The sequence below is a fragment of the Coptis chinensis genome, chromosome 8 (assembly GCF_015680905.1).
Source record: "Coptis chinensis isolate HL-2020 chromosome 8, ASM1568090v1, whole genome shotgun sequence".
In the NCBI taxonomy this organism is placed as follows: Eukaryota; Viridiplantae; Streptophyta; class Magnoliopsida; order Ranunculales; family Ranunculaceae; genus Coptis; species Coptis chinensis.
Window position 1 is genome coordinate 67039786 of NC_141463.1, and position 124755 is coordinate 67164540.

At 37.8% G+C, this 124755-nt stretch overlaps 11 protein-coding genes, 2 long non-coding RNA genes and 1 pseudogene across 32 annotated transcripts; 10 read left to right on the forward strand and 4 right to left on the reverse strand.

Moving 5' to 3' along the window:
* Window positions 1-81: 81 nt before the first annotated feature.
* Window positions 82-3189, reverse strand: LOC147482544 (glutamine-dependent NAD(+) synthetase-like; annotated as a pseudogene).
* Window positions 3190-13227: 10038 nt separating this feature from the next.
* LOC147482545 (uncharacterized) lies at window positions 13228-18364 on the forward strand. 12 transcript variants are annotated; one of them, XR_015205997.1, is made up of 6 exons: window positions 13233-13674; window positions 13866-13998; window positions 14108-14209; window positions 15496-15575; window positions 16642-16695; window positions 16817-18364. It is a non-coding gene; the product is annotated as an uncharacterized LOC147482545 (long non-coding RNA). The 12 variants fall into 12 exon arrangements; XR_015205995.1 differs by having other exon boundaries at window positions 13234-13674; window positions 16820-18364; XR_015205998.1 differs by having other exon boundaries at window positions 13228-13674; window positions 14103-14209; window positions 16642-18364.
* Window positions 18365-18984: 620 nt separating this feature from the next.
* Window positions 18985-20388, reverse strand: LOC147482546 (uncharacterized). The gene is made up of 3 exons (XM_086577906.1): window positions 20021-20388; window positions 19639-19940; window positions 18985-19374 (listed from the first exon to the last, which is right to left on the reverse strand). Exons 1-3 carry the CDS (start codon window positions 20247-20249, stop codon window positions 19366-19368), a joined length of 540 nt encoding a protein of 179 aa, XP_086434032.1. The 5' UTR covers window positions 20250-20388; the 3' UTR covers window positions 18985-19365.
* Window positions 20389-25045: 4657 nt separating this feature from the next.
* On the reverse strand, window positions 25046-33821 carry LOC147482547 (uncharacterized). Its single transcript, XR_015203560.1, has 3 exons — window positions 33625-33821; window positions 33417-33509; window positions 25046-25125 (listed from the first exon to the last, which is right to left on the reverse strand). It is a non-coding gene; the product is annotated as an uncharacterized LOC147482547 (long non-coding RNA).
* A 12117-nt stretch (window positions 33822-45938) lies between these two features.
* On the reverse strand, window positions 45939-48302 carry LOC147482548 (F-box/LRR-repeat protein At2g42730-like). The gene is made up of 4 exons (XM_086576568.1): window positions 48204-48302; window positions 46737-47801; window positions 46458-46631; window positions 45939-46365 (listed from the first exon to the last, which is right to left on the reverse strand). The coding sequence occupies exons 2-4, from the start codon at window positions 47643-47645 to the stop codon at window positions 46075-46077; spliced, it is 1374 nt and encodes a 457-aa protein (XP_086432694.1). The 5' UTR covers window positions 47646-47801; window positions 48204-48302; the 3' UTR covers window positions 45939-46074.
* A 120-nt stretch (window positions 48303-48422) lies between these two features.
* On the forward strand, window positions 48423-51749 carry LOC147482549 (uncharacterized). Of its 6 annotated transcripts, none has more exons than XR_015204029.1 (5): window positions 48423-48563; window positions 48641-48753; window positions 48849-50271; window positions 51292-51346; window positions 51504-51749. XR_015204029.1 is itself a non-coding variant. In XM_086576574.1 (4 exons), exons 1-3 carry the CDS (start codon window positions 48476-48478, stop codon window positions 48951-48953), a joined length of 306 nt encoding a protein of 101 aa, XP_086432700.1. In that variant the 5' UTR covers window positions 48423-48475; the 3' UTR covers window positions 48954-48976; window positions 51504-51749. The 6 variants fall into 6 exon arrangements, 2 of the variants coding, with proteins under 2 accessions (XP_086432700.1, XP_086432701.1); XR_015204028.1 differs by having other exon boundaries at window positions 51507-51749; XR_015204031.1 differs by having other exon boundaries at window positions 48849-48976.
* Window positions 51750-52241: 492 nt separating this feature from the next.
* Window positions 52242-57553, forward strand: LOC147482550 (syntaxin-52-like). Of its 2 annotated transcripts, none has more exons than XM_086576573.1 (6): window positions 52242-52397; window positions 54112-54322; window positions 54824-55029; window positions 55113-55213; window positions 55321-55365; window positions 57129-57553. In XM_086576573.1, exons 2-6 carry the CDS (start codon window positions 54117-54119, stop codon window positions 57258-57260), a joined length of 690 nt encoding a protein of 229 aa, XP_086432699.1. In that variant the 5' UTR covers window positions 52242-52397; window positions 54112-54116; the 3' UTR covers window positions 57261-57553. The 2 variants fall into 2 exon arrangements, with proteins under 2 accessions (XP_086432699.1, XP_086432698.1); XM_086576572.1 differs by lacking the exon at window positions 52242-52397 and adding an exon at window positions 53071-53820.
* Window positions 57554-58753: 1200 nt separating this feature from the next.
* On the forward strand, window positions 58754-60755 carry LOC147482551 (protein CHUP1, chloroplastic-like). Of its 2 annotated transcripts, XM_086576570.1 has the most exons (3): window positions 58754-59444; window positions 59562-59913; window positions 60001-60755. In XM_086576570.1, exons 1-3 carry the CDS (start codon window positions 59050-59052, stop codon window positions 60433-60435), a joined length of 1182 nt encoding a protein of 393 aa, XP_086432696.1. In that variant the 5' UTR covers window positions 58754-59049; the 3' UTR covers window positions 60436-60755. The 2 variants fall into 2 exon arrangements, with proteins under 2 accessions (XP_086432696.1, XP_086432695.1); XM_086576569.1 differs by having other exon boundaries at window positions 58760-59913.
* Window positions 60756-66779: 6024 nt separating this feature from the next.
* Window positions 66780-72665, forward strand: LOC147482552 (KRR1 small subunit processome component-like). The gene is made up of 14 exons (XM_086576571.1): window positions 66780-66816; window positions 66901-67701; window positions 67792-67868; window positions 68551-68661; window positions 68787-68855; window positions 69733-69789; window positions 70098-70136; window positions 70260-70364; window positions 70446-70528; window positions 70609-70690; window positions 71207-71350; window positions 71488-71562; window positions 72070-72170; window positions 72266-72665. Exons 2-14 carry the CDS (start codon window positions 67482-67484, stop codon window positions 72273-72275), a joined length of 1173 nt encoding a protein of 390 aa, XP_086432697.1. The 5' UTR covers window positions 66780-66816; window positions 66901-67481; the 3' UTR covers window positions 72276-72665.
* A 567-nt stretch (window positions 72666-73232) lies between these two features.
* On the forward strand, window positions 73233-74626 carry LOC147482553 (uncharacterized). The gene has a single exon (XM_086576578.1). It carries the CDS (start codon window positions 73723-73725, stop codon window positions 74488-74490), a length of 768 nt encoding a protein of 255 aa, XP_086432704.1. The 5' UTR covers window positions 73233-73722; the 3' UTR covers window positions 74491-74626.
* A 227-nt stretch (window positions 74627-74853) lies between these two features.
* Window positions 74854-76683, forward strand: LOC147482554 (protein CHUP1, chloroplastic-like). Its single transcript, XM_086576579.1, has 2 exons — window positions 74854-75859; window positions 75947-76683. Exons 1-2 carry the CDS (start codon window positions 75008-75010, stop codon window positions 76040-76042), a joined length of 948 nt encoding a protein of 315 aa, XP_086432705.1. The 5' UTR covers window positions 74854-75007; the 3' UTR covers window positions 76043-76683.
* A 4965-nt stretch (window positions 76684-81648) lies between these two features.
* On the forward strand, window positions 81649-82401 carry LOC147482555 (uncharacterized). The gene has a single exon (XM_086579340.1). It carries the CDS (start codon window positions 81649-81651, stop codon window positions 82399-82401), a length of 753 nt encoding a protein of 250 aa, XP_086435466.1.
* A 1774-nt stretch (window positions 82402-84175) lies between these two features.
* LOC147482556 (uncharacterized) lies at window positions 84176-84604 on the forward strand. The gene has a single exon (XM_086579341.1). It carries the CDS (start codon window positions 84176-84178, stop codon window positions 84602-84604), a length of 429 nt encoding a protein of 142 aa, XP_086435467.1.
* Window positions 84605-86596: 1992 nt separating this feature from the next.
* On the forward strand, window positions 86597-93958 carry LOC147482557 (FKBP-like peptidyl-prolyl cis-trans isomerase family protein). 2 transcript variants are annotated; one of them, XM_086577610.1, is made up of 11 exons: window positions 86597-86756; window positions 86857-86994; window positions 87862-87917; window positions 88018-88073; window positions 88987-89044; window positions 89819-89893; window positions 90713-90802; window positions 91313-91390; window positions 93194-93234; window positions 93366-93472; window positions 93711-93958. In XM_086577610.1, exons 1-10 carry the CDS (start codon window positions 86672-86674, stop codon window positions 93391-93393), a joined length of 705 nt encoding a protein of 234 aa, XP_086433736.1. In that variant the 5' UTR covers window positions 86597-86671; the 3' UTR covers window positions 93394-93472; window positions 93711-93958. The 2 variants fall into 2 exon arrangements, with proteins under 2 accessions (XP_086433736.1, XP_086433735.1); XM_086577609.1 differs by having other exon boundaries at window positions 86614-86756; window positions 93708-93958.
* The last annotated feature ends 30797 nt before the right edge of the window (window positions 93959-124755 follow it).

Consider the following 124755-nt stretch of genomic DNA (forward strand, 5'->3'; position numbering starts at 1 on the left):
CTTGGAATTTAGATCGATTTTTTTTGTTGGCTGGTAACATTGGAGGGAGAGAGATGAAGAGAACATTTATATTCGTAAGTCTCATCTGTTTTCAGTTCCCATGAAAATTGTGTTAAAAATGCATTTGGCAAACTCTTTGTTATCAGTTGGAAACTGACCATCATTATAATTGCCAATTCGTATTGCATCAACTTTGACTTGCTCATCACCATTTGCTATTTCTGGATGATTATTTGGGATCAATATATAGAAATAGAAAGCAGTAAATACTCCGAGGGGTTTTCCATACATATGGACCTATTAAGGCTTAAAGATATAAAATGACCGACTTATATTGTAGCCACTTAATAAAATATTAAGACCTAAACTATGCAAGCTCTAGGGCACCGATAATTGACCTTCTACTACAAGTTGGCACATGCAGCCAACAATAGTAGCTACAGAGGAGCTATCTGCTCCACCAGAAAGCGGAAGCAGAAAACCATAGGCACCACTCCTCCTTAAATAGTCTAGCCATCAACCAGATCCATAAGCTATCTCCTACTCATGGGAATGATATGTGATCTGCAACAATGTGGTGAAAACATGATAGGTAAGACACAATTTTGAACATGCTTCATTACATGGGAGATACAGAGAGAAATTGGAGATATGGAGTTATCCTTTCAAAAAGAACAACAAACCTTCAATGGGCTAGAGAGTGGCATTTGGTGCTTAAATAATTAACATAGATATTGTACTCTGACCGATGGAACTACTGTCGCGGCACTTGCTTGCTCTTGGAAACTACTTATGGATCCCCTTAGACTATCGACCTATAATAAGATTACAAGTAAAAGTAAGAGTTAGTGGTATATATGCAATTACACTCTTGTCTTCAGCAGTACTCTATCTTCATATGAGATCCAAACAATGTCAGGGCATGCTCAATGACCATGGGAATATAAAACTATAAGAATATGGCAAACAGATCAATAAATCAGCTTACATTGCATTTAATGAGTATATAAGTCCCTGCTATTAATAGTAGGCATCCAAGTTATTAATTAAGCAAGCAACATAAACTATCATAACTATTCTAATAAATATACTTATAAGAAGTAACCAGTTACACAATATTTCAAACCTACCGATTTGAATTTTTTTTCATCGATAAAAGATATATTTTATTCCTAGAGAATAATAGCTTATTTTTTTGTCTTGTAATAATCACACCCAACTATAATAACAATAACAGCGACCAATTACAAATAAGACCGAAACCGAAGCAAAACTAAATAAGATGAAATTAAAATTATTAGCTTTTTTCTTCAAAGACAGTTATGTTTTGACTCTATTTAACCTAAAAGTAGATATGAAAAACTAACAAAGAAAGGAGTCCAGATTCAAAACATAAGCGTAACAGAAGATTGATAAAGTAAAATAAAAGCTTATAGTGTCTAGGTCTACTTGAGCAACCACAACCTCCACATCCTTCACAAAAAATTGTGATCCTTTAGCAACCACATCCCAATTTATAACGACGCAGCAACATCCATCTACCAATATTAAACTTCCCGTCATACATATGATCAAGATCACCATCACTTAATTTTTAGATTCAATAACCTTCTCGATGAAAGATTAAGTTTAATACCATAATAAAGGCGGCCACCGTCACATCCTTGTTCATTACTGTACATGTAAAACTACCCCTATCATGAGTACCGGTCGCATATCATTCTAAAGGGACTAAGACGAATATCCAACTTCCTTAGCTGGTGGTGACTTCCACTCGCATTCATAAACGCTTGAACACAATTCAATGAAAACTTAGTATGAGGAGGTACTGGGACAAAGAGCTCTTCACAGACTTCAGCGGCAACACGTCTAACAAATAACAAATATTTCATCATTCAGCTATAAAAACCCAACAGGAGATACAAAAACCATATAATTACTCATACATAATCCACTTGCAGAAACTTTAACAAAATAAATTATAATCTATCTTTAACCTGGTGTTGCTTTTAATATCAGGTGTGCATTACCAAAACCAAAAATCTCTTTCCTATTCAGCATGTCATATTACAGATAAATAAAATGTAACCTAAAAAAGTATCCAGAGTAAAGATTGAAAACAACAAAAATCATTAGCATCCAGCTCTTGGCACTTACACATTGTCATTAAACTTCATGTACCCATATCCAAAATGTACATATTCCCGTGACAAAGCTTGAGAGATATCATCGGGTCAAAGAAAATCCACAATCCCGTCTTTCTGTTTCCATGTCGTAACCACCGTAGTTCCCTATAGCTTCCATCATTCCCAAGCCACATTTTTGGACGAATCATAATATTTTTTCTATTCAAACAAAGAACCTGACAATTATAACGCACCAACCCATTTATCACTGGCATACCAATACTACACAGTATCCCACCTGTCCAATCACCTACTAAAATCTCTTTCAAACACTCCCACCTGCAATCCAAGTCAGCAAAAAATCATAACAATACTTTAAATAATCAAATCCAAATTATTTAACGCGGGTGTGGAAACTTACGAATGATGTACCGTTTCGAGTTCTAAAAAATGATCTTCACAACCATAACCAGTAATTTCAAGTTCAGGACCAAGTCGAAAAGTTGCCCCAGCTTGTTTTTCTTTTATTTGTAATAAATTAAGTACTAAATTGGGGTAAAAAGAAAGAGAGAACACCTGCAAATGAGTCATTGTCAAGATCTAGAAAACCAAACATTAGAAGAAAAGTTGGTTTGGGGAGTCAGAAGAGCGGGGAGATTTGGGGATAAAGTAGGATAGAAATAGAAATAGATAGAAAGATGAAGTACCTCATTTGAACAAAAACAGCGATAAACATGACTATAATCCAAAAGCTTCTCGGTATAATGGTTGTATAAAGAGTTGCGTTCAGACTGTCGATATGGACCATAATCTCCACCAATATCAGGACCTGCATAGCCAGTGTAAATTTGATGATCTACCACACTCAACGATATATTAGAAAAATAACTCCCATTTGATTAAAAAGTCGACCTTCATCCCAATCAAGGCCAAGCCATGAAAGATCTTGTAGGACAACATTCTCAGATTCCTTTGTAGATCTCTCCAAATCTGTATGTTCTATCCGAAGTATAAACTTCCCACCCTTTGACCTTTGCATTCGCAGCAAACATAAATGTGTCATTTCCTTTGCATTATTATTATTATGAAGGAGTAATAATGGAAAGAGGTGAAAGAGTACTTGGCGAATAAGTAATTGAAAAGAGCAGTTCCAGCCCCACCAACGTGGAGATTACTAGTGGGTGAAGGAGCGTAACGAACTTGAACTTCTTTGGGATTCCTCTTGTTAGGGATATCGACTATGTTAGAACTTAGAAGACAACACTTATGAATCTCAAACATTTTTTCTATATATACTCTAAAATCCAAATAAAAAGACACTAACAACATAATGCTACAACTCAATTATTAAAATTTAACAACTCCAAGATAATGATTGGATTAGTATCAAACCTGAATAGAAAAAAGAAAAAGATAATCGATTTAGTATAGTTGAAACTAAATAGAAAAAGGAATCTGAAGTTGTTGGTGTTGGTGTTGTTGTAGTTGGATTTGTGTGTGTTAGAGAAACTGATTAAGGAATCTGAAGTTGAGAAATTTTATGGTATTCAGAGATGTAGAGGTGATGACGATGATTTGTTGAAGGTGATGACGATGATTTTATGGTACCCCAGCGAGAATTTGGAAGAGTAATGAGAGAGAGAGAATGGAGACATAGAAGCACAATTCGAAATGGAGAAGATTGAGAAGAAACGATGCAAAAGTGGTTGGGAAGAGAAAAGGGATTTGCTAATAGCTAATTAAAGTCGGTATTAATGGATAATTAAAATTGGTATTTACGGTGGCGTACAATTCAAATGATGCGTGGAGTTTGTATTTTTATTAAGTAACACATGAGATGACTAATTACTCTTGTTTAAAGTGCCCCAAGCAATATTTTAATATAAAGACACTATGGAACCCGAAATTCACAAAAACAAAAAAAGACCAAATAGTCATTCTAATTATTATTTGGGTGTTTTAAGTTAATTATTCATTTAGAGGTATTATGTGGAACAAACATACCCGGATGAATTTAAGAGTCTAGATTAGTTATAGGATATACTATCAGTATTAGTAGAGATATACTGTTGGGTACAGGCTTTTGTGACCACAACATTTTGAACCACACAAAGTAGGTTGATTGCTTTGGTTTATTCCTGGAATCATGGATATGATGAAAGAAACACGCAAAGAACGTTTTTGACGACAATTTTGTGTGAATACGGCGTTTAGTGTACAACCGAAGTACCGTGGGCCTTTAATGGGCTTATAAGAAAAGCATATATGTTGGATCAACTTGCAACTTAATATAATGGATGAAACTTGTGCTACAAGCTTTTGAAGGAACTGAAACGGTGAAACCAACAATGACTCGGAGAAGCAGCCTATTTTTTCACAACTACAAACGAACAAACTCAGTCCTAACTCCTAAACAAATAAGGCAACCAAGTTTGGGTAGGATTCGGAAACAAGCGTCTATATATATATATATATATAAGGTTTCTGTAACCAAACTATCTTTCTTTTTTTGCAGGCAAAATGTGAATATATTATATATAATAATAAGATTACAAACTAGGGGTTAAGCACCACCCGGGCTGGATTAAGTTCTCACTTTGAAACCAAAATATAAATTCCATGAAGGTGATAAAGCCTTCATTCTAATGTCCAAACCATGTGTATTTCCAGTAAAAGTAAATCATTTATATCTTGCTAGAATTTTCCTTGTCCTGGGTGGAAGAGGAGTCAGATCCACATCTTTCCCCTTTGTCTTGCTTTCTTTCTCCTTTTGAAACTGCCATGGTTCATCACCATCCTGTGAGTTATCCTCGTCATCAACATGCTCTTGTGACATCCATGCAGGCTTATACTTTTTCATTGCTATCTTCTGCCATGGTTCTTTACCATCCTCGGCATTGTCATCATCATCTGCGAGGTCAGCCCAATTAACCGATCTTAGTAGTGAATTTGCCTCATTCAATAATTTGAGCCTGTTTCCATCTCCAGTAGTGGAAGAACATTAATCTGCATATCTTGTAGATGAAGAAGAATAGGAGTCTACTCTACTATTCGGGCTCTCAACTGTAGTGCCTTTATCTATATCAGGAGGGGATGCTAAGTTAGGAGCTCTGTTGAGAGTTGGAAACATCTCAACATCTGACCTTATCTGATTCGTCTCATATCCCCCCTTGTCAACATAATCTGACAAATCTTTATCAGTAGTAACAAGATTTTCAGCCAAGTTAGCGATTGCCTCGTTCTTTGCGCTCCACCGGGTAGGGACTAGAGTTTCAACTGGTGCATTGAGGGCATCTGCATATTCTGGTTCAGAGCCACTACTGACTTCATCCTTAGATCCACTACCCTCATTATCAGTTCCATATTCAACATCTTCCAGTGCACCATCAACAAAGTTTTCAGTTCCGTCTTGACACAGAGATTTTCCTGCTGAAGCTTGAGCAACTTGCTCATTCTCTACAACCAGGTTGCCTACAACATTAATCACTTCAACCACCTCAACTTCAGTGCTTTTTGCAGCCTTCTCAACCATCGGTGAGGATGATTTAGTTGTTGAAATGTTAGACTCATCTGCATAAACATCAGCGAGGTCTGCAAGTACGCCAAATTTGTTTGAATCTTTAACTTGGGGTACTTTAGAGACCCATGTTTCCTTCCCCTTCTCATTCGCATAAGCAGTTTTCTTCCGACGTCTTTTCTTACCCATGGTACCGACATCTGCTTGATGAGATATGGGTGCAATATCCTCATCCACAGCCTTCATTTTGTCTTTCTTTGTTTTGGGACTCCTTTCAACTTTTTTGCAATCGGTGACTAGGTGCCCAACACACTTACAATGATTGCACATATTAGGTAGGTGACCGACTTCTACGGTTTGCCGTAATTCTATAGTTTTAGTATTCACATAGATTTGATCGGGAATATTACAAGATAGATCCACATCTACCTTTTTTGAAGTAGCGAAGTCTCTTATTAAGTGTCTTTTGGTCGATTTGCATAGGATGCCCCACACCTCGAGCAATTGACATGAGAGCTTCGGGGTCCCAATATTCTTGACTTAGACCTGGGAATCTAACCCAAATGAGGGCATGAGATTGGCGTTGTACATCTGGGTTGAAGTCAGGGCTCCAAGCGCTAAGTCTCAAGGGAGAATCCCCAAAGATCCAGGATCCCTTAGCCCAGATTCTATTCAAATCATCGGCGTTAGAAAATCGAATGAAGAGATAACCCTTACCTATAGGTGTGATGAGCCAGTCTCCTGAAGGATTCCATTTCTCCTTTGCCATCTGCCTCACCTTGTCAATTGGTACTTTTATCAGATCAATTCTTCCAATGAGACAGAACTTGCAATACTTCAAACCGCGTTCGTAAGCGGCTTGAGGGTTTTGAATAGCTGGGTACTCCCCCATCTTCTCAGGTTGGGGAAGGTTTTGGAATTCGAATTGCGGTGGTCGAACTTGCCTTGCTGCATCTGCATATGAAAAAGGTTGTCTTTTTTCACTTGCATCAGCAACATTTTCGCATGCGGTAGTTTCTTGATTGTGTGCTCTCACTGTCTTCTCAACAACAGGTGGGAGCTCAAACTCTGATAGATCCATAGTTAAATATGAAAGTGGACTCTTGAAGATAAGAAATCGCCTTCAAATCGCCCTTTTAGACTCAAGTGACGTCACGAGAGCCCATTGTTCTCTAGATCCTCTCAGGAGGTTCTAACCAAACTATCTTTCAAGAGTTAACTTGGGATGAAAAGTTTGGCGTTTCATAGCAACTGTAACAACTTCAGCTTGATATTTTGCAAGTTCAAAAGCTTGTACAAGAGTAGCAGGTTTCCACATCTGAACACTAACTCGCAACTCATTACGTAATCCTAAAACAAAACAGCTAATCAAAAACTCTTTAGGCAATCCTCGTGTACGATTGTCTAAGCATTCAAATTGTAGTTGATAATATGTGATAGTCCCAATTTACCATAATTTAGAAAGAGCTCCCCCTGGATCGGAATCTTCTAAAGTACCAAAACGAATACACAAGGCCTTTGTAAATTGCGGCCATGTTAGCTCGCCTAATGTACGCTCTAGCGATTGATACCATGGAATAGCATAACCAGTTAAATGCGCGGAAGCTAGAGGCACAATTTGAGCATCTGGAATATGAGACACCTTTTTACACTACTCCACTCGAAAAACCCATCCAACAGGGTCCTCGCGTAGTGTACAACTGAAGTATCGTGAGCCTTTAATGGGCTTATAAGAAAAGAATATATGTTGGATCAACTTGCAACTTAATAATATAATGGACTGAGAAAAAAATAATCAAGAAACTGGATGAAACTTGTGTTGGAGTTATCCCTCACATGAGGAGAGAAAACAGAGCTGGAGAGAAACGGGCGAATTCGGCGTTAGAAATGTCAGAGCACGCCGCTTTCAGATAGAAGCGACTTCGACGCTCGAGTTCAAGATAGAATAAGGCGACCAGCTTCGAGTGGCAGAGCCAGCGCTCGGCTTCCAGTCTTTAGCGACCAGCGCTCAAAGTGATAGCGCCAGCGCCAGTCTATTTTCGTGGGCCCTTGCTACAGTACCCGCGAAATTTGGTTTTTGGAGATAAAACCAAAATCAAGGTTTTGGAAAACCTAACCTAACAAGTCAGAAGGATTGGAATCCAGACTAAAACAAAAGAGAGATAACCTTTACAGATATACAACCCTGTAAAGAGATAAGAGTGATCTAGTAAGGTGAGAGACTGAAAATGAGAGATTGTAATCTTCCTTCCCACTTTATTAAGAACTGGCTCTTGTGGAAGTAGGCATCATTGGCCGAACCACGGTAAATCTTTGTGTTGTGGTTTGCTTTTACTGCTTTACATTATTATCTGTTGTTAATAGTTGTCTAGCGAGTTGGGCATGTTAGTATAGGTTGTAGTTAATATTTAGATTTTATCCGGAGTTGAATTGAGTTCATATACAAGTTATCTGTGTAGTGGGGGAACCGATTGGTATTGGTATAATCCCCAACAAGTGGTATCAGAGCCTTGGTTAGAATAGCCTAGGGTGTTATCCAAATCTTGGTCAGAAGGTGTTTGACGAAATTCCTGAGAGAAGATTTGAGGTTAAATAACTTGTAGAGATGGACCATTCTATGAACACTCGTATGATGAGTCTGAATAGGAAGAACTACACCATCTGGAAAGCCAAGATGGAAGACTTGCTATACTGCAAGGACTTGGCACTTCCCATTGAGAATGAGGGAGTAAAACCGAGTTAATCGATGAGGCCGAGTGGAAAAAGCTTGACAGTAAAAGCGATTGGATACATTCGACGGTGGATGGATTGACGGCGTGTCTTTCACCATGTGTCCTAAGAGACTACAGCCTTCAGTCTATGGAAGAAACTCGAAGACCTTTATGAGAGGAAGTCGGGTGGAAACAAAGTGCTAGTCGTTAAGAAGTTTGCAGACACGAAGTACCAAGAAGGTTCTTCAATGTCTGAGCATCTTAATGAAGTCTGAGAATATCATCAATCGGATGCATTTGATGAAGATCAATTTGGGAGGCGAAGTTGAGGCTTTGTTTCTATTAGGCTCTCTACCCGAAAGTTGGGAGACATTAGCGTTTCTACATGGAGCGACCCAAGGATGGAATTGTTACCATGGAGATGGCTACCACGTCTTTGTTGAATGAGGAGACTAGAAGGAGTGCAAGAAGCAGCTCTTCTCACTCAGAGGTCCTTTTCACAGAGAAACGGGGGAGAGGTCGAAACAGAAAACCATCTCGTTCTAGAGGTGATGACAGAAGTAAATCTAGGGGTGAAGCTAGAACTCTAAAAGGCGAGAGGCAATGTTACTATTGTGCCACCAAAGGCCACTTCAGATATGAGAGTGCGTAAGAACGAAGAGGGATGAGAAGAATAACGTGTACATGAAGACATGGTGCGGAGGAACGGCTCTGGCGGAGATACTACCGCACTAGTCGACGACCTAGTGGGAATTGTGTCAGATTGTGGTGTGTGCTGTCTTAGTACCTCATGTCAGGATACAGAGTGGGTGATAGATACAAGAGCATCCTATCACGTCACACCGCACAGGGGATTCTTCACTACCTACAGCTGTGGTGAATATGGTGAAGTGAGGATGGGTAATAGTGGCGTCTCGAAGATTATAGGCATTGGAGATGTTCATATAGAAACCAATGTCGGCTACACCTTGACACTCAAGGATGTAAGACATGTCCCTGACATACGGTTAAGCCTAATTTCAGCTGGGAAATTAGATGACGACGGCTTTGTAAACTCGTTTGGTAACGGGGTATGGAAATTGAGCAGAGGTTCCATTGTAGCAGCCAGAGGAAAGAAAACTTGCTCTCTTTACAAAACACAGGCTAGTTTGTGTAAAGCGAGGTTTAACGCTGGCAGAAAAAAGAAGCTTCATCTGAACCGTGGCACAAGAGGCGCGGTCACATGGGCATAAAAGGGATGGAAGTTCTTGCTAAGCAAAAGGCCATGCCGGACATTAAAGGTACACATTTAAATACATGTACTCACTGTTTGGTTGGGAAAGCAACACGGGGTGTCTTTCCAAAGATTCCGTCTCACGAAAGGACACCGTCCTTGAGCTAGTGCATACGGACTTATGTGGTCCTATGAGAGTGAAGTCCCACCGAGGGAGTTTTCGTGACTTCTTGACATTCATTGATGATCGTCAAGAAAGATATGGGCCTATAGTCCGAAGACCAAGGATGAAGTACTTGGCGTGTTTGAGAAATTCCACAAAGACATGGTGGAAAAGAGACCGGGAAGTTGTTGAAGTGTATTCGCCGGATAATGGGGGGGTGAGTACATTGGGCCATTTGAAGAGTATTGCCGAGTCATGGGATTCGGTCATGAGCGCACCGTTCCCAAGACACCGCCTTGAGAATGGAATAGCGAGAGAATGAACCGTACCATTGTAGAGAGGATGAGATGCATGCTATCTCACTCTAAGCTACCTAGAAGCTACTTTGGGTAGAAGCGCGCGCGTACCCGTGCATGTGATCAACCCGCCGCCGGCAAAGCTATGAATAGTGATTATCCGAGAGAGTATGGTCAGAGATGTTGATTATGGATACTTGAGGGTATTTGGGTGCGGGGCATTTGTGCATATTCCTAAGGATGAGAGATCCAAGCTTGATGACAAAGCCAAGCGGTGCATTTTTACGGGTTATGGAGATGAAAAGTTTGGTTACAAACTCTATGATCCGATTAACAAGAAGGTAATCCGAAGTCGAGATGTTGTGTTCTTAGAAGACCAAGCCATAGCAGAGACTTTGAGGAGGGTGAGAAGCTCTGAGGCTTTCACCAATGATCTTGTTGATTAAGAACCGAAGTTCCTACCGTGGAACGCGTCACGAGGCATTGAGAATGCAGAGAACCATGAGTTTGAAGCTCATGATGAGAATCCTATTGCTCATGATGGGATAGAACCTATTGGTATAGAAGATGCAGATGAGATGCATGAACCACCACCGAGCAAAAGCGAAGTGCAACCACCGAGGCACCGGCCGGATGGGGCAAGGAGGTCCGACGAGAGGAGAATAGCTTCAACCGGTATCCACCACATACGTACGTGCTACTATCGGATGGTGGAGAACCTATGTACTATCAAGAGGCACTTGAAGGTACAAACAAAGAAAAGTGGTTGAAGGCCATGCATGACGAGATGGATTCTTTGCATAAGAATCACACTTATGAGTTAGTTGAGAAACCCACAGGGAGAAAAGTTCTCAAGAATAAGTGGATATACAAAGTCAAGCATGAGGAGAACAATCCTCACCCAAGGCACAAAGCTCGCCTTGTTGTGAAGGATTCGGTCAAAGGAAAGGGATTGACTTTGATGAGATTTTTCTCTCGTAGTGAAGATGACTTCTATCGGGTGGTATTGGGTATGGCCGCAAGTATGAACCTAGAGGTTGAAAGCGACTAGATGTTAAAGGCGACTTTTCTTCATGGAGACCTTGAAGAAGATGTCTACATGGACCGGCCGCAGGGTTTGAGGTCAAAGGCAAGGAGCACCTAGTATGCAAGCCGATAAAGAGCTTGTATGGGTTGAAGCAAGCACCGAGACAAATGGTACATAAAGTTTGACTCCTTTATGGCGAAGCAAGGATACAAGAAGTCCGCCCCATCATTGGCGTTTGTTCGAGAGATTTCCAGATGGGGATTTCATAGTGCTATTGCTGTATGTGGATGATATGTTGATAGTTGGCCCAAACATCAACAAGATATCCAAGCTGAAGAAAGACTTGAGTAAGTCCTTTGAGATGAAGGATTTGGGTCAAGCAAAGCGAGATACTTGGGATCGCGGATCACTCGTGATGAGAAAGAGTGGGAAGTTGTGGCTTTCAAGAAAGCTACATTGAGAAGGTGTTGAAGAGATTCAACATGGATCAAGCGAAGCTAGTCAGTTGTCCGCTTGGTAGCCAGTTCCGCTATGACCAAAGAGATGTGTCCTAAGGGTGAGCATGAGCAGAGTCAGATGGAAAAGATTCCTTATGCATCCGCGATGGGCGGTTGATGTATGCCATGGTGTGTACTAGACCGGATATTGCTTTTCGCCGTTGGGGTTGTAAGCAGATTTCTGTCAAATCCGGGTAAAGAGCATTGGGAAGGTGTTAAGTGGATATTGAGATATCTCAAAGGCACTTCCAAATCATGTTTGTGCTTTGGTGGAAGTAAGCCCTTACTTGAAGGCTACATCGATGCGGAGACATGGCGGTGATGTTGATTTCGATGAAGTCCACCTCCGGTTATCCGGGTTACTTTTGCGGGGAGCGGTTTCTTGGCAATCTAAGTTGCAAAAGTGTGTTGCCCTCTCCACTACGAAGAAAAGTATATTGCAGCCACCGAAAGTGTTGCAAAGAGTTGCTATGGATGAAGAGGTTCTTGCCCCGCGAACTAGGGCTAAAGCGTAAACAGTTTGTAGTTCTATGTGGCCGGTCGAGGCGCCATCCACTTGAGCAAGAATCCGAAGTTTTCATTCTAGATCCAAGCACATACACGTGCGTTATCATTGGATTAGAGAAGTACTTTCGAGGACAAGCATTTGTGTATCGAGAAGATCCATACCGACAAGAACGGGTCGGATATGATGACCAAAGTCTTACCGAAAAGGTAAGTTTGATGTTTGTTGTGCTATCACGGAATGGCAAAGACACTCCCCCGTTGATTTGGCAATTACATGGAGGTATCCCCCTCACCGTGGAGGGGAGATTGTGGAGTTATCCCCTCACATGGGAGAGAAAACAGAGCCGAGAGAAACGGGCGAATTCGGGCGTTGAAATGTCGAGGCCAGCGCTCAGATAAGCGACTTCGCGAGTTCCCGAGTTAGAATAGAATAACCATGGCGCGCCAGCCTCGAGTGAGCGCCAGCAGGCCAACTTCCAGTCTTTAAGCGCGACCAGCTTCAGAGCAGCCAGCGCTTCAGTTTTCGTGGGCCCTTGCTACAAGATTCGTGAAATTTGGTTTTGGAGATAAAACCAAAATCAAGGTTTTGGAAAACCTAACCTAACAAGTCGGAAAAGGATTGGAATCCGGACTAAAACAAAGAGAGATAACTTTTACGGATATACAACCCCTCAGAAAGAGATAAAGAGTGATCTAGTAAGGTGAGAGACCGAAAAGGAGAGATTGTAATCTTCCTTCCCACTTTATTAAGAACTGGCTCTTGTGGAAGTAGGCATCATTGGCCGAACCACGGTAAATCTTTGTGTTGTGGTTTGCTTTTACTGCTTTACATTATTATCTGTTGTTAATAGTTGTCTAGCGAGTTGGGCATGTTAGTATAGGTTGTAGTTGATATTTAGATTTTATCCGGAGTTGAATTGAGTTCATATACAAGTTATCTGTGTAGTGGGGGAACCGATTGGTATTGGTATAATCCCCAACAACTTGTGCTACAAGCTTTTGAAGGAACTGAAACGGTGAAACCAACAATGACTTGTCGAAGCAGCCTATTTTTTCACAAACTACAAACGAACAAACTCAGTCCTAACTCCTAAACCAATAAGGCAACCAAGTTTGGGTAGGATTCGGAAACACGTTCAAGGTTGCTCAGCGTCAATATATATATAAGGTTTCTGTAACCAAACTATCTTTCAAGTGTCAAACCCTAACCCTCTCATATCAGTCTCTTTTCGATCAGTTTCTTCTAAACAATGAAAGAGTCGTCTCATTATAAGAATAAGAGGCGTTTTAATACAAAGTTTAGTTCTTTCCGGTCCCAGAAACAAGATCAGCATATCATTGTTATAATAGAAGAAACTTGCCTAGGGCTCCTAAGAAAGGGAAAGGAGTCGGATTTAATGTCTCGGAGCTTGAAGCTATGTTCCCAGATGGGACAGTGGAAAGAATGGAACCTATAGACAAGAAGTTGCCACATTGGAAAGAGCGACCTAAGTCTGCAAAGCTTAGATATGCAAGGGTTATTCGGTCGTTAGCAAAGAGGTTTCCATTAGAAAACTTGCTGATCGTTTCGCATAAGATGGGGGTCAAGGAAGCTGTTGTTTCATTCATGAAAGACAAGTATGTTTACGAAGTAGGTTATTGTGGATATTCACACTTAAAAAGGCGAATCTTTTATTGTCCTAGAAAGTATCTTATTACAGGAGTCTATGAGGTGACTACCAAAAGTGGGGAGTCTGGTATTAAATTTTGCCCGCTCATTGACAAGGCCCTATATGTATGATATATGATGTGTTCTTGTTTTTGTGCAGATAAATTGTATGATATGCTATGACGTCCCAAATTCTATGGCATCCCATCCGACTGCTCTGGATTACAAAAGAATTGAAACAATTTCCTCGAGCTTGTAAAGTTGTAAATGCTAACAATTTTTCAAAGATTATTGTATGGTTCTTACTTCTTAAGAAATTTTAATACAATTCTAATGTTTAGTTTCACATAATACACTGTTTTTTCCATTCAATGTTTATACTTTATACTGTTAAAAGTGCAGAATATATCAGTGAGCCATACCAACATATAGATGCTCTTTTCTGGCGTTGTTGACTTACTTGCGAGTCATGGAGGCCTCTTGTTCATTGCTGGAAAATTTGAGGTAACAACAAAAGGTGTGAAATGGTGTTTAATACTGCCTGTTGAGTGCCTGCTAAGTAACACGTTTGTGAGGCATAACATGGTGTATTCCAATTCCTCAGTTTGTGCCACAGACTAGAAAATAATGCTCTTAACAATGGTGTTCATATAACTATATTGTAGACGGTATGCATTTGTGAATTGGGATGAAACATAGCTGTTGTTACTCAAAATTCAGCATACGTTTATTTTAGCCTGTCTCGTCATTGTGAATTGTATTAGTTTAGTGAATTAGGTTGGATAATCTAAGCCGTGTGAGTTGTAAAACCCATTCCATTAAATATGTAACCAGTAGACATAAAAAATTGTTCACCTGCAAAAAAAATTGCACAGGAAACTAGTACTTTGCCCTTCTGGCAATGAAATTGGCCTTAATACCAATGGATTATCAACCGGACTGTTGTACTTGTGTGGACACTAGGGCGTGTCTTGTCTAGAAAATCACTTTCGCATATTTTGTGTGTAATTCGCAATTAAGGTCAGAAAATGTGCCCATAGTTTTAGTTTAAATCTCTGTAACCCCCTAAATGTATGCCACAAGTCATTTTGCATCCGCTATTAAGCTTGGGAGCCAGAGTATTCTGATATGTACTATGTATACATCCATGGTCTAGTGATTACCCTCACTTGTACTAGAGGTTACTTATTTGTCCGTGTGACTTAATGCCCTTTCTCTTACTTGTTATTCTCAACCTACAGTGTGGTATTCTAAAATTATCTACGGTATAGATAATTTGCTGATGCAAAAGAGGGAGAGGGAGAAAAGGAGAGAACAAAAGTTACTCCTGTTAGGCTGAGAGTGGAATTAATTAATTAGTAAATAGGGTAGCTTTAGTCAAAAGTGAATTCTGGGCCAAGATCTTACGTTGCAAATTTATTTGTCATCCATATCGGTCAATTGTTTTGATTTTTCTAAATCTAATTGAAATCCCCATAGTATCCAACCTTGCATATTGGTGGATTCTATTGTATCCCACAGGCACCACCATACTATGGTCATGTGCTGGCCTCCGTATTCATGGATGTTGATGTTGGTCAATCTCTCAGCCTGGTGCTGTGGATCGGAGTATATTTGTACTTAGAAAGCCTGGTATATTATGAGTCTCACTTTTGTTCCTCTATGCTCTGCTCCTTTGTTTCCTTCTTCCTCTATGCTCTGCTCCTTTGTTTCCTTCCGGATGAGTTCTATACTACTTTTATGATTAATTTTCTCCTACTTAAACTCTTACTCTTTTGATCTCATTGTAGGAACTGATTTACTTGGATGAGTTTACGCTTTTACACGTGCCAATGCTCTGACACACTAGTTGGAAAGAACTATAAATCGGGTAAAACTATAAAGCAAAGAGATTGTCCTATCAAAGTGAGGTTAGATAGACGTGTAACATAGTTTATGCACTTAGTTGGTGATTCATCACTTTGTCTACATTAAAGACCATCATCCTTCTTTGTTATATTCAGAAGGTACATTTATCGGAAAAATAAATAATACATTGTACATGGATAGGACCTAGGTTCTACTCTAGTCCCTTAGATATATATCCTGCTGATGATGTTGAATTTCGAATTACAAACTGTAAGTCTGTTTGTTGTTAAGATACAAAGTTCAAGTGACATAATTCAGAGAGTTTGCAAGTTATTTACCCACTATATCTTGGGAGCCTTTTTGGTTTCTTTTCAGTATTTCAGTATTGGTGCCATTTTAAGATACTATTCTGTTGCACATTCCACAAGGGTTGACTTGGATGTTTAATGCCATTTGGTTCTTGTTTGGTGCATGCATCAACGCAATAAAATTCTAAAGTTGGCCAGGCACATTCCACAAGGCACTGGTGGAAGCTACTTTTGAAGGCACCAGTAAAGAAGTTACTAGGAACTGATGGAGGAAAAAAATGTTGGAATGCTATGATAGGCATTCATGCCATTTGGTTCTTTTTGCTTTTTGTTTTTAGAACCATGTAACTAGTAATTCTTGGTCGCAATAAAATCATATGGACCAACGGACTTTTTTAATGTATCGATTCTATTAGCAGGTTTTAATATAAATATTTTGAAGTTTTTATCAAAAAAAAAAAAAAAAAAAAAAAAAAAAAAAAAAGAATATTTTCAAGAAATCTGTGTTGGATGTGTATCCGTAGGTAACATATTGAAGTTTAAATTCCTCGAATGGTCTACTTCAACCTATTTTCGAGAACTCCATATTGGTTACATGGATACATATCGTTGTGGATGCGCCATATGGACATGTTGAAGGCAATATACCTCATTTTGGTAGTTCGTTCCTACTCCTGTCGGCTACAAATACACGTCCCCATGTCAATGTCACTTTGGAAACATATTTGCCTCCTTTTCCTCTCAAACTCATTGTTAACACTTTTTAAGTTTGTTTTTCAGCTGTGGAGGTGCGTATTATCCTGATCTTATTCTCTAATTTATACACATCGAAAGGTGTAGTTTGCAGACTTTTTGTTATTTGTATCCTAAAACTGTCACTAAAAGAGGCATATATCTTGTTTATACTTAACAACTGCTGCTGTTTATCTCATTGATGCTTGTTTTATTTTTTTAGCAGTAAGTAGAGCACTGGAGCTATTCTGATGAATGATGAATATGTTCTAGTTGCAGCATGGAAATAGATTCTGGCGTGGGCGGTGAAGATGCTTGATGTGTATGTATGTTGATTGAACTGTGGTGTTAAGGCAGTCCGTATGTCTCTATTGGCAACCCACAGCATGAATCAAGATAGTAAGACTGGCAGTTGATTGATAGTTAAAGCTATGACAGTATGACTTGATGGTCAAGTGGTCAAGTGATTAGATGGGCTGCAAACCTCTGTCTTAGTTTTGTAGTCATTTTGATTCTGTGAACTTTTCTATATATGTAAATTGTGTCAGTATGGCTCACTAGAACCTCTGGTAAAGGTGATAACGGTACATAAGTTACTTCTTAAATTGGGTTTTGTCATTTTGGCTTGATGCATCCGCTGGGTTAATGTAGGGTGTACTCGCTCTTAAAGCTGCTTCATAAATCGTAGTGGACTACTCTATCTTTGATCGGGGCAAATGTTCTGAGAAGGATCAAGCATGATGAGCTTAAGCTATTTTTCGCATCATCTCATCCAGGGTTGTGTGCAAAATTATAGAATCGGATTTATTAGTTGCACTGTTTCACTGGACAAATTGGCCATCAATGGACCCACGACGTTCTAATCCCACTGTTTTCCCTGCTAGTATCTCCCGGCCGCAGCTTGGGGTCAGATTACTTGGAGGAGTAGTAAGCATGGACACATCCTTTATCTCTGGTCTTGTTCGTAAGTGTGTTGAGAAAAGTCTTAAGATGTTGAATACGCTAGTGCAGCTAAAAGTGACACTCTTACGATCTTATGTAAAGTTGTTTGACACTCTTACGAGCTCTACATACTTGTCCACCTGCTCACTTTTGGGAAGCAGCGAGCATGTTTGACAATGGTCTTCGGTCTGCTATCCAAGACATTGTTATTTCTGATGGTCTTGGTTTTGGTGATCTTCAATAGTGTTTGTCGACCCTTCCACTCCATCTTGGTGGTCTTGGTGAAATGATGTCATCAGATTTTCTTTTGTAACCTTACAGATTTAGACCGAGGAGTTCCAAAACCACATTCTTAGGTATCGTAACACTACGCCTATGAGTGATGTTTTTGACAGTGCCACGGAATGTCTTGGCGGAAGCCTGCTATGGTAAGATTATTGTAGGACTTGGGAGGGAATTTGACTTGTCAAAATGTTAGAAAGTTGTTATTAGTTGTCTTCAGTCTGGACATGCTAATGACTTTCTCCTTGCTATTCCTATGGATGGTCTTGGGCAACGTATGTCACCGGTTGAGTATCGGGATATCCTCTGTTACTGCCGCATGATCCCTTTATATACCGATATGGGCATGCATGCCATATAGAGTTATAGACTCTGTCACCCAGAGCTACCGACGATGGGCTGCATACCACACCTTATTCTCACCAGTACTACCAGTGTACTTGGCTTTGGTCTATTTGTATCTTCTCCTTCCCTCTCACGCACTTACTAGTTTATTTATCAAACTCGGTTGAGCCAGGCAAGCCCAAACCAAAGTTTAATATGAAAACCGTTTCTGCTGCCTTATTTCCTTCCATATATCTGAATTCTGAAGTAAACAAGTTAGTTTAATTTTGTTATTTGTGATATAATGGCAACAGCAGTTTGATAATAAGAGATGTGTGTCTACGCTTGTTTTCTCTTGTTCATCACTTTGTCCAGTGGCATAATAAAATCTGGTTTTGCAGAGACGTCTAGTCGGTAACCAAAAGGGTTTTCAGGTTTTTTTTTTTCTTTCTTTCACTAAATTTGTGTTGGCTGGTTTTGTTTGCAGTCTCTCTCTCTCCCAACACTGTGTTGTTGAAAATGTCGTACTGTACTGGGGAAGAGTAAATGAAGGTCTGTTCCTTAGATCAAAAGCAAACTCTAGAGATTTTCAAAATGGGTGGTTAACCCAAAACTGAAACACTTTTGGGGGGTTTAAAAAAAAAGGTCCCTAAATCTATTCTGGCAAATGGGAAAGTGAGTTTTAATGAATATTTGACGAAACCATCATATGAACTCAGGAGTTTGCCTGGTATTGTTCGGACACAATCTATTCAGGTTTTCACTTAGCATGGAAATGACTGTAACAAGCTGATAACGCATAATATTTTATTTGTTTAACACGCAGATTCTACCAAGTTATGGTGGCACTCAAATAAATTGGACTGGGCAGGCAAACACAACAATTTTGCCCCCCAATCTAAACATCTTATGACTGGATGAAAAATACAATAAGATCCCAACCAAAAGACTCCAAATACAAATGTCTCCTTACTTGAGAATAACAAGTTAACAAGTACGTCTATTGCCCTACAAAGGTTGAAGCAAAATATGACCCTCAATATCTAATAAACAGGTATAAAAGTTTTCTGCACATCAGGCAATAAGACCCCAACCAAAAGACTCCAAATACAGATGTCTCTTTACATGAGAATAACAAGTATGTCTACAAAGCTTGAAGCAAAATATGACCCCAATAGCTAATCAACACATAAAAGTTCTCTGCACATCAGGTCCCGTTAAATTTCAGTTCACCTATAAAAAAAAAACATATACGAAATGCACTTATTAAGGGGGACAGAATTGCGTAAATCTTCAGCACAAGCGAAAGTAGACATCAAACTCGAACACAACAAAAGAAAAATCAGCAAAAGAAATGCTAAGTAGTAACTCATTTTAACAAATGTTCTGTTTCTAAAGTTCATCACAGACACACACACAGACAAAAGAAACCAAAAAACAGGACACGAATAAAGTTGGTCATCATATTCATAAAATCAATTAATTTGAATAAATTACCTGTGGACGATAAAATGCAATGAAGAAAGCCCCCTCATCATGATGTAATTCTACTATATCACCAGCTTGTGCAGCCTTCTTCTTGATGTAAGCTTTGAGTCCTTCGCCTTTAAAAAATGATTTTCTTGAATGTTCATTTCTTTGTAACTGCATCTGGAATTTCTCATCTTCCTGACCTTTTTCACAAACATCAATATCCTCCTTGTACTCCACCTCCATAACCTTTTTCAAGTACTTGACTTTGACAACAAAATAGCCTCCTGCTTCATGTTTGATCAACAGCTTTTGGGCTAGAAGAGTGCCTGTATATTTGCAATAAAGATGAAGCAATTAGAATGCGTTAGTCTAAAAATGTATTAAGTTCTAAAAGGCAAAAGCTTACTTTTTTCCTCAGGGTCAAGTTCGGTCGATTGAGTATCATTCTCAGGAAGTTCGGTCTGAGTGAAGTCAGTAAGCAAAAGAGATTGGCTTTGAAGGCCCGGTTCAGGGAGGTCCATCTTCACCTCGGAAATTGGGTTGTTCAATGCGTGTTCATAAGCCTCCATATCAACTTTTTTCTTCAACAACACAATTTTATTCAAGACATTTTTATCGTCAGAACACATCCACATTGAATGATATAAACTCAAAGAAAGTAAAACCAACTAAGTAAAGCTTGCTGCCTTGTGGGACTACCAAAACATATACACATGCACCGAGATTAGTTTTTTTTACCAACTAAGGGTGTGTTTGTTATGATGGAAACACTGTGGAAAGGAAAGAAAAATAAGAGTGGTCCACCTTTTTCATAGTTTTTAAAGCGTTTGTTTACTCATGGAAAGGAAATGAGTTTTTCCATATGGAAACAAAATCATGGAAATGGAAAAGATTTTGTGTCCTTAGTTAACTCCTGAAAATTTTGTGGAAAGAAAAGGAAAGGAAATAGATAGATAAAGACTTACTACTAATACACCCATGACCCAACAATACAATTATTCATTTCCATAGCTTTTGCAAACAAACATGATTATTCCTTTCCCCAGTTTTTACTTTCCTTTCCCCAGTTTACCAAACACATACCATTTAAAATTATTTTCTTTCCATTCCATTCCATAGTAGACCACCCATTTTATTTCCTTTCCTTTCCATGAGTTAAAATTTAACAAACACACCCTAAGTAAAGTTTCTTTGCCTTATGGGACTACCAAAACATATACACATGCACCGAGATTAGTTTTTTTTTTAAATTTCTGCAGAACCTATTATAACACCCCGTGTTTTATTCTTTCTTTTTACTAATAATAATAATAATAATAATAATAATAATGAAAATAGATAAAACAGATATAGGGATATCCAGCAGTTACGGATAAAAGCCCGTAAGTAAGTAGATAAGTTTCAACCCTTGTTTTTCGGGGAGGTTTTAAAAAAACTAGAAAATAGAGTTTTCTCACGTAGAGTTTTTGGAGGAAAAATACGAGAGTTTTGATATATAGAAAAAAAAAAACGGGGGTTTTACTGATGAAAAGGAAGATTTTTCTGGTAGCTGGTTGATAGTCGGAGCGCGCTAAAGGTGAGTAGATTAGTTTTTCTATTCTCGTCTAATTTACTGTTCACAGATTCCACTCTTGGTTTATGCTCTTTCTATCATTATTATTCGTCTTGTCGTTGTGAAAACTTGTTAAACTGTCGTTATTAAAACTGGTTAAACTCTGTTGAAACTCGGAAAGTGGAATTTAACTGTCGAAGCTTATTGGGCCCGATAATGGCGGCCGCGAGCCCAATAATCGTCCTGTTTTTGTTTTGGTTGAACTATTCTGTTGTAGTTGAACTTTGATTGTTGTGGTGTGATTGAATAATGTTTGGTTGTGATTGTAAAAGGGTGGGTATGGGAATTGATGTTTTTGGGTTCTGTCGAAGTTGGAGGGGTCGTCAATGGAGGCGCCAGCCTCTTGGAAATCGTCCATGCATACTGCTTAAGTTTTATTACATTTAATGTGTTGATTGTTGGTTGGTTATGGGTTATTAAAGATTGATTGGGTGTGTGAGTGTTGTAAAGTGAGGGAAAGGCGCTGTTGAAGCTTTAAATAGGGCTGTAATGGCGTCGAGACCTATTGGTAAAGAGTGAGGATGTTTGGGGTTTGATTAAAGTTAGGTTTTTTGGTGGAGATCAAAAGTGGAAACCGATTGGTGGTGGTTGGAGGTTACAGTGGTGCAGGTAAAGCTCGGAGCAGCCATTAATGGCCGTAGATCGCAATTTTTGCAGTATGAGGAAATCGCGAATTGTTGATATTGGTGTTTAGGGGTTTCCTCAAGGAACCCAACCGCTAGGTTCAAATTGGGTGGCAAGTGATGGCCGGTGGTGGCTGTGGTGGTGGAGGCGCTGTGAGGGAGGAAGGATATGAACAGTGCGTTTTTGTTTGTAGTTGGGCTTGGGCCGAACTCAGTTATGGGCTTTAGTTTAGATTTTCAAATTTGGATTTTTGTATTAGAATTTGGGCCTTTGACTTTGGGCTTTTGGGTTAGAGGAGTTTGGGGTTGGTTGACTGCTGTTGACCCTTGGCAGGTCGACTTTCACTTTGACCAAAATTGACTTTGACCAGAATTGACTTTTGACTATAGTTGACTTTGACCAGTTAACCCAATTTTTAACTTGGATTATGATTTGGGTTATTAAGATAGGTCTAGGGCTATTAGCATGCTTGGCTTTAGGCTAAGACCGTTATATATACGTGTGTATGTGTATTAACTACTATGTGATATTTCAGTTTTTATGATATGCAACGTTATGACACTTAGACATTAATCTAATTAATAACGCTTAAACCAAATACATGAATCAAGATACTCCTTTGTTCTCTGAAATAATATATGCAATAAAGTTCAATAATGCGTAAACAAATTTACCACCTCTTTTAAAACTCTCCACGCCTCAAGTTTTGGAATTTGGGTTTTATGACTGTTGATGTCATATGTTAGGTGAGCATTTATTGAATGTGCAATAAATGACCCGTTAGCGTTATATATGGGTATTCATTAAATGTGCCATGAATGACCAGATTCTTTGGACTGCCCTAGAGAGGAACTAAGGTATTCGCCTTGCAGGTTAGTTGTATTCGTTGATTATGCGAGTGTTTGAGTTTACTTTTGAATATAATATCTACATATGTTATATAGAAGTTCTAACTTTCTTTTGCAGGAGGGTAGGACTTAATAACATTTTGTGAAGGGACGCGGTCCTACCCTTATACAGCAGTAGATATCGGTAAGTTTTAATTCAATGAGTTAGATTTTAAAACGAGTTATTAGAATGAGTTAATATAATGGAAGTTTTGTTGGGAAGAAACTATGCCGGTTGAAATGACGGAACTACTTGTCTTCCAAGCTGAGAATGATTAAGTTATGGGAAAATATAACGTGATTGTTTGGATAATTAAAGTATGATAATGTTTATATGTGATTAGTCTACTCATACCAGCAAATTCCATTTTTGCTAACCCATGTTTGCTTTGTTTTGACAACGTGGGTGTGTTCTTGGAAACATAGGTGGAAGGCAGTGGAACCGCGACGTTTGATCTGGAACAGTCCGGGAGTTTTTTTATTAGGTCTGATCTTTTGGAAGTATGTAATAACGTAGTTTTCTTTTCATATGACATGAAAAATACGATGTTGAAGACCTGTTATTCTTAGAGTGGTTTGATGTTTTATTAGGACGGAAGATAAACTTTTTATAAAGTAATAAAGAGAATTTTGGAGATTATTTTTGTTGTTAAGATTCTTTTATGATGTGGGTTTTTGGTTTTGGCATGTGTAGTATCCACCCCGTCATAGCTTGGGTTTTTAGACAATTGAATATAGTGATGTTTGAGATATTTATATTTCAAATATTCATTTTTTTTAATTGCTTAGAAATTCGGGCTGTGACACCTATTTATTACACTGGTCTTGCCTAAGTACCTTGGGATACATGGAACAAAAAACAAATAGATCTACAGAATAAACCAAAACAAACATTACAATTGCAAAGATAAATACTGTGCATGTCATAATTTCCACCACCAAACCCTTATACCAAATTTTTTTACAGCTTCATGTAGTTGGATCGCCAATCAGGTTAGAAAAAAATCAAAAAATCAAACAGTCTAGCTGATTCATTTACCATGATCCTTAGGAATAATTTAAGACAGTAATTACTCACATATTTTGATTCTATCAATCACATTCATGGCCCAAAATATCGTCGAGATATCCGATATCTCGCCGATATATCTCGGTAAATTGGTACACCGATATCGATATTTTCGACATATATCTACCGAATATTGAACCCTTTTTTTTCCGATATATATTAGAATTTCCGATATGAAACTTTATATCGCCGATATAATCGATATTTATGATATAATCGATATATATCGATTAACTTTTTGACCATTTTTAAATATAAATCCGATATTTCCAATATATTTCCGATATTTCTGATATTATATGTCCGATATTTCCGATATTTTAAATAGTTTGGACTGATCACAAAAAAAAAAATATATTCGATATATCTCGGTTTTTGGGTACACCGATATATTAACCGATATCGAAATTTTGGGCCTTGATCACATCAACAATATTTCTTCGCTCAGCATCTTCATTCACTTTCTGTCCATGCAAATCATTCTTCATACACAATCAAATTAAACATGATCACAATTAATCATACAGTCACGCTGATTCATCTACTATATATAGTTTATGAATCATGCAAGTCGGTATTTACTCACAGAATTTTCTTCTATCACCGCGATCCTTATCGCCAGGGCGGACCTAGGGAGAAATTTGGACCGGGCTTGACCCAGTCCTTTTGCTACAAAACAAAAAATACTATACTACCTAAACTACCTAAAGCCCAACTGCCTAAGGCAAAAAAGTCTGCCCACATACTTAGAGCATCTCTAGGTGGTAGTATCACCTCTAAATTTGCTTCCAAAACTCGGAATTTTGTGAAAAACCAACTCTAGGTGGAAACAAATCTGGTAGTATCACCTGTCTAGCCGCATCCCTAGATGCAAATTTTCGATTTCGGATGTGGATGCGGCGCTACAATGGTAATGTCGCGCGTCACTCTAAATGTCGCGTGGTTTTTTTTTTTAATTTTTTCAATTTAGCACAACATTCGCGCGATTGGGAATGTCACGTGGTTTTTTTTTTTTTTTTTTTTGGGACGACATTAGGAGTGTCGCGCGACAGTACCAATGACGCGCGGGATGAAATTTGCGGCCACCTAAAGTTGGTCAGATTTTGAGAAAAATTTTGTCAAATTTCGGAGGCAACTACCACCACCTAGAGATGCTCTTAGAACTTGGGTTTGAAAGATTACACAATGGCATGGCTATCATCTTTTAGGCTTTTAGCTCGGAGAGAGTTGAAGTCCTGGGTCCGCCCCTGCTTATCAGTCACATCAATAATATTTTTCTGCTCAGCATCCTCATTTACTTTCGGTCGATGCAAATCACTCTTCATACAATCAAATTAAAGATGACCACAATTAATTAATTATACTTCTAGCTGATTCATCAACTATATATAGATAATTCCCATGACCCTTATGAATCATGTGTAGGGGAGCAGTATCTTATCATGCACGCGTGCAACGTAAGCGAACTCAGGACACCGACCCTCGAGACCGAACTGTGAGCAACTCCCTCAGGAACACCCCAGTACATCGACCTCCAAGAGCGACCTACGAGAAAGGAGTACGAAGATATTTCAGTACGAACACATGGCAGAACGCCTCGTGTATTGATAACCATAAGTGGTAATCATTACCCATCTCCGGGAAATAAGGTTAACCTCGTCAGCACCCAATCAGTACAAGACTTATAATAAAACCAGCTCAACACTCATTCATGATCCCCACCTTACACGTGCTCCATGGACACACGTGTCTACAAGATGTACATCCCCTTAGCCTATAAATACCATCTGGATGAACTACGTCGGGCCTGATTCCTCTCTCCCCCAGAGATAAGAAAAAGGAAAGACCAACAAGAGGATACGTAGGCAGTTCGCTCAGAAGCGAACTCGGTCCCAACAGAAAACCCAAAACACCCCTTTACATTGGCGCCGTCTGTGGTTTCGATTACTTGAGAGCCACTTTAAATCAGTTCATCCATCTCTAACTCTCAAGCCCACGAAGCATGGTTAGCCTAGAAGCTCAAGTCCAGCACCTTGCCCACCAGTTGGGAATAACGAATGAGAGCATTTCCTTGCTCAGGGAGGAAAATGCTACTTTACGTGCTCATGTGGGTAGTTACCAGCAACAACAAGTCGGCAACGGAGCAGAGAACAACATCAACGACGTTAATCAACAGATTAATGAGTTATCCCAAAGGATTGGCCAGAACACCGCAAAGAAGGATTCGACACAGATTGTGCACAAGATGCTTAAGACGTATCGCGCATCTCCGTTCAGTGCAGAGGTCCTCAATAAACCCTCTCCACAAGACTTTATCCAGCCACGCTTTATGTAATGACGGCAAAGACGCGTGCATTTTCTCGGGTCGACATGTGGCTCGCTATATTCAGAGTTTGGCACTTTACAGCTCACCAGAGTTCGATCATCTCCATTGCAGATTATTTCCAGCCAGCCTCAAGGATGGCGCTCTCGATTGGTTCTTTTCACTGGAATCTGATTCTATAAAACTTTCGAGCAAACTTTATCGATTTGTTAGCCCGGCCCCACAACAAAGCGGAAAAAGGCAGATCTTGATTCTTTGTTTCAGTTATCATTCAGGGAGGACGAAACTATTCGTGAATTCCTAGGACGGTTCAAGGCCGAACTGTTGTGCATGGAAAGTGGCTTGAAAGAATCTTTCGCCACACTGGCCTTTTCCAATGCTTGCCGAGTGCGTAACACCGACCTCTCCATGTCGTTGATGAAAGAACGCCCAGAGACACTGTCCGAGCTATACGCTAGCGTCGATAAGTATATCAAGTTGCAGGAAACTTTGAAACGCCACGGCTTAGCAAAGAACCAGGAGGTCGCAGCAGTCTCAGATCATACACCACGGACAAAGAAGCGCGCTAGGTCGCTTGCACCAAAAGCCAGCACCCGGTCCGACAACAGTAGAGAGTTCGCTATCCTGACGCGCTCTCCCAGCTACATTCTGGGTAAAATTAAGCGAGCCCCATTCTTCCGACCGAGTCGCGGCAGCCGATCGATCCTCGACAAGCCATTCTCGCAGATTTCCACAATGCCAAATGCCATGACACTGATGCTTGCTGGGGGCTTAAACACTATCTCCAGGATCTAGTGGAAGCCGGCCACATCAAACAGTACACTAGCATTCCTGATGGTGATTTGCGACACAAACTGATGGCTCGCCGAGTCCGCAGTCGATCTCCATCTCGCCGTCACTCCCAACACTTTCAAAGGTCGCGCCCCGCGCGAGTAGGGCGCCCACGCGATCGTTCGTTCATCACGCGGCGCCCGGCGGCACACTCATCCGATCGTGACAATGATCGAACTATTCACGTGATTACTTTTCCGGATGATTCCGTAATCTCATCCAGAGAGAAAAAACGTCGTGTCGGCGCTCTTCAGGAAGTCTATCATTTCACCTCCCAGGCAGCTCACACCCCGCGTGGTTCAGGTCGCAGCGCAGGCGACATCACTTTTACGGAGGCCGATTTAAGCAAAGTCTGCCTTCCTCATAATGATGCATTGGTTGTCCATGTCAAAATTAGCGGCCCCGACCGGTGAAGCGCTCGACGATCGACCCGGCGGTTCTGTGACATCTTGTTCTACCACACCATGCAAGAGATGAGCCTTCCCAAGTCCGTCCTCGTCGAGGACCTATATTTCTACCGCCTTTCCAAGTCTTGTTACGTCGAGGACCTATATTTCTAGGATCGACTACACGAGAACGCTCTCATGAGCATCTGACTCTGGAGCGGAGCTTCTGGTGCTCTACCGCCTTTCCAAGTCTTGTTACGTCGAGGATCTATATTTCTAGGATCGACTACACGAGAACGCTCTCCGCGAGCATACAGCTCTCTGGAGCTTACAGGCTCTACAGCCTTTCCAAGTCTTGGTGCGTCGAGGACCTATATTTCTAGGATCGACTACACGAGAACGCTCTCCGCGAGCAAACGCTCTCCGGAGCTCACAGGCACCATAGCCTCTCCAATTCCTGTCACATTACCGACCTATATTTCTAGGGCTGACTACATGACAGGACGCATATTTCTAGAATCAGAATCAGGATACTAGTTACACACAACTACACGACAGCATGCATACACATCCAAAATAACATTATGTGACCATACGTCACACCAAATATATCCACCGATCTGCTGGGATTACCCAGGAAATCCAGATCGATGATCATTACAAAAATTCACCAAGTATTGAACTGCCACTTTCGTGGAAACCAGTCCTCTGAATAAAAATGGCAAACTGCTCAGGCAAGCCTGAAAACACAGCTCTATTGTTTGCTCTCGTATAAGAGAGAGAAATGTAGACAAAACTTACAACTCAAGACTAACAGAGTCAAATGAAGATCACCTTCTCAATTCTCAGTAATGACATGCTTATCTTCCGGGGCTGCGCTAGTCGAAGCAGTATGCCGAGCTGACCTCAGCATCACACGCATCTCAGGCTTTCCTTCCTCGCCTGCAATCGTTTTCTTCAGCGTGTCATACTTTTCGTCAAATAGCAAAGATAGGCGATACAGCTTCAAGATATCGCCTTCTTCGCCCACCCACCCGACACTTCTTGGCGTAAAGCGATCCACCCTGACTAATTCCCTTTCTAACTCTGTCACATCAGTTACTAGCACAGCATTTTCAGCAGTAGCGTTCTGGTACTTGGTAGTCATCACCTCCAGCTTTCTCTTGTCAGCCCCCCACGCAGCCCGCATACACCCGAGCTCAACGTGAGGGTTGTCATCAACCTCGGCATTTTGAACAACCTCTTTCAACTTATCATACCCAGCAAGAAACTGCACGAATGAATCCAAGAATCAGCTCGTCATCATAGATATGCAATAGCTTAATCTATCAAGAACTTACCAAACAAGCAGCCATATCCATCGTCCCCAGTAGCGTCTCCATGTCCTCATCTTTCACCTCTGCCTTTATCACCGGGGGGATCGATCCCTTTCGAACGCATCGCCGCTATGGGCCGAAAGTGGAAGCTACTGATCGACCCGTTTCACCATACGCTTCTTCCCAGTCTTCCCCACGAAGTAGAACTCGCTCCCCACATCACCACAGTGCGGGGACGAAGCTCACGGCCGACCGGGCCTTCGCCCCTGTGTCGCTACACTCCGCAGCGTGACGACCAGTGTCGCCTCCCCGTTGCGGCGACCTAAAGACAATGCCGCCAGTGGGACGCCCAGCCCTCTTAGGACGCTTATGACTCTTCGTCTCTACAACATCAGCCTTCCTCTTCCCGCGATCATCATGCACGTGCGGTCGAAATTCCATCTTTTCCATTATCAGCGGAGAAGTTTCCCTCGTGCTGTCCCTTCCTCTTGCATACGGACGACATCTCGCCATGATAACAGCCTAGAGCACAAACGTACTGTCACATCAGCTATAGTTTTTACCCCAACCTTTTATCAACAAGAAAACCCTCACAGAAGAGAATAAACGTACCTGGATAAGCGGCAATGGAGGAGAGGCACAGGAAATGAGCGGAGCAAGTAGGCAGACTGAAGCTTTGAGAAGAAGGCAAGCAATTACTTGCCTTGGTATGTGATAAGCCGTTTTTATTCAAACGGAAACGTCTTTTCCCAAGCGCCTCTTAATTACCTTGAGACGCCAAACGCCATCTGCTTGCCATCATTACGTTCCTAAAACCGCTCGTATCCCTCCACGTGTCAGGCACGCGAGGGAGCACTGCTGTTAGCGGCACGGAACACGAAGTGTTTCGACTTGCATCACAGAGCTGAAACCAGCGATCTGGTCCCCACATTACGAACACCACCTTAGAGCTGCAGATAATTTAATAACACGACGCTCATGCAAACATCTCAACCAGACGTCGAGAAATTGTCATTACAACATACTTACCATTCTTCGCCCCACGTACCCTGATCACGCACAATGATAGTTGAGCAACCAGTAATAAAGAAAGAAGCAGCAATCATGGCATACACACAAACACCGATCTATATTAGCAAGATCGTACAATAGTACGTTAACCGGGTTGCTGAGATTACTCAGGAAATCCAACCCGGCTAAATAACTTTCGTCATCACCTGCGTACCCCAGCACAAAGCGGAGCACCAGGTCGCTCTTCCTACTTAAGCATACAAGTAACAAGACGAACTGCCCAGGTTACCCCAGGAAACCAGCTCTAATGTATCACAGCATATAAGCTGACAGATTATCATAACAAATTTACAACTCGCCACCTCTGGGCTCAACAATTACACCTCCGGGCACCAATGCTTCGTCAATCTCCGCCTCCCTCCCATCTACCACAACAGATACTCCATTCAAATCTAGACTAAGCAGCAAGTCAGGCGCAGTGGCCTCAATTCGCGGGATCGTAGTCGTGGGAACGACCTCTGCAGTAGGGGGATCACCACTCATTCCTCCAAACACTTGCTCTCGACCAATGTGCGATGTACAGCGTGCATGTTCTGCCTTTAACGCGTTGTAGTCCGCCTCCAGTTCAACGAAATCACCGTCCAGCACATCATAGGCTTTGGTAGCATCCTGAGCAACCTTCTTGCAGTGTAAGGTATAATCGTTCAACCTACCAATCTCCACAGTCACTGCCAGGACGCTCTCTTCAGCTCCCTGAAGTTTTTGCCTCAGCTCTTCCGCTTCCGTGTCTTTCAGCATCTTGGCCAAACTCAGCGCTTCATGAACTTTTTTCAGATCTTCCAGTTCCTCGCGTTCCATCTTCGAGGCCTCCTGGACGTTCTTCAGTTCATCCGCCAGCTTTACCACCGTCTCTCTATCTGCCTCCGCGAACAGCGCAATCTCCTTCAACTTCTGAAACCCGCTGACCAACTGCAAATACACACGCATGGTTAGTAGCCACAAAGCAACAGTGTTTATACGCAGACAAATATATCAGATAACGTTTAGACGCGCGTACCACACATTGTGCAATTTCCATTCGCCTCAGATTATCAGCAAGACCCTTCTCATCCAGCTCCCTGCGGTTGCCATCTAGAGCTATCTGTTCTAACAGGCAACCCGCTATCTTGCTCGATCTGAAGCTACAATCACTCCGCTTTACGGTACGCTGAGCCCCATGCTCATCCAGGAACACAAAATGCCCTTCCAAGTCGTCAGACCCCATCACCGCCTTTCCACTCGCCTTACGCGGAGCTTTCACTTTTGGCAACGGACTAGGTTCACGCCCCCGTCAGGGCGCACTCGACCCTGCCCCGAAGGTGGCCAAGTCCATGACCTGTTCAGGTCGTGCTCCACTCCGGCGAGAAACCGTAGCCCCAGCTGGACCACCATCAGAACCGCCCCCGGCGCTGGAGCTCTCCCCACGCGCATGCCGCGCTACTTTCGTAACTCGGACAGCGTCTTGCTCCGAGGCCTCACGCGGCCTTTTCTCCGACCTGCTCCTCGCTCGAGGATTGAAAACCACCGTTTCCAACTCCACAGGCGCATCGATCGAACCTCCTTCTGGGCGAAAACTTGATCCTCCAGCCCCTGAGGAACCACCTCTCGCAGGTCGCCTCACACCACCATGCACCCGGTGCCTCTCTTCTCGCGTCACTAAGTCACTTGGTCGTGCCTCCATCACTTCTGCCCTTATCTGACCTCGAGCTCGGTCTTTTTGCGCCTTCCTTTTTTCCCGGATCGCAGGCCCACCCTTCTCCACAAAAAAGTGTGCAACTTCAGGCAGCTTTGCTCGCTTCTCTTCACGAGTCAACCGCGCGAACCTTTCTATTTCCCCACGATCAGTTCGCTGCTTCACGGAAAACTCTGCAGTTAAAACATAACAACGACCTGTTAGAATAACTATCAAACGTTCTGAATAATAACAACAGAAAAGTGTTCCTACCCACCGGATATGTTACAAATCCTAGTTCGCAGTATACACCCGCTCACACAGTAATTGCCAACTAGCAACAACGGTCTCTTAGTCCAGGCCTCATTGCTTACTCCATCAATCACAGCAGAACGCGTCGTCATGGTTTGCAAACTAAAGTTCATGTTCCCCGATCGACGTACCACATAGTGCTCCACTATGTCAGCTACCCTTATGTCATATTCCCCACTCGCGTTCAACAGGTCGAACACCTTAAACAATCGCCAGGTGTTACCCACGAACTGACAGGGAGACTTCCAACAAAGCGCCAAGAAGTCGCACACCAGTTTCGAGAACGGTATGTGCATATGCGCTCTCAGCTGGCCCTCACAGATTATAACTCCACCGTTCGGCGGGTTATACTCCTCGCTACGAACATTTTCACTCAATCGTGGTTCATATATCTCCAGGTCAGGGACCTTAATCCCATATGCTGCCCTCAGTTCGGGGAAAGAGTTAGCAGCACGACGATTCACACTTCTAGGGGGCACATCGCTTGATGACGACATCTCCCCCCAACCTGACGTACCGGCCACGTCATCTCCTGACCTGGATCGGGCATTACCCTCGCCTATCCTATCCTCTTCTTCCAACTCAACCCCCACGCCGGCACTTCCTGTTTCTTCATCCTCGTACTCTCCACAACTCAAAGATATCTCTCGGACCTCCTCCGATCGAGTATCATCAGAATCAGACATTATAACAACCCTTTTCTATCAACTAATCTAGCTTAAATCCTATAGTCTTACGCTGGTCTATTTAGCAAAACGCACTGACAGAGATGAAAGCAAATTGAAAAAGGAAAGGTAACAGCAGCAGAAGCACTCACCTGAGGAACCCTAGCTTGCGGAAGATGAAAACATGAAATGCCTTTTCGCGGTCCCAAATTTGATTTTGTATCAACCGCCTGTTCAGTTACCAAGAAGTTATGATTACAGCCTACGCTATAGCCCGCACACGTGTCCCAAGGTCCTGTCTTTTCAGCAGTTCCGAGTAATGCGGCGACACGTTTCTCTCTCAACTGCTACGATTCTGTCACGTGCATGTTACGACATAACTGCCTTTTCCCGCCAAAGCTTCAGCATGAGTGAATTCAAAACTCATGTCGTCCTGGTCGAATCGTCCACCACAGTTCGCTCACGTTCCACATATTCTTTCTCTCAGCATAATGTTTCCTCTGGCATAAACACTCTACTGAGAGGGGGCTGTGTAGGGGAGCAGTATCTTATCATGCACGCGTGCAACGTAAGCGAACTCAGGACACCGACCCTCGAGACCGAACTGTGAGCAACTCCCTCAGGAACACCCCAGTACATCGACCTCCAAGAGCGACCTGAGAAAGGAGTACGAAGATATTTCAGTACGAACACATGGCAGAACGCCTCGTGTATTGATAACCATCAGTGGTAATCATTACCCATCTCAGGGAAATAAGGTTAACCTCGTCAGCACCCAATCAGTACAAGACTTATAATAAAACCAACTCAACACTCATTCATGATCCCCACCTTACACGTGCTCCATGGACACACGTGTCTACAAGATGTACATCCCCTTAGCCTATAAATACCATCTGGATGAACTACGTCGGGCCTGATTCCTCTCTCCCCCAGAGATAAGAAAAAGGAAAGACCAACAAGAGGATACATAGGCAGTTCGCTCAGAAGCGAACTCGGTCCCAACAGAAAACCCAAAACACCCCTTTACATCATGCAAGTTAGTAATTACTCACAGATTTTGCTTCTAGCACCGGATCCTTATCAATCACATCAACAATATTTTTTTGCTCAGCATCTTCATTTACTTTCAGTCCATGCAAATAACTCTTCATACAATCAATTGAATCATGATCATAATTAATTACACATCTAGCTGATTCATTCGATATATAAACAAATTGAAATTGAAGTAAATCAACAAAGAAATCAGTAAACCCTAACCTCTTGCTGTACACAAATCAATTAATTGCACTTTTGTTTCGTGCGCCATTTTTTTCACCAGATCCCTAAACTTGTCCATTTTTTTTTTCTCTTTTTTGAGTTTTCAAATGGTTCAATTATTTTGACGCCTTTAGTCTCTGGCGGGAGAATTTATATGGACTCAACTTGGGAATATGGGCCTAAATAAGGCCCATCCGAATAAAACTAGGATCGTAAGCTCGTTTGGCACCAAACAAGGCAAACATTTGTTTAGTACTACTCAATGCCGAAAATATACGGATATCTTGATATATTTCGGAAAGTCAAAGCTCTGGTATATATATATCTTAACTACTTTAAAAATTCCAGCTCCCACCTACACTACTACAATATTTTTCAGCTCTTTTCATTTCGTGTGCTAAAAAAATATATTTAATACAAGTTTGCCATTGACCTAAAAAACATGTTTTGTATTGGGCACCCCCCAAATACATCAGGTTAACATGTTGTCAAAGCCCTTCACCTTCCACTTCTTCTCCCCTCCACTATGTAACACAAAGAAACCTCATTTTTCATTAGCAAATTTGGTCATGACAATGCAAACTTAACACTTCACCTATATTTTATACAAACTTAACACTTCATACAATTCAATGACAACAAAAAATTTACAAACGTACTGCAATGCATCAAAGCATAAAATATTTAAAAAAAAAAAAAAAAAAAAAAAAAAAAACTCACTTTGAAATTGGTGTTGAAGCGTGCAATTGGAGGATGAGGTTTGTAAGAGAATTTGATTTTTTTTAGTGCAATTGGAGAATCTAAACTACTTTAAAAATCGTGGCTTTGAGCTACAGTCCCACAATAGTACTATATATTTTTTTTTTTGTAACTCTTCAACCATTTTTTTTTACAGTTTTCCCTATTAAAAGTTTTAAATTCCAACAATAAATTATACAAAATGGTGGAAATAAGATTAAGAATATAGATAAAACTGTAAATGATTGGAGTTGGTTGTCATCATTATAGAGTTTCATCCTTTATATCCCTATTATAAGTGATAGGGTTATATACTAAAAGCATTACTTTTGTATTAACTCTAATTCTATATATTTTGAATGAGAATCATGTGGGCAAATGTTATGCATATTATTTATGTTATTAGTTATATGCATGCGTCTAATATTTTATGTTGTAGATGATATGGTGTGTGGTGATACACAGAAGATCATATCATCAGTACATTATAAAGTATAAGTAATGTTCACAACCTAGATGGATTTAGACAAACCATTGATACGGTTGTATTATAATCTGGTATTAGTCTGTCTTGACTACAGGATTACACTAGTACACTTTGTGTGTATTGAACAGGACCAAGTGAGGTTGTATATCTTTATACTGACTATATAAGAGAACAAACACATCTGTTATTATGGATGATTGTCCTCTTAATCCGGATATAATAACAGGCACTTATGTGCATTGTACATTGCTTTAAATCATCAATGAGTGAGATTCATTTGTGAATCAACAAACTCGATAGATTGGGTAATGACATTGTATGTAAGGTGTGCTGTTGATTATAGAAGGAATATGTGACCCGCAAGAAGTCGGGTTGATGATGTCCCATTGAGGAGCTCATAAGGATTGTCATGTAAACCCTGCAAGTAGATTTATTCCGACATGACAATGAGGTTGAGTGGTACTACTCAAGGACATAAGAAGCTGATTAATGTAGTTGTCAGTAACTTGACTTAATCAACGGGCATTCGATATCTTAAACACGGGGAGATCAACAAGCATATAATATGAAGCCCATAAACGTAACATGTAATTTGGGATTAGGGCGGTAGTGCAACAATGGCTTTTAGTGGAATAAGCCATTTGTTGACGGACTTGGGCCGTGTGTTCTGGGCGAACATGGGAAGCCCAAGCCCGTCAAGAGACCCAACCCTAATTTCTCATCATGGTCCCTGTTGTAGCCTATAAATAGAAACCTCTTTCTTTGGTCGTTTTTCTCAAGGTTTTGCTCAAGAAAAGTAGATCTAAAATTGGTTCCAAATTCTATGAGTGAGAGAGGCCAAGAGAGAAAGAAGAGGTTGGAAGATCGTTGCCCACACAACATCCACTCTGTGCATAGGAATACAACAGAATATCAAAATGTTGCTGATTTTGGATTCTCAGAGTTATCACAGCTGATCTATAGGTATGTTTTCCAATCAAAATCGTGAACCCCATTAATTCTGCTGCGCATGATTTTCACAGTTTGTAGAAATTTACATTCTGAAATAACGGTTCCTACAATAAACAACGTGTTAGCACATGCCACCAAACTAGTGTTGGAGAATGCGGTCTGGAATGAGGTGAATTTAGGTGCAATGTGAATGAGATGAAAGTTGGAGACGAATGGTTGGAGACGAAAACTAAAACTGGTACGTAAGGGCTGGTAACTGGCTTTTCTAGTTTCTATGTTTCTCGGTTCTTTGGTGGGGGTTCGGTGTGTTGTGCCCAACATAAGTACATACCCCAAATTGGGTCAAGTTGGGTTGGGGTCTGCACAACACAATTTGGGGGGTGTCAATAGTAGGACCCTATTTTTTTTTTTTATGTGTGTGACTCTTGGCCCATTTTTTTGTGACAATTTTGCCCTTATTTTTTTTAATTTAATTACTATTTTGCCCCGATCTTCTTTTATATAGACGATTTAGCCCCTCATTTTTATGACTATTTTGCCCCTCTATTGATCATTAAGTTTCAGTGATTTCATATGCGTGTGTTTAACCCAGAGGTGCGTAGCACTTGCATCAGACTAGTATAGATTAAGATTTGCGACATTGTGTTCCCTCCTCACTGTCCAAGTTATTTATAACTATATATCTATATAATAAGATAGGGTGGTTTTTTTAGCACTACAGGACAAAATAACACAAAATGACGGTCTAAATCTATTTGAGCATGATCTAACGATCGAGATGTGTGTTCCGATTTAATTTTTGAAATGTGACATCAACAGAAATGGCTCCCACTTGGTTTTTACAGGCTTTTCTTATACAAAGTCGCGGGTTCGAGCCAGAGCAACATCAATTTCATTTTTTTTTGGTTAAATCTTATTAAAATTCACTCGCTACAAATTTAATTTTGCCCTCAAACAAAAAAAACCTCCCCAAACAAAATCCCTGAATCCCAAAACCTTAAATCCCTAATTTCTACAAAGTTTATCAATTCTCACCACAGAGCAAAAAAGTTGAATTTAGATGAACAAATTTGTTGTAAGATGTTGTGAGATGCTAAGAGAGTCATAACAACACCTTAGTATCAAGATCAGAGAAGATGTTAGTGGATGGGATGAAGAAGAAGAAGAATGGAGGAAGGAAATAACTTAGGGTTAGAGTTCAATTCATAACTTACTCTACTCGAGACTTATCTATATATAGTCGAGTCTAATACATAAGAAAAGTGAAAATAAGAAACATGGTTCGTTATGACATTCGGACGTATTGACAGGGGGATACGCACACATGAAGGGCGCATGCCCCATATGATTCAACCCCCTTCAAGATGGAGCATATCACTCATGCCCATCTTACTGCAAAGACGAGTAAATACAGGACGAACAGTGGTTTGGTGAAGATATATGCTAACTGATTATTTGTCGTGACATGATGAGTATGTATCTCCTTTGTTTCAACTTTGTGCCTGACATAATGGCAATAATCCACCTCGATGTGTTTAGTCCTCTCATGAAATACTGGATTTAAGGCAATATGAATGGCTACCTGATTATCACAATATAGTGGTATAGGCAACTGTACGTACTGAGAAACCCAACTCATGTAACAGATTGCGTATCTACATTAATTCACTAGTGCCTTAAGCCATAGCCCTATACTCAACTTCTGTACTTGACTTGACAACAACTGTTTGCTTTTTACTCTTCCAGGTGACCAAATTACCTCCCAGAAAGGTACAATACCCAGTAGTGGATCTTCTGTCAGAAACTGACCCTGTATAATCAGCATCTACATATCCAACAACATCAAGATTACCATTTGAACGATAGACAAGTCCACGTCCTTGAAAACCTTTCAAGTATCGCACAATGCGAATAGCAGCCTGAAAATGAGAAACTCTGGGCATATGCATAAACTAAGATACTGCACTGACAACAAAAGAAATATCTGGACGAGTGATAGTTGCATAGATTAGTTTAATTTTCCCACTAATCGACAATATCCATCAACATCCGATCCGCATACAACTCTTCCATATCTGACTGGAGTTTGTTGTTCAAATCCATATATAGGAGTCTTCACTAGACGTGCTCCTAAATTACAAGTCTCACTGAGCAGGTCCAGTACATACTTTCGCTGTGAATGATGAATTTCACTAAGATACCTTGTGACTTCAATGCCTAAGAAGTACTTCAACTCTCCAAGGTCTTTGGTTTGAAAATTATTTGAGAGATTAACTTTGAGACGAGCAATAATGCATTGTTTCTCAAAACCAGTAAAACAATATCATCGACATACACAACTAAGATAACGATGTCTTGCTCGGTTTTCCTATAAAATACAAAGTGATCGATCATACTCACATCGAGTCATGCCATTAGCCATTACCACCTGACTGAATTTTGCAAACTACGCTCTAGGAGATTGCTTGAGCCTATACAGAGACTTTTGTAGGCGACATACTTGCCCCCCTTGAACAACAAAACCAGGAGGCCGCACCATATAGATTTCTTCATGTAGGTCACCGTGCAAAAATACGTTATTCACATCTAATTGGAACATAGGCCAGTTGTGATTGACTGCAAGAGAGATAACAATACGCATAGAGTCTAACTTTGCCACAAGAGAAAAAAATCTCAGAGTAGTCAATACCATATGTCTGAGTGAAACCTTTAGCAACCAACCAAGTTTTTAAACGAGAGACATCCCCATCTGGATTGTGCTTGACTGTGAAAACCCGGCCACTTACAAGCAACCACTTTCTTCCCAGGGGAAAGAGGAGTAAGCACCCAAGCCTGATTAGAATACAATGCACTCAACTCCTATTCTATAGCTTGCTTCCAACTAGGATGAGATAAGGCGTCTCTGTAATTAGTAGGCACAGAGACAGAGAGCAACGAGGTAGCAAAAGCCTTAGACAGGTGGTGGTAAATGATCATGAGAGATAAACTAAGATATAGAATACTAAACATACCTACGAGGAAGACATGTGCTACTGAAGTATGAGTATAGTGGTAGTCAAAGTTGAGGTTCATCATAGATTTTTAGAGATGGATTGATGGGAGTTTATGAATGATGTGAGAATGTAGTAGTTCTTATAGTTCATAACTTGTTTGTTGAAAGAATGAAAGACTTGGATTAAAAGCAATGTAAAGAACTTGGTTTAATGGGAAAACATTGAGTAGAGATGCAAGAACAAGGAGTTGAATACAAACTTAGATTGAAAACTTGTATAACAACTTTGGATTAAAGACTTATATTGAAGAACACTTGGATTGAAACTTGAATAACAAACTTGAATGGATCAAAAACTTGTATTGAAGAACAAACTTGGATTGAAACTTGAATGGAAAACTTGTACGTATTGAAGAACAAAAGTAATTAAAGCAATAAAAACTTGAAAATGTAAAGGACTTGAAATTAAAATCTACACTACTCCTACATGACCATAGATTAAGTCTAGGTGCTCTCTCTCCTCCTACTTTTTGGCTTTTATATTACACTTTTTTACAATGACTGATTCACCCTTTCCCTCTACAATCAAGACACCTCATTATGTTGCTTTTTACTTTTCTTTTATACTTTTGCTTTTGTTTTTTCTCTATCTTCTTGAGCAAGCTAGGTTCTGAGCAAGTCTTCTTTTGTGATAAGGCCATCCATCTCTAGTCTTCTAAGTTAAGGACATGACTTTTAGTCCTCTGGTTTTGAGTCCTTGACCTTTGACTTTGACTTTCTCAGCATTTTTTCATAGCAGCTTGGGTCTTCATAAGAAACGTTAATAAAGCTCCTTTTGGCGCTAAATTGCATCTTTTATGATAAGTGGTCTGAAATGGCATGTAACCTGCAAAATGCAGTAAAAGCTATGAGTTATCTGTTTATTATGCGTAAGAAGGGTTGTAATGCAGTAATATAAAGGTAATAAAACACACATTTGGGAGCTGATCAGCTACTAAGAGGATGTTCAACTTTCCTGAGAGCAATATGAATGTCAAGTTCAGAAGGAGGAGGAGCAGGCAAAGGCGTGGGGAGGAGGGCGTACCGGAGAGCATGGAGGCGATGACACATGATCTAGTTGGGCGTCATCCAGGGGTGCGTGCCCTCCATGTGTAAGTTCTGGACCTGGAATGTCAACAATGTACTCTTCCAGTACTGGAGTAAGAGAATTCAGGGGCGTGCGCCCTTCATTTTGTGCTTCAGGCAGGGGCGTGCTCCCTCCATACGTAAGTTCTAGACATGTGTGCTCTTCTAGTACTGGAGTAGGAGAATTCAAAGCTTCCTCGAAAGGTTCTTTGGACACCTGTCCCTCGAGAGAATAATACATTACCTCCTCAAAGAAGGTCACATCAGCATAAACAAAAATTTCCGAAGGTGAGGATTGTAACACTTATAACCCTTCTGTGTACGAGAATATATACCCAAGAAAAACACGTACACTTAGTAGCACGAAGGTCTAATTTGTCATGATGACCGGGTTATAGATTATAAACAAAACAAACACACCCCAAACACTCTAAGAGTAAGAGAAAAGGTTGGTTGACTAGGAAAGAGAACAGACATAAGAGTTTTTCCACCTAACACGGAAGAAGGCATTCGATTAATCAAATATGTGGCAGTAAGGACTACCTTCGCCCAATAAAACTTTGGAAGATTGCTTTGAAACATTAAACTATGGGCAACTTCAAGAAGAGGAAGATTCTTTCTTTCAGTAACCCCATTTTGTTGTGGGGTGTCAACACAAGAGGTTTGATGAGTAATACCGTTATCATCAAAGAAACGTTTCAATAAAGTAGGATCATAATCCTTGACATTATCACTCCTAAAAACTTTCAACTTGGCAGAGTATTGATTAGTAATTTCAGCATAAAATTTCTGGAAAACAAGCTTTCAATGCACTTAAAGGATCATTAGGAAGATCAACTGCTATCAAAGACAAGCTTTCAAGATTGGTCAGGTTCATGCAATCAAGAAGTTTGAGTGATGATTGGAAATTCATATTCAACTTTAATATCCTTTAATTTGGAATGGAAGCGTGAGGACGCCGAGGGGCAACACAGGGTTTTGAAGACCAATATTCAGCTCAAGTTCTTGAAACTGTAACTTCATGGCGTTAAGAATCCAAGTCTCAAGATGATTCACTAAAACAACGCGATGATTGGACGTTAATGCAAAGCATTTGAAGGTTTCTCCACAAAGGCTAAACAACCTTTCAACAAAGCCCATAAATGAACCTAATTGTACGCCAACACCTTGCTCATCTGTGTTGAGTTTCAAGTAAAAGGTAGTGTAGCATAAGTATCTCCATGTCTTCAAAGAAGAGCTCATTAGCGCCATTATTTCTTTCAAAGAAAGGAAAAAAATAATGTAATGAAATAAGGATTCAGGAAGATTGACAATGGTGGTGCCATGATGAACAATCTGGCACTCATTCTGTGTCTTAAGGCATCAGTCTTGGTACCTTGTTGTTTCTATCCATGGAGCAAAAATTAAAGAAACGAAATAAGAGATCAAGAATCTGCAAAAGATCAAGAAAAGAGTTCTAACTCTTTTGAAAAGGAATGAAACTGAAAGCAAACACTGAAGGAAAACAATCTTTCTTTAGAAAGAATGTAATGTTGAAAGAATAACTAAAACAATGTGCCACTTGCTTCTTTTATAAGAATGGGAGATTACTCCTCTCCCATTGTCAGTTGAGAATAATGGGAGAGGAATTTATCTTTGTTACTGTCAGTATAAATACTCAAATACTCAACAAAGAAAATGATTCTGAAGTAAAGCGTTCAAAATTTGATGAATAGGATTTTATCATTTCAATTGTTTTTTTGGGATTGAATATTAGGTTAATATGTATAATATGTTATACACTAAACAAACCCATTTCATGCCGAAGGTAATACCTAGGGATAATAGAGGTGGTTCTGCTTATGTTTGGGCTACTGAGTTTATGTTCTTAATTCAAGGCTCTCTCAGTCTCTCCCTTTATTTGTTCCTCATTCTGATATGCGTTGAATTAATCAAGGTGTAAGTGGTATGTTCAATGAGTTGGTTTGCGAGAAATGAAATGCATAGGATTGTCATAATCCCACTTCAGTGTGCATATGAAATGGTTATGAACTATATCCTTATAAGCTATAACATCAATCCACGTACTGCCTACCATGGAGATGGTATTTTTTGGAGAGTTATTTAAACGCAAAGAGTCTTTGAGTGCCAACTGGCACGGGCATTAACTCGTTATACATGTCATTAAAAATGCTCCGCTTTATAATACCCCCTGGCACAAAGTTCAACCTAAGTGTGTCAATGAGTACCCGTTTAATCGGAATCGAAACTAGAACCGTAGAAAAAATCATGGTTATGGTTCATACTTTAAAAAAACCGTAGGAACCATTTAAGAATGGGTACTAAAAAACCGGACCATACAAAACCGAAACCGAATGTTATCGTACTTTTAACATAAAAAATATTGAAATAAAATATATAAAAACTCAAAACATTCATTTATATATTACTAAATTATATTTATTAGTGTAATAGGTAGTTTTCATGGTATTTAGTGTACGTTATAAATAATCAATATATCTATCTATATATTAATATTAAAGCTCCCACAAGGGGTATTTTTCTAGTTCTCTTAAAATTCTACGTCATCAACTCCTATTAAAACGGGAATTCATCATATCTCCTATTGAAAAGAAAAATTCTAGCACTTCTAATTAAAACGGGAATCATTCTCTTATTATAATGGGAATTCCTTTCCGACTGAAAAAGAAAAATCTAGCACTTCTAATTAAAACGGGAATCACACTTCTAAATTAAAATGGGATCCCTCCTCTAATTAGAAAACGGGAATTCTTCTCCTATTGAAAAAGAAAAATCTAGCACTTCTAATTAAAACGGGAATCATAGTTCTAAATTAAAACCGGATCTCTCCTCCAATTAAAAAACTTAATTAAAAACAATTTGTTGAGAAATTAAAACGGCCACAAGGGGTATTTTTCTAGCTCTCTTAAAATTCCACATCATCAATTTCTATTAAAATGGGAATTTCTCTCATATTGAAAAGATAAAATTCTAGCAATTCTAATTAAAATGAGAATCATTCTCCTATTATAATGGAAATTCCTCTCCTATTGAAAAAGAAAAAAATATAGCAATTCTAATTAAAACGGAAATCCGGCCTTATCATATTAAAAATGGGAATCACACTTCTAAATTAAAACAGGTTTTTAAAACTAATTAAAACAATTTGTTGAGAAATTAAAATGGGTTTTAAAGACTTGATTAAAACAATTGCTAGGAAATTAAAACGGGATAACGACAAAAACAGGAATCACGATTTGTTAATTTTTTTCTATATGTATAGTTATGATTGTTGAACAAGTTTTTAAAAGAGTCGGTCCGTATGCACGGGTCTACTTTCTAGTTAATATTAAAGCACTCACAAGAGGCATTTTTCTAGCTCTTTTAAAATTCTATGTCATCAACTCCTATTAAAATGGGAATTCCTCTCCTATTGAAAAAATAAATTCTAGCACTTGTAATTAAAACGAGAATCCTTTTCTTATTATAATGGGAATACTTCCCATGTTAAAAAAGAAAAATTTAGCACTTCTAATTATAACGTGAATCCTTCAATTCTCCTATTAAAAACGGGACACACTTCTAATTTAAAACAGAATCCCTCCCCCAATTAAAAAATGGGTTTTTAAAACTTAATTAAAACAATTTGTTGATAAATTAAAATGGGTTTTTAAGACTTGATTAAAACAATTTGTTAGGAAATTAAAACGGGTTAGCAACGAAAACAGGAATCACGATTTGTTAGAAAATTTCTATATGTATAGTTGTGATTGTTGAACAAGTTTTTAAAAGAGTTAGTGCGTATGCACAAATCTACTTTCTATATAAAAATATAGCTTACAACCTTAAATATATGATTTTATTTAACTTATTATGGTATTTGTTATTTATAGACCCCATATTGTGTTGGGGACTCCAACAAAAAAAACAATTATTACAAGTGTGTCATTGGTCCCAAAAATCCAAAAAAAAAAAAACAAATATTACAAGTGTGTCATTGGTCCCAAAAAATTGAATTCGAAAACCCCAAGCTTAAACGACCCGGCTAAGCCGTTCATTGTGCAAACCCAACGATGTGGCCACACCGTTTGGACTAAGCCACATCGTTTGGACTAAGTCTCAAATGGTGTGTCCACATCGTTGGGGACTCAGTCCAAACGGTGTCACACCATTTGGACTGAGTCCCAAACGACTTTGCCACATCGTTTGAGACTTAGTCCAAACGACTTGGCCACATCGTTTGAGACTTAGTCCACATGGTGTGGCCACACCGTTTGAGATTTAAACTTTGAAAAAATATAAAGTTCTGTTTTTTGGCATTTGAGACTTAGTCCAAACGGTGTGGTTATACACACCAGGTCAAAGGCCAAAAGCAATTTTTATATTTTTCAAAGTTAAAATCTCAAATGGTGTGGCCACACCATTTGAGATTTTAACTTTGAAAAAATATAAAGTTCTGTTTTTTGGCCTCTTGACTGGTGTGGCCCACACCGTTTGGACTGAGTCTAAGTCTCAAACGGTGTGGCCACATCGTTGGGGACTCAGTCTAAACGGTGTGACCACATCGTTGGGTTTGCACAATGAACAACCTAACCGGGTCGTTTAAGCTTAGGGTTTTCGAATTCAATTTTTTGAGACCAATGACACACTTGTAATATTTGTTTTTTTTTTAGGACCAATGACACACTTGTAATAATTTTTTTTTGGAGTCTGTCCAACACAGTATGGGGTCTGTCAGTAATAGGACCCATTATTGAATGACATAATTAGTTATATCATTTTTTTTTTAAATGACTCATTCCTTCGGTATTTTTGTGTTTTTAGTACACATTTTTTTTAATAATACCAAACAAATATGTGTAAATAGTGAATATCTTAAAAGCCGAAATGAAGAACCGGAACCGGAAACTCCCGCTAGAAACAGATGGTAATGGATAAAGTTCTATAATTTTAAGAACCACAAAGAACTGGAACCAGAATCGGAACTGCAAAATTTAATAGTTCTTGGTTCTTACAACACTAAAGAACCGGACTGGAAACGACCGGAACAACAAGTTTTTACTCAATTTTTAGAAAATACTGAGATTGGGAAAGAACTAACGAGTTCACCAACACTTTCTGATTTTTGCATATTGTAACTTCAAGAGCCAAACTGACCGTTAACGTCCCTCTTTCTGGTCTGGCTTCCATATCATGTAATCCACTGTCTGGGTTGTTTTTAGGTATTTGATGCATATCTGCATCTTGTCGTAATTCCATCCACTGATCTGGCAAGAAAAATCACAATGGTAAAGGAAAACATAAAAGATATCCCAACCTTCAAAAACAACAGTACAAGCACGCTCAAAACATGATGAATCCCACCAACAGAAAAAAGTACAAAACTCATCAGGAATATGACTAAGCTCCCTCCCAACTGCGTAGCTGTGATAACCCTCAAAGCTTCATTCGTCTCAATCAAGTCATACACACCAAGAACCTTGAGGCAGCAAGGTCGGTCACCAGTCACCACACAAGGAACCTTGATATTATTATTAGATGAAAGTAGACTCTGAATACAATACCCTACTAAGACTAACACTCAAGAACCTTGAGGCAGCAAGGTTGCATGGTCACCGCACAAGGAAAAACCGAACAAAACCTAAATAACAAGAGAAAAGAACAGCACAAGAGAGAAGCAATAAGAGTGTAATTAACAAACTTAACTTCAACCAAAAGTAATCCATGATTAATTAGCTAGTTTTTCGTAGGTTACCAATGGTAAAATTTTGAAATGTAAATGAAGGGTGACAGCAAGGGCCCTTCATTCACACGTACTGTAGTACATTTTCCCAAACTCTATATGCCCTGCAAATGAAGAACACAAGCAGAACTCGGCTAAGGTATTCAAACTATATCAGACATATTTCTAAGGTGATATGATGTTTTTGTCAAATATTGACTAGAATTTACATCTCCATTCGCAGGGAGAGAATTGGTCAAATACAAAGTAGATCGAGAAAAATGGGATTCACATCAATCTACTATAGAACCAAAAAGATTAAATAAATTGAAATGTAGTCAGATATATATTAAGTTATACAGAAGCACAGTACCCCTTCATTGCAACTCAATGAGCAAAATATCATATTATACGTACCCAGATAATTTACAGGATTTAAGAAAGCGAAATGGTTACAAGGGGAGAAACTCTGGTAAACGTCGACAACATCTCACTAACACTCTTTTTGCACCGCACTACTTTCTTCTCTATCTTTGAGTAGCAAATGTTCATATTCTCCAGAACCTTCGCATTGTCGAGCAGAAACCTGACAAGGTATAGTTCACCATCACTTCCTTTAAAATCTTCAATGTCAACTGTTTTAAGGCTGTTCAGTATGTCTCCAGCCGGTAACTGTTTGGGCTTCCAAAATTCTCCCACTTCAACAACGTCCAAGTCTGTTGTATCCTAATAAAAAAATCAAATCAAATCAAAGTTTAACTATATTTTTCCACAAAATAATGACAAATGTTAGAAAGACAACTTTTTAAGATACATACATCAATATCTACAACAAGTATGCCCAGAGTTTGCAGGTGGGGATAACTCCTTAACAACAATGCTATCACTTGGGCTTGGTTTTCGGTAGGGAACATATCAACGTCTAAATGTTTCAGGGAGCAACATGAGAACGGTACTACACCTGCTAATAAATAATGATTCCTGGAGAGAAACTGAACAGACACCTAAAGTATAAGTATTGTATAGCAAACAAACAAACAAAAAATTGTGTGATATGACATACAATATAACAATAAGAACAGAGGAATAACTTATACCTCAATAAAGCCACTCATTAAACAGAGTTTCTCCACATTGCGCAGCCAAACCAGAATCTTAGACGCACATTTCGAAACAGAATCCATGGACCCACCATAATAACTAAAATCCAGCTCAAATTGAAGTTTGGCACTGACCACGGATACAAGGTTTTCATAAATTAAGTTTGGTGGTTTACCACACATGTATTTAAGCTTCCGAAGAACTGAGTTGGAGATGTTGATGTCAGGGTAGTTGGAATCAAGCAGATGTAAGTGCTTAAGGGTTGGAATGGAGATGGACAGAGTATTGATAGCCATCGAGCACAACCTCATAACCAGTTTTTCAATCACAGGACAAGTAGAGCTTGAGAGGAGACTGTTAACTAGGTTTTCATCATTGATTGTAACCTCAAGAAGTGCTAACGATTTAAGCATTGGAAATTTAATATTTCTCGGCCCTTTTATTACAACAGAATACAAGCTCAATTTTGTTAAGGTACTGCTTGTAAAAAGGCATTGAGGAAGCTTTTCAATGTCGTCTCCGTAGGACGAAATCTCAAAGTCTTGAACATTGTGCTTTACAGCAAAAGAGATCCATGAATTGAGATGACGAGAAGATATAAATGTATCACCGACCTTCACAGTTAGACTGAACCTTTTTATGTCTGATCCATTGTGACTTAAAAGCGTCTCATCAACAAAATCTCTAAAATCTCCTCTTTTGCGCTTTTTTGTTTCTTCGAAATCAACTTGATCAAATTTTAGATTAGAAAGAGAAGAGCATACATATCTCCATTGCCTTGAAAGAATGCTGCTTCTCATTGCTTCTTTCATTGGAAGGAAAGAAACAATGTGGCTCCTAATTGGGTCGGGCATATGGCTAATCCTATTTTTCTTTTGATCAAAAGAAGAAAAAACTTGCTTCATGTTTGCTTGTCTCCCCTACCACTTTTCTATATAAATAAGTAAATAATTTACCACAACACTTTGACAGAAGTTAAATAATTTACCCTTCAAATCTCACTCTTCATACCCTGAAAACCAGAAAGCTTCTGAGCTACCCAGGGATTGAGAGAGAGAAACCTGTAAATAAATTCCAACCAACACAATGTTACAAAAATTCAACTTATTATAGATATACCGAACCAATAAAAGTTGTTACTTATTATATTTGATTTGAAATAACCAAAAAGAGATTCCTTTTTATTTCTATTTAAGTAAAGTGTTATCCCCCCTTTTGAGAGAGAGATTAAATATTAAAGAATAAAAAAACACTTACTAACAATCTCCCTTTTTTCAATTTTTCAAAATTCACATTCCCTCCCAAAAAATAAAGTTCTCTTTTGTCGGCAGGGTTAATAAATTTTATTTTTTTCTTCTTCCAATTCTCTTGTGATTATTTCTAAAAGAGAATATTCAACATTGTATTGAAAAGGAAACAAAAAAACAATCTTTATGTCATGAGAGAGAGGGAGAGGATCTAACCAGGTGTGTATATTTGAAGGAGTAATTGCAATTCAGAGTGGCTTTGGTTGTTTAGAGATGACTGTTGGTTGATTTCCTTGCTCTTTTTCAAGTTTCAAGAGAGAAGATACAAAATATATATATTGGACCCGACCCGCGAACCCTGAATTCATATACGGGTTGGATTTGGATTCACCCACGGGCCCAAAGATGGATAATTGTTTGGCCCATTTGAAACTTCACTTCTTCTCCTTTGAGGATTCCAGAAAATAAAGAATCTCAATTTCTTCTTTATGGACCAAAAGGAAGAACCAGCTTCTTCGGTGCCCCGACCCGAATTATCTTGCATCAAATGCTTCAACGCTCTCTGGTTCTGCTACTGTAAGCCAAAAACAGTTTATATTATATATTATCTACCATAAAAACCTTACAAGTTTTTTTCTTTTGGGTATATTCAGCTCCATTTCACCAGATGCAACAGTATTACAGAGTAGGAGTTCTTGATGACTGTTCAGGGAAATGGAATGCTCTTTTTGACTGTTTAGGCCTCAAAACTAAACCACCTTCTCAAGTACAGCTCAACTCTTTAACTTTATATTTTCTACTTGATAATAATAAGTTCGATATACATTACTAGTAATAATCATTTATTTTCATGCACCACAGGAGATTCTTAAATCTCGCCAGAAAATGAAGAAACATATTTGGTCTCTCCGGACAAAAGAAGAAGCTTCAGCTAATTGGAGAAAGTGGTTTGGGAAACAAACATGACAGGGAATGAGAATGCATGTTTCGTAAGTTTTGTGTTGTAATTGCCTCAATTTCACTGCCCAATAGAAAGTTTTAACTAGACTTTTTGGTATATGTTTCAACATTGTATTAGGCCCAAAGTGATTAATAACATGCCAGATTCTCCAAGTCATACAATTTGTTGTCGTCTCTTCCCTTTACGCTATCTTCTCACTCTTGTGTGTGTGTGTTTTGTTTAATCTTTTATAGTTATGCATTTTTATCATGAATATATGTAAAATTCATGTACACTGTCCTGTTTTCATTTATATGAGCAAGCTATATGTAGGTGTTAAAGCCAGATCAAGGATATTATTTGATACAGGATATGCCACTATGTTTAAACATGTGTCTATGTCATCTAGGTGTAGTAGTGAAGGTTCTGTTTGTGGTTTTTTGTTTTTTAAGTAAATTAGTATTAGGCAATTTCTAATGACTAGAGGTAATATCAATTTATATAATCTTATTCGTGTTAGATGTAGATTTTGAAGTCAAAACTTGGATACTATTTGATGGAGGATGCACTTTACATTTGAATGAGCATCTATACTGTCTATACGTAATGGTGCAGGTTGTCTTCTGTCTAGACATAGACTCTTTACGTTTTTACGAAAGGCGACTGGAATTTTGAGCTTAGTGAGTTCTCTTCATAAGTTCAGATGTAAATTTGATTGTACAAGTTTTAGAATAGTTAATTTCCCGTTAGGTTGACTTGCTAACTTTTCTAGGTTTCTTTGCTTGTTTTGAGTGTCATTAAGAGTTCTTTATTTTGGAGTCAAAGGGACCAAACCTCTATATAAGGGTTTCATGTTTCGTCGGATGTTGAATTGAATTTAGGTTTTCTTTTTGTTCCAATTCTTTTCCTCATTCCTACGGTGTGGTATTCTAAAATTATCTATGGTGTAGATAATTTGCTGATGCAAAAGAGGGAGAGGGAGAAAAGGAGAGTACTCCTGTTAGGCTGAGAGTGGAATTAGTTAATTAGTAAATAGGGTTAATAGGCTGAGAGTGGAATTAGCAATTTTCTGTGGATAAAAGTTGTTATAGTGTCAAAGGTGGACTCTGGGCCAAGATCTTACGTTGCAAATTTATTTGTCATCCATATCGGTCAATTGTTTTGATTTTTCTAAATCTAATTGAAATCCCCACAGTATCCAACCATATCGGTGGATTCTATTGTATCCCACAGGCACCACCATACTATGGTCATGTGCTGGCCTCCGTATTCATGGATGCTGATGTTGGTCAATCTCTCAGCCTGGTGCTGTGGATCGGAGTATATTTGTACTTAGAAAGCCTGGTATAATATGAGTCTCACTTTTGTTCCTCTATGCTCTGCTCCTTTGTTTCCTACCAGATGAGTTCTATACTACTTTTATGATTAATTTTCTCCTGCTTAAACTCTTACTCTTTTGATCTCGTTATAGGAACTGATTTACTTGGATGAGTTTACGCTTTTACACGTACGAATGCTCTGACACACTAGTTGGAAACAACTATAAATAGGGTAAAACTATAAAGCAGAGAGATTGTCCTATCAAAGTGAGGTTAGATTTGTAACATGGTTTATGCACTTAGTTGGCAATTCATCAGTTTGTCTACATTAAAGACCATCATCCTTCTTTGTTATATTCTTCAGAAGGTACCCTTATCGGAAAAATAAATAATGCATGGTACATGGATAGGACCTAGGTTCTAATCTAGTCCCTTAGATATATATCCTGCTGATGATGTTGCATTTGGAATTACAAACTGTAGGTTTGTATGTTGTTAAGATACAAAGTTCAAATGACATAATTCAGAGAGTTTGCAAGTTATTTACCCACTATATCTTGAGAGCCTTTTTGGTTTCTTTTCAGTATTGGTCTTACTACTTATGGTGACAGTTAAGTACCATTTGGTAAGATACTATTCTGTTGCACATTCCACAAGGCACAAGTTGCAATAACTTGGATGTTTAATAGGCTTCATTTGGTTCTTGTTTGGTGCATGCATCAATGCAATAAAACTTCTGTAATATCGACAACATATTTTCAAGAAATCTGTGTTGGATGTGTATCCATAGGTAACATATTGAAGTTTAAATTCCTCAAATGGAGCTACTTCAACCTATTTTCAAGAACTCCATATTGGTTACATGGATACATATGTTGTGGATGCGCCATATGGACATGTTGAAGGCAATATACCTCATTTTGGTAGTTCGTTCCTACTCCTGTCGGCTACAATACACGTCCCCATGTCAATGTTACTTTGGAAACATATTTGCCTCCTTTTCCTCTCAAACTCATTGTTAATACTTTTTAAGTTTGTTTTTCAGCTGTGGAGGTGCGTATTATTCCTGATCTTATTCTCTAATTTATACACATCGAAAGGTGTAGTTCGCAGACTTTGTTTTATTTGTATCCTAGAACTGTCACTAAAAGAGGCATATACCCGTAGGTTACATTGGCTAACCAATTAGCTTCTTCTCTTGTTTATACTTAACAACTGCAGCTGTTTATCTCATTGATGCTTGTTTTATTTTTTTAGCAGTAAGTGGAGCACTGGAGCTATTCTGATGAATGATGAATATGTTGTAGTTGCAGCATGGAAATAGATTCTGACGTGGGCGGTGAAGATGCCTGCTATGTATTAGTTTTGTAGTCATTCTGATTCTGTGAACTTTTCTATATATGTAAATGGTGTCAGTATGGCTCACCAGAAACCTCTGGTTAAGGTGATAACGGTACATTAGTTACTTCTTAAATTGGGTTTTGTCATTTTGGCTTGATGCAACCACTGGGTTAATGTAGGGTGTACTCACTCTTAAAGCTGCTTGTTAATGTAGTGGACTACTCGATCTTCGGGGCAAATGTTCTGAGAAGGATAAAGCGTGATGAGCCTCAGCTATTTTTGGCATCATCTCATCCAGGGTTGTGTGCAAAATTATAGAATCGGACTTATTAGTTGCACTGTTTCACTGGAAAAATTAAATTGCAAAAGTTAAGGCATGAGTTATTGTGCGATCTACTAGTTAAACTCCTACAGGCATCTCCCAAGTGCTCTAGTGAACTGCAGTAGCCGGCAAGAAATAGTCAGAGAAAATAGTCATAACTCATAACCAACGAAGGAGTCAAAACGAAGCTTTACTAGCATAGCGTACACGGCGTGTTGCGTTTCATAAACCAGTAAACACGCCGGGTCTCTATCTATAGGGCCATAGGAGGGGGTAGTATGGGAAGAAAACGCGCGCCAAAATTTGTGAATGAGTTGTAAAACGAATGAGTCCCCTCGACTTCTCCGAATCCAAAACAGGTTAGGACAAAAGTTGACCGATATTTACATTGGCGCCACCTTATGTCTCTCCGACCTTATATATAAACAACAAACTCAAAGCTCTGTCTCTCTCTCTTGGGGTGTCCATTATTGTTTAGTTGAAAAAAGGTTAGTAACGTTGTTCAAGTCTATACTCTATTTGCATTATGATATATATATCTTGTAGTAATTCACATACAATGGGTTGATTGAATTTTGATCACTTATTTTATGTATGTGATTTCTTAGGGGGGTTTATTTAATTTGCATATTGAATGACTTGTAACTTGTACTGTAATATTCTAGTAATCTTTTTGTCATTACCACAATGTGTTAAATTTGTATGGTCTCATTTTGATGGATATTGATCAAGTACTTGTTGATCTGGAAAGGAGAGACGAAAGTCTCAGTTTGTTTGTGGACTGTAACACAGCAAGTTTTAAGTGGGTGCTTTGGCTAATTAGCCATCCTTAGAGATCGAGTTAGAGACTTAGAGTACTTGGAATGAGCTCACTAGGAATAGGATTGGAGCTATGTATAGGTATGTCAGTATTGCAAATAAAAATTAGACATGTAGAGATAAGGAAGCATGTATTTGTAATGAGTAAACCCGAGAACAGTGGGTTGTAAAGACAGTTCAGCTCATTGCGCTTATTGCCGCCTAAGGAGATACATTAATGAAAAAGTACACGATAGGCAAGAAGTAGAGTGTTGGGCAGCACCACCATCTGTACAAGTGCACTGCACATATGATGTTTCACTAAGAATGTAGATTTGGGTAGGGAACATATGGGGATAGGGGAGTAAGAAGTGAGTGAAGGATCATTTTTCAGACAGGTTTCTTTAGGAATAAGGGTAGGGAGGCTTATAGAGGATAATTAATAATGAAATAATGTATAATCTTCTTTGGTTCTTTCGACTGATTTCTAAGTTTTCCAATTCTGAAAGAAATCAAAGAATTGAGATGTCTTTAGGTGAAGAAGCGTTTTTTTTTTTTAAGGTGAAGAAGAGTATTAAAAAGTAATTTTTGCAATTGCTATTTGAGAATATCGTATATCTTTTTTCCACTTAATATTGTTACAAACGTCAAATGTTTTTTCATCCATCAACGTTCGGGTCTTTTGATTCTATCGAAGTGGTGGAAAAGCAGTAAGGAGAACAAGGTGCGTACTGTAGTGATAAGTGATAACAAGGTTAGCGCAGCATAGATCGTGTGTGGTTGCTGATGTGCCTGGAACTTCTTATGTGTTGTAGAGGGAAGGGCTGTGTAACCTGTGTTTATCACATCTTAAACGTTTTACAGCTGCAACTAACTTTGAGATAGACAGTATTAACAGACACTTGCAGCTCTTCCTCTGCAACTGAAGACCTGAAGGAACCATATTATCCACATTGCTTGGTGGCATAATCAACAAACACAACCAACACACGTCCTTTTGTTTTATACTTTTATCAGTGGGAAGGTTGTTGGGTCTCACTTTTACTGATGATGAAACAGAGCAGTAGGTCGTTGTGAAAGATGTTATGAGGTTGTTGTGAAGAAAATAGTAAGGTGAAAATCTTCTGCTTATATTGCTGTACTTATCCAAGAGACCCCTACTGGAATCTACTTATATGTCATATGAAAGTTCACTAGAACTCATTTACTACTTATATCTATGACTTTGCCACCACTTATCGACTATGTTTTTGTAAACCAGGACTTTCTTTGACTTGTTTCTTGAATCAATTGATGAAAATAAAATTTTGAGGTCTCTGTTGTCATGTATAGTTGATGTATGCCTAAACAGAATTTACTAGAAAAGACCTATGCTATCCATGAACTAACTTTCTTACAACACAGCTGCGATGGCATCTTCTGCTGACTCATGGATGTGGGAATTTAGTGAAGCTTCCAAACTTGCTGACGACATCAATACTTTGATTTCTGAAAGAGGGTCTGGACCAGATACGCAACGTCACGTATCGGCTGTTCGGAGGAAGATTACAATATTAGGGACCAGACTCGATGGCTTGCAGTCGCTATTGTCAAAGCTTCCGTGCAAGCAGCCAAAGTAAGAGGCTTGACTCGACTTCTATATGTTGTCTGTAAGAAATTTCCAATTTGAAGTTTAGAATTAAGCATTTGCTATACTGATTTCTGTCAGCCCTCCACCCTCATCGTACAGATACTATATCACATGTAAATCATATTGCTATGGTTTTTAACCAAAATCCAACAAATTTTTGCGCTAATGATCCTTTTTCATTCCCCTGCATTGAAAGTTGAAATATTAGTATAAGTAGAGTTATCCTTATGGGTTTCTCGTTCTCCCTGAATGTATTTACTATTTAGCCTGGACTGAAAGTGAGCTACTATACAGATTTGCATTCAGATTATATCATTATAATGGATATATGGAGACATATTCGGGGGAGGGGGGGATATTCTTCTAAATGACAATTTCTCTTTCCTGTTAAACTCAGTATTACACTATTACCTGTTTAATAATTTACTTGAATCTTCTCTTTGCTTGTTAATATTTTGTGTACTGCCTTTGCATTTTAATGCAAAGACAAGAAAAGGAGATGCGTCGGCGTGAAGACATGCTCACAAATTTGAGATCAAAAGTCCATCAGATGGCCTCCACATTACACATGTCCAACTTTACAAACAGAGACACTTCGCTTGGACAAGATGTAACGGCAGCAGATCTCACGAGCCGAACAAGTGGGCTGGACAACCATGGTCTTGTTGGTTTACAACGGCAAGTTGTGAAAGGTGTGCTTACTTACTATGGTGGTAGGATTTTTTTTAAAAAGCTCTTCTAATTTGGTCCTTGTATGTTGTTGCATCGGATGCAGAACAGGATGACGATCTTGAGAAGTTGGAGGAGACAATTCTAAGTACCAAACATATTGCTTTGGCAATCAATGAGGAAGTCGATCTACACACTAGGCTTATCGTATGGTCCCTATATTATTATTTTTTCTTCGTTCACTTTCATTTCACTTACTCTGATTATGCCAAAGGTCTACTCTCATTTTCTTTAATTCCCCCATCACTGTGCAGGAAACACTGGACCAACACGTGGACTCAACAGACTCTTGGCTACAGGTTACACTCTTTTTCGATTATCCTTTTTTATTAGTGTTAGTATTTGCCTATTTGGATGGTTTTTCAGATTGCATTTGTTAATAATGAGCATCAATTTTTTTCCCTTGCATATTCCTGAGCTTGCCATGTGCAAATCTTGGTTCGAGAGTTTCATTTGCATTTGTTAATAACCAGGACTAATAACGAGCATCAAACTTTTTCTTGCATATTAGTGAGCTTACAATGTGCAAATCTTGGTTTGAGAGCTTCTTGAACAATTTTTAAAAAATTGGAAATATCTATATTTTCAGTGTTACCTATATGAGTGAGAAAAATCATGTCTTTGCTATTTCTTTAGTCAAGTAAGAAAAAAAATCCCGCCTACCATAAAACATTCCTAAGGTTTGAATAGTGGAGGCGGCATACATTCAAGAATATTAGTGGATGAGAAATCCACTACAACATTTCAAAAATGCGGAAAAAGTCAAATACAAATCTCCAGCGCTCTTTCTTTGAGGATAATCTGCCAAATTAAAAAATACATCGAGAAATAATTCAGCCTTAATCATTATCTTTTATAATGCACATCACTAGTTACAAGCACAGATGACCATGGTCCTTTGCAGTTCTTCGTCTTACCCAAATTCAGGAATGACTATCCAACCAATTGTTTTGTTTCTGTATACATATTTATTTAGAAATAAACCTTAGTATCCTCGAAGCTCTATCCAAGTCCTATACGAGAGAGCTATCTAATAAGTTGCATGAAGTTACCAAACCTCGTTTTTGTGATAGCTTAGTTGTAACTGTTTATTTTTGGTGGCAAGAGAAGCCTTCTGTTCAACCTTTTTTTTTGTTTTTTTTGCGGTTGGCAACCCTGTTTTAAATGAGATCAGTAACTTAGATAACACGGATGCCGGCGGGTTCGAATCCCAGACCTCTGGTTCATCAATCTTTTACCTTGCATTAGAATTGATCCTAGAATCTGAATTCTTTCTAAGACCCAAAACATTAGCTGTCCTTTATAGAACATGTGACTCCTTACTGATTTTTCCAGTACCTTCTATCATCTTTCAAAATGCAGTCAAGTTTGCATAATTTTCTCTTTAAATTGGATGCCTTGAACTTTTTCCTTCTTTTACTACTACTCTTATTTGCCATCACCCTAGCTCAATAAATGCATATTATATATGGATTACAAAAGCTTAATCTACTACACTGCATCATCTACTGATGTCTCCACACAGTTCCACAACTCCTCTTCCCCTTTTAAGTGTCATGGATTTGAGTTCTGCTTTCTCCTTAATGAAAGTTCGCTTTGAAATACTTCTTAACAATAACCAGAATCAGTGAGAGATTTCTATGTTATAGGAATTGATCTACAAAGTATTAAATTCACCACCTCTGCCATTGTCGATATCAATGAGAAGCTAAGGCAAAAAGAAACCTTTCATTGATCTTAAAATCCTGATCTCTGATATCCAGGAAGATATAGTTTGGTTTCCTAGCATTTGTATTATTGAAATCATCTCTTTGTTCCCCTGTTTCCTACAAATAATTTGACCTGTAGAAGGAAGTAGAGTATTTGAGATATTGTTCCCTATTGCAAAGTTCTTGGTGTACTTGAAGAGATACCAGACATTGTTTGGATTATTTTGGGTCATGGGATAGCAGGGATTGGGGATTGTAGTTTTGATAACTGTTTCTGCTAGATGGTTCTCCTCTGACAAGTACAATATCAAGGCTGTGGAGTCACCTTTAATTTTGTTTTATTTTTTATTCAGCTGGTGCAAAAGAAACTGGCAATTCTGAATAAGCGTATGAAGGGTGGCTGCTCCTGCATGCTATTGCTTTTAGGAGTTATTGGAATCATGATTCTGGCAGTTGTTGCCTGGTCACTGATCAAATACTTGTGATAGTATCAAGAGAAGGTACAAAACCGTTTCTTGGCTCCCTTAACTTTTTTTTTTTTTGTGTCCAGATGGTGGAAGCTCTAACTGCCTCCTAGGAGGGTCTTGGATGTTTTTTGCATTATCCATAGGGTTCAGGATAAGTAATTAAGTGTATATAGGAATATTAGAAATGATTTTAGAACGTGTTGCATTTTTACATACTCTATAAAGGATGTTAGAAATATACTGCAGCTTTGAGACTCTGAGTAAGTGTGGTTATTTATGAGAAGTTTATAAATATCTGCTGTATTCAACTCCTTTGAGCATTCTGTATCTGGATGAGTTATTTTCCTTTCTGTTCATTACATTTCTTTGGATGATTTGAGCTCCGTTGCCAATTGGTGCATGATTTTTACTTGCATCGACTTCAGCTCAGCTGGGGCTATCTGTTTGATGCCTAGACAGCAAAGAGCTGAAAACAGAGGAAATTTCAATGAATGTCACCACATATTACAGTAATGAAAAAACGCAAGAAAACTCATAAACTATGGACAACAGAATAGTAAGCTAAATTCAAATTCCAGCGGGAACGAGGACAGTGAACGCTTACACTATTGAGAGTTGATATACAATGTAAAGAATTTGCATTTGTTATAGGCTGAATCCGTGCATCTGAGTAAGCACACAGGGCATTTGGGCAAGCTGATTAAGTGTCATAATTTTTTGTCTTAATTTATTTATTTAACAGTGAAAAGGGTTGAGTTCTTCATTGTTTACCATTGAAATTCGAGAAATCTGACCAATCTGACCAATCCAAATTAGACTTAGGCTGAAAATTTTAAGAACCGATTAGGACTGGTCCGGACTCAGGTTGAAACATTTGAAATTCGGGTTAGATTTCAACCCGACCCAACCCGCCCGAGTTCTACCCCTAAATACCATGTTGTTTTTATTGCCAAAATACGCATATAGCCTCACAAAGAAAGGGGGCAATAACACCTACCTTTAGATGAATAAAATTTAGCCACAAATGTCTTGTTTAGTGTTAAAGCACTTTCCTGTTTCCACTACTAGTTCAAAAGGAAAGTCCAGATCTCACATCAAGTCATATAGTTTTTCACTTTTTCAATTGTTCTACAAGCTTCGTTTATTTATAAAGGACCGATGTTTAGATTCGTTATCAGTTAATCATTATTGTCGTACAAGCCTACAACAGTGTGCGTTATATTCTTTTTTAATTTTTCGTTAAGCCCAGTGGCATTATGTCTTATCTAAACAGTTCTATCATTATTAGTATTTAACACGGTTTATTAAACCAGTTATTCTGAGTCTTTATTGAGAAAACAACTCTGTTTATTAAGGGTTCTTTAAGTTTTGATTATTAAATTTTCAAAACCCTCACTAAACTTTATTTCTCATAACTGAAGTTCAGTTATAAGTTATGTAAACAGTCCCTTTCTTCGTTACCCTTCTTAGATTAACTCCAAGTTCATAAAGCATCAATGATCAATGCTACATTCTTAAAATGTCTTAGAAATGGTTGCCTACAAAAAGTCTCAATCAAGTTATATATGGACGGTTCAGATTGATTATGAATTCTAGCACGTGCATTATGAAAATCATGTGTGGTATTTTGAAGAAGCGTTGAATGAAAAGAATAAGGTGGCGTAGGGTGGTCCATAAAGCAATACCACTTCTGCTAAACAAAGGAAAGGCAAAACCAAAGTTAACCAAAGATTTCAATTCATCTTAGCTTTACATTCAAGTTTATCATCACTCAAAACAGTAAAGTTCTTCAACAATTTTTTCATACATGGAGAATTCAGGAAGGCAATCAGAGCTGATGAAGCCCATAATTCTCAAAGCTGGTATACCCTTAGCACTTTCTTTAGCTGGTTTTTTGTATTCTATGATCACATCTAGGAAAAAGTTACATGTAGGAAGAGCAACAGAAGAAGGCCATCAGGTAAGTCAAAATGATGAAACTGAAGCTCAAGATGACAATAGAGATCACAATAGCACTCAAGGCCTTAATTCGACGTCTTTATTAGCTTGTACAGAAGGAGGAGTACATATGGGAAATATTCAGACAAAGGATTCATATATAAGCTTGCAAATTCGATATAGACCTGAAACGGAGGAAGAGATATTAGGCCTAATGAAGCAGGTAAAGGCTCTTCAAGATAAGGAACAGGAACTCGAGAGAAGGTTTGTATCTTTCTGCGGGTTTATAAAAGAGCAGGAATTGGCTCTTACAAAACTTCAAAATCTGTTGGTTTTAAAACAAGCTCATCTTGATTTCCTGGGTATGACAATTGAGTCCAGGGAAGCTGAGAGACGAAAGTTCGAGTTGATGGTAGTTGAGTACCTAAGAGTTTTAAAGCAACTTGAATCTGCAAGATTAGATAATGGAATGCTCCAAAAGAAAGCAAAGAAGCTCTTGAGGGCGACAAGAAAGTATTCCAACGTTGTCCTTCGACAGGCTTCAATGTTGCAAGCTAGAGAAGCTGAGATTTCGACAAGTCATGAGGAGTTGCAGGGTAAGACACAAATGATCGTAGAACTGAACGATAGAATTATGGTACTGGAAATTTTAGTAGACAAGTATCAACAGGAGAAGAAAGAATTGGCTGAGAAACTAGAGTTGGCCGAAACCTCTGCTTCATCTGTCTCAAAGGTTTGAAAATCTTTCTTATCTCTCAAGGAAGGCACCCTTATCCTTTCTTTCCTTGTACTTAATGGTTTCTTATTTCCATTTTTGCAGAAGGAATCAGAAGACACTGGTGTCTATGTTCATGACCAACTCATCACTGAATTAGAACAACTGCAAAAGGATCGCGCAGCTGAGGCTGAAGAATTAGTATATTTACGATGGATCAATGCATGCTTCAGACATGAACTAACGAGAAATCAAGAAGAAGAACATGAACATGAACATGAAGAGAGGGACGACAGTATTGTACTGGAAGATGAAGTAAAACATGGAATTCTAAGATACAATTCAGATCCTTCATCAACGATAGCAGACCAGGATGAATCTCGCGCATTAATAATGACCACTAGCCATAAGAAACCAAAGTTACTTGGCAAGCTCAGAAGATGGGTCAGAGGGAGTGAAGCCTGCAGGAGATCATGGCAACACGAACATTTATATGTCAAAATTCGGTCTGTTTCACACGGGCGGCTAAGCAGCATATAAATGCAAGGAAATCCTGTTCGAGTGCATAAGTCTGCCCAACACACTTTCACCAACCTATTCATAAAGAATTGATCCATGCCTAGTACAAAATATCAGGATATGGGTATTTATCGATATTTAATTTCTGGATATGTATCGTGGATATATCCACCTCTTTGGGGATATTTGACATTGTTTCACATCCAAATATCGTAGATATATCCAAAATATCGACAAATATCGTAGATATTGTGGATATTTATTGATATATCATGATACATTATTTATATTTATTTGAAATATAATGGTAAATATTAAATAAAATTGTTATATATACAAAATATCGCCAAATATCCATAAATATCACAAATATCGCAAATATTATCGAAATATAATTGATATTTGCAATCGTATATATCTCTAAACATATCGTGATATTTAAATATCTTTTTCTGAAATATGGATAGATATCCCTAAATATCGCGATATATCGGGATATTTTGTACTATGGATCCATGTACTCGACCATCCCAACTACTATAAATCATACTTTTTAATGAATTAACGAGAAACGCTAATTTAACACACGTAATTCATTTGCTTAGATCAAGTCCAATGTAGGGCTGCTCTAATGGGTTGCTAAAAGGTGCCGCCTTTTAGCAGGCCCAGCCATATTTAGCAGCCCAAAATCAAAAAACCATTGCAATCACATTTTTTAGCAATTCGGACGGCCATTGAAACTTTGCCGTGCAGGTCGAGCCATATTTAGCAACCTAAAATCAAAAAACCATTCCAATCACATTTTTTAGCAGTTCGGGATACAGACAGCTATTAAAACTCTGTCGTCTTTCTGTTAAATTGCAACAAACGAAAGAAACTATGTCGTCTGTATAGGGCAGTTACTAAAAACGTGAATTTCTTTCTCTTCTCCATTTCTCTCTTCTCTCTCTCGTCTCTTCCCTCTCAATCTCGCGGCATCCTCTCTCTCACCTCAATTTCTGTTAGATTATTTTGATATACATTCACCAAGTATGAATTATTACAATTTTGAAATTCGATTTTATTGAGTTTATTTTGATTGATTGTGACTTATTTTGATTAGTTTAATGTTAAATTAGAACGTTAAATTGTTTGTTGAATTAGAATGTTGGAATTGATGTTTTAGAATGTTAGTTTGAAATTGTGCATTTTGTTTAAATTAAAGTTATAAAAATGATATTGTTGATTGAATTGCAGGTGCCACACAAAATGAGTAACAAGGGTAAATGATTTTTCGGTCGAAAATCAGTTAGTAGATTGACACAAAAGTCAACGTCAGCGCTAAACGTCGATGAGGATGAAAACGTCGATGAAGTCTATAATTTGCAAAACCCTCCAGTAATTGAATTTCCGGACCCAGTCGATCCACTAACACATGTTAAATTGGCTAGAAACCCGAAAACTCACATATCTCATCGTGTAAATATGGTAAGCATTTGATCATTAAATTTGATTTCTTTAACATCATAATTTGTATTTTCTTTAATTTTAATGAATAAATATTTTAAATAAATATTTAGGAGGGGGAGATGAAATTGCGGTGTTGTTGGGCATCCGTGAACAATTGGTGGAAGATAATGGTTGCCAAAGGAGATTGTTTTGAAGGCATAAGAAATGAAATTTTACAATCTTTGTTTGGGTCATTGTTTCGATGTGGTTATCAAAACGCCGACCGCTGTTTGATATACGTTTTGATCGAGCGGTGGTGGGACACAACTCACACTTTCCACTGTCCACAAAGTGAGATAAGCATCACTCCAATGGATATTACTATGCTCACGGGAATGAGCGTAGGAAGGGAAAAGGTCGGTTCGCGACTTTTGATTATGCACAACAAAAATGGTCGAATATAAGGCCGGAGCATTGGGCTAAAGGGGTATCAAACCCTCCTTTTGTGAATGAGTTCATGGAGAAGACGAAAAGAGAGTGACGAAGGTTGGTGCCCCAGTACTGATTGAGAGAGATATTTGAGAACATTCTATTTTTTACTTAATCACGCAGTGTTTCTTCCCCACGGGTGATAGTTCACTGAGATTATGTTAGATAGAGTGTTTGGTTTGGTTAGATTACATGCATCAATATGATTGGGGTGGTGCTATGTTTGGAGTTTTGATTTACGCATTGGATCAAGCGTGCCGAGTCACAGCTAATGTTGCTGATGGTCAATGTGGTGGCTTCACCCCTATTTTACAAGTAAGTTTTAAATTTATAGTATTATAACTTTATGATAGTATTATAATTTTTAAATTACGTACAAGTTTGATTTTGATATTTGTTTTTATGAAAGTATTGGTGGCATGAGTGTGTACCTGCCATGGCTCCTCTTCTTAGACCGAACATAGACCGTGATATCGTCCCACGGATAAGATTGTTGAACTGGTCAAGGACGCCACAACATTTACTTAGATCGTAACCAACTCGAGACTAGGTCGGCATTGGCGACACAGTGGACACCATGGTTTCATACTCGATATATGGAATTAAATATTGTACCCTCAACACTTGTATATGTTGGTAGGGACAGAAGAAGATCAAGAACCTATGGAAGCTGACTGCGAGGAAGAACAGATATTACAGCAAGTAGAAACATATATGGAGATTTCACTCCATGCATTAACAGGGAATGTGGGGCAGAATACCATACGAATCCCAGGTTTAATAAAAAAGAGACCCATTACTGTGTTAATAGACACCGGCAGCACACACAGTTTCCTAGACTCGGAAGTGGCTAGACAAGACAGGCTGGATGCAAGATTGAACCAACAGCTCACATGTTAGTTACAGTTGCTAATGGTGAGAAGACTATTAGTAAAGCTATATGCCATAAATTGAAATGGGAGATGCAAGGACATTCTTTCGAAGATGACATTAGAATACTGCCATTGGGTGGGTGTGACATGGCCTTAGGAGGTGACTGGCTGAAGCAGTGTGGAGATGTGATACTTAACCTTCAGAAGCTCCAACTAACTTTTACAAGGGGAAGCCATAAGATAGTACTATGAGGAGGCCCAGAGGTTGCTTCTCTTAAAATGATTACCGCAAAGACCTTATCAAAATTTCTGAAAAAGAACACTCATGCTCTTGTGGGTCAAATATTTTCCATCACAGTTACTGCCATCAAGCCTGAAATTCCAGCTAAGGTAGTTCCTTTACTCCAAGAATTTGATGATGTATTTCAAGAACCTCAAGGTCTTCCTCCTTCCAGAACATTAGACCACCATATCCCACTCAAAAATGATGCTGAACCCACCAACCAAAGACCGTACAAGCATCCTTACATTCAAAAGGCGGTTCTCGAATCATTAATGAAAGAAATGCTACAATCTGGATTGATTCAACCCAGTCATAGCCCATTTGCTTCGCCTGTGTTATTAGTTAAGAAAAAGGATGGGACATGGCGTTTTTGTGTGGATTATAGGAAGTTGAATGATATGACAGTGAAGGATAAGTTTCCCATGCCAGTTATAGATGAATTACTAGATGAGTTACATGGTGCTTGCATTTTTTCCAAATTAGACCTTCGATCAGGTTATCACCAGATTTTGGTACATCCAGAAGACATCTACAAACAAAGATTCGAGAACTCATCAAGGCCACTACTTAATTTAAGGTGATGCCCTTTGGACTAACTAATGCTCCAGCTACATTCCAAGCCCTAATGAATGAGATTTTCAGTCCTTTTCTAAGGAAGCAGGTATTAGTGTTCTTTGATGACATACTAGTATATAGTACCAGTTTGGACGAGCATTTACTCCATTTGAGACAAGTTTTAGACACACTGAGGCAACATACACTCTATGCAAAGGCTTCTAAATGCACTTTTGCACAATCTCAATTAGAGTATTTGGGTCACTTAATCACACCTGAAGGAGTAGCAGTTGATCCAGCCAAGATCGATGCCATGATCAATTGGCCAAAACCTACAACAATCAAAGGGTTAAGAGGCTTCCTAGGTTTAACAGGCTACTACAGGAGGTATGTCCAAGGATATGGCAACATCAGTCAACCTCTCACTGATATGCTAAAGAAGAATAATTTTAAATGGTCCTCCGCAGCAGAAAAGGCATTTGATGAACTGGAAAAGAGCAATGACTTCAACACCTGTTCTAGCACTCCCTGATTTCAAGCAAACCTTCATAGTGGAGACTGATGCATGTGCACGAGGAATTGGGGCTGTTTTAATGCAAGGAGGTTGTCCTATCGCTTTCTTTAGTAAGGCATTAGGTCCTAAAGCACTAGGTTTTTCTACCTATGAGAAAGAACTCCTTGCAATTGTCATGGAAGTAACAAGATGGAGATCCTATCTACAAGGGCACCACTTTATAGTTCACACAGACTAGCAGAGTATCAAATTCTTTATGGAGCAAAGAATTACAACTCTCTTACAACAGAGGTGGCTTACCAAATTATTGGGCTTTGATTATGAAATAAGGTACAAAAAGGGGAAGGAAAACACCACAGCTGACGCACTTTCAAGAGTAGTGGAAGAACAAGGAGAATGTCATCTTATGACTGTGGTACAACCACAATGGATAACAGAAGTGTCCCTCAGTTATGCTCAAGACGCGACCCTCCAACAACTCATCTCTCAAATCATGATTGCACCAACAAGTTTCCCACTGTACTCTTATGATGCAGGTGTCCTCCGATACAAGGGTAAACTTTATATTGGTAGTAACACTGCCTTACGGTCCAAGTTGTTAGCAACAATCCATTCTTCTGCTATAGGTGGTCATTCTGGTATTCAAGGAACTTATCTCAGAGCCAAGACCTACTTCTACTGGCCAGGTATGAAGAAAGATGTACTTCAATTTGTAACTACTTGTGATGTCTGTCAGAGGTGCAAGGGAGAACATAACTTTCCTGCCGGACTGCTTCAGCCATTGCCTATTCCAACGCATGCTTGGCAGCACATTAGTATGGACTTCATTGAAGGTTTACCCAAATCGGCAGGCAAAGATGTTATTTTAGTTGTAGTGGACAAATTCACCAAATATAGCCATTTCTTGGCTCTCAGTCATCCTTATCTTCGCTTCTTCGATTAGCTCTGATCTTCATGGATCATATCTACAAACTCCATGGCCTTACCCAAACCATTATTTCTGACAGAGACAAGGTTTTCATCAGCTCTTTTTGGCAACATTTGTTCAAGGCATTGGGAACTGAACTACATCTCAGCACAGCTTACCACCCTCAAACTGATGGACAAACTGAACGCACGAATGCCTGCTTGGAAGCTTATTTGAGATGCATGACTGGACACATATCACAACAGTGGGTAAGGTGGCTCTCTTTCGCGGAATGGTGGTTCAACACTAACTTTCACACCAGCCTCAAGATGTCACCTTTCACAGCTTTATATGGATACACTCCACCTCACCTCGCCATTCCCTGCACAATCACCACTTCTGTGGCAGCTGTAGAAGACTACCTCAAACAGAGGCAAACCATGGTGGACATGATTAAAGATGGTTTAACTAAAGCTCAAGAACGTATGAAGCATTTTGCAGACAAAAAAAGAATCGAGAGATCGTTTTTGGTTGGTGATTGGGTCTATTTGAAGCTCCAACCCTACAGACAAACTTCCATCTCAATTCGCAGGAATTTGAAGCTTTCAGCCAAGTTTTATGGTCCATTTCAGGTGTCGGCAAGAGTTGGTGCAGTTGCTTACAAACTCCAATTACCACCAGAGTCAAGAATCCATCCAGTTTTCCATGTATCTCAACTCAAGAAGAAGCTAGGGTCCATTGTAGTGCCATCTCCTCAGCTCCCTCTCGTCGACCAGACAGGACAATTCAAAATGGAGCCCATAGCCCTCCTATCTCGTAGACTCATCCCAAGGAACAACCAAGGTGTAGCTCAGGTTCTTATCCAATGGTCTCATACCTCTCCAGATGATGCTACCTGGGAAGATTGGGCGAACATCACCACACACTATCCTCACTTTAATCCTTGAGGACAAGGATTCTTAAGGAGACGGCATTGTCATGTCCTATTATAAGGACATGCGAGTAATTACTTTAGTTATATAAGGGTAGGATAGTATTTCTAATAGAGTGAGATGCAGTAGTAGTTGGACAAGTGTAACGCTAGTAAGAAAAGAAATCTCTTGTATTAAGGGAAGATGAATGTATGAAAAAGCAAAGAGGAGAAAAAAGAAATAAAGGAGAATAGAAACGGCTCTAGTTTTCCAGGAAAACAGAGATAAATTTAAGTGTTTTGTTTCTGTTTAAGTTTTGTTTCCGTTTACTTATCAGAATAGAACATGTTGCTGCCATGGGTTCATTCAGGGGTCTAAAACAGGTTCGAAGGATTGTGGAAGACTGCATGCAGAATAAATTGCACCCTATATTCCACATCAAGGTGGCTTGCCTTTTTATTTCTTATTTTAAATAAATAGTATGTACTATTCATTGTGTGATGGTTTACTCCATTCTGTGTATGTAGGTTCTGATGGTGAAGAGAGAGCTTGAAAAAAAATCCTGAACTGGCAGTTGAGAATTTCATACACAGTATAGCCCTTGTGGCAAATCTGCAGATCTAGCCATCCAACTGCACAGTTGACCCTATATAGTTATCGTCCCTTTGTCACCATTCAATTGTTGTGGTGCCTGACTATCTCTTATGTGGTTGATATCAAAACTCATAGGCCAGGAATGAAGAAGAAACAGTTATGAAATCTTGATTTTTACTGAACTACGACTACTTCCTATGTGTATTTGTACATCCAAACATGGTCTACCATCCAAACCATAAACTCAGCCAAAGAATGTGATGGTGTTAATTGTTTAGAGGATGTGGAATTGAAATTTCAACGAACAGTCTGTAACTTCTAGTCCGAACGAACTCAATTCAACAAAGTGATTAATTTGACAATTAAAAGTTTAAAACTAACTAATCGTGGGTGCCCCATATCGTGGGTGCTCGTATAACTTGAGGGGTGTCGGCAAATAAACTATTTTGCAAATAAATTTTTTTGCAATAACCAGAAGGCAGTTAAAAACCCTAGTCCAGAAAAGAAGAAAAAAATGGAAGATGTTAAAAACATGGATATGGAAGGAGCCCTAGTAAGACCACCAGAAAAAGAAGAAAAAATGGAAGGTAAAAACAGAGGAAAACACGACAAGCCAAAACCATGGGATGATGAAAGTATTGATCATTGGAAAGTTGAAAAATTTGACCCTTCATGGAACGAAAGTGGTTTGTTAGTTACCAGCTCTTTCGCTACTCTTTTTCCTGCTTACAGAGGTCACTCACTCACTCAATTTTAAATTTGAATTAGTCGGGGTTTTTTTTTATATAACGTATTTTTTTTTGTTGGACTGTTGTTTTTATTAGAGGTGTACTTGCAAGAAGTTTCGCCTATTGTGAAAGCTGCATTGAAGCCTTATGGTATTTCATTTGACTTGAATATGGTAAGAGTTTTTACGCATTTTTTTGTATTTATGTTACTGATTGTTTGTTTGTATATAAGTAGTGTAGTTGTTGAATGTGATGGAAATAATTTATACCCAAAAGGGTATTTGTTTCGATAAGGATATATAGAGGTCATGTAGTGTAAATTGGCTTGTGTTGTTAGTTGTAAAGGATTTCATGTTTAGTTGTGTTTTAGATATGATTTGGGATTTTGAGTTCTTATCTTTTGAAGTATGTAATGCACGTAAATATGTACCTTGAATTGGCGGAAAGGTAATGGAAGGAATGAGAGGATATGTGGTCGAAAATTTTGTGTACCCAATATACAGATTTTAAAACCTGAAAACAATTGATTCCGTTAACTAAGGTTATTAAGTTAATACGTTCTGAAAATGTGCACATCATAAGACAATCTTGCAAGGATTTTGGATACACAGTTGACAGGACAAGGAAAGTAGGAATAGGGGGAGCAATTATTAGGAGTAGCGTACCAAGAAAGAACTCATAAATAGAATGCTTGGCAGAAAAGTTACGTTAATTACCTGCATATAGAGCACAATTGGGATAACATACTTCTACATTTCTTGTCTAAGTTTTGCTGGACTTGTTATGTGTATATCATATTATCATGAAACAACTATAGTTAATTTCCCTAACTTATTGTTACATTTGGCTACTCAGGTTGAGGGAACCATGACTGTTTCAACAACTCTCAAGACTAGGGATCCATACATTATTGTGAAAGCTAAGGAATTGATAAGGCTTTTATCTCGAAGTGTCCCTGCACCCCAGGTATGTATACTTTCATAAGATTTTGTTACTGCTAGTTTGAACAGTAACGAAATAGAAAATCTTTATTGAATTGTAAACACATTTGTAAATTCTATATGATAAGAATCACTTCATATTTTCTGTAGGCAATCAAGATATTGGATGATGAGATGCAATGTGATATCATAAGAATTGGGGGCTTGGTCCGTAGTAAGGTATGAAATGTTTGTTTCTCTTACTAATTGCTAGTGGACATGGTTTACACATATGAAGCTGAAACTATAAGTTTCGTGGGTTGGCCGAAATGCCAATCAAGCTGTAAGTGATCTGTATAAGGTCTTGTCTGCTGAATTAAGTTTCTTTAACTTTTTTTTTTTATCGTCAATGTTAAGCAATGTTCCAAAAACACAGCCTAGGCGGTGCCTAGCTGAACTGCTTAGGCCTATAATCGGTGAGCAAATCATGGTCTGATTAGACGGCCCCTGGCAGGCTGATTAATAGGCCTAGGCGGGACTGGACAGTTTAAACGGCCCAATTTATATTTTTTGTTTTTGTTTTTGTGAGGATACGCTTTGTAAGGTCTTGAGCCAAAGAATTAGTCGTGTAACTAAAAATAGTAGGGTAAAACGAGTATTACCCCCCCCCCCCCAATAGATGAGCCAATTAGGATTCCCCCCCCCCCCACTAGATGGAAATTAGGGTCTCCCTAATTACACTAAAAAAAAAGTTCGTGTTTTTTGTGTGTGTATTTGGTGGGGGGAGACCCTAATTTCCCATCTAGTGGGGGGGAATCCTAATTAGTAATAGTTTTATTTTTAATTAGTTGTGTCCCCATGGCCTACTTCATATGGGTCCCATGGCACACTCCGTATCTGTGTATCCGTGTCAATGTGAATTATGATTAATGTGTAAATATTAAAATAAACCTCTATTTTACCGATCAAAAGAGAAAAAAAAATAAAGAATTGAAAGAAAGAAAGATTAATGTGTAAATAGGGAGGTCTAGATTGTGTGTTGTATATGCTTTGCATTAATGAAAAATTGACTTGCATTTAATGTGTAATGTAAATAAAAAATCGTAATCTTCTGCAGGAGCGATTTATTAAAAGGAGGCAGCTGCTTCTGGGGTCCAATTCGTCCACGCTGAAGGTGATTATTGTTAACCCTTTTGAGATCATACGTGACCTTTACTAACCTTCTGTATTTTGACGGCACTTGTTCTTATGGTTCCTTTGTGGTGCTATAAATAAAAAAAAAACGCTCTTGTTGGTCCATCCGCAGAAACTAACTAACAAATACCCCCCCTCCCAACACGCACCCACGCCCTTCCAACCAGTCACACAAATTAATCTTCTTCTTTCTTTAGACTACAACACACACCCATGCCCTTCCAGCCACTGACGCACAAATTGGTCTTCTTCTTTGTTTATACTGACACGGCTTTTTGTGTGATGCAGGCTATTGAGATTTTAACAAATTGCTATGTTCTAGTTCAGGTTTACTACTACCACATTTATATTTTCTGAAGATTTGTTATATTTTTGTTATGTTTTGTTCTTGCTATTTTGATTGAACAAATCTCAAATTGGGGTAATAAAATTTTCCAATATTGCTTGCAGGGAAACACTGTCGCTGCTATGGGTTCTTTCAAGGGTCTAAAACAAGTTCGAAGGGTTGTGGAAGACTGCATCCAGAATAAATTGCACCCTCTACGTCACATCAAGGTGGCTCGCCTTTTTATTTCTTGTTTTAAATTGTAAATACTATTCATTTGTGTGATGGTTTACTCCATTCTGTGTATGTAGGAGATGATGGTGAAGAGAGAGCTTGGAAAAAGACCCGAACTTGCAACAGAGAATTGGGATAGATTCCTTCCAAAGTTTAAAAAGTATGGACTTTGCACTTTTTCATCTGGCTGTATTAATTTTGTTTTTGTACTTATTTGCAGCATTTTTAAATGCTCATCAGGAAAAATGTTCAGAAAAAGAAAGCCATAAGCATAGAAAAGAAACCATATACACCTTTCCCTCCTCCTCAACCGCCTAGCAAGGTAAATGGTTTTTTGCTCTGCTACAAATTATGAGATAATCTAGTCTATTCAGTTTTGTCTTCAGTTGCTTTATGCTGTTTTCATCTTTTCTTTGCAATTTCCACTGCAAAATGTTGTGCATTGCACTTGTTCCCTACCCTAGACATATTGGGAGTGGGTAAGCAAATATATTAGCACATGATTGAGCCTTGACATGCTTTTTTCTTCCCCCCAGAAAGGTCATGCGTTAAGATAGATATGCATCATTTTCGTATGAGTTATGGTTCTTTGGTTATGTACGTGTAGTGTTAGATTTTCCAACAAGAAAAACTTAAATTAGAAACCTATGCATCTGGTGTTGTTTGACTGTATCAGCGTGCTGTTTCTTACGTTATGAAGTCGATTTGCTTTTATATATCTCCAGTTTTTATCTTAGGATTTTCTACTGTTATATTTCATGTTGATAGTATTCACGTTGAATTTTATTGTCAATGCTGGTTTCCCACTATTTGAACATGTGTTTGACAACATTCTCAGATTGACCTTCAATTGGAAAGTGGCGAGTACTTTTTGAACGACAAAAAAAAATCCGCAAAGAAATGGCAAGAGAAACAGGAGCAGCAGGCTGAAAAATCAGCTGAAAATAAGAGGAAGAGAGATGCAGCATTTCTTCCTCCTGAGGTTTAATTTTGAGCTTATGAAATTCTCTCTCTCTCTCTCTCTCTCTCTCTCTCTCTCTCTCTCTCTCGCACCTCCAACTGTACTTGGTACTATCACCATATTTTCTTCTTCTCACTTAATTTTCCATTTGGTGTTAGGAACATTTGGGGTTGAATTCTAGCAAGTTTGGAGATGGAAAGAATGATGTGATTGACATAGTAATGTCCTTGAAGGTATTTGAGATGTTTCTTATATTCTTGATAACTTGGTATCACGTTATAAGACTTGTCACTTGATATCGATTTGCAGTAATCTTGATTAGTAGAAATGATCAACATTGTTAAAATAAACGTTGTAAATGCCTCTGGATGATTATACCAGGGGTCTTACTGAGTTTACTGATCTCATTTAAAATAGGCTTGCCAATCAATAATAATAACAAAAACAAAGCGTAGAAATGCCATCCTCTAGGAGCTGTACTTTATCTTCAATGATGCTGATTTAGAATGGTTAAGCATTGGAGTTAAATTTCATGGTAGTATTTTTGTTAATGTGAAGCTCATTATGTGTGATACAAATGTGCATATGAAATGCTTAGTATTCTGGATATGAAGCAAACAATGAACTGTGAAGAGGCACTGTAGAATGAGCGTTTTCGGCAAGCAGTAGAATTACACCCCACAATTATGTTTGACTTCAGAGTTGATTTCATACAGTCGTCAATTTTTTTTTCTTCACAGAAAAAGGCAAAGGACCTTGGGACGAAGAAAGCGGTTGAGAATGTTAATGCTGAAGATTATATTGCGGCGCCTGCTGAAACATCTTCGAAGAAAAAGACTAGGTATGGCCTTCGCCAATTTTACAGATCTGATAGTTTGGCTTTATTGAAACCCCTAGTGGTAGTAATTGCTGAGTTGTGCATTGTGTGTATTGCAGGAAAAGATGATTCTCCAATATTACTATTGAGTACTGATGTTTGGCCAAGACACACAGAACCAGCGCAGCAAGCTGTCTGAATTTGATGCATCTTTCGCTCCAGATACTTGGAAAATCAAAAATTTTGTTTAAATTTTGAACTTCATGACAAAATTACTGCCTATGCTAGCATTTGTCATCACTGTTCTGACTCTGTTGATTGGAAATGTTAATAAATCTTAGATTAGTAGAAGTTTGTTAAATCTGGTGGAGGATTTCACTCTTTTGTTAACTCCTCTGACATGTAGCAGAGTGTGCTCCCCTAACAAATCTTTGTAATCGCGACTACAACCAAAGACAGCAAAAAAGAACAAAATAAAAAGAAGAAGAATGTGTATCTGACTGCCTGTGTATTTCAATCTTTGAAGAGTCTTAATTATTTTGGTTTGATGGGCGATCCTTTTTGGTGCAGATTAGTGGAGGAACTTTCCAGTTGTACAAGGTCCAAAAAATTACCTCGTCTAGTAGCACTAAAACCAGTCTCTTTGGTCCCGCTGGATATTGGGGATTGTAGGCTTCAAATCAGACGTGCTGGTCAGGTTTCAAGCATGGCCCAAAATATTTCCGAATCTCGCTGATATATCCCCCGATACATATATGGTTGAACCCCTTTTTTTCCAAGATATAGATAGAAGCCCGATATAATCGAAATTTCGAGATAATTGATATTGCCTTTTTAACCAATTGTTAATAATTTAATATTGAAATTTTCGAAATAACCGATATATCCGAGATATAAAAAGAAAAGTCACCAAAAAAAAGAAAAAAATCGTTCTATAATTTTGGGCCTTGGTTTCAAGTACCCCCACATGGTTTAGATAGAAATCGAATTGCCTAAAAAAAAGAAAAAAAAAAATCGTTTTAATGCTTTGCCATTTAATGCTTTGCTTTTTGATAAATTGATAGCTGGAAATGGTGCAAGTCTATAGATAGATATGCTCATTACTATTCTCACATAATGTAATATTCCATCATTCCATATTTCCACCTCTACTTTTTCATCATAAAGCCCACTTTACCACATTTTCAGCTTTGGATTCTTGTTTCCATTATTATCCAACTATCCAAAGCATATTTTCCTAGTGAAAAAAATTCAAGTACACATTCTTCTCTATCATCTCTAGGGCAAACCAATAAGAGAGGAGGCCCAGGAGGGTTCAGCTGTTTTTTAGCAACACACTAGAACTACAGACAAAATAGAGTAAGAAGGTGCTGCAGCAAGACAATATTTTTATACTTGTCAGAAGAAACCAGACAGCTCAGAATCATGATTTCTGTCTGCTCTTATCTTCTTTCTTCAACTGTCTTGTAGCTAAACACCCAAATGCTATTCCCATTTCCTCTCCCCTTCTTCTTTCTTATTAATTCCCCATACCCACTCTTGTTTCAGTAAAAAAAAAAAAAAAAAATAGTCTAGAATGGGTTGTGTAGCATCAAGAAGAATAAATAAGGAAGAAAGAGTACAGATATGTAAGGAAAGAAAACGGTTGATGAAACAGTTATTGGTACTTAGAAGTCAGTTTGCTGCAGCTCAAATGTGTTATTTACAGTCATTAAAGAACACTGGCGTTACACTTCGTCAGTTTACTGATTCTGAAACATTAGACCTTGCTGATATATTACTACCACCTTCTTCTTCTTCTTCTTCTACACTTATAACTTTACCTCCCCCTCCTCCCCCACTTCCTCCTTTTAGCCCCGATCATGAAGAGGACGATGGGGGAGGTGGAAATGAGGTTACTGATGAAGAAGAGGGGGATGGTGTCATTTTGACACCGCCCCCACTTCCTCCAAGCTTAGATTGGGACATTATGGATTCTAATAGCTCCCAAGAACAAGTTATTGAGGAGGAAGATTGGGCGGAGACAAATACGGAGTTCGAGAAGGAGGACAGCGAGAAGGAGAAGATTGTTACTGACATTGTGCTTAAGCCTCTTTTTATGAAGGCATTGGGGGATGATGATTATGTAATGGTGAGTTCGGGTTCGAGTAATGTGGCTGCTGATACTGCTTTAGTTATTCCAAGTAGTAGGAAGGAGAAGACCCTTGCTGGGATTATTAGAGATATTGATGATTATTTTTTAAAAGCTTCGGCGTCGGGGAGGAATGTGATTCTGCTTTTGGATATCAATAGGAATGGTGACTCTCTTTATCAGAATTTCGGAGAAAGCATGAGTAAGAACTGATTAGTAGTTTGTTGTGTAATATGTTTGTTACCTGATTAGTATTACTAGCATTTGTTAACAAAACCAAACAAACAACAATGTAGCTACATTCACTGTTTTTTTAATGTAGTTATTGAGGTTGCGAAGTTCGATAACAGTCCCTTTCTTCGTTACCCTTCTTAGATTAACTCCAAGTTCATAAACATCAATGATCAATGCTACATTCTTAAAATGTCTTAGAAATGGTTGCCTACAAAAAGTCTCAATCAAGTTATATATGGACGGTTCAGATTGATTATGAATTCTAGCACGTGCATTATGAAAATCATGTGTGGTATTTTGAAGAAGCGTTGAATGAACAAAATATAAAAGAATGAAAAGAATAAGGTGGCGTAGGGTGGTCCATAAAGCAATACCACTTCTGCTAAACAAAGGAAAGGCAAAACCAAAGTTAACCAAAGATTTCAATTCATCTTAGCTTTACATTCAAGTTTATCATCACTCAAAACAGTAAAGTTCTTCAACAATTTTTTCATACATGGAGAATTCAGGAAGGCAATCAGAGCTGATGAAGCCCATAATTCTCAAAGCTGGTATACCCTTAGCACTTTCTTTAGCTGGTTTTTTGTATTCTATGATCACATCTAGGAAAAAGTTACATGTAGGAAGAGCAACAGAAGAAGGCCATCAGGTAAGTCAAAATGATGAAACTGAAGCTCAAGATGACAATAGAGATCACAATAGCACTCAAGGCCTTAATTCGACGTCTTTATTAGCTTGTACAGAAGGAGGAGTACATATGGGAAATATTCAGACAAAGGATTCATATATAAGCTTGCAAATTCGATATAGACCTGAAACGGAGGAAGAGATATTAGGCCTAATGAAGCAGGTAAAGGCTCTTCAAGATAAGGAACAGGAACTCGAGAGAAGGTTTGTATCTTTCTGCGGGTTTATAAAAGAGCAGGAATTGGCTCTTACAAAACTTCAAAATCTGTTGGTTTTAAAACAAGCTCATCTTGATTTCCTGGGTATGACAATTGAGTCCAGGGAAGCTGAGAGACGAAAGTTCGAGTTGATGATAGTTGAGTACCTAAGAGTTTTAAAGCAACTTGAATCTGCAAGATTAGATAATGGAATGCTCCAAAAGAAAGCAAAGAAGCTCAGAAAGTATTCCAACATTGTCCTTCGACAGGCTTCAATGTTGCAAGCTAGAGAAGCTGAGATTTCGACAAGTCATGAGGAGTTGCAGGGTAAGACACAAGTGATCGTAGAACTGAACGATAGAATTATGGTACTGGAAATTTTAGTAGACAAGTATCAACAGGAGAAGAAAGAATTGGCTGAGAAACTAGAGTTGGCCGAAACCTCTGCTTCATCTGTCTCAAAGGTTTGAAAATCTTTCTTATCTCTCAAGGAAGGCACCCTTATCCTTTCTTTCCTTGTACTTAATGGTTTCTTATTTCCATTTTTGCAGAAGGAATCAGAAGACACTGGTGTCTATGTTCATGACCAACTCATCACTGAATTAGAACAACTGCAAAAGGATCGCGAGCTGAGGCTGAAGAATTAGTATATTTTACGATGGATCAATGCATGCTTCAGACATGAACTAACGAGAAATCAAGAAGAAGAACATGAACATGAACATGAAGAGAGGGACGACAGTATTGTACTGGAAGATGAAGTAAAACATGGAATTCTAAGATACAATTCAGATCCTTCATCAACGATAGCAGACCAGGATGAATCTCGCGCATTAATAATGACCACTAGCCATAAGAAACCAAAGTTACTTGGCAAGCTCAGAAGATGGGTCAGAGGGAGTGAAGCCTGCAGGAGATCATGGCAACACGAACATTTATATGTCAAAATTCGGTCTGTTTCACACGGGCGGCTAAGCAGCATATAAATGCAAGGAAATCCTGTTCGAGTGCATAAGTCTGCCAACACACTTTCACCAACCTATTCATAAAGAATTGATCCATGCCTAGTACAAAATATCAGGATATGGGTATTTATCGATATTTAATTTCTGGATATGTATCGTGGATATATCCACCTCTTTGGGGATATTTGATATTGTTTCACATGCAAATATCGTGGATATATCCAAAATATCGACAAATATCGTAGATATTGTGGATATTTATTGATATATTATGATACATTATTTATATTTATTTGAAATATAATGGTAAATATTAAATAAAATTGTTATATATACAAAATATCGCCAAATATCCATAAATATCACAAATATCGCAAATATTATCGAAATATAATTGATATTTGCAGTCGTATATATCTCTAAACATATCGTGATATTTAAATATCTTTTTTCTGAAATATGGATAGATATCCCTAAATATCGCGATATATCGGGATATTTTGTACTATGGATCCATGTACTCGACCATCCCAACTACTATAAATCATACTTTTTAATGAATTAACGAGAAACGCTAATTTAACACACGTAATTCATTTGCTTAGATCAAGTCCAATGTAGGGTCGCTCTAATGGGTTCTTAAAAGGTGCCGCCTTTTAGCAGGCCCAGCCATATTTAGCAGCCCAAAATCAAAAAACCATTGCAATCACATTTTTTAGCAATTCGGACGGCCATTGAAACTTTGCCGTGCAGGTCGAGCCATATTTAGCAACCTAAAATCAAAAAACCATTCCAATCACATTTTTTAGCAGTTCGGGATACGCATAAACTATTAAAAACTCATTGCCTTTCTTTCGTTAAATTGCAACAAACGAAAGAAACTATGTCGTCTGTATAGGGCAGTTACTAAAAACGTGAATTTCTTTCTCTTCTCCATTTCTCTCTTCTCTCTCTCGTCTCTTCCCTCTCAATCTCGCGGCATCCTCTCTCTCACCTCAATTTCTGTTAGATTATTTTGATATACATTCACCAAGTATGAATTATTACAATTTTGAAATTCGATTTTATTGAGTTTATTTTGATTGATTGTGACTTATTTTGATTAGTTTAATGTTGAATTAGAACGTTAAATTGTTTGTTGAATTAGAATGTTGGAATTGATGTTTTAGAATGTTAGTTTGAAATTGTGCATTTTGTTTAAATTAAAGTTATAAAAATGATATTGTTGATTGAATTGCAGGTGCCACACAAAATGAGTAACAAGGGTAAATGATTTTTCGGTCGAAAATCAGTTAGTAGATTGACACAAAAGTCAACGTCAGCGCTAAACGTCGATGAGGATGAAAACGTCGATGAAGTCTATAATTTGCAAAACCCTCCAGTAATTGAATTTCCGGACCCAGTCGATCCACTAACACATGTTAAATTGGCTAGAAACCCGAAAACTCACATATCTCATCGTGTAAATATGGTAAGCATTTGATCATTAAATTTGATTTCTTTAACATCATAATTTGTATTTTCTTTAATTTTAATGAATAAATATTTTAAATAAATATTTAGGGAGGGGGGAGATGAAATTGCGGTGTTGTTGGGCATCCGTGAACAATTGGTGGAAGATAATGGTTGCCAAAGGAGATTGTTTTGAAGGCATAAGAAATGAAATTTTACAATCTTTGTTTGGGTCATTGTTTCGATGTGGTTATCAAAACGCCGACCGCTGTTTGATATACGTTTTGATCGAGCGGTGGTGGGACATAACTCACACTTTCCACTGTCCACAAAGTGAGATAAGCATCACTCCAATGGATATTACTATGCTCACGGGAATGAGCGTAGGAAGGGAAAAGGTCGGTTCGCGACTTTTGATTATGCACAACAAAAATGGTCGAATATAAGGCCGGAGCATTGGGCTAAAGGGGTATCAAACCCTCCTTTTTGTGAATGAGTTCATGGAGAAGACGAAAGAGAGTGACGAAGGTTGGTGCCTGACAGGTACAGATTGAGAGAGATATTTGAGAACATTCTATTTTTACTTAATCACGCAGTGTTTCTTCCCCACGGGTGATAGTTCACTGAGATTATGTTAGATAGAGTGTTTGGTTTGGTTAGATTACATGCATCAATATGATTGGGGTGGTGCTATGTTTGGAGTTTTGATTTACGCATTGGATCAAGCGTGCCGAGTCACAGCTAATGTTGCTGATGGTCAATGTGGTGGCTTCACCCCTATTTTACAAGTAAGTTTTAAATTTATAGTATTATAACTTTATGATAGTATTATAATTTTTAAATTACGTACAAGTTTGATTTTGATATTTGTTTTTATGAAAGTATTGGTGGCATGAGTGTGTACCTGCCATGGCTCCTCTTCTTAGACCGAACATAGACCGTGATATCGTCCCACGGATAAGATTGTTGAACTGGTCAAGGACGCCACAACATTTACTTAGATCGTAACCAACTCGAGACTAGGTCGGCATTGGCGACACAGTGGACACCATGGTTTCATACTCGATATATGGAATTAAATATTGATATGATGATGTGGAGGGAGATACCATGGATGATGTTTGGTTACATGAGGCGATTCACCGTGTACGTCATTCGTATAATCTTACAATGTGCCGAATCGTCTTTGAGTTTGGAGGTATCATCGTGTGGTACCTGGGCGATAGGTGTTGGCACCAAATCGTTGGGACACCTTTCATACCACACCTTCCTCCGGAGAATATGTACCCATTGGGAAGAGTCAGTCAGTGGAGGTCCTATCTTAGAATGCATGAAGACTTGTGGCCACAAGCTTCTCTATATTTAGATGTGAATGGTGACTACGATAGCTATTGGGATCGTGTCTCAAGGGGTCCTATATTGTCTGCTAACATGTACAGAGCTGCTAATATGGACTTTGTAGGACATAAGGCTATTAGAAGTGATTTGCGTTTCCCACACCTTGCTGAGTCTTACTCTTCATCTCAAGGTCCTTACGAGTCTTTTGTTCAAGCTCCTTCCGATCCAGATAACACATGGAGCTATGAGATAGTTACACCTCAGGGAATGTATGTCGCCATACCTATACCTCATGTTGATTAAAGTTATCTTCCGAACCTTGTCCCGGATTTTGACACTCTAGATGAGGTTAGTAATTGGTTTATATTTTGAAACTTGAATTATATTTGGTTTATAGTGATGATTTTTCTTAAAGTTATTGATTTTTTTGTAAGCTACACTTAGAGTGCGATATGCCAAGTCGCAGCTAATAATGTATGGGATGTGCGATTCGTTTATGACTACAACCGACAAATACTATCATTATTTGGTGGCTGAGTGAGAAAAGAAGAAAAGGACACATGATAAAGTCGCGGAGTTAGAAGCGCAGGTGCTAGAAATAACTTTGAGACTAAAGAAAGTTTCAGAAAGTTTTGGGTCTCGATGACGTGGCAAGGCGATTTTGTGTGCGACTAAAGAAAGGAGTGGGTCAACAAAACTATAGGTTCCCTCCTTTTTCTGGTAAGTTTCAAAAGGTGAGTACACAACCTTATCTGTTTCCTTCATCCTTCTTTACCTCTTTTAGCAAGTTTCTCCTTGTTCTTCATCTTGTTCTTTTGGGTTAAGAGTGATTCTAACTACTGGATTACCATAGTGAGTCATGCTTAATCCTTTATAACTTTGTGAAGAGCACCTACTCCCTACATGCGAAACTCTAAGCTTTGACATGATTCTCTTCTTCTAGCGAAGTTGAGGTCCACTTTCAAACTTTTAGTTTCAAATCTAGCAAGAGTAAGATTAAACATGGCTCCTCAGCTCAAGATAAAACTTGGAGTTAGCTGTTCTCAAACACAACCACAAACTTTTCCAGTGGTCAACTAGACTAGATCGAAACAGACATGGATCTAGATGTGATTGATGTACCATAAGACATCCTTGAAGAGGGTTGTGAAAAGTGGAGAGAGCACTTAGTGGGTTTCTTTGTGGACAAGCGTCTACCTTTTCCAGTGGTTAAAAATGTCCTAGAGAGATCTTGGAAAACTAAAGCACATTATGATATTGCTATGGATCATGAGTTGTTCTATTTCAAGTTTAATGATGATGAGGATAGGCAAATGGTTCTAGAAAAAGGGCCTTTTTTTATTGCGGGTAGAGTTTTTATGGTTAGACCATGGACAGAAGACTTAGAAACACAGAGAAAAAGTATGACTACCCTTCCTATTTGGGTAAAGCTGTGGAATGTTCCAAAACAGGTATGGACCAAAGCAGGCATGAGCTTTGTTGGAAGTAGAATAGGGAAACCTCATTGCTGGGATGAGGCGAGTCAAAAAAACTTAAGACTTGATTATGCAAAGATATGTGTGGAAGTGCGGTGGGTACTAAATATCCTGATACAATAAGGCTGAGAATGGGTAGAGGCATAGTTGCTGAAGTTATTGTTGAGTACATGTGGCTCCCAGCTATATGCAGGATCTGCAACAAGCTTGGTCACAAAGAACTGAAATGCCCAAATAAGGAGATTAATGCACGAGATGTAGATGATGTTGCAGTTGAACAAAATATAACAATAGAAGGAAGTGGAGCAGAAACAGTAGAAGCAGTGGCAGAAAGAAGTGGAGCAGGACCAGTAGTAGCAGAAGCTACAAAGAGAGCCACAAGGAATGAAACAACATTACCGACAAGGAACCATGCTATGGAACCTGATGCTACTCCAATGAGAGCAACAAGTGATAGTCTGATGGTTCAAACCTTAACCACAGGAAGTCAGAGGCGTGTGCAAGGAGTAACTAGGATACAAGCTCAAGGAGTCCACACTCGATTCCTATCACCTAGGCAAGAAGAAATAATTGAACAACAACAAGGAGAGCAGAGTGCTGCTCCAAGCAATCCTAGGAATCGGAATAGTAGCAACGCAAATGCAATGGAGGATAGAGTATGGGGCAACAATGAAAGGGTAAGTGAGAGCATGACCATAAAATGCCTTGAGGAGAGGAATCAATTTGTAGCTCTAGGTGATAGTAATGATAAGCTAGAAGATGACATTTCAGAAAAGGAAGATGACTTATTTTCTGATCATGAAATAGATGAGATGTTAAGGACAAACACTTTGCAACCGAGGGTTGTAAGTGGAGTAGAAGCTGGAGTTACTAGCTCTGAGAGCTCAGCGCAACAACGATCAACAAAATCCAAGACTAGAGCCCAGAGAAGAAGGGCTAGGATGAAGTGACATCACCAACTAGAGAGAAGAGAGGTAAGGACAAGAACAGGTCCAAAGGTAGAAAGAAAAAATCCCCAAATACATGGAGGTAAGTCTGAGTGTCTGGAATGTGAGGGGGATGAATCAAACTTCTAAAGCTAAGGAAATAAGGAAGTTTAGTGATAAAAGTAAAGTGTGTTTGCAAGGATTGCTGGAGACAAAAGTAAGACAATGTAATAGTGAGGCAATAAGGAGAGTGTGTTGGCCTTCATGGCAATGCATTCAGAACTATTCAAGTGATGTGAGTGGCAGAATATGGCTTCTATGGGATGACAGAAAGGTTACCATACATAAGCTACAAGAAGGAGCACAATATATACACTGTAGGGTTACTCTTTTGCATAATAGTGTAAATTTTATATTTACTATTGTGTATGCTAGTAATAGCAAAAAGGAGAGATTGAAACTATGGGAAGACCTGCAGCTTATGAGTACCTCTATTAACTCTCCATGGATGCTTATTGGGGATTTTAATAATGTTTTGTATTCACATGAAAGGATTGGTGGTGAACCTGTACACCCTAGGGAAATAGCTCCTTTTGCACGTTTTATTTCACAAGCTAACCTTGATGACCTCAAGTCTACTGGAAGTTTTTTCACTTGGACTAATTATGCTGATGTGAGTAGGAAGTGGTCAAAAATAGATAGAACACTGGTCAATTATCAATGGCTTACAGAGTTTCCAAATTATGTAGTGGAGTTTCATACTCTAGGTGTCTCAGATCATACTCCAATGGTATTGAGTTTGTATGAAAAGGAAAAAGGTTTCTATCCTTTTAGGTTTAGCAACTACTAGGCATTACACCCAGATTTCATGGCAACAGTGCAACTATGTTGGGACTTGAAGATATATGGGGATAGGCTCTATGTCCTTACACAAAAGCTGAAGATTGTAAAGGCTAAGCTGAGGAGTTGGGAAAGACATCATTTGTCTGACTTACAGAAGAGGGTAGACACTACAAGAGTGGATTTACAGGATAATCCAAAAATAGTTACAAGGTGTGCCTCTTAATAACCTTCTGTGTAACAAAGAGAGGGATGCACGATCAAGGCTATGTTTACTACTGGAAATGGAACATGAAGACTATAAGCAGAGACTAGAATGTGACGATATGCTGCAAGGAGATAAATGCAATGCCTATTTCCATAATGCCATCAAAGAAAAGAAAAATAGGAATTTCATCTGGGCTCTAGAGGACCTACAGGGTAACAGGTACCAAGGACAAAAGGAGGTAGGCCAAGCAATAGTTGATTACTATCAAACATTACTTGGAGGCACCAGTGAAGTACAAGGAGAACATCCAGAGTTAGAGGAACTGGAAGTGAGAAATGTCATAGATAGTGAAGCAGCAAAGAAACTGGTAGAGCAATTCACTGAGAGAGAGATACAAGAAGCCTTGTTCTTAATGCAAGATAGTAAATCACCAGGACCAGATGGGTTTAATGTATTCTTTTTTAAGAAAACTTGGTCTATAGTGGGGGAGGAATTCACAAATGCTGTTAAATCAGTATTCATCAACAAGGTGATTCATGGAGGAGTTAATTCTACTTTTTTGTGCAATATTCCAAAAAAGAATAAACCAGCTAGAGTGGATGAGTTTAGACCAATTGCATGTTGCAATGTGGTCTATAAATGTATCTCAAAAGTTTTAAGTAATAGGATGAAGTCAATCATGCCTAAACTTACAGATTTGAACCAGTCAGCCTTTGTTTATGGAAAATCAATTCAGGATAACTTGTTGCTTGCTCATGAACTTCTAAGAGGGTACAATAGGGTACATGGAGCTGCTAGGTGTACTATTAAGATAGACATTCAGAAAGCATACGACTCGGTGGATTAGGATGCAATGGAAACTATTCTGCTAAGATTTAGATTTCCAATGGTATTTGTGGAGTGGATCAGGATGTGCTACACTACGCCAAGTTTCTCTATACTGGTTAATGGCATACCTCAAGGTTACTTTAGAGGTAGGAAAGGGCTTAGACAGGGAGATCCTCTATCTCCCTATCTTTTTGTACTCATCATGGAGATGTTAGGTGGACTACTGAAACAAGCAGTGGACAGGAAAGCCATTGAGTACCTCTCAAGATGTAAGAGGCTATAGCTAGTTCATCTATGTTTTGCAAATGATGTGATGCTTTTTTGCAAAGGTGAAGCTACTTCTATATATGGAGTGAAGGAGACCCTCGAGTCCTTCTCTGCGCTCACAGGACTCAAGCTCAATATAAGTAAAACTACCCTTCTCACTGGTAGTATAAGCCCCTCTTCAAGTACTACTTTGGCAGGAATCTTGGGTGTGAAGCTAGTCACTCCCCCAATCAAGTATCTGGGGTTACCTTTAATAGCATCTAGGTTAGGTGTACAAGACTGTTTGCCATTAGTAGAGATGATTACAACAAGAATTTCAAACTGGAAGAACGTTTTCTTGACTCTTGCAGGAAGGCTACAACTGATACACTCAGTACTAACATCATTTCATAACTACTGGGCAAAGACATTCATCTTGCCTATGGGGGTCATGGACAAGGTGTCCAAGATTACTAATAGGTTCCTGTGAGCTGGTCCTTCTATGGAGAAAAAGATACACAAAGCAAGCCATAATACTATAAGATACAGTAAGAGTGAAGGAGGACTGAATATAGTGGACTCTAAAGTGTGGAATGTTGCAGCATATTGTGGTCTGATTTATAAGATTGCAAGTAAAGATGAAACTCTGTGGGTCAAGTGGATGTGGGAGTACCAGGTGAGAGGCAAAGAGTTCTGGACAATGAAAATTCCTTCAGATTGTTCTTGGGTGTGGAGATCAATTCTCAAGCACAGGGAAGAAGTTGTCAAGTTCATTAAGTATGTGATAGTAAATGGTGAGAATACAAGCCTTTGGCACCAGCCCTGGTGTTCAAAGCAGCTACTGTTAACGAATCCAGAAGCTAAGAGGTTGCTACAATTGCCTGATGAAGCAAAAGTGTCCGAACTGATCAGTGGACAGGCAATGGAATAGTAGAGTACATGATCTTCCAAATGGAGAGCTCAAGAATGCTATTTTGGGTACAGAGATACAGGACATGATGGAACAAGACTTCATAGTGTGGACAGAAACTCCTACAGGACAATTCTCTACAAAATCTGCATACATGACACTCAAGAAAATCAGAGAAAAAGTTAAGTGGTATCGACTTATGCGGGGAAACTTACGGTCCCAAAGCACTCCTTTATAGCATGGCAATCTGTTTAGTGGCAGCCTCTCCACTCGGGATAGGCTTATAAAGAAAAATATTCTTCACCATTCACAAATGTTGCTGTGCATGCGAGGAAAGGGAGAACTCTCACCACCTATTCTTTGATTAGCATACACTAAAAGTAATATGGGCTGAAATCAAAAGAAAGCTTGGACTCAATCCGATGGTGATGGAATCAAATCAAGAGTGGTACTACATTATGAGAGAGACAAGAACAAACTCAACAGGGAGAGAGAGATCATTAGAGCTATGACATGTGCAACAATATACAACATTTGGAATGAGAGAAATAGCGCAGATTCGAGGAGGAAAGAAACATCAAGCTAATCGGTGGTGGTGATGTGATGAAAAAATGAAACTCTACCTACAACAAGTTCTCAAGAGTGTTCTTTGAAACAAACGAAACAAGAAGAATGTTGGACTGCTTGGGTTTGCAACCTGGATGGACTCAACAAACTGTGACTCAATGTCAATGGCAGAAGCCTTTAACCACAATGCTCAACCCTGATGGTACAATGCAACCACAAAGCACAGGATATAGAGGACTGATCAGAGACAAGGATGGTAACGTTCTGATGACATATAATGGGAGCTCTAACAAGAGGTCCATTCTATTCCAAGAACTTCTAGGCATTCTGGAAGGACTAAGAGCAGCATAGATGATAGGCATAGACTGAAGTGAGATAAATTCAGATTCACTGAGGGCTGTCAGTATCATCAATGGAGCAGAAACTAGTCCTTGGTTTTGTAGAAATGTGTGTGCGACCATCAGAAAGCAGATGTCAAAGTTCCAGAAGGTAGAGACAAGTCATATAATCAGAGAAACGAATCGAGCAGTTGACTTCCTTGCCAAGTCATGTAATATGAGTGATCAAACAATTATCTATAGTATAGGACCTTATCCTAAGCTCCTAAGTGAAATATTAGCTGATGATGCTAATGGAGTTGTATACTACATATATTGAAATAGTGCAGGTCGAGGTCTGCCTAACCTCTAATTGATTAAAAAAAAAAAAACATTGCGAGAATCACGGCGAGCCAGTAAATCAAAGAAGAGGCAAGCTAGCGAGGGTTCGAGCGGAAATTAGTTTAGAATTTGTTTTTATGTGTGTTTTGATTTACTTATATGGATTTTGTTTAGTTGAATGAATTGAATCATATTTGTTTAATGAATGAATTTTGTTTAGTTGAATCATATGTGTAGAATGTTGTCTCTATTGTATGAACGAAATAAAAGTTAATGGAATGAAGTGGAGTGAGTTTGTATATGAAAAGAAGAATGAGATTTGTCAGTTTTTGCGTCTGGCAGGTACAGACGGCAGAGTTTCTACTATCCGTCCATTTAATTAAAACGGAATACAGACGACATAGTTTTTACCATCTGTACATAAATAACCAACAGACGACATAAACTATACCGTCCGTCTCCCGGAACTTATTATGACAGCTGCTAGCGAAGGTCTTAACTTTGGCTAGATTTTTGACTCCTTCCAAATTTAAGACTTTTTTAGCATCCCCATTGAAATGACATTTTTGTGTTTGGGGTGTTATATTTGCCTTTAGCAGCCCATATAGCACCCATTGGAATTGCTCTTAGATGAATTTTTAATTGTTTAGAATTTTATTTAGATTAACTTGAAGCCTGCCTAAAGTTACTTAACACACGTAATTCCTGGGCACGAGACATGGTTCGACCAGATTTCAGCAACTTCCAATTATGGGACTAAAGACTTGAAAATGTGGTTGAGATTGTTGGGCCTGTTATCCGAAAGAAACCAAAATGAGTTTAATAAGACTCCCCCTATTTTCTTCCGACTGTATTAACAGCCATGGAGCTCTCTCTTCTTCCACACCCAAAGCACTACTACACTTCACTCCTTCCCAACTCTCTCTCCTTCTCTTCTCCTCAAATAAGTATACTTTCTAAACCCAAAATCACTCTTCTGCTTAACATTCTCTTGTTTCTTTACTTTGTGTACTGATGTAACTAAGAAACTTTTGTTTGTGTTTACAGGAAACATACCCATCAGTAGGAGGAACTTGACAGTTGTGCCCTGTCGATGCTCCTCGGAAGTTTCTTCCACAAATGTTGCTCCCCCTTCTCTCCGGTTCGATGGACGGAGGGCCTTAATGGGATGTTTTCTTGCTGCAGGTTAGTTAGTTGGTTTGTTTTGAATAATGTTTGTGATTGTATTTGATTATAGTTTGTAGATTATATTGACATTGCCGATGTTGGGTTTATAATGTGATGATTTGTGGCTTTTATGTGTGTTGCAAAATGAGTCTTTTGAATTACTAATGTGGGGAAGATTTTAGGGATTTTGTATATGTAAGTTAGAACATAGTATAAATTAGCAGTGTAAGCAATATTACAGTGACGCCTTAACGTCCTGCTAATAGTCTATAACGGACAATATGGACTGATGGGGGAGTCCAATGATTTTCTACAACATTGAGTTCTGAGAAAGCAACTTTTTATACATTCCCCAAGCACTTATTTGTTCAAATGAGACAAACAATCATGGTGTTACACTTGAAGAAGAATGCGAGATACGGAGATTTTTCATTATTTTTCCTCTACATTTGTGTGTTAGAATAGCTAGGTGGATTTAGCATATTTCGATGACTATACTGTAATATACGTGTTGGACGAGCTTGTAAGCAATTTCTAGTTTGTGATTTAAGTGGTGAACTATTTGAGGTTCCATGCTATAAAGAGCTGAGTTGCAACTTAAAGTTGCTATCTGAAGATCTTGATATTTATGTCAGGAATGACAGAAGACTGGGTAGTTGGAAACAATATATAACATAATTCAGTCAGGTCAAATTTGGAGCTAATACAATCTTTTTATTTGTTTCTGTTTGGGACTAGATGAAGTATTGGTGGTGGATTCTATGTATTTCATGTCCCTTTCATGTTTGTGTAGTTACTTTAGGTGTTACTATTTCTTACCTGACTGGCGGATATAACAGTGGAAAATCATTTTTCTGACCTCTGATAATTTATATTTTAATTCAGCTGCTGGCATCTACATATGTGACGTAGCTGGCTCTGTAAGCACTAGTAGAAGAGCTGTAAGATTTGTCTATACTTTTACTCTTTCTACTTCCATTCTCTGCAGTTGAATGCAAATTCCCATATGATCTTATACAGTGATACCTCTTTATTTTGCAGCTTAGAGGGGCGAAGATACCTGAAAGTGAATTTACAACCCTCCCAAATGGCTTGAAGTTAGTGATCCTGCATAGAATTTTATATTTGTCTTGATTCTTTTGTCTGCCTTAGTATAATGAATTTGTGTAGGATGTTAATGGAAATGTCATTCTTTGCAGTCAAAAGCGTCGAACCCTTGTACTAAGCATGCGCTTAGGAGAACTTGGTGTAGCCTAGGTTTATCTCGTCTAGGCCTTTGGTTGTTTAATATCTCGTCCTTTTTTTTTTTTTTCTTAAACCAATGGTTACCTCCTCCTGACGTTTAAGGTTTCAGGTTCATTCATCTGGACCTGCTTAATAAATCATAAAATGGTTGAGTCTTGGGACTGGGTAGGTAGTAAGAGAAGTTTCTGGAGCCAATTCCTGGTGCACTTCATTTGTTTGAGAGTGTTTCTTTCTTTTGGTTCTTTCTAACCTAAATAGGGCACAGAACTGGGGATCAGAACAAAACTTCCAAAAAAAATTAGATACTTAAGTAAGGAAAGAAAAGAAGATATTTGTAGTGACTTTTTATGTGTGAAATTACAATGTAAAATGGAAGACAAGTGGTGAAAAATCAGTTTGAACTAAAAGAAAATAGCTTTTTGAGCAAGCACTGCTGCCATCTTCGTCGCTCTGTTGCTTGCTTTTGTTTTCCATTTCATAGAAAACAAATAACCTTGTCTTTTAAATTTTGGGTCTTTGTAATTCTCTCTCAAATGGGGTATACAATATAAACTCTTAAACTTCCATGTTTCTGAGTACGTAGTACATGGCAGAGGCATTTTGGTCCAAAAATCACGTAGAGTTTAAATTTATGTGGAAAATTCAAAACAATTGTTGTTATGCGTTTGTGTGTGTGTTTTGCTTGAACATTGGGTGTTCCATTACACAGGTTTCATTTAGTCAGTTACATTTGGTTTTCTCTGATGATGGTATCCTTTCAATCAGGTACTATGATTTGAAGGTTGGAGGTGGGACCAAAGCTGTGAAAGGATCACGTGTTGCAGTACGGTTGTGACCCAGTTAAATTTCAACTATATGGTTATAATTTATTACTCAGAAAAGCATTTTGCTAAGTATATAAATCATAGACGTGTTAAACGTAGGACAATAGATTCAATACAACTGTAATAGGGTTCAGCTTTCTCACAATGATCATGCCCAGTCTACATGTCTGAGAAGTCCCAAATGCAACTCCTTACCGTATTGAATTTCTTTGATTAAGTGCTGTGTTGAGTTGGTGTGTCTGTGTGTGTGTGTGGCCTGGGGGGGTGGGGTTGGGGTTGGGGTTGGGGTACTGTCTGCCACTTTGAAGTGGTGGCCTAGCACTCAGACACGTCTGTTCAGATAATCTATCTTGTGTGTAGTCTGAGATCACTATAAAAGCGAGTGAATTCCTTTAATTAAATGGCATTTAGAAAACAGAATAAGTTGGTCCTGAGATGCTAAAACATAAGAGAACTACAGTAAGTAGAAGTTCCCCTTTAGCATATTTGACTGACAAAACATGTTTTTATTTATTTTTTTCTAATAAGTTATGGGATAAGGCAGACCCATACCCTGTACCTTTTAAAAAGCAAAGCATGAAGATTCAATCCTCCCTAAGAGTATGATATTAGAGGAAGATGCAAAATATACAAGTACAAAGAAATAAGCAAAATTTGTTCTTTTAATATGACATTCTTTTCGGTAAATATCATGAAGTTTGTTATTTTTCCTCTGTGTTGCTATCTCTAAAATTTCAAAGTAATGGATTTGGGATGTTTATTGCATATTGTAGATCCATTACGTTGCCAAGTGGAAGGGCATAACCTTTATGACTAGTAGGCAAGGACTTGGAGTTGGTGGTGGAACGGTGAGTAGTGGATTATTACGCTTTACAGCTATCTTAGATTTTGTACACTTAGCTTTATATACATAGAAATGGGCATACTCTTTCCATATGGCAGTGGATGCTATATTATTCACTCATATTTCAAGGTATATGACAGTATTTTCACTCAACCCTAAGTTCATCACCTCCCTTTTTCAGTCTGCGAGATGGTTCCTTGGTAACAAATGAGATATAAAATCCTGGTAGATCTTGGTTATGTAAATAAGGGGTAAGGGTTTGATAACCTTGGTCTGTGAACTTGGCTCCACGTGGTATCGTAGCGCGATTAGCAGAAGTTTAATGGTCAGACTAAAGGACTAAAGCTTAACCGATGTTAGTCTGAGGACTTTAGTTTTCTTGTATTATCTAGTCCCAACATTGTCATTGATAGGGACTTTGGTGCCAGACTACCTACCAAGACAACCAGATCCCCTGAAATCACCTTAGTTTTAGTTCTATGTCGACCAGCAAACCTTTGCTAACTTTTCTGGCGGGGAGCCATCAAAATTGACTAAGTATTCAAATTTTTACCAGAAAGACAAAGCAAGGACTGTGCTTGGTTTCCTTATGGACAGCACAAGACAGACACTGTTTTACCTTTTATGTTCGTTATTCTCGCGCATGACATTAGCAGACTTGTACAGATGGTACTCTCTGGTTTAAAACCACCCTTCCCCCAAAACAAACCAAGGATCTATACTCATAACTTCCATACCTGTCTCTTTTTGGGACTATAAAGATACCCAAATGTATCATGGTAATTGGTCGTTAAGTTGATATAGTTGCACTTTTCTTCTGCAGCCTTACGGATTTGATGTGGGTGATTCTGGAAGAGGTGCTGTACTTAAAGGACTAGATCTGGGTGTTGAAGGGATGCGTGTGGGAGGCCAGGTGAGCTTCTAAATATGGAATCATGGATTACTAATGATTAGATGCTTTCTGGCATAGATCATGTTTAAAAATAAACTTTCTACTATTATATTTTTTAATTTTTATGATCTTGTTGTTTACTTTGTAATTACACATTTACACCTTAAGTTGACATCTCTTGCATATTTGTATCGGTGCCCACTAGTAGATCATTGGAGGATTAATATTCCCCAAGAGGTTGTTAGTGCCAGATCTCTGATTTGGCACAGCCAAGTTGCTATAGTCTTCACAGTGAGACAGCGAAGAGACTAAAAGGAAGCACAGGGTTTTTGCCAATGATTCATGACCACAGTACTTGTCATTTGTGAATCTTGTCAATGTGTATAAGTAAGCTAAATTTACTCTGGTTGATCGATTCATTAGTCTTTGGGAGCATGATTAACACAGAACAATGTTGGTTTCTTATAATTGACATGCCTGGTTTGTACTCTATAGATATATATTCATTTGTGATATGATATACTTCCACAGAGGTTGTTGGTTGTTCCTCCTGAGCTAGCTTATGGAAGTAAAGGAGTCCAGGAGATTCCTCCAAATGCGACAATTGAGGTGAGGTGTATATGATATCCTCTTCTACTAAAATTCCGGTTGCTAGTTTGATTATATATTGGGAGATCTCTCCTTGCCCATTCACGTGCATCCTCATATTGACCTAGTTAGGGAAGGTTGAAAGAAGAGTATATTACCCCTCACCTTGGTATATATAACATTATAACTCTTTTCACCTCTGCAGTGACACTTTTTGTTGCACTGAAACGTGTTGCAGGTGTTCCTTGAATACTCTTTTTCTTTTTCTTTTTTACTCTGATTGGATTCTTCTTTAACAGATAATTGCAATTGGAATGATTTTTTAAGTAGGCATCTTCAAATTTACCAAGTTATAAGTGATAAACTAAATTAACAAGGCAACTATTCTTGTTATCTATTACTCAAAGCCCAACAAGACTCTGGAAAAGCTAATAATAAGTTCGGAATTCTTGGAAGAATCCCTTATTCGTCCTCATTTTTCCGATTTCTTCCCTGTTTGACTTTTTTTTACAGTTTCTTAGTGACAATAGGATTCCAGAAATTAGAGATAATGTTGACCACCCTAATATTTTCTTGTCTAATAAGGAAAACCTTATTCTTCTTTTAGGTTCCTCATAGCGGCCCCCTTTTATCATTTGATTTTGATTCTAACAACTGGCAGTCTATTGACTTTCCGCCCCCATTCCCCCCAAAGTTTTAAGAAGATGGTCGTGGTGGCTAAGTCTTACGGTTGTAGATGATGTTTGTCTTATCACTATTACAAAACGGTGTCCTGATTGGCTCAACAATGTCATCAGGACTGATCGCTACTCTATGTCTCTATGCACTTTTGACTAGCTTCCACTTTCTCTACCAACGTTTCTATTTCATGCTCGAGTGAGAAGGTCTGTTTCTTGTTTGGGCATATGGCTTTGGAAAGTTCCAGGTCCAAAGACAAGGAGAAATATAATCCTCTGTCTGTCAGCTGCTGAGTCTTGGCTTCAAAACTAAATGATATCAAAGATGTTTTGGCCTTGTGAGAGAATTGTCAATTAAGTAGACAAATTTTGAAGGAAAAATGAGTAAAATACGGCTGGAACGAACAAGTTAGATGTCAGTGGTCCTAGGGTTGCAGAAAGGATACCATATCCCTTTCCAATATTGATTTTAAACTTAATGGATTCGGTTTTGAACCTGGCATGTGTATGTTTAGCTAACTCTTATCCTATGGGTGTTTGCAGCACTAACTAGGTCATGACGAGTTTATTAAAGTGTCTAAATAGCTTAGAAGCTTAGTTACGTTGACATGGACCCTTGTATTCGTATCCGACACGGATATGAACTGATTGACACGGCAAAATGTCAAAAGCTGAGGTATATCATATACAACGTCCAACACGGACACGTTGATACTTATCCGACACGGATTAGTTTTAAAATGTGGTGTATCCATGTAACATGGAGTTAGAAGTTGATGGCCAATAATATCCCATATCTTCTTTTATTATTTATTTCGTAACAAGAAATGACATTTTTATATTTCTCGGTTATCAGACTTCGTGTACAAGGTCAAAATGTGAAAGAGCTGTATGTTAAAGAGTGGATTACAGAACCCTTGAACCTATGAATGCAACATTCTAACTTGAAAACTTAGTTCAGTAATTAGCTTAACGTGTAAAATTATCCAGTATGTATTGTTTTCACTAACTTGTCTAAAGTCTATTTAAACACCCTGCTTCCATTCATGTGTTCTGCTACATGAGTGTTCAATATTCCCTTCATTGCTTGTCTAATGTATCCTTGAAGTGAATTGCACGTTTACTGAATTCTACCCTCAATATGCAGGTGGATGTCGAGCTGCTAGCTATCAAGCAAAGCCCATTTGGGTATGTAGTAAGGCTGGGCAGCAAATTTGTGACATTAGCAGCTCTTATTTCTCTCTCCTTTTTTTCAATATTTATCTTTCTCGCCAGTTTCTGCTTTGGCTTAAGGTTTCAATTGTTACTCTGTTATGCAGGACTGGTGTAAAGATTGTTGAAGGATGATGAGGTTGTCTTTTTCACTCCTCAAAGACAAAGGAAAGCCCTTTCCAAAATTGGATTAGTATATATTCACTGCTACTGGGTAAGTGCATCCCCTTTGGTTTCACCTTTCCAAGCAGACTTTTGCCACGCTTTGTCACTGTTTATGTAGTATCCGGATACTAACTTCAATGAAGTGTGTCAAAAACTGAATATCAATGCGCTACTACCCAGCTAGTTCAAAGTTTCCACTCTTTTTCTGGAAATGTTTTGCTCGTTTCTTCGTTTCCATCAATATTTGTTATCATCCGCTGAATGTTATCTTTAATTTGATTCAGTAGATCTGAGCAATAAGTTTCAAAGACATATATAGCATGAAGGCAGGAACAAGGGCATCTCAAGTTGCAAGGTCTACCATCCTATACCATATTTGAAATTGTAATCATGGAATTTGCAATGGCATGTTTTCATTTATGTTGGATGGATTCTGGTTATGAACTAATGATTTGATTGTTATCTATTATTGCAACTTTGTTGTGTTATTGTGGAGAAGCTGCATATATACTAAGTGCTCTTATTCTCAAGGAAACTCTTTATCAGTAGTTTTACCATATCCACAGCATTAAAGCAATACGGCAGAACGCAAATCTACTTGAACCAAGAAAAAGACACTTCCTACAATAACTGCCCTTAAAAACATTCTGCTCTGACAAGTTTACCTGTAATTACATAGCAGATAGCACTAATCTCTGACAACTATGTTAAACGCAAGCGAGATTTCTTTCTCGAGCAAAACATTAATACAACAATCATAAACACCTCGCCCCCATGCGCGCATTGATTTTGGATTTCTTACTATTTAGTCCAGTTATTGATCATTTGATCAAGCAATGCTATCACCCTTTTAAGATTATCACCACCACCATCAGAAACCAAATCACAACCCAAAACCTCATTCAACTCCAAAGCCTCCTTAATCCTAGCTTCCCTCAACAAACTCCTATAAACCCAACTCCTCAACTCACTCCCAACCACCACACCACCTTCCACCATCCTCTTCACAACCATCAAAGCTTCCACAGTCCTGAAACCCCTACACAACCCTCTCACTACTATCCCATACAACATTTCATCCACAACACAATTTGTATCAGGCCTTAAAGCCCACCCAACTATTTTCATCACTTCTTTAAACTTGTGTTTTTTCAAGTAAGAAGTAATAAGTAACTTGGTAAAGTAAATAATATAGGAATGTGAACTTGGGTTGTGGTTGAGCATGTTTAGTAGTGACATGGGTTGGATCATGTTGGGTTCGGTGGTTAAGCTGTCTATTAGGATGGATATGGAAAGTGAATTTAGTGGTGGGTTTGTAAGGAGTACTGTGTCTATTAGGCGTATTGCTTCGTGGAGGTGGTTTGATTCACATAGACGTGGGAGTAGGAGATTTATTTTATCTACTTCTTGTGGTGTTAGATTTTCATTGGTTGTTGTTTGAGATTCTGTTGGTAGTGAGGAATGAGAGAAACTAGAGTTGTTTCTGTTCAAGTGAGAAGAAATAGGTTTTGAATGGGTAAGGAGATTTTTTGTTCTTCTTATCATTTTGGTGAAATTCGTGAAGTTGAATGAAAAAGCATGGAGAGTAGCTTTATGTAGAAAAATATTTGGACTGTCGGCCCAATAGGCCCATTACATATAAATTCAGAGATATGTAATCACTGGGTCTACCACTGTACCACCTTCGTACCAAGAAGGCAAGCAAACAAAATTCCGATCCTCTCCAGCCAGGCAGCCATCCAAGCATGCAAATTCTGCTCAGTTTGGAATACATAGGTAAGGGACAAAATAGTGAGAAGGGCTCCAGAAATGTGACATAGATGGGGCAAGAGGAATGCAAGAAGCTAAGGCACAGACAGCCAGACAGGTTAAAAGTAAGGTAAGCACTAAAAAGGATACATAGACATCTGGTCAATCAGTAGACAATTTCGGCTTAAATACCAATTCAGTGACACAAATTCATCTGCATTCTATCTCTACGTTAAAGCCTTTAACCTCTCCTTCATATGACACTGCTAAATAATCTTTATGCTGCTAAAGAAAATATTTACTTGAAAATAGTCCCACAAGTTAAAGACTTGGGGACTGACATAATGACATAAACAAAAATGTTGATAACTTGGCTGAAAATACCAATGAATTCAAAAAAAAAAAAAAAAAAAAATCGACTTCATTTCACGCCATTTAGCTCTAACGGATCTTTCGATACTTCATACTTCGCTTTCAAAATCCAAACCATAATCCATGATGTGAAGAGAGTTTACATTAAATGCTACTAGCCTTTTGGGCACGCTCATTTGTGAAATTTACCATGAGTTGTATGTTCATACGTACAAAGATTATTGCATATAATTATCCACTATACAATTTTGCTATTTTGCATGTGAACATAGGTAAAGGAGATATAAAAGTTGAATCATGCATAGACAAAATGATGCATAATTGCATAAATGAGAGCTCAATTCGATTAAAAACTCGACTGAAATATACACTCAACCCAATAGACTGATGCGTATATGAAAACTCAATTAAACCAAAAATTTCAAATATAAATAATCGGAACCCGATCTCACTCGCGTTTATAAAATTAACACTAAACTAGGTTTAAAACCCTAATTCCGGTCTTTATTAGCTTAAAACCCATTGACTTTATTAATTACACCTAAAGCCCACCCGATTTTTTGAAATGTGAAATAAAGGTTCCAACTTCGGTAAATTTCAAGTTTAAGTCTTTTCTTTTTGTTTCATTTATTCAAAATGCCCATTTTACCCTTTTCAAGTTTTTCCTCACAAACACCTCTCTTCTCAAAATATATCTTCATCACCACACTCCAACATACACTAGCTGTCGACCTTCACATCTCCCACAATCAAAGTAATCACTTTGCCTCTCCATCTTCTTTTCTCCCCACTCTCTTTTTTTCCTCTAATCGTTCTAAAAAAATGAGTGTTTTTATTATTTATGATTTTGGGTTTCAAAATAACCTTTGAAATTTGGTATTGATTGACTTTTTGGATTTCATTACAAATGAAGCATTTCCCCTTTATGTAGATTAGTTTTATTGCATACTCCTGTGATTTCAAGCGGTTGCTATATATATATATTGATTGTTTAATTTAATATCTGATTTTCTTTACTTTGAATTATTGATATTGTTACTACATACTTTGTAAAGTTATACGTTGAATACATTGTGTAATATTCTAATTGTGTTTTCAAGGTCATTTAACTCATATTGTTTTTGGCACTTGAATAACAATGTTGGTTATGTTATACAGAAAGATAACAAATTGAGAAAATATGTTGTGAAGCTATTTTCTGATTGTGCTTATATAGCTTCTCATCATGAATTTTTGCCTTGTGCTGAAAAGTTGAAGAAACATGGCGGTTTTCATGCAAAAGGTTTTTGACGGATATTAGATTGGAAAATTGGGCAAATGCATACTTTCACGCGGTGCTAGATATGGTAAGATACATGTGCTTTCGACACTAAGCCTGATCGAATGTTTCAATGAATGATATGGATCACTAAAGAGCGCTTCCTGCCTATTATTCCTATGCTTTTTGGAATCATGGAAAAGATGATAGAAATGACTTGGAACAGATTGGAGGAATCTATGAAATGGAATTCCGTTTTATGTCCAAAAATGGAGATAGTACTGGTTAGTAAGGTTGAAGCTATAAGGACTTTGATGGTGGTTAGATCAAATGAAAATCAGTTTCTAGTTCATAGCGACGCCATTCATTCAGTTGATTTAATGAATAGATCATGTACTTGTAACTATTAGCGTGTCGATAATTTCGCTTGCATACATGTTATCGCTTGTATTGGTAGTAAGGGTGATTCCTTTTATAGCTACATTGATGAAGGATATACGATGATCGTCGATTCAGGGCAATGTTACTCACATTCTATCAAACCAGTTTCGAATGGTTCTATGCCAAGACATATGCTTGATTTTCCTACGGTTTATCCGTGTAGTCCGAAGATTGGTCCTGGTAGACTCAAGAAGAAAAAAATTGAAAGCATCGGTGTGATTCGTTTAGTCTGTGATCGTTTTGATGTTCTCGGCAAACCATATTTTTTTTGTTATCTTAATTGAGATTTTTAAGTATGGTCTTCTGACATTTATTAATGAGAAATTGATACTCATTGTATTCTTTTTATTGAATGTTAGATACTCATTTGAGATTATTCGTTAGTCGTTTTTTTTTTCATTTGTTATAATGGAATTTATATCCTGTGAAATTATTTGTGTTGCAATTGTAATTAAGAGTGCAACATTCATGTTGCAGTCATAATTGATAGTGCAACATTCTAATTGATATTGCAACATTCATGTTGCAGTCGTAATTGAGAGTTCAACATTCATGTTGTAGTCGTAATTGATAGTGCAACATTTTAATTGAGAATGCAACATTCATGTTGCAGTCGTAATTGAGAGTGAAACATTCTAATTGACAGTGCAACATTCATGTTGCAGTCGTAATTGAGAGTGTAACATTCTAATTGAAAGTGTAACATTCATGTTGCAGTTGTAATTGAAGGTGCAACATCCATATTGTAGTGGGATGTTGTACAAGAACCATGCGTGAGACTTACTTTTGATGTAATGCATGAGACTTAATGCTAGAACTATGCGTAAGACTTAATGCTATATACACATAAACAAATCTTGGTGGATTTGAACCACCATCCTCTTGGGATTCTTCTCCCAAGCGCTCTACCTTTTTGAGCTAAAGATCCATTCTTTTTATGTTAACTTCATCACGATAATACTTATAGTACATTTGAATCAAAAGTAATAAGTGCACTTTCTATTGTGTATAACCATTAAGTTCTTTAACATTCATATATGAGTACATGTAATCTCAATTATTTGATGTCAATGTAACAGTGCAACATCCATGTTGCAGTAGAGGTGACAGTGCAACATCCATATTGCAGTGGTAATTGACAGTGTAACATTCATATTGCAGTGGTTGTTGCAGTGGTAATTGACAGTGCAATATTCATGTTGCAGTATTAGTTGACAATGGTTGTTGCAGTAGTAATTGACTATGCAACATTCATGTTGTAATGATAATTGACAGTGCAACATCCATGTTGTAATATGAGTTGACTGTGGTTGTTGGAATGGTAATTGATTGTGCTACATCCATGTTGCAATGGTAATTGACGTATAGTGTAACACTCATGTTGCAATAGGAGTTGACAATTGAAAACAACATATAAAATCAAACAACAAGCATCAACATTTAAGCTTCATGTTCATTTAAGCAAAAAGCAAGTTCATTAAACCAAAACACAAAATACGACTAAAATTAAATATAATATATATATATATATATATAATTTTATATATTTATATTTATATATATATATATAATAGTTAAATTTGTTTTTGTAATAGTTGGTTGTTTTTGTTTCGAGTAGATCTCGGTTTTTAATGTACAAAATCGGTGGAATCGCCATTAATTTCAAATTTCAAATTTCCATGTTACACTTTTCATACTTTCAGTTTAATTTGGAGGAACTAGGGTTTGTTTTTTTTGTTTTCAAACTATTTAGATTTCTGTTTGGGGAAGATGGGGTGAGGGACAAATTTGTAATATTACCAAAAAATTGACTGGGTGGGCTTTTAACATAATTACAAAAGTCTATGTCTTTTATCCGAAATTAAATTAGAATGGTGGGCTTCAGGCCCAATCTCTGTAAAATTAAACCGATCCCAAAATTTCAAATCAAGATATAAATGTTCACGAATGTAAATATATTGAATTTGCAGATTTTGGGTTTAATCTCCCTGGTTGATACATAATCAGCATAAAAACCCCCTCATTACGTACTAACTCATAAAAACCCCCTATTTTTTTAAAATACCCAAACAGACCAAAATACCCCTATAAAAACCGGGCTGACGTCATCAATCTTTACTTATAATTTCGGTTTAAGGACAAACTGGGCTGACGTCATCCTATGTAAATTTGTATTTACATATGACAATATAAAATTACACAGTCTTCTTAACCTATTTAAATCTTCATATTAATTTTTTTTTCATAAGAAAATTTATATTTATATTTACATATGAAAATTCATATTTACATAACCTGTGTCACCTGTCAGATGTCAGAAAAAATGTCTATAAAATTTCATATTTGCATATGTAAATTTGCATGCACATATGTAACTTCATATTTGCATATGTAAATTCATATTTTCATAACCTGCGTCACCAACTCAAATGTAAAAAAAACGTCTATAAAAAATTCAGTCACTGTAAATATGGTTTTATAAAATGTGTCTATATAACATCAAAATGAGCAATCAATGGAGCAGCGCCACCAAGGTCAGCCGGACGATGAGAAAGAGGAGCTTGAACAGGTTCTACAGCAGGTAGAATTTCAGGATTCCTATTTAAACCAGAATCGCGCAATTCCCCAATTAAAGGAGACTCTTCTTTCTCTTGTTTATCCTGAATTGGAATGCCTTCAAGGTGCACCAAATCCAAATAGTAGTGTTTGGGCTCTTGTGACCGACTACCTCTTGAGAGTGGGTGCATCAACAATCTAAAAAATCTAACACTGATAGACTGGACTCATCAATTTAACATAGCCCAAGTTACATAATAGGGGACTGTGACCGATGAAAACACACGAAAATCAAGACCACAACATCTGCACCAGCAATATTATTACAATCCAAATTTTTATAATCATGTCAAAGAGAGGTTCTACAAGTGGAAAAAAAAGCTTCTTGTCCATCTTTAATGTCTACAAAAAAGAAACTTCAAAAAAAAGAAATTAATCATAAGTTCATAGTAACAAGTACAACTAATGCATCTTTAAAGAATACCATGACAAAAATTGAGGACCACCATGATTTGGTAACCATTCCATCTTTAACCAAACAACTTAGCAGTAAAGCACACACTCTGCCGGCTATCATCCATGAAAGATGCTAAGTAGCTGCAAAAAGCAGAACAATTAGTTCGACCTTTTGTTGGCTTAAAACTCCAAAACATAAAGGGAAAAAAACTTAGATAATTGTATACAAGTCTAAACTGAATGGGAGAGGATAACAACTTGTGTTAATCACCCGAGGACGAAGACGACTGGTCTTGAGGCTTCATTGCTGGAAAGAGAATAACATCCTGCACCATAAAACACAAGCAATAACTTCTCAGTCATACAATGGCGTGCATGAAGTCATCTATCACCTAGATACGTTAAACACTTAACCGCAACAGATAATAATATAAATACGGCAGATGTAAGAAGATCCAACAAACCTTGATATTCAGTGAATCTGTCAAAAGCATGCATGGTAAGCCGATCAATTCCCAAACCCCAACCAGCAGTTGGTGGCAAACCATACTCTAAAGCCGTGCAAAATACTTCATCCAAAGCCATAGCTTCTTCATCTCCTGACTGACGGTCCTTCAGTTGTTCAGCAAATCTCTCACGTTGTACAACAGGGTCGTTCAATTCGGTATATGCATTGCAAACCTGGTCAGTTTCAGATAATTGAGCCATGGGATGAATTGGAACATCAAGCAATAGCACACAAAAAATAAAATGTAAGTCACAAATATGTCTTGTAACCACACCTCATGCTTGTTGATGAACAATTCAAAATGCTCAGTCAACACTGGCTTCTGCCTATGCCACTTCACCAAAGGACTCATTATCAATGGATGGTTGATGATAAAAGTCGGATTTACACACGTCTTTTCCAAGAAATGCCCCACCAGCTGTAATTAAACAACTATAGGTAAAAACACCTTTCATTCTTATATTGCTATTTAACAAAAAAGCTAAAGAAACAAAGATCTAAGTCATCTAACTCGTGTATATGAAAAATATGAGAAAGAACAGAAGTAATAGCAAATGCAAGCACATTCTAGGTACTCAACAAAAACCAGGCAGCGCATAAAAGTATTTTCTGACAAAGGGCACGCTTTGGGGATTTTCTCCTCTACAAAAGAATATGCATTTTAGCAGAGATGAGTGTATATTTTACCTTGTCCAATAACCAAGAAGTTGTCTGAGGAGGGGGGCATTTGACACCAAACCTCTCGCATGCATCTAATAAATATTTATTAGCTTCTTCAATTCACTTGAAAGATCCTTGGGCATATTCAGGTTTGCTATCTTTTCGAGCTCCTCTATCATTTCAATCCTTCTATAACGTCAAAAAATCAAATCATTCAATCAACAGTTAGGTATCTTCTTGAAATTTTTGATACTAGTCATTGAATCATAAGTTTAGAATATATTATTTATAAAAGATTATCTCAAACAAAGACACGCACCTGAAAGGAGGAGTGAAGTCAATTTCAATCGGATCTTTCTCGTATCCATTTACATGGTACTTGATCTTATATCCCTGATGAATCGGTGTCAAATCGTGTTATCCAGATGAATCGGTGTTCTTCTTGGTCAAAATTACGATGAATATGAAAAAAGGGTAAAACGGTTAATAAAATAAAATAAAAAATAGAAATCGGACTGGAATTTCGCTGATATTGGAAAGCAGGGAGTTTATGTGATATGGGCCGATAAATAGGGAGATTATGTGACATGGACCGATAGGAAGGGGTTTACACTCATCCGGATTAAAACCAAGGGGTTGAGCCCCATTTCTTGATTGAATTTGTGGTATAAAATGATGTAAATTTCAAATTTTAGAATATATCAAAATTTCAATTTAGAAACTTTGAAATTTTAGATGTGAGGGTGAAACTGTGAAAGAGATGTGAGATATGGAGGAGAAAGAATAAAGAGAGATAGAAAGAGATATGAGATATTGAGGAGAAGATGAGATGAGATATTAATTTATTAAGAGAGAGAGGGAGAGAAAAGAAAGATGAGATATTAAGGAGAAAGAGATGAGATATAGTAAGCATGCTTACGTTTGTACCCATCATTTACATCACTTATTACGTTATTTTGTTTATATATTCTTGAAATAATGGAAAAGCACCAGGGGCAGTTTCGATATAGAAATTATCTGTCGTGTGAATTTGTCTTTAGTGGGGCATCTAAATTTTGTTTTAACCCTTCCCATTATCAGTTATTACATATTTTTTCTTTGGTAATAGTTGAAATAAGCGAAAACGGTTAGGGACAAAATAGGAAGAAAAAAAATCCAGTTGAACCAAAAAATACTGTTATGGGAGGAGTTTCTTTATAAGTGAAAGATAGGATGCGAGAGGATGCTACCAATTGAATGATAAGTTCTCACGTTTTGAAAGAGGCAGAACCACCAAATGCCGTTTTCCGCACCTACGCTTGGGCTTTGCCCTATGGGTTGGACGAATTTCTTATTGCACAACTCGAGCCCAATGTTGACACGAAGCCTGGATCAGTATTGGTAAATTGACTGAAGCCCATTACCTATTACCACTTTAGCCCATAAATCTCGTTGCTAAGATTCTTAAGGCTATGTTTGATAGGAACTGTGGCAAATGTAAATTTTGCCACCATTTGCCATTGGCAAATTTGCTATGTGACAATTGCAAATAACTTGTAGCAAATTTAATTTGCCACTGTTTGATGATACTGTGGTAAATATCATTTGTCCTGATTTGCAACCATTTGCTGCTGTTTGATTGTCTAAATTTGTCGCGGCAAATATTTCATTTTTTCATTTTTTGTGCTTTTAAAATATTTAAGATTTAAAAATAATAGTTATTCTTATTTGTAAAGAGTATAAAGACTTGCCACAAAAACATAAAATGTACCAAAATCTCAATTACTTTGAAGCCTACATTTGATGATTCGGTCCCTCCAAGATGTATATTACCAATAATAATCCTGCACAACTTTCAGTCGAGAGCCAAAACGAACTTATATAGATTGACCAAAACAAAATCTTCTTCAAAAGTTCAAAATACATTAGGAAGTATATATCAGAATAAACGTGCATCTCCATTTTGGTAAAAAAAGAACTAGTACAATGTACATTGCGTAATAATAGAGGCATAAATATTACTTTACACGGACACACCTTAATTACTTAAAATATTGTAGTTACAATGTAAACATAAAGCACAAATCACAGACTACGGAATTTGATCTATATTCTCAAGGATTTCTTATTATGCAGTTGGGCAGGATGCCATTATCGCAATACCGTAGATACCCTCTGCAGCGCCAATATCCCGTTGCATTCTTATGTATCCATTCTCACCCCATGTAGTTCCCCAAGAGTTCTTCACCAACCAATATTTAGTACCATCGCTAGTGGTACCATAACGAACTGCGGATTGCACTAGTACCACTCACTCACTACCTGTAACACTTATCACCACCCACTAGCACCTGCAACACCGTAGCACCACTCACCAAAGAGCAGTAGCAACACAGCAGCACTTACCATCCAGAAGCAACAGCAGCATCAACATCAATGTACCATCAATTTATCATTGAACATATTCCATAATGAGCATTGTGCAAGAGCTAGGACTAATCTGCAAACTAACTAAAACTATAAAAGTTCCAGAACTTTGATTCAATATGTTTCAAGCCTTAGAGTTGACATTCTTGCACAATGTAAAAATTAGGAAGCAACTAAATCAATTGTATTACTTAACTATCATGTCCATTGCTACTAAGTTATACAATAAAAACACAATCAATTAATTCGGAGGCAGTAGAAGAAAAAATATATATTGAGAAGAATAAAATGCACAAACTTACCAAAATGCACAAACTATTTTTGGTAATATACATAATTTCTTAACAAATTCAACTATAAAAGCAACAATGCAGCAAACATTACCAAATCTTAATGCACATTATATTATGAATGGAAAATGGGCAATACCTCCAACATAATTGATATCAACTTGTCCAAGAAGTTGCTCTCCCCACCTCCTCAAGCTCTCATCTTCCTAAGCTCAGACTAAAAATCGCCAAATATCTTTAGTTGATTATCCTTGCTCCCACCCAAAGACTCTCATTCACAGAAGGGAATAAATATGTCCCTAGCTTATTCAACCAAAAATCATATCCCAAAGCTAATAAGCATTCAATGTTCAGCAATCATAACAATCCTCAACACCCAATTCAGATTACAAACCATCAACCAAAATTCAACCATTAAGCTCCAGTAGCTAATTTATTCAAAGTTCTCCCAATCAAAATAAACATCAAGACACACTAAAATAACAAAGTATTAATTCCCCAATTACCAGTTTACCACTCCACAAATATAACCCATGTGTCTTCCTTGTTCATTGGTTTCATGTGCCAGCACTTTGAACTCTTGAAGTACTACTCTCCCTAATTTTCGCCACCTCGCCAGCAACTTTGTGAAGTATAGTCGCAAGCTAACTTTCACATATTGATAGGTGCCTTCATCCAATAGTTTCTAGTATAACATGGTGTTCACTATGAATATTAGAAGCAAGGCAACTACCATCAAACCATACATACACCATCAAATGCAAAATTCAATTACAATCCCACCAAGAAGAAACCCAACAACACTAGTTAATTCAATACTTAAATTACTTCCTAACTTTCAACTAAATTAAACACTGAAGAAGAAAGAATAATTACATATAGCAAATTGAAAAAATTGAAAATTTGGAGGCGACGGCAATGGCGTTCTTCACCAACCCAAAAAGAAAGTGTTTTCACGAAGGGCAAAGAGAGATGTTTTCGAGTTTTTGTTTTTTCATTATGGGTTGGTGGCAAATGTATGGCAAATTTGTGTGTTAATTTGTCGTGGCAAAATTTACATATCTCCCCCCAGAGTAAATTTTGCCATCAAAATCATGGCAAATCACAACTTGTTGCAAATCCAAAAATTATTATTTGTAAGCAGGTGCCGACTAGCAAAAAAATTATTTGCAATAGGTCAAAAAACATTTAAAATACCAAACAAAAAAAAAAAAAAAAAATTTGCAATAGGTCAAAAAACATATCAAACAGTGGGAAACAAATGAACAGTGACATTTATTTTCATTTTCCATGGTAAATAACGCTATCAAACACAGCTAAGAATAATGAGAATTGCTAGGCCTTTAAAAGGGTAGGAGTAGGACCGTCCACTAATAGACACAAAAAAAAATGCTTGGGGAATGTTATGCCTGGAACATAGTTCGTAGGGTTGGAAATGGAGCGGGTTTGGGTCGGATTTTCGCTCAAAACTCTTTACTATATTTGGATCCATCCATATTCAGGTCGGATTTCGGATATTCATATCTATTAAAAAACACTAAAAAATATACTATTTTAATGATTTTTATATATAAATGTAAGATATAAATTAATTTTTAGGCATCACAATATAAATCTTGTTAAAATGATTTTGGTTTTCGGATATTCGGGTCGGATTCTAGTCACAAACATAAATACCATATCCGTTAAAATGAATTCGGATATGGTCGGATTCGAGTTGTATCCCGTATCATTTCCAGCCCTAATAGTTCGTGATTTCAACAGAATTCTCGGAATTCCATTTAATATTTCAATTTTTGAGAAAATTGGAATTCCGATTCAAAGTTCGAAAAATATAGAATTTTAGAATGTACTCGGAATATAACGGAATAAGGGCTGGAATTCCGATTTTTAGATTTGTCAGAATTTTGAATATTCCGACATTTTGAACTATGGTCCGGACATCAGGATCCAACTTAAAAAAAATTCCTGCTCTCCTAATTTTCTCTCACCTTGGTTATTTTTGCTCCTAACTTTCTCTCTTCTGAATTCATCCTTCACTAGTTCACTACTTCATTGTAAAAAGTTGTAAAATGATCATTTTGAGATCTATTTAGAACAGTGAAATTTCTAAATCTATGAAATCTTCACATCAAAATTTGGGTTAGAGTTCATACACCAAAAATTAAACTCTAGAATAAATTCATCAAAAGTTGCAACAAATAATTAATTGATTTCAATTGAATTTGATTGTATGTTTAAACTTTGGTATCGCTAGTGCGTTTGTTTTGGGTTTAAAATATAAAATATGAAAAATCGAACTTTTCTAATATTGATTTTGTCATTGCTCCAATTGTACGATGGGAGTTGTTCAAAACTCAATTAAACAACAACAAATTCGATTGAAAATGTTATTTACAGGTATGGTATAAACATGAATCTACCACTGTCTCATTTTAGGTTGTGACATCCATAGTACAAAATATCCCGATATATCGCGATATTTAGGGATATCTATCCATATTTCAGAAAAAGATATATAAATATCACGATATGTTAAGAGATATATACGACTGCAAATGTCTATGATATTTTGACGATATTTGCGATATTTGTGATATTTGAGGATATTTGGGGATATTTGGAGATATTTAGCGATATTTTGTGTATATAACAATTTATTTAATATTTACCATTATATTTTAAATAAATATAAATAATGTATCATGATATATCAAGAAATATCTATAATATTTACGATATTTTAGATATATCCACGATATTTACATGTGAAACAATGTCAAATATCCCCAAAGAGAGGGATATATCCACGATACATATCCAGAAATTGAGTATCGATAAATATCCATATCCTGATATTTTGTACTATGGTGACATCCATGTCAAGATCTGGTAATAGCTGGGCAAAGAGTTTTCTCCGTTGAAAAGATGAGATAGTTTGGAGATGCAGAAGTCTGAACCGGTATGACCAATACCCAGTTGCATAGTACAAAATATCCGGATATATCGCGATATTTGGAGATATCTATCCAGATTTCAGAAAAAGATATATAAATATCACGATATGTTAAGAGATATATACGACTGTAAATATCAGTGATATTTTGACGATATTTGTGATATTTTGGAATATTTTGTGATATTTGGAGATATTTAGCGATATTTTGTGTATATAACAATTTTATTTAATATTTACCATTATATTTTAAATAAATATAAATAATGTATCATGATATATCAAGAAATATCCACAATATCTACGATATTTGTCGATATTTTGAATATATCCACAATATTTACATGTGAAACAATGTCAAATATCCCCAAAGAGAGGGATATATCCACGAGACATATCCAGAAATTGAGTATCGATAAATACCCATATCCTGATATTTTGTACTATGCCCAGTTGTTTAATTTTGTCGGTTAGTTGGGTAAAATAGGACTCCTTACATAGCCCACAAATCTCTTTGTTACCTATTCTCAGTTTAGCCACATAGACAATTTAGTATATTTTCAGTTGTGCTACTTTTGCTTTGAGCTCTAAGAGCATCTTTAGTAGAGACACTTTTCTAGCATCAAACACCAAATTGTTGGAAATTTGGTGTTTTTTATCTTTAGGAGAGTTACATGTTGATGAAAACACAAAAAAAAACCAAACCAAACACCAAATCGGCCAAAATTTGGTTCCAGCTTTGGTGTTGTATCAAATTTTTCACGCGGTTTTTTTAACACCGCATGGGCTTGGGATGCTAAGTGGGCTTCTATGACGCGGTTTTGCCAACATCGCGGAGTTTTTCCAAAACCGCGTGCTCTCAATGTAGAAACGGGCAAAAAATAACTATATCTTTCTAACACTATAAATTGAAACACTCACACAATAGTTTTACACTCACTTATTTTCTCTATTCTCTACTCTCTACTCTCTACTCTTAAAACAACAATGGCTAGTGAAGAACCAAAAGCAAAATCTATAGGGGCTTCATGGATACAAGAAGAAGATGTTGCTCTCACCAATAGTTGGCTACAAGTTAGTCAAGATGGTGTAGTAGGAAATGAGCAAAAGTCAAACAATTTTTGGTGTAGGATTCTAAATGTATTTTATGCAAATCTAGGAAGAATGACCGAATGCAACTTGACGAGCATGAAACACCGTTAGACTCTCATTCAAGCTAATATCAACAAGTTCCATGCTATTCTTTCTAAGATTCAAGCATCTCCTCCAAGTGGCTATAATGACGATATGATTGTAAATATTTACTTTTTATTTGTTATTTTGATTCACAAATACATATTTCAATTCTAATTTAGTTTTTTCTTAATTGGTAGGTTGAGGAAGCAATAAGTGCATATGGGATGCATAATGGGGTTTGGAAGTGGATGCAATGCTATAATATAGTGAAAGACCCACCCAAATGGAAGAGGCTACAGTTGAGAAATGATTTGCGACCCACCAAAAAGTCGAAGTCAAACAGTGGGGAAGGAGGTTCATCAGTACCAATATCAACTGCGACAACTCAACCAATGGATTATAATCCACACCAAGTTGATGGGCTTGAGGATAGGCATGTTGGAAAGAAAGAAGAAAAGAGAATAAGGCAGAAAGAGAAAGAAGAAGGTGATTCTAAAGTGGAGGAATCCACTAAGGAACTTTCTAAAACTACCAAAGAAAGCTATAACTTGGAAGCTCAAAGACAATTGAAGAAAGATGAGATGGAATCCGAAAAACTTCAATTGAAAAAAAGTACGTTGGATTGGAAGCTACAAATCCAAAAAGAAAAACTTTAATTGAAGAAAGATGCACTTCGAGTTCGAGAAGATGAAAATGATGCGAAAATACTAGGAATGAAATTAGAATGATTACCCAAAAATGAGCACGAAATTTGGCAACCCAAAAGGGCAAAATTTTTACAAAAAATGAAGAATCGACTTGGCAATATCACCGGTAATAGTCAAAGTAGTGCATAGTCTAAATTTGAGCTTGTATGTCTTTTAATTTGAGTTTGTATGTCTTTTAATTTATGACGTACTTTAATTTGAGTTTGTATTTTGATTTTAATTAGAATGTACTTTAATTGAATATTTTCTTTTAATTTTAGTTAAGTTACCTTAATTTAAAGTTGATACTTTTTATCATTCTAAATTTTTTTTGGCAGAGTCTACTTTGTATTTTCAAAATTCTCATATACACAAATCCTTTCATAAAACCACAAATACATAGAAATACTTGAAACACAAATACATAGAAATTGAAACGATAAATAAACACAAAGTCCAAATTAAGTACAAATATAAATAGAAATCAAGTCTGACCACGCCGCCTACGCCTACTTTTCAAATGCTCGACCAATTCATTCTTCAATCTATCATGAACAACTTTTGAATGAACCCTCTTGACGCCAGATGCCCAACGAGATAGAACAAAGTGGCGTTGATCTTCAGATGCACCTTCTCTATATGGCAATTCATACTCAGGAATATACTGCGAGATATCCGTTTCACGTTCATCTTCACAATTATATTGTGTAAAATGATGCAAGCCCTCATAACAGTAGCCATGGTCTCCAAATACCATAATTTGCACGGATTCGCTAAAATAGCCCAACGCGACTTCAATATACCAAACGCCCGCTCTATGTCTGTTCTAGCAGCTTCTTGCTTCTTTGCAAAATATTTGTCTTGTGCAACAGTCGGTTTAGCAATCGTTTAAATCAAGGTGGCATAATTAGGATAAATACCATCAGCCAAGTAATAACTCATATCATAATGATGACCATTCACAGTGTAGTTACAAGGAATCACTACTACAGAATGACACTTATACAACTGTTTTTAAGTGTGGTATAAATATATTTACCACTGTTATACAACCGTGACAATAGGTGGTGTGGTATATAATAATAGCAAAACTGTGGTATATATATTTAACGGATACCACGGTTTTTCAAAGAACCGTGGTTTGTATGCCCATTATATACCACGGTTGTCAACAGAACCGTGGCATATAAGCTATTGAAACCGTGGTTTATATTAGTGTATGTGTTATAACACAGTGGTATATAGTTATACTAAATACTATGGTTTATGCCAAACCGTGGTATATATATATATATATAATAATAATAATAATAATAATAATAATAATAATAATAATAATAATAACAGTCTTCCACTTAAAAACTGAACCTGCATAACAAAATTTATACCGGCCTACATACAACATTTTCATCTTCCCAACAAATTCCAAAATGTACAATAAACTATCAAACATTGCAAAAAAAAAAGATAATAATAAAAAAACTTCCATTAATTTTTTTCCATCTTCCCAACAAATTTCAAAATGTACAATAAACTATCAAACATAAATTAAAAAGGTAAGACTCATAAATTAAACTGGAGGGGTCCGAACATAGCTAAAACTTATCGTCATTCGCTTCCGACTGAAACACCCTATTTTCCTGGATGAACTGAATAATATCGAGCCGAACACCGTCAAGTTCATCTTGCGTGTATGTCTCCTTCAGTTCTAAATTTGTTATCTGGATGAGTCAAAGCACAACATGTGGAGTTACTATATAAGAATAAGGCGAAGTCGTTGAATTGAGCCAAATAAAGTGTTTGTCAAAACTTTCGAATATCTTATTTTCAAATGATCCAGTTGAACAAGCTTCTACTATTTCCCTCATAAACTTCATTGTATAATACCCACACTCTGTGCCACCTGGTTGATATGGGCCCTAACATATAGACTCACAACATATGTAAACATATACTTTTCAAAGAAAAAGACAATAATGTGTAGGATTTGTTTACCTTGATCTTGTCCCACTTCAGCGGAACTCGTTTCCCATCAATCCTTTGCAATGTGAGGACCGCACTTCACAATAAGATAAATGCAAAACATTTAATTCACAATCGCTAGTGGGAAGTCTAATTGGAGACGTTTTTAGTACTTCATTTAATTCAATCCTTTATATACCTTCACGATGGTAGTACCTCAAAATGTTAAGATATGTCAAAAAAATATAGCTATGCTCACCTCCTAAAATATATTGCTATATCTGAGCTTGGTTCACCATGCTTCGAATCCAACCAAATGAAAGACATACGGATAGATCAATGACAATTAAAACCCAATGGCCGCTATGAAAGAAAAAGGGGAAAAAAAAAAGAATGGAAAACAATCAATTACAATTGATAGTTTTATCAATTTAAACAATACAATCGTGATAGGATCGTTTATGTCCTTACCCGGATTGTAAGGAATGAGAACAATTTTCTTTCCACTTGCATTCCAATGTTTCTACAATGATTTCAGTTTTAGCAGTTCCATCTGCTCTTGTAAAAGATAAAGGATTAACAAATCCAACAATGTCACGGCAAAGACAAATTCATTTGTAAAAGGATTCTAAAAGGAAAAAATCAACATCATAAATAAATTTAAATAACTAATATTTGATTAAAATCACCAATAATAAAACCTTCAAGATATGCTTACCTCATGTATGCAATTAAACAAATAGCTTCTAAGCTATCCATATTACACACATCCAACAAATCACATTTCTCGATAACAAATTTTTCTGTATCTTCTCCAAACAACTCTTTTCCAACTGGAAAAAATACCACACCATGGGTTCCGGGAAGCATGATATTGAGCAGTCCCTTGAAAGAATCAATTGGACCTTGATGACGACTAGCACTACTTTTACTTGTCTCTTCCTAAATTATTGAAAATTCAAACCAACCAGGCGTTAAAATCATAGCGAATAGGAAATTAAAAAATTGCATATAAAAGGCTCTTTTACCTCAATGTCGTCCTTAAAAAGAACAAGGTCTTTTGGCCATGGAACTTGTGTGCCAACTGCATCTTCCACATGCATCTACTTCGTAATTCACTTGTATAGGAAGATAGTAACGACCAGCATCCTTAGAAACAAGTGACTTAACCGCCACACGAAAATTCCCAGATCCCAAAAGATGACCATGAACTTTATCGTTTGGTCCACACTCCTCGTAGACCAATCCTTTAGCAACAATATTTGTTCTAGAATTCACAGCTAAACTACACTCTTGCTCCTGTAACCGGCCAAGCAAATCATATTGGAACCAAAACAAATTATTTCTATATTGCAAAAAGTTAATTAAAATTTACCTTCCCTAGACCAGATTTGGGACCCAAAGAAGGTGATTGGCCTGTTCCTTTCTTATTTACTCTCTTTACATAATCAGATTTCAGCTTTGGTGATGGTTGTGTTGTTTTGGCCTTGCCTTTGGACTACATGTAAAAAAAAAACAAATTATTATGCATGGAAAAATGAATAATTGCATATAAAAGGCTCTCTCAATTTACCTCAATGTCGTCCTTAAGCAGAACAAAGTCTTTTGGCCACGGAACTTGTGTGCCAACTGCATCTTCCACATACATTATCTCATCATTCACCTGTATAGGAAGATGGTAACGACCAGCATCCTTAGAAACAAGTGACTTAACCGCCACACGAAAATTCCCAGATCCCAAAAGATGACCGTGAATTTTATCGTTTGGTCCACACTCTTTATAGACCAATCCTTTAGCAACAATATTTGTTCTAGAATTCACAGCTAAACTACACTCTTGCTCCTGTAACCAGCCAAGCAAATCATATTGGAACCAAAGCAAATTATTTCTATATTGCAAAAACTTAATTAAAATTTACCTTCCCTAGACTAGATTTGGGACCCAAAGAAGGTGATTGACATGTTCCTTTCTTATCTACTCTCTTTACATGACTAGGTTTTAGCTTTGATGACGGTTGGGTTGTTTTGGCCTTGTCTTTGGACTACATGTAAAAAAAAAACAAATTATTACGCATGGAACAAAAAAGAAAACTGTGGATCATGATAAACAAAATTACTTACTTGCTGAAATTTTCTCACTACTTTATGCCCTTGATGTTCAGTAGAAGAGCATACCATATGATCTCTACTGACACTAGTAACGCTGTTTGAAGAGATCTTTTTGGAGCCTCCATTCTCCAACCTTTGGACTCTTTCTAACACCATCCTTAATTCTTTTTGAAGTCCTGAGTTCTGGTTTTGTTCGAACAAATTTTGGGTCTGTAATTCTTGTATTCTTTCTTGGTCCTCTTGAATTGTTGACTCAAGGTTAGCGATGTGTTTCCGTGAGCCACGTTTCATGAGGCTGAAGTACGTGGTGGGTATAACCCCCTTCCCTGCAGATCTCACACGACCAGAATGTTCGGGTGTGCCTAATGCTAAAGTTAAGACGTCTTTGCTTCCTTGAGTAGATACCTTCCCCTCTGCAACTTGCTTTTTCAGCACATCCTTAATATATATTTTTTCAAATAAAAAAGGAATTGGAATATATTAGAACATAAGCATTGATAAGGACCATAAAAAGTATTGACAAAAAGTTGATCTTACGATTTTTTTCATCTACTTCTTTAGCAGCATCGTCTTTGTATGTTTCTTTTTTCGTTTGGTGCGATCTTTTCCATATTATAGCCCTATCAGATGGATCAAAAGCTGGTCCCAACTCTTTTTTCTATGGTTAAGCAATAATCATGCAAACAACTTAGTCAGAACATATTTGCATGGTGTATACGTGTCTGTGGAATCTAGACAAATGTTAACAATGCACGTACTAAATTTTTGCCAAGATTAGCCAAACTCATCTTTCCCGTCTAGTGGTTATATTTTTTTTTGCCGCCTATTTGTGAATTGAGCTTGCTAATTTCCTGCAAAACAATTCTACACTTATCATCTCATTTGGGTGAGGACCGAAGCCTGCTAAAACTGACAATACAATCCCCCACACACTAACTAGACTCGAATCATCTATCAGCAGTATCATCTAGATGGAAAAAATGAAACAGTAGAATAAGAGTGCTGAAATTATGCTATTCTAATGTGCTGAAAAACAAGTTGCTCTTATGCTACTCTTAGCACTCTTATGCTACTCTAATGTGCTAACCAAGACTAAAATTATGCTAACTCTAATGTCCTGAAGTTCTTTTAATTCTTTCATTATAAAAAGAAAAACATCAATCAGTTAGAGGCTTAGAGCTATTGATTTCATAGTATTTAGCAGGGTTATATGATGAGAATGATAACAAAATTTCATTCTAAGCTACTTGGATGTTAGTTTTATGGACTGGTAATAGTCTAGCCAAACCCACCTTATTACATGGTGCCTTTCGCCTGTTTCTTTAGAAAGGCCCTCAAGAAAGAGAGCAGCAACATCCTATTGTCCAAGTGAATCGATTGATGTATTTAGAAAGGAAAAGGGACACATATAGTGCGACAAATAAAAATTGATAGCTTAAATATTAAGTATTTTCTATGCATACCATATTTTGAGAAATGCTAGCAGAAAACTCACGTTGTGAGTTGCATACATACTCTTCAGTCTACACATTTTCTTGGGATCAAACTCTAATTACAATATTACATCCTTATGCAAAAAGTGAATCCCAACATAAAATAGGTCATACAGAGCTTACACCAACTTACTAACACAGGTTGATTACTGACAATGCCTGAAACCTTATAAGCCAACTGATAAAACTCAAAATACAGTAATATGACCCAAAAAAAAATGTAATATACCTATTTCTCATCTATCAGCCACTAGAATTAGAGTGAAATGAAAATCAAGACAGATTACAATAAAAACAGTTCATAAGTCCGTAGCATGTACATCTTGGGGAGACAAAATTTCATGTTCAAGGCGGTGATATTGATCACCCAATGAATTCAATTTCAGTATAACTATAAACCATACCTAAAGGTTAAACTCCATTATGTTAGCTAGCATTCTAGCAAGTTGTTGAATGGAAATAATCAGGATGACTAGTAAGTTTGAAAATCTATTCTAAATTTCCTAATATAGAAATCTATAGTTTTAGTGATGCCGACTGGGTTACCACACATTCCAATTAACAATTAAAACACTCTGAAGCAACACTTTAGAGTTGCACTGAGCTACCCCAACATAGGGGTGTAAAATGGGCCGGGCCGGGCTAGCCCGGCCCTCAAATCATGAAGCCCATATGATTTGAAGGCCGGGCTGGCCCAGCCCCCTTATGCTATGAGGGTCGGGCCTGTGAGGGCCAACACTTGAATTATACAGCCCTTGCCCTCACCTCAGCCCCCTTTAGAAAACTGTGGGCCGGGCCTGAGGGCCGGGTCTATGGGCCGGGCTGTACAACTTGTCAATTATTCAAAACTCTTGAATGCAACTTGTTCAGACTTCATTAACATATTTGGTTTTTATCAGATTTCATTAACTGATTAACATATTCATTACAAAAATTCTTGAAAACCTATCAAACTTCATTAACATATACAATAGAATATATGAATATATTCTATAGGATAGAGATATATCCATATAATACAGCTATATCCTATATAATATATTCACATATTCTAACAATATATTCATTACAAGAGAGAGAACCTCCATCAAGGACATGTTCATACTTCAAACAAATCCAAAAACAGGTTTGCAAAACAACAAGAGAATTGTTTAAATGCATCATTAAGCTTCATAGTATTCTCTGTACTTGATTCTTGATCACAACTTATATTTGCTTTAGTCTTCAAATATTTGCAAAGCAAAAGGATAAATATTTCTGATTATAGGGCCTTAATCACGGGCTTTGTAGGGGCTTTGTGAGGGCTTTTAGAGGGCTTTAGAGGGTCGGAGGGGAGGGGGCCCTCATGTTTCCATATCTAGGCCTTTACCCTCCCCTCAAAACATGAGGGTCGGGCCACCCCTGCCCCTCAAATTGCATGCGGGCTTAAATTTGAGGGCTTTTTTGTCTATGGGCGGGTCGGTCGGGTGGGGCGAGGGCTTGAGGGCCGTTTTTTACACCCCTACCCCAACATAAATCACAACGGGACATCCCTAGATGGACCTTCAAAACAAAGGTTCAGGTTGTTCTTACTCGTAAATCAAGTCGTGAGCGGGGAAAAGGGAATATAGTAAATCCTTACCCATGGCGTGCGAGTGTCTATCAAAAGATGGTTCAAATTACCTTTATCTACTACCGCACTAACTGGGTACCTTTGCCCTAGTTAAAGGTAATCCTAAAGGCTTGGTTTGAACAAGAATATAGACTAAGAAACCCACCTGGAGCAATTATGAGCTCCTTGGCTGTCAGCTCAGTCGTTCAGTTATACAACCTGTAGCCTTATATAGCCCATGAGTACACGCATGTTAATCTCGATATTTCACTAAGCACGTACAACCTATCACCAACCATACACATAATCCTTGGAGCCTATTGTCAACCATATCTAACACAATTTCTATGTTTTTAATGAACTATGTACATTAGATAAATACTATTAGATAAAAAATTTTCTATATAAGGACATATAATGCGTTTATCTAAGATGCATGCTCATCAAGCTCTAAAAAAAATACACTTCCTCATAAAACCCTAGCAATTATATATATACAAAAGCTCCGTAGAAAAACTGTATTAGTCAAAACTCTCTTAACTGGAATACTATTAGATAAATAGATAACATAATGCGCCTAAGATACGAACTCCTCGACTCTCCTACACTTGTACTTATGAGATATTGGCACGTATCCTTGATCAATAAGAAGTTCCTGATGGACAGGAACTTGTTCTGTTTCATGAGACTGTAGAATTGTACTCTGTGGCGCATAGATTATTTATTTGATTGGTGGCGCATAGAATTCATTTGTTCTTCACTTGTTGTTTTCGTTGTTTAGATGTAAAGAGTCATCCTATTTCAATCAGAGTGTGAGTTAGAATACTTGTTAGCCACCTTTTTTTTCATTCGATGAGATTGTTGTAATTGACATTTGGATGGTTGGGGTCAGGGATTGTACCTGAGATAGCCACACAAAACTCAAACTTGTCAACATAACAGGAGGCATGTTTAAGTTGGATGATGAGCCACCTCATGCTAAATCTGAAACATGAGATCGAATCGGTGGGCTGCTCTTAACCATTTCATCACCCTCAAAAATAAAATGAAAAGAACATTGTTGAATACAATGAGGTATTGAGCCAACTATGACATCGAGAAAACAAATTACAGGCCTATTCTAGATGCTCTATCCATCGGCAAGATTAGTCATGAGCACTAAATAAATCGGACAAGGAGTGAATCATTATCATCCTTTCTACTAATTTTCTTGTATTGTTAGCAACCTTCTCTTCATCTGAATATATTTCCGTCATAATCTGCTCAAAAAAAGATCATCCCCTAACTGTTTTCTAGAATCGAATTCGGACTCCTCCCTTAATAGCAACAACAGAGATTTAGCTAAACCTTTAGCCCTCCATGTCCCATTAACGCATAGCTGAAGCAATCCCGGTATTGCTCCCTCCTTTAATATCAATTCTCGGTACTTTTCTCTACAACTATTACACATAGAAAAAAGCACTCGGGATTCTTTTCGATCCTGGTAAACCTACTACTAGAAAAAGTAAAATCTCAGTTTGAAACCTCAATACTTCAGCAGAGGCATCTTCCTGGCTTAGAAAAGATCCGCTAGAGATTCCCTCTCAATCCTAGTCGAGATCTTCTCTTTCTCCAATCCCGGTAGATGGGCGAGCATCTCCTAACCTTAAGAAGTGAGTTTTCAAGAGAAGGAGTACTGCTCTTCAACTCCGCTCCGTTCGATTGATTTTTAGCCGCGATAGATCGTAGCTTCGGGGCCTTCTTGCAGGTCTTATCGTACCACTTGCTCTAAATCCCGTAATGCCCTTGTTATAGAAGCCCTGGCACATTTCAAGTCGCGAGCTAGCGGCTTTCAAGCCTTTTATTTTAGTACCCTAACGATAAGCTAAGACCAAACTAAACCGATGTGACCCACGACGCCTTCTTGCCGCCTTTCATTAGAAAGAAAGCCGTAAGGTAAAGGTCGGTTGAGCGAAGCCAGACTAAGGAATAAGAGCTGGGAAGAGCAGGAGAGCAAGACCCTCTGAAAGAAAAGCCGAGAGAGAAGCGGGTGCTATAGCTAATTGTCCACCCTTCCAAGTTTTCTATGTTACTATGTTTTTCGGCACAACTACAAATTTTGTCGGGGAACATTGTAGATCTTCTATGGGAATGCCAACTACGAAACTAAAAGACTACGACTACAAGCCAGCGGAAGCTTAGTCGCTTCTATTCTCGTTAGGGCTGATCCTGCTTGATTAGACTTCCTAAGTAATACGTTCTAAAGCACTTGGCATTCCTTCCAGTTCAAAAGCCGACACCCCGCCTAAATCAAAAGCAGATAAGCCCATCATTTCTCTTCTATGACTTAAATGAAACAACTCATCCTAGCTTGAAGCAGAGCATCATGTATTCTTATGTAGTGACTCCAATTTCCACACTCATATACAACCAAATGGTATTCATGCAAGTAGAGAAAGAAAGAAAGAAAAAAAAAAAAAAAAAAAAACTATAAGCAGAAATTCAATGTTAAAATAGTATACCTGAAATTCATCAGCCAATCTCGATTTAACAAACTTGTCCCAATCTTCTTGGCTGATATATTTTTCGTATATTCTGGGAGGTTTTCTAAGCAATTCGAGTTGGTCTTTAAATTGTGTGATGTAAAACCTGGTCAGCCTGCTCTTGAATTCTCTCCATTTCTCACCGATATCTTGCAAAGTACCTTTCATTTCGTGGTCTTCCAAGTTGAATTTCCCCTTAAACACATACAAGAGATTTTGAAACTAGCAAAGAATTAAGACTATCTAATTAAGTAATTTTATTTTCGAACTTTTTACCTTTATAAATTTCCATAATCTCTCTCGCTTCTCCTTTGACATCATGCCAATTGCCATAAGTAGCAATGGAAACTTCGAGAAGCAACAAAGAAACCCTGAAAGTAGCTAGCCAAATCTTTCCCACCTTCACCAATACGTTGACCATTTTGATTGAATATAACATCCACACGTTCATTCTCTTTCATCTTTGTAAGACGTGAGCATACAACTGCTCCTCTACCTTTCCTTTTCTCTCCAGTACGTTGTGTCACATTTTCTTCCATGTTTAAGTCGGGAGTCTCGTCAACTTCCGTGTTAGAATTGAAGTTTTCTTCTGGATCCATGTCTGAGTCAAGAGTCTTGTCAACTTCCGTGTTAGGATTGAAGTTTTCTTCTGGATCCATGTTAAATTCCTGTAGAGTGTAGACATGAATAAAAACGCATGAAGCTAAATAAGATAACAACTATAACTTCTAAAATGATTACACAATTTTACTTAAGCAGAAGATAACAAATCAAAATAAACCCAAATAAATTTTATTGAGGAAAAAAATTAACGAAACAAACTTTTCTTAGTGATAAACTAAAATGATAAAATATCTAGTACAAGATAAACCAACTCCTTTGGAAGGAAAGAAAATATGTTTTAGGTCGAATCGACCCATATCCCCTCACAATTTGCACGAGCATAAGAACCCAAAGAGTCAACTTCTGGCAAACTTTTACTGTATGTATGGTCAATAGAGCAACCAACGTTGATCTCATCCTCATTCTCCTCCTCATGGTAGTCTCTTTCAGGAGCCCTCAATGTTATTGACCATCTTGGGTCGAGCTGGTCGGGTACATAAAATACTTGCTTGGCTTGGGAGGCCATAACAAAATAGTCTGATTTATGGCCTATTCTACCAAGATCAACAGATGTGAAACCCAATTCATCCACTTTGACGCCATTTCTGCTGTCAACCCAATCACACTTGAATACTAGGACTTTAAGCATCATATAGTCAAGCAACCATATTTCTTGAATAACACCGTAATAACACATCTCCGAAATGACTGGGTTTTTATCCTTGGCACTAGCAATTTGCACTGTTGAAGCCACTAAGCTTACACCACTATTCTGGTTTACTAGTGATGCTTCATGAGCCTTTGTATGAAAGTGAAACCCGCCAATAACATAGCCAGAGCATTTTATAATGTCTCGATGAGGTCCTTGAGCTACAACTTTCAAGATGTCTGAGAGATCGTTCCCGGGAATCATTTCCTCTTCCTCAACCTGCTTTTGCAAGTTTTGGGAACTTGTTAGTCACATTTATAATATGGTATTAAATGTGATGCAAGTTCAATTAGTATACCGTTTTACGAAGCCAGTAAATAAAGGTGCGGTGGTGCTCATCTTGTAGCCATTTCGCTGACCTAAGGGGATTACTACGTCTTAGGTGCTCCATATGCTTCCTACAAAGACATAATTAGGAAAATACAGTAACCATCAAACTGTCCAAATTAAGCAAGAAACTTTCATAGTTTCTTGTAGACGACATTGTTAGGTATAATTAATGCCGACTTACTCAATATAAAGTTGTATGCATCATCGTGTTTTGCAAAACACACCGATCGCGCTTTGCTCCCAAGAGTATTGTTCCACTCCAACAACCTTCATTTACCACCAAGAGGCTTCCCGTTGGATATTGTATCTTTTTTTTTTTCTTTGTTGTTGGTATCCATGTTTCTTCCTAAAGGAACTCCCACGGTTTGCGGACTGATAAGTACTCGAAGAAAACTCTACGACTTCCTCAACAAGATAATTTTCTGCAATGCATCATACGGGCGATTTCGATTTGAGCGTATCCCTTCAATATCTTTATGAATCTAAAATTTAATACATATAAGAGTTAGAGAAAAAGGGGAAGCTTCGTTGAATTATTGAAAAATATAAGAAATTAGCTTGTACTTGCCTCTCAAATGGATACATCCACCGGAAGAATACTAGACCACAAAGCTCGACCTCATGTACAAGATGAATTGTGAGATGCACCATAATGTCAAAAAATGATGGTGGAAAGTACATTTCCAGCAAACACAATGTAACCGCCAAATTGTCTTGGATTTCCTGCAACTTAGACACATCCACCACTTTGGCACAAAGAGAAGAAGAAGAAAAAAACACAGCCTAATGATGGCATATCTCACATGTTTTGGCAACACTGATCGTATAGCCACTGGAAGAAGTTGTTGCATCAATGTATGACAGTCATGAGACTTGAGACCATACAATTTCAAATCTTGCACTGACACGCGATGCCGAAAATTCGAACAATATCCATTTGGCACTTTCAGCTCAAGCAAAGTATTGTAGACTTTTTCTTTCTCCTCTCTAGTTAATGTATGGCATGCTGGTGGAAGGTAAGTTCGATTTTCTCTTGTTTTTGGTGCCAGTTCCTTCCTAATATTCATCTCAACAAGGTCAAGACGACTTTTAAGGTCATCCTTCGTTTTATATTTCATGTTGAGGAGTGTGCCAATAATGCTATCACAAACATTCTTCTCAATATGCATAACATCCAAATTGTACCGTACAAGCAGAAATTCCCAATATTCGAGCTCAAAAAATATGGACTTCTTCTTCCAACAAGTTCTACTTTCGCTTTCATTAGTCGAGGTAAGCCGCTTCCTCTTTCGTGTATCTGACTTTTCATTGGATGCCTTTGACTTCCTTTTTGATGCTTTTGGCTTCGGAATCACCAAATTTTTTTTTCCCCATTTGACTCGGATCCCCTTGACCTTTCCCAAAATCTTCTTCCCAGTTAATAGACAGCTCTGGACTTGATCGACATTCTTGCTGCCCATTAAACCCCTTTCTTTGCTTCCTAAACCGATGGTTTTTTGGAAGCCACTTTCGATGTGCTTGATATATGTTTTTATTCGAATGTTTCAATCTAATGGAATCTGTTTCTTCACTGCAAACTGGACAAGCAAAATACCCCTTGACGCTACAACAACCGCCTAAATTTCCTACTTGGCGGAAAATCATTAATTGTCCACATTAGTACAGCCCCTCAATGTAAAAGATTGCTGCTTGTAGGCATCAAAACCTCAACACCAGGACCCCACAAAATGTAAATCTTCAATCAAAGGTCTGAGGTAAATGTCAATATCATTACCCGGCTGTCGTGGACCTGATATCAACATTGTCAACATCAAAAAATTTCTCTTCATACACAACCATGGAGGAAGATTGTAAGTGACCAACATAACGGGCCAACAACTATTCCTACTACTAAGGTTACTATGTGGATTGATTCCATCTGTCAAAAGAGCTAATCGTAGATTCCTTGGTTCTGAAGCAAAAGTTGGCCACAACTTATCGATCTCTTTCCACGCAGGAGAATCAGCAGGATGACACATTTGACCATCAATTACTTCTCTTTCATTTGCATGCCATACCAAATCTTTTGCTGTCTGAGCCGATTGAAACATCTTTACAAATCTTGGGATAGGTGAAAAGTACCACAATACTTTTGCAGGTGCTTTACCCTTATTTTCTTGGTATCTTGACGCTCCACAAGTCGGACAAGTAGTTCTAGACTTGTACTCCTTACCTCTATAAAGTATACAATCATTGGGACATGCATGTATTTTCTCAGATCACATTCCAAACGTAGACAAAATATCTCTAGAGTTGGACATGGATTTTGGCAACTCATTAATTTCCGGAAGGGCTTTTCCGAACAACTTTAATAAAAGGCTAAAACTCTTGTCTGACCACCCGCTTCTTGCTTTCAAATTGAACATTTCGACAAGGAATGACAACTTTGTAAATGTTTTGCAACCTTTATCACGAGGCTTCTCGCGATCTTCAAGCAACTTACAAAGTTTTTTCAGGATCCCCGATTGAAATGCTCATATGCATCCTCAACCATTCTAGTTGTTAATCGCAAAATCATCGGGGATCTCAAAATCTTGAGAAAGAGGTTGACATGTACTACCACTTTGCGGCTGATCACTAGGAGAATCTTCCCCATGCAATATCCATGTTGTATAGGTTTCTTCAAAACCGTTTTCATATAGATGATTTTTTATCTCCACCAAAGTCTGGTGTTAATTATTCCCATAAACAGAGCATGGGCATCTTATCCAATGAAGCATCTTCGGGCCTACACTCTTTTCAGCACATTTAAAAAAGTACAAGACCCCTACTTCGAATTTGTTCGTTACTCTATCCATAGTCATCCAGGACCTATCCATTCTTATTCCTATTGCAAGTAAACAAAAACCTAAAACCCCATAAAGATAAGTCATTTTAAACACCGTAACCACAAAATAAAAACAAGCATGTAGCATACTAAATGGAGCTACAGAAAAGTACAAAGAAAAGTTCAGAGAACTGAATGCAGAAAACAATACCTAGCAAGAATACTGGTTTCCACTCAAGTCCTTACACGTACTATTCTCAAGAACTCCAAGAGCTTTCCCAAGAATCTGCAAGACAAAGGAAGAATGTTTACAATAACTCTCAAGTTACTTACTGCAATTACTACTTTGGCAATCTCAAATCAAGCTTATGACTTAAAGTGGTCTAACAGTAGAGTTCAATTTGCTTATAAGGTTCTCAAACGTCAAACTGTATCCATGCCTTTCAACCTACTGTGATGACCAGTCTATTTTCTTAATTTTCTACTTGTTTGAAGTCCACATTTTCTTGATCATTTTTAAGTCTGTTGGAAGTAGTAGGCAATGGATATCCATGGTGACTTCACATACAAATTAACACGTACTATATCTATCTGTGCATCACTCTAGACCATTCAGTTTTAGGTAGCATCTAGCTTATAGCTAAAATCCAAACGTCATATATCAGTAGTGTTCTTGATCAAGCAACAGAGTGCAATACATTTCAGTTGTATTATTAACTTTTAAAACAGTTTTAAAGAAGGGATCATTGCATAGAGGTGCAGAATATATTCTCTTGAATTACCCACAACGAACCAACAAGACAACTCAAGTCTCTGTCAAGCCTTACCACCCAATTGCTAGAGAACTAATTTAGGAGAAATAAAATATATATATATATATATATAGTATATTTTATAATAATGGTATTTATAAATGACTACTATTCTCAATACCCTATACAATATGCACCACTTTAGATAAAAAGAGAGTTATAACTAATGGCATTTATGACTATTCTATAAATGACTACTATTATATAATCATGGTATTTATAACTTCAAACATACTATTCTATAGTTATAAACAACTCTAACTGATGACTATTCTATAAATAGAATTCAAATATCAACTCAAAAGCTCCTATAGAAGTATTCCATAAATAGCTTAGGTTCTCCGAGTTGCCTCCCACAGCTTATTAAGTCTGCCTTCTCGAAACCTAGGAATTCTTAAACCTGGCTTTAACCCGATAGGGAAGTAGCAAGAAAGAGCAACTGCAACCGATAGCATCAGCTGCATTATCCCCTGCAGCTTATCCTCTTAGCATCTGAGGGACGACAACAAAAAGAAAAACCAGGAGTGATTCCTTTTGGATTCCCTCACTCATCTAGTGAGGACTGTAAGAGGGATACTTGGGCAAAAGAAAGAGCTTTCAAATGCTTCTTGATCAACCAACTCTCAAAACAAGAAGGAGCAGTTTAAATTCTACGCCGCGTTTAACTCTGTCGGGGGCACTCACTAACCTAAAACACTTAAGCAAAGCAAAGCGTTGACTTCTAGCAAGGAAGCCTTTCACTCACAAAGGAGCTACTTGCCTTTTCGAAGGAGATATCGAAGGCAAGCCTCATCCGAGCTAATGTTGCTTAAGTTAAGTTGCCATTCCTTCGGGGCTCTTGGAAAACAAGAGACCTCTATCGGTTGTGGGAGGCAACTTGG

Coding starts and splice junctions, on each gene's coding strand:
- LOC147482553 (XM_086576578.1), top strand. CDS start 73,723: ATGGGTTGTGTAGCATCAAGAAGAATAAATAAGGAAGAAAGAGTACAG.
- LOC147482549 (XM_086576574.1), top strand. CDS start 48,476: ATGGACCAAAAGGAAGAACCAGCTTCTTCGGTGCCCCGACCCGAATTA. Junction 48,564..48,640: donor CGCTCTCTGGTTCTGCTACT/GTAAGCCAAAAA, acceptor GGGTATATTCAG/CTCCATTTCACCAGATGCAA. Junction 48,754..48,848: donor AAACTAAACCACCTTCTCAA/GTACAGCTCAAC, acceptor CATGCACCACAG/GAGATTCTTAAATCTCGCCA.
- LOC147482548 (XM_086576568.1), bottom strand. CDS start 47,645: ATGAAGCAAGTTTTTTCTTCTTTTGATCAAAAGAAAAATAGGATTAGC. Junction 46,632..46,736: donor TAATGAGTGGCTTTATTGAG/GTATAAGTTATT, acceptor GTGTCTGTTCAG/TTTCTCTCCAGGAATCATTA. Junction 46,366..46,457: donor TACTTGTTGTAGATATTGAT/GTATGTATCTTA, acceptor TTTTTTTATTAG/GATACAACAGACTTGGACGT.
- LOC147482550 (XM_086576573.1), top strand. CDS start 54,117: ATGGCATCTTCTGCTGACTCATGGATGTGGGAATTTAGTGAAGCTTCC. Junction 54,323..54,823: donor CTTCCGTGCAAGCAGCCAAA/GTAAGAGGCTTG, acceptor TTTAATGCAAAG/ACAAGAAAAGGAGATGCGTC. Junction 55,366..57,128: donor CAACAGACTCTTGGCTACAG/GTTACACTCTTT, acceptor TTTTTTATTCAG/CTGGTGCAAAAGAAACTGGC.
- LOC147482555 (XM_086579340.1), top strand. CDS start 81,649: ATGGAGGTAAGTCTGAGTGTCTGGAATGTGAGGGGGATGAATCAAACT.
- LOC147482552 (XM_086576571.1), top strand. CDS start 67,482: ATGGAAGATGTTAAAAACATGGATATGGAAGGAGCCCTAGTAAGACCA. Junction 70,691..71,206: donor CTCCTCAACCGCCTAGCAAG/GTAAATGGTTTT, acceptor CAACATTCTCAG/ATTGACCTTCAATTGGAAAG. Junction 71,351..71,487: donor CAGCATTTCTTCCTCCTGAG/GTTTAATTTTGA, acceptor ATTTGGTGTTAG/GAACATTTGGGGTTGAATTC.
- LOC147482551 (XM_086576569.1), top strand. CDS start 59,050: ATGGAGAATTCAGGAAGGCAATCAGAGCTGATGAAGCCCATAATTCTC. Junction 59,914..60,000: donor CTGCTTCATCTGTCTCAAAG/GTTTGAAAATCT, acceptor CCATTTTTGCAG/AAGGAATCAGAAGACACTGG.
- LOC147482546 (XM_086577906.1), bottom strand. CDS start 20,249: ATGTGGATGTGTTCTGACGATAAAAATGTCTTGAATAAAATTGTGTTG. Junction 19,941..20,020: donor ACTTGACCCTGAGGAAAAAA/GTAAGCTTTTGC, acceptor GCAAATATACAG/GCACTCTTCTAGCCCAAAAG.
- LOC147482556 (XM_086579341.1), top strand. CDS start 84,176: ATGGAGAAAAAGATACACAAAGCAAGCCATAATACTATAAGATACAGT.
- LOC147482554 (XM_086576579.1), top strand. CDS start 75,008: ATGGAGAATTCAGGAAGGCAATCAGAGCTGATGAAGCCCATAATTCTC. Junction 75,860..75,946: donor CTGCTTCATCTGTCTCAAAG/GTTTGAAAATCT, acceptor CCATTTTTGCAG/AAGGAATCAGAAGACACTGG.
- LOC147482557 (XM_086577610.1), top strand. CDS start 86,672: ATGGAGCTCTCTCTTCTTCCACACCCAAAGCACTACTACACTTCACTC. Junction 86,995..87,861: donor GGGATGTTTTCTTGCTGCAG/GTTAGTTAGTTG, acceptor ATTTTAATTCAG/CTGCTGGCATCTACATATGT. Junction 89,045..89,818: donor TGAAAGGATCACGTGTTGCA/GTACGGTTGTGA, acceptor TGCATATTGTAG/ATCCATTACGTTGCCAAGTG.